This window comes from Prinia subflava, chromosome 1 (assembly GCF_021018805.1).
Source record: "Prinia subflava isolate CZ2003 ecotype Zambia chromosome 1, Cam_Psub_1.2, whole genome shotgun sequence".
NCBI classification, from domain to species: Eukaryota; Metazoa; Chordata; class Aves; order Passeriformes; family Cisticolidae; genus Prinia; species Prinia subflava.
In genome coordinates this window covers 144,386,795-144,530,973 of record NC_086247.1, presented here as the reverse complement: position 1 = coordinate 144,530,973, position 144,179 = coordinate 144,386,795, and the positions used below count along the sequence as shown (strand labels likewise).

General features: G+C 38.7%; 3 protein-coding genes across 4 annotated transcripts in view; 1 reads left to right on the top strand and 2 right to left on the bottom strand.

Annotated features, from left to right (window-relative positions):
* The window catches only part of NCAPG2 (non-SMC condensin II complex subunit G2), a 45,280-nt gene extending 1,740 nt beyond the window's left edge, over positions 1-43,540 (bottom strand). The window contains exons 1-28 of the mRNA XM_063415755.1: positions 43,325-43,540; positions 42,640-42,734; positions 39,105-39,296; positions 37,984-38,098; positions 37,352-37,509; positions 36,547-36,681; positions 31,393-31,487; positions 30,490-30,559; positions 29,721-29,807; positions 27,535-27,630; positions 23,399-23,524; positions 22,351-22,530; positions 21,206-21,358; positions 19,294-19,516; positions 17,947-18,065; positions 17,312-17,485; positions 14,221-14,291; positions 13,797-13,950; positions 13,453-13,626; positions 12,846-12,956; positions 12,593-12,736; positions 11,724-11,823; positions 11,258-11,442; positions 10,341-10,484; positions 8,405-8,508; positions 5,351-5,448; positions 5,012-5,114; positions 1-1,122 (exon numbers count right to left, since the gene is read on the bottom strand). The exon at positions 1-1,122 is cut by the window's left edge and continues 1,740 nt beyond it. Of these exons, the coding sequence (XP_063271825.1) occupies positions 1,071-1,122; positions 5,012-5,114; positions 5,351-5,448; positions 8,405-8,508; positions 10,341-10,484; positions 11,258-11,442; positions 11,724-11,823; positions 12,593-12,736; positions 12,846-12,956; positions 13,453-13,626; positions 13,797-13,950; positions 14,221-14,291; positions 17,312-17,485; positions 17,947-18,065; positions 19,294-19,516; positions 21,206-21,358; positions 22,351-22,530; positions 23,399-23,524; positions 27,535-27,630; positions 29,721-29,807; positions 30,490-30,559; positions 31,393-31,487; positions 36,547-36,681; positions 37,352-37,509; positions 37,984-38,098; positions 39,105-39,296; positions 42,640-42,714 (3,438 nt within the window). The 5' untranslated portion in view covers positions 42,715-42,734; positions 43,325-43,540 and the 3' untranslated portion in view covers positions 1-1,070. The remainder of the gene's footprint in view (positions 1,123-5,011; positions 5,115-5,350; positions 5,449-8,404; positions 8,509-10,340; positions 10,485-11,257; positions 11,443-11,723; positions 11,824-12,592; positions 12,737-12,845; positions 12,957-13,452; positions 13,627-13,796; positions 13,951-14,220; positions 14,292-17,311; positions 17,486-17,946; positions 18,066-19,293; positions 19,517-21,205; positions 21,359-22,350; positions 22,531-23,398; positions 23,525-27,534; positions 27,631-29,720; positions 29,808-30,489; positions 30,560-31,392; positions 31,488-36,546; positions 36,682-37,351; positions 37,510-37,983; positions 38,099-39,104; positions 39,297-42,639; positions 42,735-43,324) is intronic.
* An 8,805-nt stretch (positions 43,541-52,345) lies between these two features.
* On the bottom strand, positions 52,346-132,481 carry ESYT2 (extended synaptotagmin 2). Of its 2 annotated transcripts, XM_063415730.1 has the most exons (23): positions 131,751-132,481; positions 101,628-101,669; positions 100,904-101,038; positions 99,052-99,128; positions 93,271-93,343; positions 92,376-92,465; positions 81,483-81,538; positions 76,593-76,713; positions 75,780-75,956; positions 75,272-75,354; positions 74,006-74,054; positions 73,290-73,379; positions 72,680-72,775; positions 65,881-65,943; positions 63,880-63,954; positions 63,164-63,250; positions 62,273-62,422; positions 60,880-61,268; positions 58,621-58,719; positions 57,953-58,084; positions 56,544-56,649; positions 55,593-55,642; positions 52,346-55,487 (listed from the first exon to the last, which is right to left on the bottom strand). In XM_063415730.1, exons 1-23 carry the CDS (start codon positions 132,426-132,428, stop codon positions 55,442-55,444), a joined length of 2,964 nt encoding a protein of 987 aa, XP_063271800.1. In that variant the 5' UTR covers positions 132,429-132,481; the 3' UTR covers positions 52,346-55,441. The 2 variants fall into 2 exon arrangements, with proteins under 2 accessions (XP_063271800.1, XP_063271810.1); XM_063415740.1 differs by lacking the exon at positions 65,881-65,943 and having other exon boundaries at positions 131,751-132,480.
* A 7,802-nt stretch (positions 132,482-140,283) lies between these two features.
* DYNC2I1 (dynein 2 intermediate chain 1) overlaps positions 140,284-144,179 on the top strand; it is a 26,413-nt gene continuing 22,517 nt past the window's right edge. The window contains exons 1-3 of the mRNA XM_063415715.1: positions 140,284-140,388; positions 143,095-143,148; positions 143,978-144,179. The exon at positions 143,978-144,179 is cut by the window's right edge and continues 225 nt beyond it. Of these exons, the coding sequence (XP_063271785.1) occupies positions 140,374-140,388; positions 143,095-143,148; positions 143,978-144,179 (271 nt within the window). The 5' untranslated portion in view covers positions 140,284-140,373. The remainder of the gene's footprint in view (positions 140,389-143,094; positions 143,149-143,977) is intronic.

Sequence of the window (144,179 nt, the reverse complement as noted above, 5' to 3'; positions counted from 1 at the left end):
ACCATGGAAGGTCAGAGCCCTCCTTGTCAGCCCAGTGCTGCACATCTCCAGGGACAGGCACTCCACAGGCTTTCTGAGCAACCTCTTCCAGTTCCAGTTCACTCTCACAATGATTGTATTTCACGTCCAACAAGAAGTTCTCTTGCTCAAGCTGTTTCTGTAGCCTCACATTCTCCTCCATTCCTCTCTGGGGAAGTCTTTCCTTTATCCCCCTGCAGGCAGCAGGAAGCTGCCCTCGGGCAGGTGCCTGTGTGGGTGGTGCAGGATTTGTCCATCGGGTCCAGGTCTCTGCTGAACACCAGCAGATGCCCCTGGGTGGCAGCTGTGGCTCCCAGCTGCTGCCAGCTGCCATCAGTCTGGGGCTGCTGCTCTCCCTGCCACCAACCAGCGCTGGCAGCAGGGCCAGCCCTCAGCAGTGCCACGGCTGCCACTCTCACCCCTGAGCAGATTATTCTTCCACTCTGAGAGTTCAGCCAGTTTCCCACTCATCTCCCAAGTCTACCCATCCATCCCACCTCTCTCCAGTAAGGACACTGTGCAGGGCTGTGTGGAAGCTTTTGCCAAGGACAGGACACAGGACGTGCTGTGTTTCTCTCACTTCTACAAAAGGAGGGAAATCAGGCTGGTGAGGCAGAGCTTGCCCCTGGTAAAGCCATGATGGCTATTTCCAATCACCATTCTGACCCTCACATATCTCAAAATAAGATTCATGTCCATAACCCCCAGGAATATGCTCTAGTCCTCCCAGGGACTGAGGTTACTTGCAAGCTCAGTGCCAAGAGTATCTATAATATAATTATTATTTGTTTTACAAAAACAAAGATATAAAAATATTGAATTTACATTCTCCTCAAAAAGGCTTTTTTATGCAGAATAACCCCTTTGCAGCTGGTGAAAAATCTTTACTATTACATAATTTCTATACACACTTTTATACATTTTGCTTGCTTTAAATGTACAAAATAGCAGAAAGCAATCTTAAACAATTCACAAGTGTACAAAATAAGTAAAAAAATAAGTAAAAAGCAATACATCTTCCCTCAATTTTCACGACAAAAGCTTCTGCATGGTCAAGGATTCAAAAACTCCTCCAAAATTTTCAGAGATGATTCATACAGGAATCTGAAATGCCATAAAACAATGCATAACAGAATTAGAAATGCTAAATGCCAAATCAATCCTCAACTATTTGATTTTCAGAGTACAGCTACCACATGATTTCTTTGACCAGTTAGTCTATATTAGTTTATTAAAATGCCTTTACAAATTACTTTTGAAATAGCTGGATTCTTTTTCTTTCAACTTTCCCATTTTTCTTCTTATCATCTCTGTCTCTAGAATAACCAACAGCAAACCAGTTTAAATTACTATGTCAATTCAAGCATATTTTCTAATATTTCATCATCTAGTTAAAGAACCCATTTATTTTCTACACAGCATTGTTACTCTTTTGTTCAAACAAAACAGTGAAATCCTTTACAGGTAATTCATTCCAAGACCACTTTTCATTCTTTTACTTTCTTCATTTCTCCCTCACTCTTCAGTTTTTATAATTTTTTATTCTCACCCATGGCAACTTTTTTCCAAGCCTGAGCTTTCTATCTGATCCTTGTAAGCAGCTGCCTCCTGCAGCTGCCCTCACACTCCTCTTAGTCTCATTCTGACTCTAATCTCCAATCATACAATTCCCTCTACAGTGCCACAGCCTTTAAGCCAGGATCAAACTCCAGTGTCAAAATAAGGTAGTATGGCAAGGTACTACAGAATTAATTCTGTGGGTTTAAGCACAATGCTGCTTTGTATAGATTTTATTTTGTTACAGTTTAAGGCTTAGAAAAACAATGAATTTGTAAGGTGGGACCATTGGCACATTGGCCAAAAGCCATCAGTTGGAATAACTGCATTCCTCTCAAACAAAAAAGCTGAAGTCATTTTACCCAGTGCCTTTCTAAGGAACTTAAAAGATTAAAGATTAAAAGTTTAAGATTAAACCTAAAAGGGAGGCAGAGAAATCATACCCAGAGTTATAGACCAAAACAATTCAAGAGCCATAATTTACAGATGCAATGAGAGTGCAGTTAAGAATTTGGGAGCTAGCTAAATGATAATACTAAAGAAATATCTTTGAGTACAGCCGTTAGCTATATTTAAATTCTAATACTCATATGTCAAAATGATAAACAAAGTAAATACACAGTATTAAGTAAAAGTTATTATCCTATAGCACATTAGGTTTTACAGAACGTGAGACATTTTTCTCTAGCCTCCAAATGACTGCATTGACAGCTTTAGCTGCCTTTTTTTCTTAGGCATATATATTTGCATTTTATAAGCTAAACTAATGTGTATGCCATTACTCTTGAGGAAATTCTCTCACTACACAGTATGCTGTCCAGAATTTTTGAATGCACTCAACAGCATTTTTAAAACACAGACCCACAGGACCATCTAAAACCACTAACTCAGCTGAAGAGGGAAGAGTAAATTGCAGCGAAAAGTTTTGCTTCTGAATTAGTGCAACAATTCCTTGTATGAGGGCAGCACCTTAATTACCACACCAGACAGCTTTTTTACTTTTTTCTTTCATTGCTAATATGTAAGAGATTACTCCTAAGACTGAAGTTAAGATGCTGGCACAGAACGCCAGTTCTCTTGGGAAATTAAAGAATGTCACCATTTCCTGGTATACCTGGGTATTGAATAAAATATTCCCTCAAGGAGTTATTAGGAGATAATGCATTCAGAAGCAAAAAATAGTAATATTATTAGGAATGAGTTAAAACCCAGTAATGTATTTTAGCAAGGAGCAGCACAGTGCTGTGTGTTAGAGCTGTCTTCAAATTAATGAGCAGTGATCTAGCTTGGAGCATACCATAACTAGAATTTGGTGTTTGGTAAGGCGAGTAGGATGATAAAATAGTTTACAAACAATAGGGCATGCTTTGGACCATGTATAATCACATTTTAGCTGTACATTAGCACACAAGCAGCAGAGCACTACAAATGGCACATCAGAAGCCACCAGAGGCCCAGCCTAGGCTGACGTTCTGTCTTAGCTGTGAGACTGCAAACACACTTTAATTCATCATGGAAAACCTAATCACTGCAGAACTTCCTCCAAACCTCTATCCAGCATCAATTATTTTACCCTTCTGGAGAGAAAAAATTCCCCAACATAACTACCAATATGGATCTTCCCCAAATTCTGCAAAGCTGTCTGATAGCATCTGAATTTTATCACAGTACAATTCCAATTCATAGAAAAAAATCTTCCCATGATTATATTCATATCCCTAACCCTTGACTTTTGTCTGCAAATGTCTCCTGGGCTGGTATTACACAAAGGTAGCCACTCATATATCACAAAATTAAAACACTGTGTAGCATCTTAAACTCTTCATCTGCCCCAACATGCAGGTTGATTTGTCCCAGTTCACTGGGCAGAGACCATCATACAGACTCATAAAGCAATTATCTGTGTTCTCACTGAAATTTATAGTCAGTAGCGCTCTCAAGTAGCAGCAATTATTCACTTTAATGTGCCTATTTATTTAATCATGTTAAGATTCACTTTAATTTCACAGCTTTTTCTACTGTCTGGATTAGAAGTGCAAACTGAAACACAACACCCTGCTGCTCTCCTTTTCCAGACAATTATTATTATTATTATTTTAAAAAATATTCTAGTAGGACACTTGGCAACCCATTGTAAAATAATTTCATGGGGAAAAGAATGGGGGTTTGTTTATTTGTAATTTATTTATTTAGTTAGTTTTTGTTCGATTTTGTTTCTAAGCTAGGTCCTGACCAAAGGACATTCTGTTCACAGCCAAGCAACTCTGCAGCTCTCCTGCAGCCTCTTTCAGGCAGTGGATCCCAGAGCAGCCTCCTCTGGATGGGGGCACAGCTCAGGTATCAGTGCCTATGTCAGGTCACTAAAATGCCAGAGAACAATGTGCCTCAGGCCAGGGATCCAGGAGAGGAGCACACTGAGGAAGTGTGCCCAGGCTGGGAGAGCTGTGCAAGACACTGTAGAGTAAAGGAAGCTCCTTTACACTGAGGTCCCTATGCCATGGGCTTTCTGGTTTCTTTGGGAGTCTTTGGGCTGGTTTTTTTTATTTTAAAGCCTGTCTACTCTAAACCATTGTTTGACTGAGAAGTAAGGATCACTAGTTTGAAGAATGAAAGACTGCAAGGCCTCTGCGTGTTTAGGCCTCTGTGTGCATTGCAAACTTTCTCAGCAATTTTGGATTAATGTCCACAACCTCAGTCTGGTTTCTTTACATTCTGTGCTTGTGCTTATAATGTCTCCTTTGCACACTTTTTTTATTCCATGGGCAGTTTGATAACTAGGCAGAAATCAGATGTTCATAAATTTTAGGACTTAAACAAGTTTGAGACACTAAAGGCTAAAGCACTCATCACAATTCTCTAGACAGGCCTGAGATAACAGATTTTACATAAAATGCAGCCAATCACTTTCAAAAGATTCTTCACAAAAGATACACCAGATAAGACACTTGAAATCCCTCCCAACAAACAGAGCAAAATAAAATCACCTGTGGAAATACTCAAAGTCATTGTTATATTCAGTTAAATTTTTACTGTCTGCATAGGTTTGAAGTCATATGCCCAGTACCAAAATGTGGGAGAAAAATCTTCTAGTAATAAGAAATAGTAACTGGACTACCTCCCCTGTTCTACCCCTGCTGCAAACAGACCTGGATTTCAGAAGTGAATCCTGCAATATACAGCACCAAGTGATAACACATTCAAATTAAATGAAAAAAGCCCAAAGCTAAATATGTAAAGATTGCAATCACAGCAGATATAAGGGCAGGAAATTTAATACTGTGCTGGGCTCAATACCTCCCACTTCCCCCCCAGTATTTTAAACCTTGCAATCAATCACTCAGAATGCTCCAACAGTGTTATGTAAGTACAGAACAGAGCCAATTATTGCAGAGAGGGGATAGGAGAGCTCCGTGCTCCTTTCCCACAGCACACCCACCTTTCAGTGCTGCTGGATTCTCCTGAGGCAGCATCCTTGCACATCATCAGTTTCCTTTGAATGGCAGGTGCAATATCCTTTAGAAGTGAAGTTTTGTGCTTACCTATTTGAAATGAGTTGAAATGTTGGACAAAAATGATAATTTATCAAAAAAACCAGTCCCACTCTTCCATATTTTCATAGCATAACTTTCATAGCATAACATAGCAAACAGAAAAGATTGCTTAATGGAAGATTAGATATTAAATTGGATTTTCACTCTTCTGGATTAACTACTGTGTATTTCAATGTAGTACATAAAAAGAAAGACAGAAAAAGGACAAAAATGTTTTAACTGACCTTTAATTATAACCACAATGCAGACAGTAGCTGTTAGACTAAAAATCCCATCCATTTCTTCAGAAAGAATGCACTTCATTAATTCATTTAAAATTGACCTAAGGAAAAAAAAAAAAAGAAAAAGTATGTTGTAAACCGTATTTCAAAACAGAACTGAACAGAACATGTTTGTAATTATGCTACCCTGCCACCACAGCTTCAAAGATAGCACGCAGGACAAAGCAGTGTGACTGGTAACTGAAAACTGTGTGCTGCCTCTGGAACTGAGAATATCAAAGCATGGTAAATTGCTTGGGAAGAAAATAAAAAGGTCTGCAAACGGAAAACCAGTGGCTGTTAAGAGAACTGAAGAGCTTGTGGTATATTTTATGAAAGCCAATCTATAAAAAAACTACTGGTTCTACTGGAATTAATTCACAGAATCTGAGTCAAATTTCTACTGAAGTTTGAAAAAATATATTCCATGACTCCATTGGTTTGCTAGTACCTACTCAGGCTTAATTAACCTTTTGACCTTGAATATGTTTCTCATAAATATTAAAATAGATGGTTTTCCAATTACAACCCAGTGAAGATTATTTTTAACTAAACAATGCCCTGAAACACTTCCAAGCAATATTTAGTTACTGAACCTATGGACAGAATAACAAAACCATGACAGCAGCTTCTTGTAAAATCCTAGCTCAATACGTATCTTATGAGATTTTTGTCACTCCTAGCAAGAGTTTAAAGTATTTCCAAGAAACTCTAGTGGTGTTTCGGGATATATGTCAAGTTAAAAGAAATTAAATGAGAGTCACAGGTGGGGTCTAGCAACCAAACTCAACTGCAGCAGGGAATAAGTCAATACCACAGAACGGAAACAGTAAGTGGTCATTACTGTTTCTGCTAAAAACCCCAAATTTAGCTCAGAAGCAATTCTCAAAATCAGAGAAAAATAAAAGAACAAGAGGGATAAAACAGGAGATGGAAGAGATCCATAATCCTGATACTCCTCAGAGCACAACGCTAAATGCCCTGTGAAGAACTGAAGGGGAAACTGAGAGCAGCAATGTTACAGGAACTTTCCCTAACATATTTCAAAATACCTTTAGCACTATTATTATATGTTATGAAAACTGAACATTATACATCACCAGTTCTGACTTCAATTGTTCTTCAGGCTTTTATTGTGCTAAGATATCAAAATGAAATATGCAGTTAAGAACCAATTCAGTAAAAACGTTTTGCAGAAATTCCAATATTGCTTCTAAGAGCTGAGAAAGATGAAAAATCTTTAGCTTCAGAAATGAGCATTATGAAGTTGCTCATGCATTGCATCAGTTTCCTTGTATCATTGTGGACTAAAGGGACTGAGCATTGATTCCTCTTCACCTGGCTTTAAATTGCTATGGGCAGTACTGGGATCAGATCCTGACTTCGTTGTCATTGTTTGGGTCACTAAGCACACTCCTAACCTCCATGAAGAAACCCTGGAATTTCATTAACCTGTAACAACACTCACTGCACCTGTCTTTCCCCACCTGCCTCTGAAAAAGGCTCACATAAGCCTGCAGGCAAAGATAAAACACAACTGAACAATAAGCTATTTAAAAATACATGTAAGGTTCAGAGGTAAGTAACTGGTTCCCATCCAGACAGGTCCCTGCTAAAATGAAGGATGCTCACACTACTGGACAGACATTGCCAGGCCTCCCAGTATTATCACTGCTATGGGCATTGAAATTCAGAGTTAGAGACAGACTCAATAGTACTGAAAATAAAACAGATTCTGCAGAACTCAGAGCAACATGACTGTGAGCTCACAGAGCAGCTCACATCAGATTTTGTAATGTCAAAGGCTTCCACGCTGACATAAAGATTTCTGAAATACTGAATGATTTAATACTGGATTCTGATTTTGGCCTATCAATTCAGATTTATAAAAGAGCCTTAAAAGTAGTCTCAATTCTGAGGCACCAGTAGAACCAGATGGAAATTATTTACAAATCTTTTCCCCAAAAAGATGAATACTAGAAGATACATTTCTCCCAAGTACTCAGAAACAATTTGGCCCAAACTTGCAGTTTTCTCCACCAAAAATGGACAAGGTTCACCTTGATTACTACAAGAAAAAGTTCCAGAAGAATTAACTGATTTTTTGCATCTCTTTTGAAAAGAGATGTGTAAAATAATTGTTTCACTAGAAGAGAACACCTTGACAGACAGCTGCTGCCTCATGGAAGAGTAAGACTTGGATTAACTGGACTATTGCTGAAGTCTCTGAAATCTTTTGTTTTGCAAGTTCAACTAGAATTAGAAAAGGATTGCAAAGAAAAAAAACACCTCAGTGACAGCAGAGACAGGGATATTCAGTGCCTGTCAGATGAAGAAGTTGTGGTAAATCAGGGAGAGCAATAGGAATTCTAAGCCCCTGCATAATTTAAAACAAGTCTAGTGTGTACATCATGTTAAGAAAGATTGAATATGAACAAACCATGCAAAATGAAATTCAGTTGTGACAGAATTTTAGAAGATATTGAGGATCCCCAACAAACAGAGCAAATACCCTCCCCTTCCCCAGTTTAAGTCTTCAAAAATAAATAACATAAGCTCACTTTTGGAAGCTTTTAGCACTCAGATACTTTCTGTTTTGAATGTTGTGACTTTAATACAGCCATAGGTACAAGTCACCTCATTGCAGATGTTTGACTAAAGGATTAATTCTATTTCTGGCAAATATTTTATCTCATCTTAATATCTCTGTGTTGAGGGGACTCAGCTTGATAAGTATCTTATGAAAGAAGCAAGTCAAGATGTATGATTAAAAAACTCATCATGATTAACAGTCTTGTATATAAGAAGCACTCTTGGTTAAAAAATGGACTCAACCCCAGCAATCAATACCTACAGGCAATATGACAAGAAAAGGGATTATTAAATAGTCCAGATGAATTTAGAAAGCAACTAGTTCTTAAAAATGTATTTAAATTTAGAAATTAAAATTTTATTGACAACATATAAACTGTTCTACATTAGCAAATTCCTTGGAAAAATTAATATAGAAACATTTACCTGACAACATTAACTGACTTTATAATTACAGCCATTAAACTGCTTGAAAGAGGGGGAAGATCTGAAACAGTCTTTGGCATAGTCAGTTCTTCTTCACTGGAAGCCTAAAAAAGAAAAAAGTCAACACCTGTTATAGCTTAAGAAGACATGTATGCAGAATATTGTATTTCAGTAATTACACTAACCAGGACCTATCTTTAAATAACTAGAACATTCACAAGTATTCTTTGAATAGATTTAATCCAGTTGTGTTGTGTCCAAATAAACAAAACTAATTTAAATTAGAGAGACTGAAACTAAATCACATAAACAGTATTTGTACCATGGCAAATATTCCCTGCAGTTGCTTTCACCAGAAATTTCATTTAACTACACTGGTGGTCACTCTTTACAAAGGCACAGCCTATTAAACACAAAGGAGTCCCCTCTGTGGCTCTGAGTTGAAGTGTGCATTCATGATTTCTAAATGTAACTTCAGAGACAGTGACTTTCTGGATACCTGCTCTTGTTGGTATAAAGTTCTGAATAGTATGACAAATATTTAGTTAGAACTGAATTTTGATTTACAACAATCTGGGGGCAGGGAAAACCCCAGCTTAGATGAGTGACTGGAATGAACACTCAATCTATGGGTATCCATGTCCAGCATATTCAAGCCCAGGACTGTTTCCTCTGCATCATCTGTACAGAGCCCTGTCACCCCACAGTCTCTCGGGACAGAACAATATCTGCAGGCAAACAGCTGGAACTCCCTCAGTGCCTCTGCAACAGAACCTTGGAAGCCACTCTGTGGTACCTTCTGGCAACTGTTTCTAGCTGTTTCTGACACATCCAGAGCCCACAGCAAAAGTACAGCCTCCACTAAAGAGCCTCTGCTCTTCCCTTTCAGTTCTTAAAGCTCCCAGTCTTACTAATCATATCTGCTCCTAACACTACCTGCATTAGAAAAATGGGGTGGGAATGTCGCCCTTCTCCTTCAAGGACAGTTGTGGTTCATTCAGACTTTCTCTGTCTCTACATTCTTTTCAGTATTAGAGATTCCTTCTTTACTTTCCAAAGCAAGGCAGATCAGATATTTGGAAATCCTCTGCACAGAACCAAGGAATCACAAAAAAAGATGCAACTCGTGACATGTCTCTGTATGGAAGCAGAGAATGCACAAGTGATCAGAGCCAAGCAGGGCATCAGCCAGCTTTGAAAAAGGACTACAGAGCCCTATGGGACCATGCCAAGAGCAGGGAATGGGAATGTGTCACACATCAGTGCTTCACTTCCAAAGTCCCCTAATGGTGGGTGAGATGCAGTGAGGTAGGTTTAGAACAGGCCCCTGTCCTCCTCCCTTCCCTGAGCTCTGACCACAGCACTGTAGGTGTGGCAGAAGCCCTTGATCAGTTTGGGTCCCCGGTCTCAGCTGTGCCCCCTCTCGGTCTCTCGCCCACCCACAGCCTCACTTTATTTTAGAGCAAAGGTGAAGGAACCAGGGAAACACTGACACTCTGCAAGCACTGCTCAGCAACAGCCAAAACAAACTGGTGTGTCCTCAACAGTGTCTTGGCCACAAGTGCCAACCACAGCAGCACAGGGACTGCAGGGAGGAAAGCTGCCTCCTTCCCAGCCAGACTCAGTACAAAAGCACAGAGAGAATATTCCAGAACCCAGGTTGGTAATCTCCAACACTGCCTAACTGCTAAATTCTCCTTCAGAGGCAGATACTGAAACACGTATCAGGACAAGTCTGTTCCTACACAGCTACAGTCAGAAAACTGAGAGATAAATTCTAATAGGAAATCACAGCAAATAAAACTTCCTGGTCTTTCCATGCCAGCACATGCAAAATGCTCACCTGCAGCACAAAGATCAATTTCCTGAATAAAGCTCTGTCATTTAAAAAGCATAAAGTGTTAAATAGAAAAAAGAAAATCAGGATTAACTTTACCTTCTGTAGCACACAATTTATCTCTGCTACTATTGCAGTCAAGATAATGGAGAACACACCCTGGTGAACTGCTGGGAATGAGGAGTGCCAGCACTGCAGTGCATGGATGAATTCTCCAAGAGGCATCTGAATAGAATGAATCAACTAAAACCAAAAAGAAAAACACATCTTTTTTTTCAGATTGCTTGAGTATCACTGAAATATACCAGCAAACCTCTCTGTGAAGTGCAGACCACAGCTGGAAAGCTTTTGAGGTATTCTGGTCACTTGGGATCACAGGGGCAATCAGCAAAGACTGGGAAGTCTACTCATAAATTTGAGAAAAGCAAACAAAGCAGTGGTTCTTACAAAACAGAACTGAATGTTTTTCAGAAGTCATGAAAAGCAGATCATCAGATTTACCAGAGTGATCCAACATTTCACTACTATTTTGTATCTGCTTTAAAATATCTTTTCTGTGAAGATGTGAGATTTTCAAGAATTTAAGAACACCATATATATTTTGAAATTGGTATCATACAGGCTAAAAGAAATAAATAATAAAGAAAATTTCTCCTCCCTCCAAGATCATAATATATATAAACAAATCCTTTGCTCTGGATTGAGGAAGTTCATTTAATTGCAGATAAGATTAACAACCTAGAAGTACCATCACAGTCCAGGATCACTGGCAACAGAATGCATTTGTTCTGCAATTTACTGTTTCCTCTGTCATGATGAGACCAAAATGGACAAAAAAAAATTGGTAACAAGAAAACTTAGAAAATTTAACTGAAAATTTAATCATGTGTCTACCCAAACAGTAGGCATTAGTGAGGTAACAACCATGAAGTGTCTAAGTACACCCCTCTGCAGAAAAATTATGGGTTCATCTACACATTAGCAATTACGCAGCAATTTGAACTGTAATGTGCTACCTGAATCCCTTCTTTCTGTTCTCTTTTAAGTCTATGTGCCACACATTCTAAAATTTTCTGAAAGACGTTCTGTAGAGTGTGGAGAAGATTTGTCACTTCCTCTGTCTCAGTATTCTGATTTATAGAAGCTTCAATAATTTCTTTTAGAGCACACAGCAACACTGGAGCACAAAAGCCACCTCTCTCTGGAGAAAGAGAAGAATACCACAATATAAAAGTTGTAATATTCATCAGAAGGACAGAATGAAACTCAGATACAACAAACAGTGATAATTTACAAGTGCAGACAATATATTTAGTTTCTGAGCATCCTCAGCTGAAATTTTCATATAGTCCAATTAATATTTTAAGTATGAATGCAGTGTTCCCTCCAACCCTTAAAAGTTAGAGATTAACTAACTTGCTAATACAAGAGAAGTCAGCTAAGTATAAATGCAGATGTAGCTACTAGTCCAAAATAGGGTACCTGTTTGCATAATCAGAAGAGCCATTTCTAAAAGATGTGCTTGAAATGTGAGATTTCCCAGGCCCACCATTATGACATCTTTACACACCGTCAGGTAGCCCTACAAGAGAGGGGCAAAATTACAGGAAACTCAAACTTAATGTAAAGTAACCATTAGTAAAACCCCAAAATAATAAAACCATGAACTCTTAGCCAAGGTGCCCTGAGAGCTGGTGTACCTAACTGGAGTTATCACTTCACACCAGTTGAAAAGCACAAATTCCAACCAGTCCTTTAAATGCTTCCATTGCCCTTTCCCAACAGTAAATGGTTTCTCAAAAGGCAGTAAATCCTCTCTGTTTTACTCAGGCTCAGATCAGAGGCATAGATCTGAGATGAATTGCTGAGGCAAAATGTGACATTTCTACCTGCCTTTAATAGTAAAATTAAAACCAGCAGACAAAAAGAGCTTTTCCCTACACACACACAGTTGTTATATACTAAACAAATTATGAGACAGAAGTATAGAAAGAATGAGAACTTTTAATGAGTCCGTGTATATGTGAGCTGGGTTGTTCAAGGACACTGACTAGGACCAAAGTTAGCCAAATCTTTCCTTTTACCAAAATCTGGTAAAAGCTCGGTGCTAAAATCCACCTTGGGTTAAATGAGATGTCAGGGGAATGCAACAGAGAACACTCCTGAACTAGCTGAAACCTCACCCACATTAAATCATCAAATGCTTTCCTTGAAGGGCAAATCAAGATCAGGGGAAGGGACACTGTAAGCGATGACACAAATGCCAGTGCAGTTTGTCTGCATACAAATTGCTACACCTACAGCTTTTCAAATTGAAAGCAGCTTGATTTATAACATAAGAATCCTCTAACCTGGATAATTAATTCAGAAACATCACTGTGTCTTGAAATACCATCCTCTTGATCACTTGCTAGTATAAAAGGTACAACTTGACTTTCTATCCAAGCACCTGTCTCCTTCAGAAGTGAAAGGTAATCTTCTCCTTCCTCAGAAAACTGAAAAAAAAACCAAAGGGAAGTTTACCAATTGTTTCTCCAGTTGTTTTGGAATTTCCTTATACTGTCAACTGTAACTCCAGCTTATTTTGGAAAGCTATAACCATACCTTGTGCTGAAGATGAATACTCAATCTGCAAAAGAGGCTGAAGGCTCTTAGGCTGGTTGCTTGATTCCAGCCACCAGAATCTGTTCCTTTCAGAATTGAGCCAAGAACCCCCTGCAATATCAAGGTTTACATTTATATTTTTCAGAAAACCCTTTCAAATGTTTCTTTCCTCAACAGCTTTAAACAAAAAGTTAAAAAAAAATCCCCCAACCCATAAAAAAAGCAAAGAACCAAGCCCAAAAAAACAACAAGCATACTTTTACTACTTCCATTCTGCAATGCCATAACTGATTTTCAGGCTATTGCTTATTTGCATATTCTAAAAGTCAAGTCCCTTAAAAACACTCAACACTAGATCACAAAAAATCCTGATACCTAGAAGTGAGAAACTGGTTAGAATCTGCCACCTACAAATGATTCCAAACTACTATACTTCTAGTTTAGAGTATTTGTTGGAAGCACAAATCAAAAGGAAAATCTTTTTAAAAAGGGGGAGAGGATCATGAACCTCATTTATTTGTTCTTACAGGCCTTTAGTTTGACTCAGGCAATGTATGATGTTACACATTGATTTTATAAGCACTGTTTATAATAAAGAGAAAACTACCTGTGCAGCACTGAGGGTTTTCAAAAGCTTCTTCAGTTTCACTTTAGGAACAGAAAGGAGGCAACCACGATTGACAGGATGAGTCAATAAATACTCAATGTAATCAACTGCTAAGTCTGGCTTTGATTCCTGTGTTACTTGGATACGTACTCGACGCTTCGATGCTTTAGTATTCTGAATGGGAAGGAAGCACAAAACCAGTGCAACTCTGTTAGTGTCTGACTTTAGAACCCATTTCAAAGCAGAATAATACAGCATTAAAATGTCTTATTCTATTTTTAAAAAGCATGATGCCTTAAAGCAGTCTGGCAATTCCTACATCCCTGTCACCTGCACGTGCACACCTTTGTTGGGGTGGGTGAGTCACACAGCCAGTCACAGGCTAACTCCAGGACGTGCCCCACCTGCCCCCAGCGGCACAGGCAGTCGATCAGCACAGAATATTTCCTTTGGTCAGCTCCACTGTCAAAATTTCTCAGTCTGGAAACCACACCACAGCTTAGAAGAAAACAGACAAAGACATACATTACCTTTAGAGCCATACACGCAGAAAACAATTCGTTTTCTAAATTAGTTTTTATAAAAATAATACAAACAAAGGTTCATCAACGACTTAGACTTGAACATCACAGATTTTACTGACTTATCACAGTTTTTTGATGTCTTAATTTTTCCAAATGGGCATTTAATATATCAGATTGTGAAAAATTAACGAATACAGTCATTAAGAAGTTTCTTGTCATTTGTATTTTGGATTTCCAAACGTACCTGAATGTAGGAATGGCAGCAGGGGGCATGAAGGATGCCAGAATAATCAATGGAGTCATGCACCGCTCGTCCTAGGATAAAAGAATTACACTGTATGATGTAAGTGTAAAGGTACATATGCAAGAAAAGCTAAAGAGAGTACTAAAAAAGTATGATTGCATTTTCTCAGATTAAAGATTTCCCTTTTTCACTACAAATTTGCTGAAAGAAGCTCAAAATAATGTGGCTTGCGATCTGAAATGCCTGATTCCTGGTTTTGGAGGTCAATTGTCATATCCTTCAGCTTTCTGACAAACTGCCAGAACAACTACCATGAATAGTCATGGCTCCATTAGATGAATCCTCATTGCAAAAGAAATACCTGACTTTTTTCCCAGGAGTGATTAAGGTTTAATTGCACAACCATGACACCATTTAACTCCTCAAGTAACCAGTGCCTTAAATGAATATTCATTCACATCACAAATTTATTTAAAAGACTCTAAAGAAAAGGGTTCTTATATAACAGTGGTAATGTTTAATGCACTATTATTCATTACAAATATGTTATAATACATGGTCTAGGCCACAACATAATATCACTCAGGTTATATAGAAACCAATCCATATTAAGAACTCTTCCAAAATGGTTTATCTCTATGTACAAGCTTCATGGAAACAGCCAAATTAAATTAGCACCTACTAAGCCATTCCAAGATCTAAAACCTTGTAAAGCTCATATTTTGAAAAGAATTTTTAAAATATATTTGTAGCTTTTTCAGGAAAGAGACAGGCTATTTCAGTATGTTTGCAGCTTTTTAGGAACTAAGCCTCTGATGACAGGTCCTTTTAGATCCAAGCTGCTTACTCACTATAAGAATATCAAAGTCAAAGAGGTTGCTTGATAAAGCTGGGGATCTTGTCTGTTCACAGACCCTTTCAGAAAGGATGCTACACCCTCTACCAAAAAAGATTTGGAACGTCTTTTGACAGCTTCCAAATGCTTTCAGGGCAGAGAGCACTTGTATGTCTGTGCTGCAGAGTAATACACAGCAATGAAAAACTGCTTTTCACTCCCTGATTATCTAAAGCAAAGTTGCAGTGAAACAGCCACCATATTTCAGGATAGTTCAGCATAAAAGCCATCAACTAAGAAAAAGATATCCAGTATGTAATCCTTCCAAATTCACTGTGGGAGCAGCAGCCACTATTGGCCACTCACAGGACAGCATCCTCCTCAAGAATAATACTAAAACAATTAAAGCAAGGCAACTGACAATTGGAAAATTACTGATTTTCATTAACTGCCTATATCAAACCAAAGCAATAAATAAATGCATCAACAGATCATTAGAGTATTCAAATTAGCAGAAATCTCAGAATCACAGAACGGTTTGGGTTGGAAGGGACCTTAGAGATCATCTGGTTCCAACCACCCTGCCATGGGCAGGGACACCTTGCACTTAGCCAGCTTGTTCCAAGCCCCATCCCATCTGGCCTTGAGCACTGCCAGGGATGGGGCATCCACAGCTGCTCTGGACAACCTGTGCCCGTGTCTCACCAAACTCACAAAAAAGAATTTCTTCCTAATATTCAATCTAAACCTACTTTCTTTTAGTTTGAATCCATTCCCCCTTGCCCTGTCACTACACTCCCTTGTAAAAAGTTTCTCTTTTTCTTGCAGCCTCCCTTCAGGCACTAGAAGGCTGCAATTAGGTCACTCCAAAGCCTTCACTTTTCCAGGCTTAACAATCCTGATTCTTTTAGCCTTTCCATTTAGGAGAGGTCCTCCACCCCTCTCATCAGCTTGGTGGCCATCCTTTGGACTCACTCCAGGAGTCTTAGGGTTTTTGTTCTTTGAGATTTTTTGGGGGGTTGTTGTTCTCTGAGGTAATAAGGGGTTTTTTTTAAGGTTGTTGTTCTTTGGGAGTTTCTTTGGGGTTGTTGTTCTCTGAGGTAATAAGGTTTTTTGTTTTCTCTTTGTCTTAAGTGTTTCACACTGGAGCTAGAGACGACAAGCTGAGTCTACTAGTCTGTGTTATTAAGGTTGTTTATTCTTCATTATCTATTAGTTCTTTCTTAGCTTTGCAAGGCATCTCTAGCAAAGCAGGACACGTGGCAGGACTGGGGCGGATTAGAGAGCTTTGCACTTTATGTATGGTACTTTTGACTCAACTACTGTCTAAAACGTACTTTTTATTTACAAAATTTTACTAATGTCTACTACTTATGCTAACATGTCGTTTCTACTCTAAACTAATTTCTAAAATCTAACTCAGCAGAAGATGAGGGACGAGAGCAAGAACAAGGAGCACAGGGGCCACTCCCCAATTCCTCTATCTTGTCTCTTCAGCTCCATATACTAAAAATTTTAACTTCTATATTTATATTGTATAATAAACTAGCTACTACTTATTTTAAATTCTTTCAGCTTGTGATTCTTCTTGCATGTGAGCATTCACTCCCATGGCCAGGGATCAGAGGCAGTGTCCTCCTGGGCTCTGTGTGAGGCTGGCTGACCCCCTTGTACAGATCCCAGACCCCCCTGTCCGGTCTCCAAACCCTCCAGGGTGGTCAGAGGGATGTCCTGGACTCACTCCAGCAGGTCAGCAGGACGTGTTTGGCTTTCTGGGCTGTGAGTGCGCTCTGCCAGCTCATATTCAATGAAAGGAGTGCCACAGCTGCTGCAGCTGCAGCTGAGCCCTAAGAAGTGGTGCTGGTGGAAGAGTCTGGGGGCAGTGGGCAGAAAAACATGTGGACTCTAATGTACACTGAGTAATTATTCTGCAGCAGCACACTTGTATTTACTGTTTTCCAAAAGTTCTAAAACATTCAAAGGAATAAAACCCCAGAAAAACCTTACAAGGAGATCAATTTATTGCATAAGTATTTCTGAGCTGACTATTTACATAATGGTTTATCAGTTCAGACACTGCAGCTGGAGAATAGTTTGTACCCATTTGTGGGATTCCAAGAAACTTGCTGCCATTTATAGTTTATAGCAACAATGAAAAAGAATACTTAATGCCATAAAAATAGAGAAAAGACATAAAACATGAAAGCATCTGAAGAAAATACTGAGAAAATACAGAAAAATCTAGGCCTTCTTTACCTGAAATACTTTAAAATATTCAGGAAGTACAGAAGCAAACTTCCTGATAGCATAATCTTTGGCATCTTCATTGTGATCTAGTGCTTTGTGGATACTTCTCCAGAGAATTACAGTGATCTCCAACAAACTTGCCACGCTGGCTACATCATTTACTGACAACACATTATCCAACACCTGAAATACAAACACTTAGATGATATTACCCAATGTATTTTCAAATAGAAATTTAAATTAAAATAAGGCTTAAAAGACACTGAAAATCCTTCTAGTCCCTTTACAAAGGCATTGCTGTAGAACAGGGACTGCACAATTCAGTCTTAATCCTTCTAACTTCACATACCTTGCAATGGTAATTTAAAAAATAGTTTAACTGCAAAACAAAACCAATTTATAATCAGCACTGGAATTACGCAACTATTATTTTAAAATATGCTTCATATTCCTTCTATCTTATTCTAGCTACTTGACCAAATTTCTGCTACTTCAGGACATGAAAATCCAGTAACAGCAGTTCCCCCCTTCCAATTCCAGAGATGCCCGAGGGCCTTCCTTTAGACTTTGTGTCATATTCTGTCTCACATTAAGCCCCACTGAACAGAAGTTACCAGAATTCAACATAAAGTGGACTTTCTTACACTGCTGTTCTCTCTTTCACTTTGCTCTTCATCCTCATCCCCACTGCCATGAAGACGCTCCTTCATTGCTTTCTGGATGCAGGCATTCAAGCAGCGCCGAATAGTCAGCATCAGTTTAGCTACATTTAAAGTGAATAAAAATAAATTAGACATTTGATATTTGCTGAGAATGTTGGTAATAAATGCTTCTAATTATAATGCTGGAAAGCCAGTATGAAAAAGTAGGCAACAGAACCAGAAACAGCTAGGAAAAATGGAGAAATTTCCTTGTAAAGGAAATTGAAAAAATGTGAACATGTTTTATATCCTCAAGTATGAAGAAGAAATGACAACATTATCATCAGGCTCTGTAATTTTATTGTTAAAACAGTATACAAAAAAAACCTTAAATAACCATCACCTTATCCAGTCAGAATCAGAGGAAGCTCCTACATTTAATTTGGCATAGCTGTTAACCTAATAAGCCACATTCAAAAACACATTCCCTCCTATGTCAATGTTTATTCCTGTGTCAATTCCCATTCCCTCCTATGTCAATTCCCCGTTTGGAAAAGATGTCATGGCCCAACCAATGCACTCCTGAACAAGGGCTCAGATCTAGAAAAAGTGAAAGGGTTATGCCCACTCTGGTGGAAGTGCAAGATGATTTCATAATTGTGATTTCATACCCTTATCAAGATGATCAGTTGAGAGGCAATGGTTTGGGCATTTCACTCAAGTCACTCCATGCTGATTATCTGGGTTTTATTAGAACTCCTCCAAAACAAAATTTTCCTGGTTTTACTTGGTTCAACAGGACTTTTCTAAAAAGCAGTGACATTCTGGGCAGTACAAGCCCTCTACACTGAAACTTTGTGAAGCTTTCTGAAGGAGGGCATTTTAGATTTTCTCTGAGCAACTTGAAAATACTGATCCACAAATCCCAGATAACCAGATTATCAGATGTAAACATTTCTTTTTTCAGTTTCTATATAATCTTTCACATGAAGATCTCAAATCACTTAAGGCAGCAGGGTATTTGCTACCCTGAGACATAGGTATCAACTGAGATAGTTTTAAGGTATGTGTGGGGAGACAGGGGAACAGAAGGACCATGGGCTGAAGGGTACAGTACAGCATCCAAGAGCAGAGATGAAAAGCTTTCATCTCCTCAGTGTTGAAAAAGCTGATGACACTGCCTGCTGTGCTTATTGCTGGTGTCAAGAATTCCAAAAACTACGAGCTAATATTATACTAACCCCCCAAAAATCTAACAACAATGTGCCACTGTTACAGAAATAAGCAGAAAAAAGCATTTACACGGCGCGATATCAGTAACTCCAAAAGCTCACAAGGTTTTGCATTTACCTATATTGGTGGGGGCAGTAAATTCATAAGCATACTGATAGAACTTCCTGGCTGCTGCTGGGTTCATCTGGATGAGGGTGACGCAGCGCTCACACCACACGTTCTCGGGCTGGCTGGTGGGGAAGAAGGAGTTGAGCAGGAGGTTCACGATGCGCCGCGACACCGGCCGGGAATCGGCCTCCAGGCGGGACAGGAGATGCTCCATGGGACAGATGGTCCAGAACTGTGTGAGGGGAGAAACAGATACTCAAAGGAGTTAAAATAGAGTTCAACAGAATAAAAACAGAGGAAAAAAGCATCACCTTCATTAAGTGATTTCCACGTCAACAGTCTAAACAAAGAGAAGGAACATTAACCTGGAAAACATGAGCATTTTTTATTTTTACAGCGATGTGTACTGGAGGTCGAATTCTGCTGAAATAATGTTATTTTGCTGTGCTGATGTTTTAAATCTCTTGGTATCTCTGACTCACTGGTAAAAGTGTGGTTCAATCCCAGCTCAATAGACCTGCAATACTAATGCAATTCTATAGATACAGAACTATTTCCTCTACAAGGATATCACCATAAAATACAATTATTTGTCATTATGTGCCATGTTGCATACTCTCCTCACAGGACAAAGTAGGACCAAACTACTTACAAGTATTGTGTACACCTTAAAAACCCTGAATAACACCTCATATGCATCAACCTTCTTTCCAAAACCATCCCACATCCTACATTACTAAATATTGAATGCATCCCATTCTTAGCAGAGCTCTAGTTTATTTGTAACTCAGAAATCAAAGGCTATGAAATTCAGAAAGAGTACACAGCTGTTATGCCAGTGGTGACACTACATTCATAATTTTTGTGAGAAGATTCTGAATTAATTATGCTGGACAATTTCAAATTGAAACAAAACAAAACAAGCAAAACAAACAAAAATCCAAAAACAACAACAACAAAAAAACACACACACAAAAAAAGAAAGTATTTTCAAATGCCAAGGAACCTATTTTACTCTTGAGTAGAAATACTTGCAGCAGCTAATTACCCTGTGAATTCGAACTATGGATGTTCCTATTGGAACTGTCATAAAAATGAGTTTAAAGAGATCCCAGGACTTATCAGAGATACACACTATAGTTTTTACATCAACATGAAGTTACTGAAAAACATTTAACACTTACTAGGATATTTTTTTCTTTATGGAAACCTGATTTTTCCTTCCTCTAAAAAATTCCTAACATTGAGAATTATCTTTTTTCTCTGTCTTTAATGGCAGCAAACTCAGAATAATTCACAAACAAAGTGACCTCAGCCACTCCCTGTCTGGCTTCCCCTCTACACCCTTCCCCATCTTCACAGCCCTCCTCTGGATGCTTTCTAATAGTTTTATTTATATACTTTATTAGACTTAGCAAGAGACAAAACCATTGTTAAATTAAAACACAAAATTGAAATTAAGGAACTATTAACATTAGAGAGTGGAATAAGAGCTCAGAGATGCTATAATGCCTGTGGCTAGACAGTATCACCCTAAATAAGAGCCCACAGCAGAACACAAAATACATTAAAAATCACTATAAAAAGACACCAAAATCCCGAAGGATGTGCCCACAAAATAGAGACAGATACTATAAAAATAGGAGAATCTAACCAAAAAGCTACTGCTGTAAGGTGTTAGGCATTTAGAAGAGTTGGGCAGCTGAGGCAAGTGTGGCTGGAACCCATTGCTCTCCCCTGCCCTCCCACAGAGAGAACAAGAGCATTCAGGATACCACAAGCATTAAGAGCAATACCACAGCAAAGAAGGTTCGTTCTTTCTTTTTTAGGAACACTGCAACAGTCTCAAAATGCACTTTTTTTTTTCTAATAGATGCCTTGATTTTGTCTCCTTGGTACTTATCAAGTGTCATTGTCTTACCTTAGCAGCCTTGGTAGCCTTCACTTTGAGCAGCATTTCCACAAAAGCCACTCGCACTTTCTCTGAATTGTCATGAAGACTGTGTTTGGTTGCAGGCAGGAGCTGTTCCAGGAGTGGGTGACTTAGTTTGTTATCCAAAATTAATGGTATGGACTAAAATTTTAAAAAAAAAACAAATCCAGAAAGAGTAGAGCTGAAAAATCTATAGCTAAAAAATTTTGAAGAAGACTATGACACTTCTCAAGTTAAATAACGCAGGGGCAGATACTGTGCGTGCTTATCCTTGCAATATTCTGTAGTAAAAACTACTTTGATTACTTCAAATTTACAGTGAACTGTGTTCAGTTAACTCACCTCAGTTTCAGACCTACAATGACCATTGTCTTGCCCGCTACCTGAGGGCACACCAGCTCTCTAAAATACACTGATTTCAAATTAAAAATGTATTTCTTTTTTCCAATTCATTTTTAAATCAGGACTTTCTGCTTCCCCAGGATAGCTTGCCTATGAAGCAGCAGTAGAGCAAGTGAGGATTAACAGGATGACAGCTTCAATTTAAGGCTGAACTGACACAGACACAAAATCTTCAAGTGAAAATGCTGCTTTGGGAGTTCATTTTTCTGTCCAAGCTATCAATTATTTCTCATGTGCCAGAAAGATGTAGATGAACCATTTCTAACATAGTGAGCAATGCATGGGAGGAGGCATCACCAGACAAACTGTGGAATTATATCCACGCAAACCTCACACACACAAAGTGGAGTACAAAATCCTAATTGTGCATGTCGTGGGATGCATTAAAGCCAGTGATGTAAGAACATCCTGGAACCTGCCTACATATATTTTCAAATCTAAGCATCATTTCTAATAGCTAAAAAAAATAAATTATTTGGTCCAAACAGCATGTGTACAATTGGAATTGAAAAACCCTAAGAGTCAAAAAGCCAATCAGTTAATATTTGAAAAGATATTTGTGTTTTCCAAACACGTGGTTTTTATGAAATGTGCAAAAGCTCCACGTATTAGGAATTCTATTGCCTGACATTTTGAAGAACAAGTAATTTCCTTGATTGAAAGTGGCCTGCACTAGAAACCTGTACATCAAATCAAATAGAAAAATGATAACCATGATAAAAACCATTTACTTTAAAAACAGAGCATCGAACATCAGCAGATGTTATATCACATGCCAGCTCTCCAGTTATCTTTTTTAAAAGATCAGTAAGAATTGTTGGAGGAATCATCTCCCAGTACTCGGATGTGATCTTAGTAACTCCAAGTATCCCTGTAGAGCGGACAGCTGGATGAGGATCTTCTAAGAGACTCTAAAACAAACACAAGAATAATGCTGTGAGGATATGGATTATTGTGACTCTACTGCTGGTTGACCTGAGCCTATCTTAAACAAAATGCATTTAATCATTATGAAAATTGTCATACAATAAAGGAACTGTAGTATTAGTAGTCTCTCAAGGCATTTTATTATGCAGAAAACAAGGAAATTTAAATCAGAAGCAAAATTAGGATAACTATTGGCCAACTTTTTTCATTGGACTGTTGAATTTATTTTTCAAATAAATCAAGTCTTGCATTTGTGACTTAATTAAGAATATTTGGACTTCTATTTATATGAGATTACACTGATAACTGTTCCTATGGAACAACATAAAAACTCTGAAATTCATTAAATTATCTGATGTTTACTCAGAAATCCCCAAACATTTTCTTAATGAAAATACTCTGCCCATTCTCACCCATTTGGACTGGTAAGAGATTTTTAGGCCTCCATTAGACTTAATTTCAGAAGTATTTGGTAATACAGTACTGAACTTCCACTGAGCGCTTTCATAGTAACTGTGAAGGTCTCTCCCCCACAACCCCAGGTGAAGTAAGGATCAAGAATCATTACTCATGCATTTAATCTTTCAAAGGCATCTGTCATTCACAGATTAATAAATAAAAAACCAAAATATTTCCTTTTTAGAGTTTAAAGTGGTGTACAGCATCTGCAGAAAACATACTACAGAAATTTAAAATATTAGTTTACCTTTGTATTTTCTGCGCCACAGACCTCTATTTCCCTACAATTATCTAGAAATTCCATGATTTTTTTTATCGACATATCGACTTTTTTTTTTGAGTTACCTTTGATAAAAGTTTCATTTTTAACATTTTAGTTTCATTAAAACTTACAAAAAGTTCTTCAAACTGTTTCTGAATTTCACTGTCCATCTCCTCAGAAGTGAAACTGGGATCACGAAGAGGAAAAACATCAACAAACAAAAATGCTGCATTTGCTCGAACTTCTGAGTTTCTGGCCTGTAACAATGGAGGAAAAGACATTTTTCCATAAGGATGAACTTAATATCCAAAGGTGTATCCTGTCAAATACTTTTCTCCAAACATTTTAGCAAGTGTTTTTAATTAAGTAGATGGAAGAGATGAATTTGTAAATGGATGGAAGAACTTAAAGTCACATATGAGTTTTTATGTTTTATCTTACATATCTGCCCCTTCAGTAAAACCTGAGATTTTGTTACAATCAGCTTCAATGACCCTGAGGAATCACAGTCGGAGCCCTTCTGCCTTCTGTAATGCTGAATAAATTAAAAGCAGTTGGGATTTCTCTTGGTGGCCATAAGGCACCTCTTCAGGACAGAAGACTCTTGAATTCAATCAGATTAAATTAATTAACTTGCTTGTCAAGAGACAGGTGATTTTATTGAAAAGCTCAAGCCTATTTCTTTGAGAAAACAGTATTTAGTAACTAAGTACCAGAAAGTTTGTATAAGAGTAACTTATACAGCAAAAACATACTCAGTTCTGCATCTCTGCAGAACATAACAATACCGTAAGTATTAGACCATGTTCTGAGCCCCGGGCAGCTCATCAAAAATCTGTGGAAGCCTTACAATATTTTACCAAATTTAACAATTTTCTGTGTACTCCAGCATATATTGGTTGTAGAGCCACGAATGCAAAAAAGGAAGAAGAAAAAGGTACATTTAGACACTCATTCAGTGAAAGACAATTGATCTTGTGGACCCTTAAAGGACAGAAAAAGAGGGCAGACAATGAAACCATGAAGAAATTCAAGGCATCTCAAGGAGAAAGCTGAAATCTAACTACCAAACTACATTTTATTTATCAAAGATAGCCGTGCAGTGATTAAGAGCCTCTCCTGTCTCTGCTTGGAAAGAAGAGAGAAGGAAGCATTTTATCCAGATTTTGGGTCCAATAAAAAATAAAATCTCTTAATATAACAAGCAAAGTAGGCCTAATTTTAACAGGAAGATGAAACAGTTCAGGGAAATTCCTGACTATTCTAATCTTCTAATTTTCTTCTTTCCTTGTCATAAAGCACATTGAGATCAAAGGCAGGGAAAAGAAACATGGCAATAACCATGTAATATTTAGACTTAAATAATGACAAATAAAACCAGAAAAACACAAAAGAAATGAGTAACAATTACTTCATTTGCTATCTGTTCTGGATTTCTCTTCTTGACTAATTTTGATATGTTGGAGTAAAACTGTAACATTTCAAATTCTTCAAGTCAACAAAATCACTAGGAATTCTGAATGGAAAACTATAAAAGCAAATAAAGGACATATATACATCCTTTAGTTAGGGACTTGTGTTTTCCTTTATTTATTATGGATAATGCAAACAGCTGAAAGGTGAAAAGATCATAATGCTTAATTTTATCCTAAAAAGTTGTAGAAAATCCTTTAAGTCTGAGCTTGTCTGTATTTAAGAATTAACACATAACAAGTTAATATGTGAATTCAGGGTGAAATAGCTCTTCTGCACTGACATTGCATGTGAAAATTATTTCAAATGTGTTTTTGTGCAATAACCCAGACCTTGTCTACCATAGCCATTCCAGAAAGCTAATTTCCATAAACTTTTAAATTGCATTACACTGAATTCCATCAAGCTCACTTTTAATTCTGAACTGAGCACCCACAGTTCAAATTCCTGCCTTTAATTAACTGGAATTTATCCCAAATGTATTTGCATATTCAGGCTCCTACAATGTCTTCACTGAGACAGAACCTAAGACTTTAAATTCATGGCCTGTTTTAATCACACTGACTTTTCTATGCCAGAGCCAGCAGTTATTTAAATGACTAATATTTCTTTACTATTATATTTGTACTATTCTGAGGAACTTTCAGAACCTTCTGAAACAATATTTTAATTTGTTCTTTGGTTAATTTTCATAGCTTTCTTTTAAATTTTATCTGGTCTTACAGGTTCTGAAAATCACTTTCAATTATTTAAAACACTGTTTCCCCAGGACATGTTAGTTTAAATGTGTGGGATGTCAAAAAAAAAAAAAAAAAAAGACAACCAAACACTTTAAAGGAGTCACTTCCTTCAACAGCTTCAATTCCTGGAGGAGTGGTTCTTGACTTTTTCAGCTTGATAAGAAATAGCTTAATCACTACTTACCTCACACTAAATATCCATATTTTTATATCCATCTATCTCCTCATACTAACAATCAATCACTGCAAATCTCTTTTACATTTGCATGATACTTGCTTTTCATAACAAGAATATGAAAAAAGATGAAGAAGTTACATATGGGTTTATATTATAAAAACTTTAAGTTGCATACAGGCTTATAAAAGATATGTTGGTAAAAGCTCCAACAGAAGCTTGTGCAATCTGAGTACTTGCAAAACAAGCAGTTGAAGAAATGTGCATTCTCAGTTTAAAGATTTCAGAGATGAAATCAAGTAGTTTCAGCATCAACAGTTCTGGAATTCATTGTATTCTCACAACCCTGGTATTTTTGCTTTCTGCAAGAAGGAGGAGGAAACAGGCCTTGTGTGTCCTTTCTGTTTCATAACCGGTGTTATAGAACAGAATTTGTTCTTCACTGTATTAAATTAGGGATTTGGCTAAAATAGGAGCATCAAACTGGTTATCTAAAATTAAACTGACATTTCAAGCTTTGGAGTAGAATCTATAACCATAAGAACAGTTAAAAGCTTCCCTTCTTAGTTCTGTATCTCAAACTACTGGTGATTCTGAGTCACAGCAACAAGTCAAAATGCCAAATCCTTCATGCAGTACTATAAGATTTGTTCTAGCAATGGAACCATTAGTGACGTGAAAATTATGAATAGCAGCTGTTAAAAAATTCAGCCACTTCTGGAATCAGGAATTCCTCCTGCTGTCCTGCTGCAAATCCATCATTAACCTCTTTCTCCTGACATGACACACCTTCTGTTACATTTCTCCAAAAAATGTATGCAGACTTCATTAGGTTTGAGAGAATCTTCCTCCAAAAAGTAGTCTAGTCTCACATTTGAGTCCTGGAATAGTGTATTTTGTTAACTTACCAAAAATCAGTTAAAACCTCTGTTCTTTTTAAAGACAAAAATGTAGAAATTAAAGGAAGCCACGCTTTGTAGCAATCATTCTCTGGCACTAGGACTCAGCTTTCAATTCCTTCCTGTAACTCATAAAATCCATTCTAAACAACTTTTGAAGTTAATAGTAAATACTTTGAGAATTTCAAATACCTTTCTCATGTCTAGAGAAGATGCTTATGACCAACAGGTAAATGAAAATGTCAATGTTTACCAGAAATTAACTTGGCTGTATGTGTACCCTCACAAACAGGGATTTCACAACTTCACACCAAATAAAAGCTGTCACCTAAGAGGGGAATTTGGCTCCTCTTAATCACAGTGTGACAGAATGGACAAACTGCAGTGGGTCCCCTTTGGTCCATGCATGCAATCCACAGAAGGACAAACTCACACCATGCAAGAACTACAAGGAAGAAATTTCACTCTGAGTGCACATCCACACCATGAATGTCTGTCCATACAATCCAACTAGAAGAAAAGTTTTCCTAAATTAATACTCTAATAAATTCATTGTGCTGTATTATAAGGCTGGTAATTAATCAACAGGTGAGACTAAACCATCCTCTGAACATTTCTGGCTTTGATCAACAGAACACTGATAATTCCCTAAAGACCTTGGAAAAGATAATAGAAAGGTTACACAGAATTTTCAGATGGAGAAAATAAGAATACCAACAGCAATCCTCAAAAGTACTCTAGGTACCTGTACATAAAAGTGAATTTTACAAGCAAATTATATTAACAGATTAGAATATTATTGTGCATGCTGTGTTGAATTACAACTTGCAAGGTTACTCAGCTACATCTGTGACGTTAAACATCCATTTTGGTTTTTGTGGCCATTTCATTTTAAAAGCAAGTAATAAAAACAGAAGATGTGGAAGGGACCCAAAATTTAATAGTTGGAGACAGCTGTATTTTTTGAAAAGGATAATTACCTTCAGTGCTCTCCAGAGAATGGGCTGATACAATCTATAAAGCATTTCTTCAACTCCTTGACGAACTTTACTTTGTTTATGAAAATAACTCAGCATCTATGAAAAAACAAATAAAACAGGCCCCAAACATTTTAACATTCTACATTCATGAAGTGGTAAGGGGTTGTCTTATTTCATAATTATGTAAGACCAGAGTTTTCATACTATGGAAATGATAAAACATTAATTGACTCTATCTGTTATTAGGAAATCTCAAAAATAGTAAAATTAATACAATTTTTTATAAATTTATAGAGTCAATAAGTTTATATAAGGATACAACTAAGAAAAAAACATGGTTCAAGAATTTCACAGCAAAACCTCATTTTTGTTACTGTAAAAAATTATTTTCAAAGTAACAGGCAGAAATACTTTGAAACCATGAAATTATGAACTACAGGTAAATAAGCCTTTTCTCTGTTAACAAAAGAACTTATCTGCTAAGGGGAGTTATCCAAATACACATGTACAAACCTAATACATTTTTTATGCATTGATGAAAAGCAAATATCAGCACTCGTCAGGATTCAAAACTGTACTTAATTAGCTAAAAATCCTGTTATTTTTGTATCTGAATTATGCAGAAAAGAAAGAGAAAGTGGAAGACCAGAGCAGAGTATGAGAAAGGATATCATGTAACCTAATATGAAGAATTTCTCCACTTGAAACACAGAGCAGTTTGAGCTGTGTTCTAAGGTTGGTAATTACTCAGAAAGGGAGACAAGATCATCCTCTGAACATTTCTGTATTGATCAATACAGCACTGATAATTCCCTGAAGCTCTTGGAAAACAGAACACATGAAATTTGAAAAGAAGCTGACCCTCTAGTGGTCAGTTCAAATTTATTCCAAGACCTACTCCCATTGCAGCCCAAAGACAGATTTATTCACTGTCCTCTTTCAAGATCATAAGCCTCGGAGTCTGAAAAACATGAAATGCCCTGTCAAAAGCCTGCTCCATCGATCAGGAATCACAGGACAAGAAAATCCTATAGCTATGAGAAAACAAAACAGAACAAAGCCCCTAAAAACCAACCCCAAAAAATCCAAACCAAAACAACAACAAAAAAACCACTAAAGTATTGTACACTGGTATGTCAAGCTGTATATTGCACAATATAGAGTCTAGAGTCTGGGTATTTGGGGGAAAGCATGGGGAAGAAGGGCATTGATCAAATAAAAATGTCTTAAAAAGCTTTGAGCACCAACTAGAATCAAAGCTTTCCCTATAAACATATATGAATCTCCTACATATAATAAAAAGAAAAAAGCCAAGTTTCATTTCAGACCTATCTACTAAGTTTGCCTGAAGAAGGTTATGACTTCTTGTCCCTGTGATCATCTATGGAAAGGTCAATTCTGTAGAAGAAAAGCTTGGACTTGGTAAAGAAAGCTTGGACAACAGACAGCAAGAACTATTTCTGATGCTCTGGAAAATCCCCTTCTATTTTTAGTTTTGAGCAGCAAAGAGAAATCTGGTGCAGAACTATAAGCAGGCTCCTCCTAAAATTTGTTCTAACATTGTTTCACAGAATATGCTATTTTTTAAACATTTGTGGTGGGTGGGCCCTAGTCACCAGCTGAACACCCACAGCCATTCACACACTCCCTGCTCAGTGGGGAAAAAAAAGAATTGCAAGAGAAAAGCAAGTTCATGGGTCAAGATAAGGACAGTTTAATAAATGAAGCAAAGAGGACCAAAAAGAAAGCCCCAAAGGAGTGATGCACATGCCACAAGCAGAGCAGTCCTCAGCCAGGCTCCCAGAAGTGGCTGCCTCCCCAGAAGCCACTTTCCCTCAGAGTGCTGAGGCAATGATGGGTGTATGGCAGACAAAACCCTTCTGGTCACTTTGGGTCGAGGCTCTCAGCTGGGACCTCCCCAGCTCCTTGCTCATGCCCAGCCCACTCCCAAGGAAAAGGTGGGAGGAGAAAGCCTTGGGACCACACAGGCACAGCTCAGCAGAAGCAGCAAATTGCTGTGCCACCAGCACAGCCCAAACAGCCCCACACAGGCTGCTGTGAAGGAGGGTATTGCCATTCCAGCCACACCTGGCCTGGTGTTTTAGTATCAAGTGGAAATTTCCACTTTAGAGCAACTGATCTCATTTTGATGCTACGAGTTCATGCCATGCTTTCCTGGAACTTACCTCTCTGACTTTAGAATGAACAGAAGAACTTTTGGGAAGATGAATTCCATGATGCATGAAATCCTGAATGCAGTTATATTCAAGTACCTACAATAAAGACACGTACATGCTCTGTTAACAGAACAAAACAGTAATAAGGACTGTAGCTGTGCAGCAACTATATTTTTCCCTAAAACAAGCAATGGAAAATAGTATCTGCTATTATTTCTGACTTGGCTTCTGCTTGGCCCAAATTTTTGCATGCTGGGGGCCTCAGTCTGCCTCAACTGATTTTCAAAATTTCAGAATATACAATTAATCCAATTGTCAGAAGCTAAAAGCAGGGTAAATAAGAACATTTTGGTATCTGAAATTTTGCTCTAGCATTGTTGTGATCTATAATTATGCCTTTAATCATTTCCATGGAGTTCCACAAAAACTAGATAAATACTTGAGCTATCAACTATACAGACTTGCATATACTGAATAAAAGCTTCAATAATTCAACTAAAGGGTATGTTCATGAAAAACATTGTGTATATGCATATTTGTGTGAATCAATACTTCAGCAGCAGAATTAAAGGTATTTAACTGCAGCCAAGCTGATCTCAGTGGGAAAATATTGAAAACATGACATATAGTTCCTCTTTGACAATGCTGAAGAGGCCCTTTCCTTAGGGAATTAATTCTTTAAGGCTTGTTAAAGGAACCTCTCTGAGGTAGAAAGTCATGAGTCTTTCCCACTGTGAAATTCAAAACTATACAAATGAAATTTCAAGCATAGTGTTACCTCTGTGAATTCTCCTGACACCTTCTTCCAGGCCCTGAAGTAAACTTCTGAAAGGTATTCCATCAAGTATCTGTATTAACATACAGGAAACACTGTCAAGAAAGCTTACTAACCACATCTATGTACAATTCATAAAGGTGAAGCATAAAGTTTTGTAAAAGAACCAATATTGTTCTTAATTCTGTGCATCAAAATGGTTTTTAGAAGAAGAAATTCTCTTTTTCAAGTCTACACCCATAACTACCAAGATAACTCTTAATTAATGAACACAAGCACTATTACATGATACTTGAAATATCTCTTATGGTGGGAGAGGGATACTTTACCACCTATGTCATGAAGAATGCCCTAAATTCTTTATAGAGACATACAGGAATACATTATTCTACCTGAAAGCATTAGAAAGCCTCTGATTGTAATACATAGAATTACTTCTGCATTATTTCACTGAATAATCAAAGAAAAAAACCTCCATATTTTTCATCCATCAGCCAAGTTCTCAGGCTATGATTTATCCTGCAAGTCACTTCTTATTAGAATGTCTTACATAGAAACCTAGCAAATTAAATTAGAGATTACTCGTAGCAAAAAATAGAAACACCAAAGGAGAAATGGACCTGCAACCCTCACACAAGCACTGCAAATAATGCAGTCCAGTTTCTATCAGTGTCATTTGCTGTAGCTAATGGCAAATAAACATTTACTACTCCTATAAATTACATGCAGGCACTTCAGAGCTACTATTAAATGAAGTTGCTGAAACAATACAGCAGTTATATTCAGAAGATTGCTGGGTTTCTGGATACTGATATATTTTTTCAGTACACTAGGTATTTTTAGAGTGAGACAAACAAGACTTTAGTCAAGCTCTTACTAATTAAGTACTCTAACTGGGTTGCATACCTTGGAAAGAACTGCAATTGGTTTTTAACAGTTCCATGTATCATTTTAATGAAGTTAACATTCCAGCTGAACAAAAAACTCAAGAGTCTTCTTCCCTGTGCAGAGGGGAAAAGAAAAAAAACAAAGCTCAGAAGAATACCCAATTTAAGAGCTACCTCAAAATTCACTAAATACAAAGGAAATTACATCTTTAATTTTAAAATGCATAGGTGACATGGAAAAAACTATTTAAGAATCTTAATTATTCAACAGAATTCAAGCACTACTTTTACTCATACTGTAGAAAAAACACAGAACAAATGAACACATGGATCACATATCTCCCTCTGCTCTTTCAGTGTTCTGTTTTGGTGTGCCTTCAAGCAGCATTCCAGAATGGTAACATTGTGCAATCAGCACCCTCAAGGCCGGCTCACCGAGCTCTGCCAGGGGCAGCACCATCCCAGGATGACACCGGAATTACAGTGAAGGCATCAATTAAACACCACCACAAATCTGACACCACTGGACACAGGAGCATTTTTAACAAAGCCACAGAGAACAGCTGGGCCACTGAGGAAAAGGAATGCTCTGATCAGCAAGGATGATTCCTTTCCTCTGGTCACATGAAAGGTAATATTGCAAACCTCCTGAGGCTGTTTTCATTCAGGAAAACAGAAACTATTTTTCCCAAATTTGTTTTCTTCCATTTTAGCAAGTCAGGAACAATGATGAAAAATCTGATGAGCAGTGGAATTTTGCAATAAAAAGCAGTGAAGGCTGTGGATGAAGGAAATAAGCCAATGCTCTCTTCCAATGCTCTTCCAGAATCAGCAAGATCTGCCCAAGGAATTGGAGCCTTATGCAGTATCTGTACAGGCAGCCTCACTCTGACTTAGCTTATAGATGAAGGTAAGACTTCAAAATGTTTGATCACACATAAGGGTGAGTCAACCATCTGTAAGGGTCCTTTGTATATGTCAGCTTTCTAGCCAAAAATAAATTAGGAATATTAATAAAGGAAGTGAAATAGTAAAGAACACATAGGCAGAGGTACAAAAGGGTCACTGAACAAACAGCAGAGATTCAGAGGCACTTCCATTGAGAGCTGGACCAAGAGTTGTGTTCACACCTAAGACCAAACAGATGAAAAGAATGCAAGTCACACTTGGAGCTGGAATGTCACAGAGTAGGAGAAGGAGATGGAAACACACAGTCAGAAACTGCCCTGTAGGGTAACTGATAGGTGAAATGCCTTTGGGTGAAGAAGTAAGAAGCCCATTAACATCAAGACCTAAAGGCTAAATACAATGTCAAGATTCTTTTCTACAGTTCTCTAGAGAGCTGTCTCTATCTCCAACTTTGGTGGCCTAATATAAACGTAGAGGAGTCCCATTTGGCATGTCACACCATCAACATCCCTGACAAAACAAAAGGTCAAGGGAGTTTTGACCTACAGTTCTTTCCTCAACAAGGCAAGGATGGGTACAAACTTGAACTCATTTCATCTTCTACAACCCCAGCAGCAAGACAGATGATAAAAAGCCAAAACCCAGCTTTCAACCAATTCCTTTTAGCCTTAGGTTTCAAAAGATTGAGCCTGCTCCTGAAAATGATAAGTGCCTCTAACTTAATCTGCTGCTTTTGAATAATGGCTCTGAAATAATTATTGGTATCAACATTCTCATTATCATGAGAGGTAACCTGGTGATAGGTGAGTAAGACTGAACTTGTCATCTTTGGAATTAATGCAGTATCAGAGCATTGGGTGTCTGGTACTGCTGTGTTTGTGGACACAGAGCACCTAACTTTGTTCTATACCCACAGAGAAGGTTAGCAAGGAAAGAGTACAACAGCCCCACCTCAAAAACACAGTAATGTGCTCTGCAGGCTCTGCAGTGTTTGACTGGAAACCCCACCTGAACAAGACTGTTTTCATAAATCACAGAGATAGAAATTCAGAGGATCACTGCACTAATGCAGCCTAATAATAAGCCTCTGAGAAATATTACTCTGTGTTGAACAAAGGCAGGAACAATGAACTCCCTGATCTTGCAGTGAGGTATAAATGTGCAGTTCTCTATCGGTTTAATCTGATTTAGAACTGATACACTGCATTCCTGACCCTTCCCTTCCTTCAGTCTTGCATAGGATGAACCATTCCAGACAGTTAATCTGTGTGAAAAATAACCTTACTAGGAGAAAACAGCTACATTCTTCAATCAGCCCACGACATTGCTGCTTGAACATTACACTGTGGAAAGGAAGAGGAATGCTAGCCACTGGCAACACAGGATCATTGCAACCTGGAGTTACAGCAGCTTAAGCTGCTGTGGTGCTGTGCTCTGGGATATGTACTCTAAAAAAACTAGGATTACTTTTCTTAGGAACTGTAGGACAAGTCTGCAGGCATTAAAGGGAGTATTAGGCCTGATCTAAAGCTCAGTTTCATCTCAAAGCAATTCATACATCATGCTGATATTTGGTGTTACTATGAGCATTTTAGAAGCAATACAGGATGCAAAAAAAGGTCCAGCAGAGATACTGGGGAGTGTTGGTTGGTTTCTTGTTGTTACAAGAAATCAATCTTCAGTGAAATGAGCCAGAAAGGGAAATTAGAGAACACACATGAGAGTGTTATCAGTGCAATTGAAGTCTCACAGCACACAGATACCAAACAAAAGGACTTGCAACTCAAGTACAAAGGCTTCATAGCAACAGGAAAATGCTTTGAACACGTCGGATCTCCTGTCTGCAGGGCTAGGAAAATCCAATTATTTACCATTCTGGGTAAATACTGGAAGTTCATATAGTGAAGTCAGATTTCTGCTCACAAACTGAGACACGTGAATTTGGATGTTTAAGTCCCTGAAATGTTAATTGTCAGAAGAGTGATTCATGTGATCAGCTGTTTAGTTACTGTTTTATGGAGCTGAATTGTTCTGTTGACTCTGCTGGCTAGGGTTAATATTAGGGTTAATATGGCACATCCTAACCACAGAGCCCAGGTGGTTTTCCAGAAGACAGAAATCCATGATGTGTTTTACCAGCCAGCCCCACATGGATGTCTGAGGCAGCTCAGGTCATTTAATGTAGCACAGGTCATTCACTTAAGCAATCAAATCCTTCCCAGAACCTGTACTGATTATGTTCCCGCACAGATGTCTACATTTATTTCAGACAATTTAACTGAACCCTGTCCTGGGATCTTTCCAGAACGGGTTATGGTTCTCCTTTTATTCTGAACTGTTATCCTCCAGGATGTAAAGTGACTTGTGTAACGGGCTGGCATGGCAAGGTTTTGGTAGTGGGGGCCTGCAGAGGTGGTGTGAAAAAGTCATATTATGTGGCTCTACGCAGATATTTACTATATGTAATATGCTAGGTAGAAAAGTTATGCTGTATTAACATTTGAATAATATAGTGAATGTAGTTTTGTAAATAACAATAAGTTGTAGTACAACAGAAGCTGTATATGTGTGTGATATTTTTTTGCTCAAGAAGAAAAATTCCTAAGCACAGAGATAACATTCACAGGGGCCCCTAAACCTTCTAGTGAAGAAGAATTTATGGCCTCTTATCCACAGAACCTAACTTTCTCAAGGACGTATACTCTCATGTGTTTTTTTTAATTAATAGAAAGCTTTTGTGAAAAGAAACAGCTGAAAATTACTTGTTTTACGTAAGATATGAATAGTCATAAACCGAAGGCTTAAAAAGGAAAACTTCTCTTTGTTCTGGGCCCTTCTCCTTCCTAGCCTTTGTCTAGAAGGGAGGGGGGACGGTAGTCCCGGGCTACCTTCTTTGTTCTTATTGTCTCATAAATTGTCCTACTCTAAATTAACTTTTATTATTGTATGTGTATTACTAATTTTTTTTTATATAACCATATTTATTTTTATTAAAATTCCAAAAATCACAAAGTGAGTGATTGGCATTTATTACAGGTGGTTTCTGTGAGAAGCTCCAGAAGCTTTCCCTGTTTCAATAGAGCCAATGCCAGCGGGCCCCAAGGCTCCACCACTGGCTGAGCCCTTAGGCTACAGCTGGAGCTGCTGCCTTCAGTCAATCCTTCCAGCCAGAAAGCCAAGAATCCAGAATTAAGGATTTAAACCACTACTGATCAGATGACAGAGCAGCTCTGTATCTACCTAGAAAGACACAGGCCTATGAAAATGCAAATGTGACAAAACATTAAGAATCAGAGATCCCTGGGAAAGCAAAGAGAAAAATCTTGGGCAGAGACGCAAATGTGCAAAGCGAGGCCAAATCTGCCACATTCTTGTGGAACAAAGTACACGAGTTTTAATATGCCAGAAAAACCAAGTCTGATTACCACTGCTTTTTTCCCCTCATATTAAAATAAAACACACAACAAAACAACAACTTTTATACTGAAGGCTGTCTCACTCAAAGATTCAAGGTGCAAACTTCCCTTAGAAAAGCTGTGTAGCAATTAACATGTTATACTAAAAGTCTCCCACGACGTAAAAGAAAAAAAGAACTCCAAGAATTTGCTTCTGAAGTCCAGATAGCAGCTGTATTTTACATTTATAATTTACACATGCAGGGAGGAGTTAGGACTTCAGAGACAAAGTCAGGTGGTCTGGTCACCTGACCAGAAAAAAGGCTTGGACACTATTCTGGTGCACAGGCACAATCTGAAAACAATAAAACAGCAACTGTTCACTGAGAGAAATGTATGTAGTTAAAGAAAGTATTTCTCATTTTTCTGTGACGTTGGGTTCTTTTTATGCTACTTTTAGAACAGAATATGGCAATGCAATCTTCCAGATGGAGTCATTTAGAAGGTAAATTATTTTGCTACAGTTACTTGTTTTCAAGAAAAGAAAAACTGCTGTAAAAGAAAACAATTACACCAGGGAATGATTTTAAGTATCGAGGGAAATGCACTGGAAGTAAAGCACTTGATTCCTATTGCCCCAGGATAAAAGAAGTGGACTGAAGATTTAGACATCACCTTTCACACTTCAGTCTGGAATAGGAACAGGTTTTCCAAATAAAACAGAGAATCAACCATTTCTAGCTTGGAGTTGGAGCTGATTTGTCTCATGTTGCTACCTACTGTATGGTAAAAAAAGACAAACTGCAAAACTATTAAAAGCAACCAAAGCTCACTGGCACAAAACCACAGTGAGATAGAAGTTGGCTTACCTCTTCTTTCTTAAAGTGTTTTACACTCATAAAACACTGAAGCAACAAGTCCTTGACTTCATTACTCTCATCAGAATCATAATCGAAACAAAGTAATGTCTGATGTAGATTCCACACACGAACTACATCTGCACCCTGACAGGAAAGAAGAAACCCACATTAGATGTGCCCAGATTTTAAATAATGAACTTGAAATGCATTGTTACAGATTGTGAAATTCTGAACATTCATTTCATCACATTACTGGGAAAAAATATATGTAACTGCAGAAATTCTGACTTCCAACAAATGAAGACATGCTCAAGTACAGAAAAAAAAGTTGCCATTTCATGCAAAATATGTTAAAACCACATCATTCCACTTTCTAAACTTTATACAATACATGCAGTTAACAGGGAAAAACAGAGGAAAGAAATAAGGATTCATCCCTTGAGTTAGTGCAAAAGATGTGTATCACAATACTCCAAGTAACACACACATTTTGAAAAATGAAAGAAAAATTATTTTTAGGAAGAGAAAATTAAGCTTCCCACAGAAGCTGTCTCTATGCTTAGCTGAACATAGTTCTTAAAATCTGAGTTGACAAAAAGAGTTAATACAATAAAAACCTTGGTCACTGGACTGAACAAAAAGAGTGAAAAGATGAAAAGGAATGCAAAAACAAACAAAAAAACCCCAGTTCACTTGTGAAACTGATGCCAAAAGTCTTTAACATTTGTTCTAGAGAAGGCAGTGTTCTATTGGAGGGATTATCTTTCCTGACCAATTCAATAATAACCTGCAAGTCAACACAGCCTCAGCATACCGTAGCAGCTTTGTTCAGGCTTTTCCTCAGCAGAATGACAAACAGAGTCTTCCCCAGCTGCTCCTTCCCTTGCAGTCCCTTCTCCCACCACATCTGACACACACGTTGGATAGCATCCTGCAGGACATTCTCAGATGCAGGTAATGCAGGAAGAATACCTACAGGAGGAATGAAATAATCATTTACTGCAGTGAACCAAGCCATTCCTGTGAAACAGCAGTCTGTTAGCACACTAACTACACCTCACAGTGTCAGCTAGCTCCTGCCACATTTACAAACCTTCATGGCTTATGCTCACTGCAGTATTCGGGCAACTCTAAAGTTTGGCCCAAGTTTTTGGATCAGTAACAATAGAATATTGACTTTCTCTTAAAATTAATATAAGTCACAGGACAATCAAAATTACCTTCCACTGGGTGAACAGCTGGGAGAAAGAAAACTATTTACATTCCAACTTTTAAATTGTGCAGCTGATTTTTTAGGTAAACACTCCCTTAATTTTGTCTCATAAACATGAACTCAACCCAGTACCAACTTTTCTCCTGTGAATTCTGTTTCACAGGCCAGCTGGATTTCAGTCAGATCAAACAGCCTCTGTGAAATGCTGCCACTCTGCACTGAGAAGTACTCACCATTCAGTATAAAAACGCATTCAACAAGAGCTTTGTAGTTTACATTTTCATCCACTGCAGGTATGGAAGCAGTAACGACAGCTGCCACCCCTTGGATCACTGCTACAGTTTGTTTCTGAAAGAAAGCAATGCTGAGGAAACACTTCTGCAGTTTGTTTTGAACTCAGAAAATAATACAAACAAGAAATAAGCCTTAGAAACAAAGAGCAAATCTGAATTGTTATTATGCTTCCATTTTGCAGAAGGAGCATGCTGGCACCCAAAACCTATCAAATAAGAGGCAAAAGAATCGATTTTTAAAGTACATCTTTTCAAAAAGTTGGAAAAGGGTTTTCAGTTCCAGCTGGCAGATCACTTTGTGACTGTACATGTGCATCCATTCCTGCACTAAAGTCCTCATGCACAACAAACCCACTCAAACACACATCCATTTCAGAGCTGAAAGGCCCCTGACTAGCAGAGTCTTGTGTAACTCGATGTGTACAGATGGTGACTTTCACTCCAAGTGTGTGATTCTACAGGCCTCTGAATGGATGACTGATTTTTCTACAAGCCTCTAGGTTTCTCTAATGATTTCCCCACTGCATTTCTTTTCTTCTCCCCAAATTAAAGAACCTTTTCCCCAGTATTCTCAAGGCTACATGGACTACAGCACAGGAGACAGTACAAAAGGGTCTAAGTCAGAAAAATCCTATGTATTCCAGATTTGTGGAAGGGGCAGTCAAATCCAGATTTCATGATCTTTATTAAATAAAATGACATCACAAATCAAGTAGTGAATTTCTTACACTATATGCCAGCCAGTTAACATCTGTAACATTAACGTTTGTTTACTGAAATAAGACATAGAAAAAGCCCATTCAACTCTACTGAGAAAACTAAGTCACATCTTTCATACTAAAAATTACCAGCAGATCTAGTCTTTTACAGTAGAGACCAATCATAAGTTCAGCTTAACCCAAGCATAAATTAAGTCATTTAAAAAATGGGCAGGAAGGTGATATTTGGAACTGACCTTATTTGATAACTCTCACACGTTTTCAGGTGTTATGAAAATATTCCATTTTACTTCCCAAAAAACATATAACAGTCATCATATTTTCATTTTACAAGATCCTTACCATTTGTGGAACTGCCTCAACTTCCATGTCATCATCACTTTCCTTATCTCCAGCCCTGTGCCACGTTTCCACAGGGTTCTCCATCAAGCTCTCTGTCAATAGCTGTGTCAGTCTCTGCCATAGCACTTCCTTTTGCTTTCTTGGCAATTCTTGAAGTAGCTCGTTCAAGTCAAAATGATCAACTGTATTTTTCTATAAATGGTTGGAAGACACCACACAATCCCACATCAGCAAAGTGGCTTATACTCCATCATCATGTTTTCTACATTTAATGTGGGTTTTTACATTAATGATTAGCCTACATTCCTCTGCAGTTACAGAGTTAAAATACCTTCTAGAAGTTATATTTTTAATAAATAGCATAAGAAATTCCTGCTAGTTAACTCTATCATGAAGCAGAAGTGCTGTTTTTAAGACACAAGTCTTTAGACCTTGATAGCAATGAAGACAATTCCATACCCTTAGCTGAGAAGCTCAGAACTGTACAGAATTTTTGTCCCTGATGATATCTTTGCTCTCTTAAATATCAATTGATGATGGCTGTTGAAAGAAAATCCTTAGGCAAGGACTGGAAACAGAGTCAGTAGAGCCATAGGGACAGCACTAACTTGGGATATGATCTGCACACATCAGAGCTCTGCCACTGCACTGTGTTAAAGCCTCACATCAAACTCAGCCCCTGAGCCTGCTGACCCCACAGCTCCTGCTGATCCCACAGCTCCCGCTGGAGCCCTGCTCACCCCACAGCTCCCGCTGGAGCCCTGCTCACCCCACAGCTCCCGCTGGAGCCCTGCTCACCCCACAGCTCCCGCTGGAGCCCTGCTCACCCCACAGCTCCCGCTGGAGCCCTGCTCACCCCACAGCTCCCGCTGGAGCCCTGCTCACCCCACAGCTCCCGCTGGAGCCCTGCTCACCCCACAGCTCCCGCTGGAGCCCTGCTGACAGGGCAGCCACCATCAGTCTCCAGCAGAGACGAGGCTCCTCTGAAATGTCTCCTGTAAGAACTTTGCTGGAATTACCTCAGAGACACAAGGAGTCTGTTAGCACCAAAGACAGGCAGGCAACCTACTAGGAAAGGGAGTATGCAGAGAGAAGAGGAGAAGGAAAACCAGGCACAACTAAGAGAAAGAACAGATAATTTCTGAGATGTGATCTGCAATACTGAAATGAAGGTTTACTGGATCAAAAACACTTCAGAGGAAAGAGGGAGAATGTCCATGATCTTGAAATAAATATATTTTTAGTCTGCAGATATACTGCAAGGCATCAAAAAGAAAAAGTCGAAGGTAAAAATGGAAAAGAATGAAAGAAGCAGCAATAAGTATTATAAAGTTCAGAGAAGGGTATGAGAAGAAAGATCCTATTACATATTTATAAGAGAATTTCTATTCTATTCTATTTTACCACTGAAAACAAATACAATAAACCAAAGGCCTCACAGGGAGCTCTGCAGTCCTGTGCTTCAAACAAACCCAAAAGACAGGATATTAAGCTTTTACCATTTTGAACAGAAAAAAGTGAATTCACAACAAGACCAGAACTTTTGCATTTTTTTGGGGATGATATGAAATAGAATTATTCCAAAATCTATGAAGGGAAAGGATGACAGTGAATGATAATCATATCTGTGTTTCTTATTTTCTTTCTAAGAAATTACCTATTTTATTGAATTGGAATGGGATTTAATGGAAAAAATTAACAGCACCTGTTGAAGATCTCAGAGAACAGCACCACAATATAACATTTTTAAAATACTACAAAGGAAAAAATGAAAATTTCCCTGAAGGAAAATCAGCAAAGCCCTGGAGTTTTAGACATAGATGAATCTAAACATTGAGAGCACAGAAAAGAAAAAATTCAAGGGGTAAGTAAAAGGGGGGTTGGGGTGTGTGTAAAGCAGACACTGAAAGTAGCAGTGATGCTAAAAACAAACTTTCAAGAGAGTTTAGAAGGCAAATTCTAAGGCCAGAGCACCAACTAAGTAGCAAATATAATACAAAAACTAAAGAAAGCAATGAAGCTTTAATGATGATTTATTTAACCACAGCCTCCTCCAGAAAAACAGTCAGGAATTTTTCAAAGGAGATCCAAAAAGGAAGATCTCATACTAAGACAAGACATGGTCACACATCCTCTATCACTGAAGGCTGCAAAAGGAAATTATTAAAATAACTCAAGTCTCTTGGACAGTCAAAAAGTCATACGGATATTCGTGTTCCCTTATGCTACAAAAGCACAAAGACAATTTTAATTAATATACTCATTGTAGCTGGTGATATAAAGCTTCCAAAGATATTGGCAACAGCCAAAAACTGTTGCAAGAGAACTCCTGTGAATTGGTGATGAAAAATAAAAGGATGAAAAAAAAACCCCAACCATTTTTAATCCAAATAGCCCATGGGACATTAAAATAAATTACTGAATGTAGATGGCAGAATCAACACAACCAAATCAATTGAAAAGGAAACACTGCAAGGGAAAACTAAAGTGAAGAGTTTTTTGTTAAAGTATTTAGATTTAGGGAGAAATGGGAAGGAGAATTTAAGCAGAGGCAATCTGGTAATGAAGTTGTCATCTATAACTACATGCAGGCACACAAATGAAAGAAATAGCAAATTTCTTGGGAAAAGATTCAAGGATGCTTGGGAGACAAACTTTGTAAACTTATTATACAGAACATGACTTAATATAGTTGCTACATTAAATCAGTTCATGGTTCTGTGCAGACAGAGGTCAACTGATTCACTTTATCCTGATACAGGTACTACTAGGAGAATACTCATTAGAAAGCTTAAGAAACTAACTTAACAATCCCATTTATGGCAGCAAGCAAAAGATGTTTAGAAGAACTCATGTGTATCTTAAGACCAGACAGACTGAAGCTGAGTGGAAAATACCTCAATGCAAATAATTATTTCTCATTATTATGCAATGTATACACAATGTGAGAATGAGCTTTTAACAGTAGATTTCAGGGGATTTGTTTTGTTGTTCCTCCCTGTTCTCTCCACACCTAATTTAGAGAGAGCAATCTACCCCCTTCTCTGAAGCATTCAGTGACAGAAAGAACAATTCAAGTAAAATTAAACATGGACCAAAGAACAAGTGGAGAACCCAAACTATCAAATGAATGAACAAATACTAGTGAAACACAATTCTGCTACGTTTGTATATTAGCTCATATTCATTGCATACCAATAAACTATTTCATAGGTTGAAATTTTAAAATGTAATACTTCAGCAACATCAAATTAATATTTTTATTACCACAGTACCAATATTTTATATTTAAAAATGGTATGTGGAACAACAAAATATAACAAAAAATAAGTTGGTTTATAAATATTCAGATTTCAGATTTCACAACATTTTCAGCCTATATTCCTTCAAGTGCCATTTGAATGCATTTTCTAAAGCAATTATTCCCACACATCTGCAAATACCAGACAGTTTCTGTCCCTTTGTCACACGATTTCTGCACCTGTAACACACCTATGACTCCAGAAGTGACACATTTATACCCTGGCTCACTTACAGGACTCTGAGTGTAACGCAGGAAGTCTTCAATTGACTCTTTGGACACAACTTGCAAAAATGCTTCGCGTTTCATCCTGGAATTGGTCTTCCCTACTTTATAAACAAAACATAAGAGTTGAGTTTTATATATGTGTACGTTATATATTACAGTAGTTTTACATGTACTACATTGTTAAAGCAGTTTTCCCCTCCAACATATTTCAGTTATCTGAATCAGCATTTAGATTCATCGCTAGGCTGTAGGGCTTGCTTTCTTTTTAGTTTGCTGGTGTTTTTTTAGTAAATAAGTCTTAAAGCAGAATAAACTTTTAATGGATAGTTTAATTTTTAAAAACTACAATGCATTCTCCAGCACACACCCACTATTTAAGCTGCTTATCATTCCCAACAGTATTTATTTGTATCAGAACCACAGAGGGGTAATAAAATGGTCTCTTTTCTCAACTGTCAAGTGAAAACCATGGGAAATGGGCAAGGCCACCAAGAGCCGTATTTGCTCACGTACACACTCCCTCCATCCTAGGCGTCTCCTGAGTGCTTTTCCAGTTGGGAAAGTGCCTTACACAGCATTTAGTGTGTGTGAAGCCACATCATAGAACGGGGCGAGGGCCCCGTCCCGAGTCACCCGGGGGCTCCGCCAGCCCCCGGCAGAGCGGGCAGCGGGAGCCGGGCGGGCCGCTTACCTCGGGCTCCCTCAGGGCGGCCGAACCCTCATGGATCCGCGGGATGCGCTTCCACCCCCGCGGCGCCGCCTCAGCGGAGCGGGACGAAGCCGGCGGCCACGCGCGTAGAAGAGCCCGCGGAGCACGGCAGCACCGCCGGAGGAGACACTCGGGAGATCTGCTCGGACGGGACACCCGGGAACACCCGTGGACAGCCGGGGACAGCCGGAACAGCCCCCGCCCGGCCCCTCCCTCACCGCCACTTTTCGAATCCTCCCGCGGCCGACGTTGAGCGCGCGCCGCGGAACTCCCGTCTGGTCTCGCGAGAGCTCGGCCGCCGGCCCCGCCCTTTCCCGCGCGCGGCACCGCTGAGGGCGGGCTGAGGGAAGGCGGTGCTGGGGAGCCGGGCGGGACAGGGAGCGCGTTCAAAACTCAGAGAACCGCAGTCAGCTGGGCTGGAAAAGGCTTCTGAGGTCATCGGGTCCCAACCTGTGACCGAACATCAACAGGTCAACTAGACCATGGCACGGAGTGCCACGTCCAGTCTTTCCTAAACACCTCCGTGGACCGTGACTCCACCCCCTCCCTTTGGAATCACCCTTTTTGTGAAGAATTCCTCCTAATGTTTGACCTGAACCTCGTCTGGCGCAGTGTGAGGCTGTGTCCTGTTGTCCTGTCGCTGGCTACTTGGGAGAAAAACCCGATCCCCACCTGGCTCCACGCTCCTTTCAGAAGCCGTAGGCAGCCATGAGGTCCCTCCTGAGGCTCCTCCATGCCGAGCCTGGCCCCGCTCCCCCGGCCGCTGCTTGCGGGGTTTGTGCCCCGCAGCGCCCGCCGGGCCCCGGCAGCTTCGGCCGCACTGAAAGGCTCCTTCCTCCGCTGCTTTCCAACACAGGCCGGCTGGAGACACGGCTTATCCCGGGAACATCCCATCGGATACCCAGAGACAGTGGTTTAAACCCACCGCCCCGCTCACCGTTCCCTTTCTGTACCTGTCTGCAAGTGTCACTGCTTCCAAAATGGGGTAGGACATGCTCAGTTAAATTCATGTTCATGCTTAAGAAACAGTATTCCTTCCTCCATAGATCTCTGGTTACGTGGACATAACTTCTTTCACAAAAACATCACGCATTTGATTTCACTGGTGTTTTTTTCCTCCAGTAATGTTACTGGTTTTATCGCTGACAGCTACCTTTACTCACACTCCTGGTGAACAGTTTGAGTACTTTGCATTCTTCATCCGAAGCAAACAGGAGTTGAACAGCCTATATGCCAGAATGGATAGGAGATTATGTAAAACAGATGATATTAAGAGTCTGATAACTAAGGAGGGGTTTTTTTAATATATCAGGAAATTATATCTCTTCTGTTTCTTCTTTGCAGTGTGTGGAAATAGTCAGATCTTGAATTCTATAATATTCTCCATTCCATTTGTTTGAACTCTTCTGCAAACCAAAACCAGTCAAAATGTCTTTGTGTTAAGGGCTTAATTTATAGCTTTGCATTTGGCATTTTCAGTAGCATTTTTAGTGTTGGCTGTTCAGAAGAGAGAGGTGCATAACTGAAGTAATTTACTTTCAGAATGCAGAAGCAGTACAGCATGTGCTGCTTTACTGTGCAAACAAACAGAAAACGAACCACAACTTCTGTATGTTCTCACAACTGGTTGGACCTTTTAGAATTGTAATTTTAAAAAATATGATGTAATTCAGATTTTATTTAGTACTAAATGTAAAAATTCACTCCTTTAAAAGTAGCATTTACATCTGCTGTTTTAATTTTTAACATAGACTCCTTAATGACCCTGCCTTTCACAGTTTTAGTTTATATTGACTTCATTTCCCAAGTTAAGTGTTCGACTAAGTGCAAGGAGCCTGTGAAACACTTTGCTTGGAGTAACCTGCATGAGCAATCAGCATACCTGTGGAACTGTAAAAACAAATAAAGTATAACATTTATACATTGTGCTAATCTCTGCTTATATTAATTTTTTCTGAATATATTAAAAATCTTTGCCATTTTAGATCCAAACTGATGGATTTATTTATCATGACTCATGTAGACTGAATATTTCATTAATACCTTGATTAGTCTTTTAATTAAATGCTACAGTAGTCACCTGGTTACTGTTTATTTAGTTGGGCACGTATCCATTCAGCAAACAAACTAAAACATATTTTAGCTTTTAATTTCTGTTGCATAGCAACCACAGAATGATTTTTTCGTAGTATTGAAACTAGAAGTTGACACAGATAACAACAGGCTGAATAACACCAAGTGATTCATTTCAAAGGACCACATAGAGAAACCAGAGAGGCAGAATAATGTTTTCTAGGTTTTTTTTTCAAGAACTGTGCATGAACTGCAAGCCAGTAATAAACCTACAACTCTATTTTCAGTTTCTGTAATATTCTTCCTTTCAAGAGTACCAAATTACATGCCTCACTTTGACATATCTGTTCATCTGTTCAAAATAATCTATACCCTGTGATAATAATCTAATATTTATTATCATTTTCCTGTCAAGTTACAGCAAAAATGAAAAATGGGCCTTTCGCACATGGTTGCTGAGCAACAGCAAATAAAGATTTGCTTTTGTGCTGCTGCTTCGTGAGCCAGTCTTTATTCTTGTTGGTGGCCTGCATTAGAGATCTGGCTCACACCAGAATATTGTTGTTGGGGATGGAGCAAGCATTCCATTTCAACCTCTACGAGTCAACAATGTAAATAAAAAACAAACAAGGAGTTCCCTGAACGTCAGAAGTTTTCTTGACAATATTTTCTTATATTACAATGTTATTTTGTAGCTAATAGTTTCTTATGAGATTATTTCACGCGTTATCTACTAGCATGTTGGAGTTGTAACTCTTATTTCTTTTTCTTTGAATATGTAATAAAATTTGTTATAGTTAATACAGTATGAACAAAATCTTCTCATCCTCTGAGGCAGGCTGTTAATAATTTACATGCATGCATTTCCCTTGATTTTTTTTTTTTTTGATCTTCACATACTTTGATAAATAATCCGAACAGCATGGGAGAGAGATGAAGTTTCACACTATTCCACTTCTCCAGATCTCCCCTTGCCTGAAGGTAATCCTGCCAATCACGCCATCCTTTATTCACAGGCAACTGTCGCTTCCCAATGCTGCTGTGATTACACCGTGAAAAGGCTTATTTCCCTTAAATTATTAATATTAACATGAATCAATTTTAGAGTTTAAGAGATTAAGTAAGAAAAAAAAAAATCACTGCGGAAGAAAAAAAAAAAATTATCCGTGTTAACTGACACAAAAATAAGGAAATAAAAGGCGCCGAGGGATTGCCAGAGCCGCTCCCTGGAGCCGCTGCCGGCCGTACCGCAGGCCTGAGCTGCCGCCCCGCGGGAGCTCCCCGCTACTGCCGGTGTGCGGGGAGGGATCCACAGCCTGGGAAAGCACAGCAGCTTCATCTGCTTTGCTGTGTTATGATGCCTTAGGACAAATAATTAGTTTATAGTGAAGAGGGCTGGAGCACCTCTCCCACGGAGACAGGTGAGAGAGCTCGGGGTGTTCAGCCCGGAGAGCTGAAGGCTCTGGAGAAACTTTGGAGCACCTTTCAGTGCCTGAAGGGTTTACAAGGGAGGAGAGGGAATTTTAGTAAAAGCATGGGAGACAGGACAGGGGGAATGGCTTTAAACTGACAAAGGGCAGATTTAGATTAAATACTGGGAAGAAATTCTTTATTGCGAGGGTGGTGAGGCTTTGGCACAGGTTGTCCAGAGAAGCTGTGGATGCCCCATCCCTGGCAGTGTCCAAGGCCAGGTTGGATGAGGCTTTGAGCAACCTGGTCTAGTGGAAGGAGTCCGTGCCCATGGATGTTTAGGGTCTCTTCCAACCCAAACCATTCCATGGTCCTGTAATTATTTGCTGTATTATTATGCCCTTACTGTTATCACTCGTTCCTTATAAGCAGTGTTAAAAGTCACTGTAATTTTTCTTTGCTCACTATTAGTACCATGAAAATGGAAAGATTTCTGAAATAAGATGCTCACAAAAAGAAATTACAATAACAGTGTTTACATAGCTGAATCCATCCCACTGTAAAAAAAAAGGGAGTGTAATTTTTCATAACAACTACAGCAAACATTTTCTAGTATAAAGTCATCATTATCTTTCAGAATACTATGTATCATTGAGTAAATTTATAATGCTAGTTTGTCATTTAATTTGTTTGAGATATAAAACACTTGAATTACAAATGCCATGTCTGTATTACTTTAGCCCTATTAAATTACATTCTGATAGAGATTTACTGCTCTTATAAGTGTCCTGTCTCCTTGCAGCTCTCATTCTATTTTAGTCTTTGAGGGGAAAATTGCTTCTAAGGTACAAAATCACTGTTATTATTAATTTTACAAGTGCTTTTATAGGTTTCATTGTGACAGACATGCATCACTTAGATATGACACCATCTCTGTTCCATCTGTCTGGTACAAAACATGAAAATACTGTACAAATACCAGAATGGACATGATTTGCTCATCCCTATTAGTTTATACGTATGTAAACACACACACCAAACTGCTTTACGTTGCTTGGACATTATACTAGCACTCCCTTGTCTCCCACATCTGGGTTGGCTTTGCCAGCAAGGGTTCCCCATGTCCTTGACGCAGACCAGGAGCCTGAGCAAAGCCCACGGGGTTTTTTACAGGGTGCATGTCCTGCTGCCTTCATGCAAAACTGACAGTAGTGCAGAATCAGCCTGGGGCAAAATGTGGAGCCAGGCAGCCGTGAGGGCTTCCACATCCACTGAGTTTAGACATGCTCATCATTTATTCCTGTTCTGGGCATCAAACAGTTCCATCATCACAAGACCTGTGTTTGAGCAAACTTTCTGATCATGTAAGGTCATGATCCTTAAACAAAGAAAAATTGTTCTTATTTTTTCTAATAGAATTTTATCTGTCTTCCTTTACCCCTGTGTTTATTGTACTGCTCCATGATGGATTTCAATGTTAGCTATTCCAAGTTTCTAGCCACATCCTTGAATCAACAATAAATACTTAAAGCATAGTGATGTTTCAAATGTGCTGGCCAAGGCTGCTTTCCATGTCCTAAACTGTAATTTCACTTCTGCCTGCTTCTGATTAATTTCAGCTTTTTGCACTTAATCTCATTAAAGTTGTGTCAGTAACTCAAGGGAGTTCTAGAATCAAATCTAATTTGGTATCTAAGGCCTGAAATACCTATGACGAATTGCTGACAGAAGCATGCAGAACTTCTGGTGAACTGAGAACCTTAATCTTCCAGAAGTTTCATGTTTCCTCACACGATGATTTTTTAAGTTTCCCTGTGCCTCATGACTAAACACTCTATAAAACCATTTTGGCAAATTGAATCACCCGTTACAGAACTCAATTCTTTTGGGATCTCTGGTGCCTCAGAGGAAAGGGGGAGAGCAGAGCACGGTGAGGACCACTCCTGTTGTTTACTGCTTTAAGCCAGGGTGACTTGAGGCCTCTCATCCTGACCACTTCCTTACTGGACAAGAAACGAATTGCACAGGCAGCAAAAAGGATTCTGAGAACAGGGTCTGCACTACCATCTAGTGGAATGTAACAGTACCTTCAGAAATAAACCCTGGGCACTAATGACTGTACATGGAAAAACTGGAATAGCTCAATGTGAAAAACAAGATAAGCAAAACTAAAATGTTTCTATTAAAAAAAAATTAAGCACTTTTATGTCTCAATCTTGACTTGAACTTAAGAAAGTATATTGAATAAAAAATTCAGCATAGAACAAAGTTGTCTAAAACTAAGATTGAAACTTGTCAGAAAGCTAATCTTAGTACTTTAAACTTCTGATTCCAACATATTTTACATGCAAATTAATTAACGATTTATCAAATAAAACAAAGAACCAGCATTGCTACCAATAGTATTCATGAGTCATAAATATCCACTTCCAGCAACCCATTTTTACTCTTTATTTCGTTGTCATCACCTGGATAAATGACAGGTCTAGAGACAATCCAAGTCTTTTTTTTGGATGCTGTTGTCAATTAATCAGATGTAACCAGTGGGACTCTGAGCTGAGTTACAACACAGCACCCATTCCATGGCTAGCACAGCTACCTGAGCTCAGAGAATTTCACCATTCCTACAAAACTAGATAACCTTTCCTATAAATTGTAGGTGGGAAACATTGCAACACAGTAACTTCAGCTTAACCCAAGAGACAGCAACAACAATCATACAAAACACAGCAGGGACTTCAGCGTATCAGTTGAAGTATTTCTCCCATGGGAAGTGTGCATGAAACTGTCTTGCAAAATATTCAGTATTAAATTATTAATCATCGTGACGTGCTTAGTAAGCTCTAGTTGTCAGGCTTTGAGAGTTTTTAGAATACCACACTAGCTTGCAAATTCAACTAGAATAAAAGAACAAAAAACTTGTTTGAAATTTTATGCCAGAAACAACCTCTGTTAATGGTATGCACTCTTTTTGGGATTAGGGATCTTGTCCCAGTTATCGAGTAAAATTACTGGCCTTCATTCAATATCTACAATTACCATTTTACCAGCATTATCTACAACTCAAGTTCTGCACACATTAATGTATTTTTAATTCCTATCAAATGTTTGCATCCTGACTTAGCGAAGCTTGCAGCTCCAGCTGTGTGGGTCCTTGTTTCTACCCAGCTGGAGTGGCTACATGCCCATCCCTGAGGGCTTGGGCTCAGGAAGAAGAATGCCCAGGAAGGCCTTCAGCACAGACCAGGCGTGCACAGAGCTCCAGCACATTTACTGAGCTTACCTTAGTGTTTAAAAAATATACTTGAGAGCCACAGGATTGAGGCTGGAAGGGCCTCACCAGATCACCTACTGCAACACCCTGCAGAAAGGAGCTGCTTTGCTTAAATAATTAATACATAAAATTGATCATCAATTAGATCCTTACCACACAGCTGAGCGAATTCCCAGAACACAGCTGGGTGTGGGGAAATCTCAACTTTCTTGTGTCATTTCTTGCACAGAGGCTGAGGTGCTTGGTGCCCAGCTCTGAGGGTTGGCTTACCACGGCCTGCAGGAATGGCCCACAAACCAGCCCGGGCTGGAACCTTCCACTGCCTGGCTGTGGAAGACTGGAACCTTGCCCAGCTTTGGGCTGTCCTTGGACAGTTTCTATGTGGATCTTAAAAGAATCATCATTAGTAGGCCTTAATTCCTTTGCTATAAAGTTTACAGCTACTGAGGACACAAAAGATTAACATGAAAGACAGGTTGGCTTCACTTTGGTGGTGTCTAAGGAAACAGAGATGCAGGAGCCTGCTCAAATTGGATTCCACTGTAGATGACTGGCAAGCAATATTCCCTGCAGACAGTGAGAACAGAGAGTGTCACCTCTATCACAAGAATACAGATTAGAGAACTTTCCTCCCAGAGCTGCCATCTACTCTGGCAGCTAAACTTACTGCAGGACACTGAAAGAAATACAAGTGGATTTTTGCATTTCTCATAAAACTATTTCAGAAGGTGCCTGAGAATATTGTTGAGAGCCTGACTGCTTTAGAAATCAGTAGGAAAGCATGCAACAGTTGGACACGAGAATATACAAAACCACCATTTGGGATTAAATGACCTGACTGCTTCAAAAGGCAGCTACAACCACAAATGGGTCCAGGAAAATCTGCAAGTTTTGGTTCTTTCACCAAAGGTACCATCCAATATTCAGAGTGTGTTTGGGGGAGAATATGATGATTAAATTGATTAAAAGAGGCACTTCATAGGAAAAAAATTTGTATTCAGCTCTTAGCTGAACAAATCCTGAAAATAGTCACACTGTTAACTTTATTGGCAAACACTGCTCCGAGGTGGAGACTGGATGAACTAAATGCCCAGTCCAGTTTAAACAGTACAGCAAATACAGAATCCTAGGCTGGGGTGAGCCCATCAAAGTGATACCACAGCCATCTGCAGGAGTGCCTGCACAGTTATTGCTGCTCTCCAACAGATCTGTGAATGCACAGGCAGTGCTGATCCGGGTACCACCTGTATCTCAGGAATGGAAGGTTTCATCTCGACCCGAGTCAGAAAAGCGCCGACTCCTGATCAGCCCTGGCACTGCCAGGGAGAGCAGTCCAGAACCACCTTGCCATGAGGCACCTCTGGAGACAGCCACGCTTTTCCTTGCCCTTAGCTGCCTTCCCACTGATTAGCAAATGCTTTTGATTGTGCTAAAAAAGGGATGGGTCTCCTTGAAGGAAAAAAAAAATCAAACCAAAATGGAACATAATTTTGTAGTTAGTAACATTAAAGATTATCCAGTGGGCCCATTCTAAATGGGATAGTGACTGGTTGATGAAGTTTTGCAGCTTTTACTTATGGCTGATGAAAACTGACTGAATACTATGAGTTAGGACATGCTGTAGCTGTTTATGGGAAGAGGTATCATAATTAATTACAGAATTATAACTAATTATAAATTAATGTTTAATGCAAAGAGCATAATTTCCAGGGCAGTTTTTCTGGAATGGATGGAGGACACAACACCCCTTTTCTTACTTATGCAGTACATCATTGTATTTTCCATCAGTATTTGCCTCACCAAGCAAATGAACAAATAGGAAAGAATGCCACAGGTAGAAACCTCCTGATTCTAAATCTGAGGCAATTAAATACAGTTCTAGGTCCCTTTGAAAGCATAATTAATGACAGTTAATTAGCAAGTGCTAGAATTATGACAATTTGTTCATCACTTTAAGAGAAAAAAAATTTAGACACTGAAGATGAACAAGGACCTACTAATTCTTATGTGTGAATCTGTTCCAGAATAAGCACAGAAATCCCCATGAAGTATCCTGCACTTCTCACTCCACTTTCTCTCATGTAAGACCCAAAAATCTGCCTGCAGACCTTACAGCAAGGGTCCCTAGGTTACAGCAGTCTGGATACAGAAGGATTTTAAAAATTCACTTCACTGTATTACCAGTTAGAACAGGGATATGCAAGAGAGGAGAAGGGGAGTGAGTGTAGAGGGAGGCAACACACTGACTTCTTCCATAAGAACCATTTATTGAATAAATACATGCATCATAATGCAGAATTACATGAGCAAAAAAGGCAATCCATACAAAATTGATTACCCTTTATTCTCATTTTAACTCTCACCATTTGCTGCAGCTCTGATAAAGGATTCAAGACAGAAAATTAAAACTCTTTTAGTCCACCTCCAAGTGATATGCATGCTGATTTGAGTTTGAGTTATACCACTGCTATAGTTAAGAAAGCTGGTTTTCTTGTCAGTGAAGCAGAGTAATTCTAAAAACAGTTTCCATAGTACAGAACATGTGTTGGTACATACAGGTAACAAAGCTTATTTTTAACCATTTCTTAAACATCTTCATATGTTCATATTTTAAGGCACAGGATAAACAAGAACTACATGAAAAGCTGTCAGTTGATATTGAATAAATGACTTGATAATGATGCAATGGTGCAATTTTTGCCCAGAGGCAAAATTGTCCTTCCTACTTCCATATAAACTGGAATTTGGTAATACAGAAGTTGCATCCACTATCCAAAGAATCGATCTCATCTAGGCACTCACAGTCTGATCCAAATCCACTCAGGAGAATGTTTCTGAAGGTCTGGCATTCAGAACTGACTACAGACAATGGGAATTGTAGTTGCTGGATTGCAATGACAGTTCAATCTCTTCATTTCAGATTCCTAAATGAAAAATGGGATCTCTAAGAACCAATCTCTAATTTTAGGCAGTGAGCTATTTTGAAAACCTGCCCTATATTCTTTATTCAATTACTCACTTTGTGCTATCTGTTCACATTTGCCTGAACACAGCATTATTTTCCACCTTGAAACTTTAAAAGACAGATATTTTTTTTTGTTCAAGTGCAGTTTTCTGTCCCCAGACTTCACTTAAGATTTGAAACACTGAATCAGTTTAACACCCTATTTGTTGGCTAAGGTGAAACTCTGTGCAGTCACTGGCCAAGATGTAGAGCAAAGGTCCTTCCACCTCAGACTGAACCAAGGCAAAAGAAAATTATGTTGAACTGCTACTCTTAGACCTCATTTATTCAGATTAGCATTTGGTTTCTGCATATTCATTGCATTAAGAACAATTCTCTGTCTTTCCATTCTTAACATCTTAATGGAGAACTAGCAAAGAAAATATGTATTTCATAATATATTTTATATTAATAGATGAGTGAATATATAGCTACTCACACATTCCAATATACAGTGAAGCCTTCAAATGGAAATATTTTCTTACAAAGAATCTCTATTGCCCAGCCCAGCTAACAGCAGTTACAGTACAATTTACAATGAAAGATTGTTTGATAAAATTGTCTTGTATAAAACGTGGCAATGAGAAGGCCATCACTCTATGGAGGTGTATGGTGCAGGTCACACATATCCATAACAAATGTCCATGTTGAATTGAATTCAGACAAACTTAAAGTTTTAGACTTGAAAAAGACAAAAAGCTACATCTATGGTAGGCACTTTGGTACATCTAGTAATGTAGGCAAATTCTACATCTAGACTTAAGGTTCTGTCAGTAGTCTTACAATAAAGCTAATTTCAGGAGTTTATCATTCTGTTTTAAAATTCTTTCTTGGCTGAGACATCATTCTAGAATCTTAGCTAAATAATATACTTTGTCTAATTGCATACTTCTCCAAGGATGAGGACACTGGCTCTGCAAAAGCCAAGCTGTTCTCTTGGATTCTTAATGCACATTTTTCTAACAGTCTGAAAAACTTACCAGAAAAAGAAAAACCAGTTCTGAATACAACAAAAATGTCCCATAATTGATAAAATTAGAGTCACGAGCTCAGCTGTTGGGGCTGATGCTCTCCTTTCAGATCCTGCCTGCCTGCATCAGTTTGTGCTGATGGTGTCCAGCTGCCCAGCCTGCAGCAATGCTTCAGAACAGCACTGCTCAGGAACCTGCATGGACCCTCAAGTGCATTTTCTTCATGCACCAAACACACTGAGTGGCAATGAAGCAACTGTCAAAGACATCAGTTTCACCTCAGTTCCCCACGTTCTTCCTACTGGTGTTCATTTGGGGATTACAGAAGGTATCTCAGAACGTTCGACTTTAGCACAGTACTGTATAATAAAAATAACATATGTCTTGTGCATATGCCTGCTATATGAACTCAACTTGGAAGCTGATTTGTCTACTTATAAACCAGTGAAACGTGGTGGTAAGGACAATTCAAAGTGGTTAGAGATCTTCGTTATAATACAGAAAAATCCATGTCCTCATACCTTCAGAAGATCACATGTCTAGTACTCCAGAGTACAGGAATAAATAACAAAATCCAACTGAACCTGTATAATAAAACTGTACTGTTTGTTATGTTTACTCCATTAAATGAAAACTCAGATTTAGAAACTGTGGTTTGTGGACCTCATCCTCTATTTATACAATATTTATAGAATTCTCCTTTTTATTTATAATATTCTATAATATGATTTCCCAATAATACATTTATATATAAATATTAAAATGTTAATGTTTTATATATTTTAAGCTAGCCCCACAGGGCCAGAAATACAATAAACTAAAAATGTTTTTCTGCAGTTTCTTTTTGCAGAGTATCACAAAATGATTAAGACCATTGTGCTGCAAAGACAAGAGATTCATCTGAAGAAATAAACATGCATTAAGAAGAAAATATCTGTATCCTTTATCTATTTTTCTTCTGAATTCAAACCAGCATGAAAGAATTATAAAAAAATAGTATATATTTACAAGGTACAGTATATCTTGGTGAGATATAAAACAAGGCAGGAAAACAGCAGAACATGTTCTTTTCACTAATAGGTACAGCCATCATAAAGATCAATTTGAACACAAAAGGTTACTTTACTGTACTATTGCACATTACAGTAACACATAGAACTGTCTAGCAAAATAAAATACAAAGTTTAACAATGAGGAAGGCTATGTCTACGTAAAATGACCAAGCGTTATAAAATTATTGGGGATGTGTCTAAGAACTAAATCAGTAAAGCTATAAAAATAATATTGGTACATCTCTGAAAACAAGACGTTAAAAATATATAAAGGTTGGCAAAATTATGTTCGAGGAATTCCTGGTGTCCATGGGCCTAACTTGCACCATGTGGCCTTGTACCATCTTCTGTCAAATCATACCTGAAAAAGAAAAAAAACAAAGGATTGTTTTTACATTTAGCATGTTATTAACACAGTAATTAGTATGTAGAGTATTATTCTTAATGCAGGAAATGTTACACTTACCACTGGGTCCAGCCTTTAGCAAGTTCTTCAGATGCCAGAGGTATTAAACACTGTGGAAAGTGAAATTCTCAATCAATGCACTGTGTGTGCCTTTCATTCCATTTCTATTAAAGACCAACTCTGACAATCCTGTAAACTACAGTGTAAGCAATGCCATTGGTAAATGATGTATTTTACACCCTTGTCATCACAGCTCTCTGCTATCTGCCTAAAGTTTCAGATTGCTGGTTTTGATGTTAAAATGCACACCCTTCAGTGGTACGGTCCCAGAGCACGTCCCAGCATGGCAGTGGCAATCAGCAGAGGTGCTCCTACTCCCAGCCTTCTGCATGAACAGGAAAACTGAGCACACTGCTCACCATCACCTAACCACGATTCTGTACCTCATCCTCTCCACAGAGCTCAAACATGGCAATGTGAAAGGGTGTAGGAGTTTACTACTCCTTTTTCATGCTCTCAATCACACGTGTAGCAAATCAAGTGATTTAATGTGTGCCTATAGAACACTGAAGTTACAAACACACAGCTGGTGTTGGCACTGGGAATGTCTCCAGTAGCAGCTCTTTCTTAGGGATTTTACAAACTGGGAATTTAATTGCTTGTGTGTTTCCCTGAGTACTCGTTTGTCTTTCCAGTTTTGTCTGAACATTTTCTGAAATATTGCCTGGTTTCTACTGGTTCTTTCCTTTCCCTGACAGCCTGACAAGCACATTTCTTTTGTTACTGGGAACTTAACCACTCTCCAGAAGAGATGACTGCCTCATCTTGCTAAGTCTGGCTCTGCAGTTTGTTCCTTCCCCTACTGAAGCCTGACATCTAAGGCAGCTATAATTTTTGAAAGCTTCATATCTGAATCGGGTGCTTCAATCAACACTAACTCAGATGTCAAGAGGATTTTTGGTTTATATAATAACAAGCTGTATTAACAGAATTTGCATATTGTCAACTTACTTTGCCAAGCAGCCCTTTATCTTTGGACAAGAATCCACCACTGTTCTTCACTGCTACATCTAGTGTTCTTCTCTGTACTTCAGGCAGGGAAACACTGAAATCAAACCTGACAGAGAAAGAGATGCTTTAGAGGGAATTCTGTACCAGAGGTGCAGCTCAGTTCCTTCAGCTAAACAGCCACCCAAATCAAAACCAAACCATCTCCCTCCCCAAATTAAAAAAATGAGGTCAGAGACAAATAAAGAAAAAAATCCCAACATTTTGCCGAAAATTTTTGTTGAAAACTGTGATCAATGTCAACATCAAATCTTTGACACTTCTGTTACCTTTGGCCTCTAGAGGCCACTGGTAAACAAAACAAACACATGAACAAGACAAAAAGAGGCAAAGGTTGAGCACTGACTAGAGAACAGACAATGTGGAATCCTACTGTACCGACAGCCCAGTATAGGTAAGATTGGTCAGTCTTACTGATCCTTGGTACTTGATAACCAGAGCTCGTTTTCTTTCCTGGCTGGCTAAAGAAAACTATAAAGGATAGCTCTTTGCTAGAGCTGAAACTCAGACAAAGTCAGGACAAGGTCATGCCACAACCTACATCTATTTGTCACTACAGTTCTTAAACGGCTTTATTGCTTTGCAATACATTTTCCTTGGAAAGGCACAGTGAAATAAATCTGTTACCTGGAATGAACAGGAGAGAGCTGCACTACCAAGAAAATCTGCTGAATTTTCTAACTAATGATTTACAGATTTGCCTTGGAGAGAAGGGACTGAAGTGGTGTTTTCCCTGAGTTTATTTGCTGTCTGTAGAGAAAGGTCTTTGTTGAAAAGCGATGGGTGGGAGAGAGTAAGGGGCAGACGTGAGGGAAACTACTATCAAAAAGATGAGTGCAAGCCTAAAGATTTTTATGCAATATAGTATTGCACAATCTGGTACAACTTCCAACATATGGGCCAGGATATAATCTACAAAGAGATTTCCTGACTCCCTGGATGCTGAGAAGTGCCTCCAAGTGACTGAGCAATGTGACGATGCACAGGCACTGGCTGGCACTCGGCCAGGCACTCAGCCAGCCAAGTGTGCTGGCACGGAGGGACATCAGCAGCACTGCCAGCTGAAGGCACTCGTGTTCTCACCACCTGCCAGGAGAGCAGATCCTGCAGCTGAGCTACCAGCACAAGGGGCATGAACTGGTGTAGGAAGGCAGGAAACAGCAAAAAGGGCTGAGTGGTAACAGGGAATAGAAGGAGAGAAGAGCTATTACAGAAGAAGAGAAAGGTAGGATCAAATCTAATGGTGACAACCAGGAACTTCAACAGCTCACCCTTCAGTAAGCACAGAAACCTTGATTTGACAGCTTTGTAATTACATGATACAAAACTACTACACACAGTTTAGAACGTACATTTGATCAAACACGGGGTTTAATGTCTTCTTTGATACGTGTGTTTTTCTTCTTCCCGATCGTCTCTTATCGGGCAATAAATACATTCGCACGTAGGGATCCGATCCCTCTTCGGAAAACGCTATCAGATTTCTGGGAAGTGAAAAATAAGGAAAAGCACTTAGAAAATCAACGAGACATTGCTGAATGTAAGTGTCTACACTACCATCAATTAATGTAGTAGATGAAGCAGTTCCCTTGCACAAAGTATCATGTGGAGTGACTTGTACAAGACCAGATGACCACTAAGCACAGAGCAGAGGTGGGAATGCAATGTGTTTCCTAAATTCCAGTTTGAAGTTTAGATATGGCCTTTTAGAAATCACATGTTTTGGTCATTCTGTAAAAATTCAGTCTCTTAGAAAGAGCTTTCAGATAGTGCTGATAAAAATCTAAATGCCATTTTCATTTAAAATATGAGAGAGGCATAATAAACAAATATAAAATCACAGCAAAGTCTTCCACAAAGTTTTTACTGATTCTGAGTACAGCTCTGTGTATCTTTTTATTTATGCATATGTTGTTTTAAAAACAACAAAGATTAACCAATCCACCTAAGAGTAAGTCAGGATACGACAAACTTTATAAAGAAATATGCCCAGATCTGGAATTGTGTATTGTATGCTCACCTGCAGGAATGCACCACCACAATCAGTTTGTTTCTTTGTGAACTATGACGAATTGTTAGCTGAATCTGCCCTAATGGAGACTGCCCCAGAGTTGTTCCACTGCAGGAAAAAGCAGAACATTATGCTTAGTTTTTAAAATGCACGTTAGACATAACACTTAACTGAGCAGTTTTCCCAGAAATCATGCACTATCCATTTAACTTCTCTAGACCAGTGTGAAACAAGAGAACACATGTAAGCATGCGAGCATATCCTCATCAGATTCTCATAGTTCAGTTCTCTGGCCAACAACTCTGCTCTCCAAAACAGGCCAGGTTTGTCAGTGGAGAGGTCAGCTGCTCCTTAGTACTTCAAAAACCATTACAAGTAAAGAACTTGCCTGCCCTAAAATAAATACCAAAGCAGCATCTAGGAAATTGGAATGAGTAATAGTGCTAACTGCAATGAAAACCTCAGCCATGGGCCACTCTTACCTAAGGCCACAAGCCAATTAGAAGACCAGCTCATTCTTTTCTAAATTTCTTTATCACAGAAATATAGATATTCTTGGGATTAAAACAGTGATCATTTAAATCCACTTGCTGTTGTAAAAGCTCAAATCACAGTATGAATGCAACCATTTTACTTCTCTATAACTTATATCACCATGAAAATAAGATCAGAACAAATTTACACTTACAGGTCATGTTTAAATAAAAACCAAGCATCATGCTCAAGAACTTGTGTTTTAGAGAATGGCCAACATGTGCAGTTCCCTCACCTCCATGAAATGCTCATTTTAGTTGTGTGAACTGACTAAAAGTATTTTCCACATCACACAGGACAGTATGTACCATATTTGCCATTTCTCAGCCACCTCAAGGGTATCTTATCTTCAAGGGAGAAGAGTGCCTGTTTTGTGAATACCTACTACAAAGTGACTGCTCCATTAAAATTCCCAAGTCATTCACTTTAAAAAAATAGAATGAAGATTTAATTTCAGTATTTTCTTTGTTAAAATCAAAAAAAAAAAAAAAATGAGAGCACCTAAAACCATGTGGTCTGCAATAAAGAATCTCATTACCTGTAGCTTTACCACTTTTACCAAATGACAAAGTATGACATTTGTGCATTTCATGAGGAGTAGAATTTCAATCTTTAACACAATTAACAAACTCTGACTCAGTTTTGGACCAGGAGAGAGACTGATAAAGTCAAGACAAGTTGTCATGTGACTATGAAGATAAATGGGGGTCTGGAGCACATAAGCAGGTGGAGTATTTGTACCAACTGAAGAGACAGCCAACAGCAGACTCAACTGCAGCCCTTCCACCACTTAAAACAGACATTTTAGAGAAGACCAACTCAGACTCCTCACGGCTGTACACAGTAAAATAACAAGAAGCCACAGTGAAGCTGCAGCAAGATAAATTTCAATAGAAATAAGGAAGAATGTTTTCACAGTGGTGAAATACTGGAATTGCTGAACAGCTTTATGGCATCTCTTTCCTTGGAGATAAGCAAAAGTTGTTTGGACAAGGCCCAAGAAACCTGATCTAACTTTGAAGAGGGACTTGCTTTGAGCAGAGGGATGGCCAACCAGAGATTCTGTCCAACCTCTACGACTCAGTTGATTCTATGAATTCTGACAGAGAAAATGATGAATTGGTTCAATCCTTTGTAAATAAAAAAATAAAATCTTTCTACTTAGATTCATAGAGAAGGTCCATGAATAGGAAATGAATAGTTTCCAGTCTCCTACTCAGAGCAGGATGGCTGCTCAGCTGTCTGTACTTGAGCTGCCCACTGAGGCAAGCAAAAAAAAGAAAATCAAGAATTTAATAAAGTATGGTTGCAGCAATCTTCAGTGACTACATAGTAGCTGACTACCCCTTTAGCATTCTCTATAGCCAAATATCCCTCTGAGTTATTTAAAAAGACCAACTATTTCCAGCTTAATTGGCTTAATTACTGCTAATGGATTCAGTGGTGAAACAGGCAACTACAGCCATGAAACTCCAAAGTGCAGCTATGACAAATGGGACTTTATCCTGCAGACGATCACGATGGTGAGGAACTCCTAACTGCAGGTTCTGAGCTACCAGGCAGCAGCAGGAGATCCCAACGAGTGCACAGCAAAGGACATTTCTGGGAGTGAGCTAAGCCCTGCTGCCCTGGTGGCATTCCCTGTGAAGCAGCTGGGATTGCTGCAGAGGAAGCAGCTGGGATTGCTGCAGAGGAAGCAGCTGGGATTGCTGCAGAGGAAGCAGCGGGCCGTACTTCTCGAGCTGCCGCAGGCGCTGCCGCAGCTCCTGCGTGGCGATGGGCAGCGAGATGTCGGAGGCGATGCTGGGCGTGGGCTCCTTGGCCGACAGGTGGCTGGGCGAGCACGACAGCGTGGAGGCGTGCAGGCTGGACGAGCTGCGGCTCAGATCCGCCGCCCACTGCGGGCTGGCGTTGGCAGGCTGGCTTTTGTCAGCTGGGTCAGTCTTTTTGTCACTGTCAGTCACTGGGGATGCTGGAACGGGCTTGTTTGGATCCGATGTTGGCGAGACAGGAACCTGAGGCTTAAAAGATGATTTTCTTGCATCTTTGGAAACAGACGGCCTTTTTACTTGGGCTGAGTGTTGATGATCTGGAGATCTTGCCTGCTTTTCAAGAGAAAGGACCTAGATACAGGAAAATACACATAATATTACTATTTTGCAGTACAAGAAACAGGAACAAATTTGTTTCTACAAGAGTACTGGTTTGTTGTTGTTTAAATTTTTTGGTCACAAATTATAAATTTAAGGCACCAAAGCAGAACCAAAACCATTCACGCTTGCTAACTCTACAGTATGAAATACTTGGCATGACAAAACACATCTCCACTTCCTTCATGGTAACTACAGTAACTATAAAACAATGTGAAATTCTCCATTCATAAGAATTACTCTCCTCATTATTCTCTTCCCATATGCTAAGCACCTCTGGTTTAAGTGCTATTTACTTTGCAGCTCTAGCCATCTGAAAAGATATTCTGTAATTTTTTCTTCTACGTCACAATTTTTTCTCATTAACTGTCCTTACTTTCTCTTTTATAGGTTGCTTTAATTTATTAATGACACGTAAGCAACAAGAGGTTGACAGTGTTTGCAAAGAGATATAATACCTTATTAAACCAAGTCATTCAGACAGGGAAAAAAGACAAACCAACTTTCAGGTATTCAAGTTTTGTTTACAAAACTCCAGTATGCTTGAAAGCTGTTTGAATTTTTCCACTACTATGCAGGTACTTCCTTTCCTTACACATTTTATTTTTTAAAACCATCAAAAACTCAGTTCCATTTCTAGATAGAAGCTATTTCACTGATCTGTAGCCCACTGGCTTCAAAAGAGATTTGAAGGAATTCCGATTCCAAACATGATTTCCAAACCTAAACCACAGGGGACCTCAGTTTTAAGTAATGCAGGTGACTATTATAGTTTCCTTTTGAGCATTGTACAGTTTTCAGATGGAATGTATTTAAATTGGAGGCTATCTCTGTGTACTGACAGCTCTGCACAACCAAGGACACTTAGCAGGTGACATCAAAGGAAATGTTCCTTTCTTTGAAAGCTGGCAGACCAGGAGTCACCAGAGCCCTCAAGATGCTTCCAGATATTTAGAATGGGAAAGGTTTTAGAGTACCCTGAGAGCAATCTTCATGTTTATGGTGCTGTTGGGACCAGAGTTGCTCAGGTGGAACCGCTGATGCATAGTTAAATCCTCACTCTCTAGCAACTGGCTTAGAGGCAGCTTGAAGTTCCCCAAAGAACACTGGTGTTGTTCATCCCTCACCTGAAGGAACACAGAAATGAGGTCACTTTGTATAATCTGCTTTGTAAGAATTCAAAGAAAGATATTACATTTTTATTTAAAAACAAAAATTACAAACAATATTGAAAGTAGTTTGTTCTTAAACCACGTTTCCCTGATTTTAAGATTACATTGAAGGAGGTAAAAACAAACATACTCAATGCCTCGTTTCTTCAACCTTATTTTTTACAGCAAAAGTAAGACAGAAGAGTAGCCACCACATCTACATCTACCAGACCCTTGATCAAAATAACTACATGGTTTCCAAACTGTCCATGTGAAAATGAATTCTCACAGCTGTTAGAGGAAGAGTGACTAAGACAGTCCCCATTTACACTTCAGTCTCTTACAGCTATGCAAAGGACATGTCAACAGTGTAAAGGGATACTTTGGATAAAGTGAATACTTCCTTAGCATGAGAGAGGAAAGATTCCTACTTCCCAACTGGTATACCAAATTTACTTTTGGGGTTTTTTTTATTAGAAAAAACAATTATTATAATAACTGTATTATTCATGTGAGAGCCTGGTTATAGTCTTTCTTCCTTTCAGTAGTAAATGCAAATAAACATTTCATTACCTGATTTAAAAATATATACTTTCAGCATCATTTTAATGGTGTTCACATCATATTCAGTCTCATTTCATAACAGCCTTTAATGTGTGAATGTTACTACTGCAACATCTTTGAAAAGAAAGGTATCAAAGAGAGAGAGACACATACCTCAACTTCAAGGTCTTGTCTTTTGGGATTGTGTACAAAGAAAGTGAAGTTTTCCTCCCATACTGGTTCATTGGTCTTGTATCTAATCTGAAGTTAAGAAAAAAAGGAAGTACACAAATTATAGAACAGTCTGTCTTATAGAGATGGTGTCACGAGATGAGCACATTTTTCATTTTATTTGGTGTGTGCAGAGAAGGGCACAAAGCTCGGGAAGGGTCTAGCAAACAAGTCTGATAGGAACAGGTGAGGGAGCTGGGGTTGTTTAGCCTCCAGGAGGCTCAGGGGGAACCTTTTTGCTCTCTACAATTCCCTGACAGGAGTTGTAGCCAGGTGGGGTCAGCCTCTTCTCCCAGGCAACCAGTGACAGGACAAGAGGACACCGCCTTAAACTGTGCCAGGCAAGTTTAGTCAGACATCAGAGAATAAATCTTCACAGAAATAGTTACTGGGCACTGGAATGGGCTGCCCAGGAGGGTGGTGGAGTCACAGTCCCTGGAGGTGTTTAAGAAAAGAGTGGATGTGGCACTTGGTGCCATGGTTTAGTTGATAAGGTGGTTTTAGCTCATAGGTTGTAACCTTTGGCTGCTTGTTGCCAATTTCAGTTCTGGTGGCAACTTAGCATTGTGTACATGCTCCGTGGTTTGGTAGCCAATGCCAAGCTCACAGACCAACCACACATGTGAAGACAGAGCCAAGTCTAAAGAGCAGGACCTTACCTTACTTTCCTGGGCCTTGTGTCCAACTGACAGCAGAACAAGCGGGTTGGGATTGCTGTTTATTTTCTTTCCTGACTGGTAAAGAAAAAACGAAAACTTTGCCTTCAGAATACAGCACAACTTCTCCCCTCTGACACTTAATGTTTGCATCTTAAAAATACAAATCATATGCATTCTACCACATGCTTCTCTCTTATTCTCAGTACTTTATTCAGCCGGCTGGAATGGCAGACGGGCGAGTAGCTGGTGAGCACATCAACACGAAGGCATCCAACTACCTGAATGTGCTAAGCAAAAATGCTACTAATAAGCAGGAGTTTTAGACTCATTTCCATTTGCCTTCAATGAAACTGGTAAGATGCAAATTCTTATCTTTTAATGAGCATTACAATCCCCAAAGCTAATGAAGCAGAGTTAAAACTGCAAAATGAATATTGCATGCAGATGGGAGATATGAAGAAAGCACAAACTCAGGAACTTTATATACAGTGCAGTAGAACTGCTACATTGGATGTGGTATCCAACACTGATGTTCCCTACTTTTCAGTTTGGGGAGAAAGAATATGCACTATAATGTATGTGAGGGATATTTCTACAGTTTACCAAATACTCTTTAATAGAGAATCAACCATCTGCCATATCTGAGCCTTGCTCACCAGCTGTATAGCATTACATCAAACTGTGAAAACAAACATCAGTTTAGAAACAAATTACATATGCAAAGGAACATTCCAAAGATATGTTTCTTTCAAGAATTTCAATTTAACAAAAATTCAATTCAGAAAGAAAATTTAGACATGAAAGTTAATCATCTCAAGTGGGTGTTAATGCAGTTTAAAAAGCCTAGAAAATGTAGGATACATGGTTACTTTGAGTTCTATCCTGTAGGAAAATCAGGTGTAACAACAGAAAGTTAGTTAAAATCTTCTTAATGCATGTAAGGTCACAATTACAACCAAATGATCCAAATATTTTGTATTTTTAAATTATGAAAGTGCATGACTTAGATATGTTTTTTGATCTGAATTTACAATTTGGACATCATACTTCCACTGATAATTCTCAACTTTAATGTGACATACTGCTTAGAACCATACTTTCCTTTAGAAATAAAGCTGTTAAGAAAGGACTCCTTTCTTGGATGAATGCTGCCTTTCTTTTTTTATGATTTCTAATAAAATATATTTAGCTCTCAAATGAAACCAAATACAAAGGTTTACAGAATAGAAAGAAAGCCATATTACACTGCAACTGATGGTGTTTTAAAATGGCAGGTGACATTATCTTCATTTCTTCTTTGTCCACAAAATGTTGCCTGATACTTTGTTCATAAAATGATGAAACTACAGGAGTTGACAAAAAGCCCCTGTCACTTATGCTGATATGTAAATAGGAATAATTTTAGTTCGAATTAAGCAGGTAGCAATGTGCACACACACATATAATGCACCTCTAACACCAGGTAGTGACAGACTCGTTGTTGACAGCCTATTAAAGGCTGTCCCTTGTTCAAGTTCCTCAGCTGAGCATGTGCCTTAGCCCTTTCCAAGTTTGCCTACCAAAAGCTGGCCTAAATTTCTTTAGCAGTCATATAAAAGATGTAAAACTTTCTGAAAACATCTAGCAGGAACAAGATTATTCCAGGTCACCATTCAGAGCTGAGTGATAAGGGATGACTCAGGATGTAAAAGATGTCTTAGCTTTCATGTCAGCTTTATTCTTTAGTCACTACTACAAATCAGTTCTCAGCACTTTGCCCCAGTCTTCTCAAGCAGCCTGTACTCCACTAATCTCATCTAGAGTTCAAATTACCACAGCCCACAGTATTTTAACAACATCTTGACACTGGCTTCCTGAAATCAAATTGAAGTAAAACAGAATTACACTAAATATGTATCTGGCAATAGAAATCCCATCCAGTTTTGGAAGCTGAGTGTTGCAGGCATTCGTGCATTTCCAATTACTTTTGTGACCTTAAATGGACAACTATATTAATGTTACCTTCAGGGCTTTCTGAACAGCAGCCTTCTTCAAGCCATCAGGGTTAAATTCTAATGGATTATTCTTTTAAGTCAGGAGAGAATGAACATAGGAAGGGTTAATAAGACATGCAATGAAGCAATTTCACTAGGTTAATTAATTATGACATGACAACATAGGACAAAGCAGGAGAAAAAAAAATCAACCTAAAAAAAAAATCTTTCAAACAAAACAATGAAGGACCACCACAACAACAACAAAGTCTGACAAAACTTTTTTTCCCTCTTCTCTGGATATTTTTATTCTGCTTTAAAATTAATATACCAAATTTCAGTCTGCCTTTATTTCTCTGATCCCAGTTTTTTATCCTAATAAAGATAATTCACAAAGTATTTTTATTTAATGCCTGATGCCCTATGAACTGCATTCTGAATGAACCTTTTTCAAATTTTCACAACCCAGAAGCTTCTCTGATGATAAGTAATTATGCAAAGGAGTCCTTTTTATGGAAGAAGTTATAACATCTAATTGATAGGGACTTGTATCATTCTAAAAGCCAAAGTTCTTTAAGCCTCTTCAGAAAAATGATGCAAACACTGCATGCTAACTAGAAGGAAATCTGCTATTTTATACTCATTTGAATGAAGACATGCAAATACCCTAAAAATAGGAATTTAAACTAGCTTAGCAGAAGAAAACCTCTGACTGCTTTCCATTAAATATGTAAATTTTAGAATTTTATTTTAAGATTAATATATTGTTCTTTAAGTGATAAAATAATGTCTCAGAAAATTTGCATTCCGTTCATAAGAAATAATATCAGGAAATAAGATTTGTAAATAAACCAGACTTCAAGTTAGTATACTTATGGCTGGCTTTTTCTTTAGGAATACATTTTTATTTCATGGCAGAATTCTGTTTTAGAAGCTGTAGATTGTGACGATAAAACAAGTGCATAGTAGCCTTTAAAAATATTCTTGTTTATGAACAGGAACTGATATTAATGCTTTGTGAGAAAAAATGCCTTTCTGAAATGAAAATCGAAGTGACTAAAATTTGAAAAGATTTAACCTTTATGCAGAAATATTTTACAGTTTCTTTTGGGATGTCATATACTCCAGTTGGCCAAAGTATTGCAAAGATTCCTGGCATCCTGCTTGAAAATTTCTATTTCAGAAAAAACATACAATATCCAGCACAAAATCAGAGTATTTTGAATTGGAAGCAACCCACAAGGAACATGAAGTCTAACTCTTAAAAATCTCACAGGCTGCATTCCTCTTTTCTACATAGAGTACACTGTTTTCTTTCATAACAATATCACATAGCACAACCACAAATCTCTTTCTGTAGAAAGGTATCTCTTCAAATCTCTTTCTTTCTATTTCCACCTCACATTTATAAGGATGCAATGACTGTCATCTACAGAGAAGTACCTGATTTTGTCAGGTAGTATCTACAACTCACCAAGATAATTTTCAATCTTGAACTGCCACTACACCTACTGGACTTTTTTTCTTTCCCATTTGCACTTGTATATTCAATACAGATCTTTTCCCTCCTATATTATTATTTCAAAGAATTTTAGAAGTCAAACCCAAACCCATGTGATCATACATAAGGGCAGGCAGCCCCTGACTCCTGGATATTGAACATGTCTCAATTCCTCTGGAATCATGGCCAGGACAGGCCAAGAGGGACATCAGCTGGAGCAAACATGTTTAAGCCAGGCTTCGGGTTTCAAGGGAAGAAGCTGCACATCCATGAAGATGGTGGCTGAAAGGCTGGGAAGAAGGAGACTCAGAGAAAAGAGGATGTCCAATATAAAAAGGGAAAGTCTTGCTTTGAGTGACAAAATAGTCTTGGTATGGGTTTGAGTGTCACTGCAGTTATAGGAAAAGAGGATGTGTTATCCAAGAAATTTACTGATAATGACACAGTGGAATTCTCTAACAGTGACATTTGCAGTAAATCCTAATAACAAACCTATAAATTATACAAGTAACAAACTGGTTTGTTATTCAGTCAGCTCCTGATTCAAGATGCTTTGGCATATGAGTCATTACTTCTTTGGACTCACTAAGTGTTGCTTGGGATATCTCTGAGTGCATCCTCACCTGACAACCAGAAGACAGTCACCACCTGTAAGAGCTAATTTTAAATATGGATAATTTATATATTACAGAGACACCAAAATTGTTATGAACTACTGGTTATCATAAAACTAGTGTTACTTTTGGAAACTAACACTATTCTCACACCTGAACTTCAGCTACATCAGATTTAGATGGGTAAATGTCTTGGTGTGACAGATCTAGATTTCCAGCAGTCACTAAACTAGAAAGGCACAGAGAGCACTCAGGATTTTCCTCTCCCCATAGGAAGTGAGCTCCCTTTCTAACATTCCCCAGTGACTCGTGCTCCACGTTAGTTAGAGACTGAGCTTGCAGATGGGAATGTTTGTGGAACAGCCCATGTTTAAGGATGCCCTGGGAACAAGTGCAGTCCCAGGGATGCTGAAGCTGTTTTTATCCCTGGGCTACTGCAGACCTCACCTCTCTCCTGGCCTCCAGCCACAAGCCTCCTCCTCTTGCTTGCAGCAAGATCAGCACCCAGGGAAGTGCAGAGCCAGGCAGTTCAGAGTGCTGCAGAAAGGAATCCAGACCTGGCCTTCCTAGAATGGTTGCTGTTCCACTCTGACTCACAAATCCATTCAGGGATTTGGAAAGTTTTGTCCAATTTCTAAACAGATGTTGTTCTATATAGATAACCTGTCCTAATGCAAAAATACTAAGATTCACAAAAAACATCAGTGCTACACCCCTAATCCAGCATTTTGATCTTTTTTTTTTTTAATTAATAATTACTTTAAAGATGTATCTGGTATTTCTATAAGCAACTTCTTAACAATTTTAATACCAAGATGATGCAACCATAGGTTATAAATTGCCTTTCTCATTCATTAATTTTTAACAAAGATTTTAGAATGGTTATAACTTTTTAGATACTTTAAAATTAACCTCTACAGAGAAACTGACAGAAGGGGTTTGCTGGGCTTTGGAAAGGTGTTTTAAAATCAAGGATTATGCCATGGCCAGCCAGTAACAAATTTATCAGCACAATCTCCAAAGACAAACCCATCTCTCTCTGGCAAAACAATTCTTACTCTGAACAGATTCTGTCTTTTTGAAGATACCAAGGTTGTACTTCCAGACTGAAGTGTAAGATAGCCAGAGGCTCATCAGTTTTTAATAATTTTGTAACACTGAATTCAAGCAAAAAATATTACTTGGTAGTTCACCCTAGCCTGGATTCTCCCAACTACAGACTAATTTGAAAAAAAAGAAAAGGAGCTTGGGAATTTGCAAAACAAGGAGCATCATGGAGTGAGATAGAATTTACAAGGGAATTCATAGCTTGGGAAGCACAATGAACTGCACCCATTTTGAATGCAACTTGAACCAAGGTGGAGAGATTGCAAGTTCTTACAAACATTGACTGTGTCACCTTTTAAAGAAACTATGGGGATGTTGGTTGCAGTATTTATTATTTTAATTTCTTTGCAACAAAAGCCACTAATTAACCAGCACACAGTGTGCTAGTACAGTATGCATTTTATTTCTCAATGAATCAGCAATGTAAGTTACATGTAAAGAGCTTTTACAACAAACTTATTTTGGGTTTTTATCATAAAAGGTTAATTACTTACCCAATGATATGCTGATCAATGAAATTTAAGTAGCCTTTAAAATGCAATAAAAATAGCACGAAAACAATGCACACTTGTTGAAACCATGCAGGAAAACAAATTGCATGCTCTCATTCCACTAGAGTGAGTGGCTTTAGTAGCACTAATCCACACTCTGGCAGAGAAAAGGTACAATACAAACAACACCAGAGAACTCACAAATAGTGCTCTATAGAGTGAGGTAGTGTTTTCACAAAAGACTAGTCCCGATGCTCTCCTCTCTTTTAAGTATCCACACCCAAAGTTTCCCTCGTAGATACTCTTAGGAAGATGGAAATGGAAGGAGAAAGCAGAGTGATGGGATTGTGGCAGAATGAATGCATAAGCAGCTTTACTACTACACAGAAAAGTTAAGGAAAATAATCACAGGATTCCAGAGAAAACAGCAGGTAACAAAAAAAGTAAATATTTGTCATTACAAATAGCTTCATCCATTAAATGACTTTCTGCAGCACAGCAAGGTGGAATGCTTTTTGAATTTTATTTTTTCATTAATTATTCAAATATATTAACCCACTTTCCAGGCTCACTCTTGGTAGTTCAGATTTATATGGCAGATCCAACTAATGCTTACTCACTTAGAGACCAGCCTTCTACATAATTTCTATTACTTTTCCAGATAAATCATCCCAGTGTGCCAGAAACTCACAACTATGATCCACCTGTGCAAAAGAAAGGCCTGAGTTGGGGTAACAACACTGTAACTTGAACAAAACCAGGCTGAAGACATGATCTAAAATGTACCAGTGATAAGCATTCACTTAAGGCAATTTTCAAGGTAATAAAAAGTAATTATTCATGTAGAAAACATTTCACTGTAATGCTAAAGTTGTGCACAAAAGTCTTCAAACTACTAATAAGAGTCAGTGTAATTTTAATCCTTCATTCTCTTTGAATTCTCTCTTCTCCATAAATACAAGCAATCTAAGAGATTGATTTCCTATTGCTCTACACAACCCCTACCACTGAATTTGAGTAAAACATGAGAAACCAGCAAAGTTCATGTTTAGTCTTGTAAATGTTGCTCCATATTATAATCCTAAAGCTTTATTTACTACAATTAACTGCAGTTCATGTAGAAGCTCTGTGACATTGTCTTTCTAGAATGTACAGGAACATTTTCTCCTACATAAAAAAAGTCTTCCCATGGTATTTCCTCCCTATTTGACATAACTGTGAAGCCTTTTGGTCTCTGGTTTTGGAAAATTTGATTTAACATAATATATTATTCTATTGTAGTAAACTTGTAGATGGAATTTGCAATTGTTCCACATTACTTTCTATTATATTCTTTACAACACTGGAAAAAAAATGACTCGAAGTTAAATATTGAGTCATTTGTTGAAACTGCTTTTCTGGGCTGGTAGAGGAAGAAAGAAGAGGATTAAACAGGTCCCACACTGAGACCATCACTCTCAACCCACTCAGGCAATTCTTGTACTGGAGACAGAGTATCAGATGCAGCAATAGCAAATTCAGGATGCTGTTCCCAAATTTCCTAACTGGTCAGCTTTGTGTAAAGAACTCCCCCTTTCTGTGCCCTAGAGTTTAGAGATCCACTGATTAAATGCACTGAAATTAAAATACTGTCTGAAAAAATAGGTAGAACTCAAGACTTGCAACCTAATCTTTCCAAAGGAGGGAGGCAATGTTAGAGAATGTTTGTTTAAAACAAAAAATTAATTTATGACAAAGCCTCAGAGTATTTGATGGAGAATGTAACATAGAGAATCAGAGCTGTATGGAAAAGATTGGAACTGGAATATGAGAGAACTTTACACCATTTATTTTAAATAAGAGGCTTTAGTGTATTTTACCAAAGACATTAAATTTGTAGCTGTTTCAGTAAAATTCAGTAGTTGAACAAGAAGATAAATAAATTGGTTCAATTGAATCTAGTACACAAAACAGATGGCAGACAGAATTTTTCTCTGTTGCAGTACTCTGAAACTGATGCTAAGCACACCATAATTCTATTCTGTTCTGTTACTGCTTACTCTGTACTGTAGTAATTCTGGGTTTTGTTCTGCTAAGTTACAGATTTTGCCTGAATTCAATCTACAGTGAGGTTAAAAAGGTAACGTGAGGATCTACTCCAAATGAGTCTTTGTAGCTTTTCAAAGAGCCTAGAAATATTTCTTCCAAACTCTGCTCTCTATACCCTGGAACAGACATGAAATCACTACTCAATCATGTAAATTGTTTGGGCAACTAAGGTTTCATTTGTTACCACTCTGATTTAACTTAATTTTAACTTAAATTTCAGCAGACAAATCTGCAAAATGCATGCAAAAAATCCAAAGCTTGAAAACTGTATTGTCTGGTTAATATTTTAGTCATCACTTCCAGAACCTCTCACCTAAAGCAATGCTGAAGACCAGCAAAACTCAGTTAAGCTTCACGTATCTCTTTATGGTAGGGTTAACTTTATTACTGCTATCAATTACAACCAGGCACAGTATTTCACTAACCTGAAATAAACTCCAAAACAAAGTTATTTCACAGTCCCATAGCATAAATCCATAGACTGAGAGAACATGACTTATTTCTATGTTTTGCACAAGCAAATAAACCATCCTACAAAAACAATCTGATAGAAATTTTGTACAAGTGTTTTGGCACTGTAACATCAACTCTGTAGTATTAATTTCATGACAAGGGCTTCAGCACCTTCAAATCTCCAGCAATACCCTAAGCCAACGCAAGCAGATTTATCTGAACTCGTGGAAGTGGGTTTTTTCCCAGTTAGTTCCTTAAAATTCCTCATGCTAATCCCACATGATTTTTGGCAAACATCACATAATAAAAACATGCAGCCTTTCAAGTCCAGGAAAGGAGCATTCTTTAAAGAAAAACCACACTGATTAAAGAGTAATGTTTTATTAAATATGTAGCTATAATACTATGCTGCTAAAAAAGTGGACCTTACATCACACGTCTTGAAAGAAGAGGAATTATCGAGAAGATGGCACAATGTGTGTTAGTAAAGCAGTGTCACACTACCAAGCAGGACATGCTGGGAGTCCCCAAGAGACCCTGTGACAAAAGGGTATCCACGAGAATGGAACTTACAGGCAGGTTTCTTGCTGAGTCCAGATACAGTATAAGCAAAGCAGATGAAAGCCCATCATTAGCTTGGTCTTTATCAGCTCTAATGCTTGTTAGCACCTAAAACAAAAACACACTGTAAGCCTTTCTGGAAACCAAGTGTTACTATTTCTGTCCCATTTCAGGAAAAAAACCAAACAAAACCAAATAACCACCTCCCAAAAAGCAAACATTCACAAATGCACAGCATGAAGCATAAAAAGTAAGTTTTCAAGACTCATACAGACATTTCAAAACCATTTGCATGGAAATTTGCACCCCATTTCCTACTATTTTTTTTAGATTGGACAGATTGTAATATCATAGCCAGCTTTATCTCCCAGACTAATGAAATGTTAGCAGATATTCTCCAACAGTAACATTAAGAGAAAAGAACCACAGAAGCATTTGAAAATCTCAATTAAACCATTGGCACTTAGGACGAGTTTGAGATTTCTAAAGACGGCTTGGAATAAAGATACAGGTTCCTCCAAATCCACAGCAGCTAGAGACACTGGCTACATACTTAACAAATAAACAAAAAATGACCCCAAAAACTTAAGATCAGAATGACAGTAATGTGTTCCTTTAATACCTTGTCTAGATTGTCAGCAGTTGGCATCAATGTGAGCCATTCCAGTTTTAAATGCAACTTTCCTTTGGACACTTCATCCAAAGTAAACCACTGAAAATTAAGCAAAGTCATGTGAAATAACCTGGCAAACAAATATAAGATTGCAATTGGTTCTTCAGGACATTTAGGAAGCACTAAAATCTACTAAGAATCTCCCAGAGCTGAAGTCGACATTACATGAAGAGATCTGATCTATTAAAATGTCATATTTTACATAAAGTATTACAACACAGAATGATAAAGCCACCCAGACAAACCTCAACATTATACCATAAAAGCATCTTCAAAATACCAAGAAAACTCCTTAAGTTCTGTGAAGATGTTCTGGGAGAACAAACCTTGTTTATGCTCCTATAAAATCTCTCTTGCATATAGGACAAAAATTGGTGTGCCCAGGAATTAACTATTTTCTTGCAAAAAAACCTTCTTACCCAATATCTATTACTATTTTTGCATTTGCATAGGTGTAACCTTAAAACCCCAAGACCAACAAGGAATGTCATTATTTTTCAGATTTCACCAGTTTAGATGTCTCTTAAACCACTGTACTGATCATCAGAGCATCTATTTCTACAGCATTAAGGTTATTCTTGCACATACAGGAACTATGCCCAAGAGAAAATAATGCAAGAACAACTATGGGCCTTTTTAACCCCATACCTACTGAACTTGCTTACCTCATCTAGAAGACGCTCCTTTTCAACTTCAATTAAATCAATCATCAAACTAGAAAAATGGAGAAAAAGAAGAAGTATTTTAGCCAAGGAACAAAAGATCTAGCACAGAACTCAAGCCCCACCCAGTGCTTGCTGAGTATCCACAGAGATCAAAGGAGCAGAATACTTTCTTTCAGCACCTAAGAACAGAAGTAGGGAGTGAAATGGCTGAGCAAAGATGAGTGCAGGAACACAGAAAAATGCCTACACTGGAGCCCATTTCGTAGCTATGAGGGCAACTGGCACAATGTAACTCACATAAATATGAGGCAACTCTCAAAACAGAAAGCAAATCCAAACTACCCACTGGAAACAGCACCTGGACATAGCTATGACCAAATTCCTGCTTTGGCAGTGTCTGGGAGAGTTCTAGTTCACACAAGCTAAAAATGTAGCAGGGAATGGATCTGCTAAAAATTAAACAGAGCAGACAACTGCATGCCAGTGCATGAACATCTGTCTGGCTTTTTATTTAATTAGTACTGGTGTACACATTATGTCACTTCCTCCCACCATCACTTCAGTGTAAGATGAGGGAAGTGCAAAGAAAAAGAAGCCTTTGTACTGCCTACTTCTTTATTTTCATGAGAAGTAGGTACTGGTGCTCTTGACAAGAGAGAAGGAGTTGGAAAGCTAAGGGAGCTCTACTCAGTACAGAAAGCAACAATGGGAAGTTCCAAAACTCTGCAAGAAATAGAGGTGATAAATCACCAGAGAAAGAAGCTGGCTAAAACCCTGAAATGTTTATGGGAAAACAGTCAAAGAGTGAGTCATGTTTGCAAAAGCATTACAGCAAAACTTTTTCTTTAATCAAATAGTTAAGATCAGCTCTTCAGAAGAAAATAAACTCGAGACAGTCATTTAGAAGCTATGAAGATGAACAAGATACAGAGTTATAAAACTATATTAACTTTGCCTGAAGAAAGAATTAAGACTTAGTCCTGGCTCATTAAAGAAGGTAGGGCACAAATCTGGGTACCCATAATACTTACCTGTTTTTTTCAAAAAAGATGTAAACATATAGATTTGTAGATACACACACAAGCACATTTTCATATAAATGTATTTACATACATAAAGTAGTTAGGGAAATACTTATTACCAAGATAATGGATTTATAAATACAATTAGACAGCAGAACAACTGCAATAAATACAAATAATAATTGAAGAAACATTAAAATATTTCATCGCTTTCCAATACCTACATATTCTCCATAACATTTACCTTCCCAGGAAGTCATCTTTATCTGGATCTTCATCAAAGAGCTCAATCTCCAGCTCCTGTCCTGGATGTTCATACACCAAGGCCTGCAAGTTCAGTGAGAGGGCACTATCAGTAAAAATGACCAGCTTGGTTAAACAGCATAGGAACAGAAAAACACTGAGCTGCAATACCTTTGTATGATAAAATACATCACTAAGCAAAAGCTTTAAAAAAAATTACAATTTCAAGAGTAGAGAAATTTTAAGAGCTTTTCACATAAAATTTGTCAATCTTGGCAACAGCCCAAACTACTTTTTAAAAATTATTGATCCTCAATCTAGACAAAAAAAAAAAAAAAAATCAAGGTAGAATTTCTATTTTGTTACAGAACTTTGGGCTTCTAGATGGAGACATCAAGAAGTTCCTTAAGAACAACCCCAAAATAACCTCTTTAACAAACGAAAGAGGATATTCCTTCTTCTTTTTCTTCTGTAAAGAAGAACATACAAGATATTTTTATTGGTTATACCTCATAAACTTCATTCCATTTTGGATTGAGATTTTCTTTGATGACCTTGCTTTGGAAAATTTGGTTGCCCACGCGGATGATTCCATAGGGATCTGACTTTCCTTTGACAATCCCTTTCAGGTAAGTATCTTTCCCCTCCAGGTCCTGAGCTTCAATAAAGTGTATCCTTAAAACACCCTGACAAAGGAAAAGATGAGTTTGTATAGTAATCTGAAAGCTTCCATGTCAGCAGGATTTACACAATAGATGTTTTATAATTTCCACTGCAATTTCCTTAACATGAAACTGATTTTGGACATACTGTAACTAGAAGATGTCAGTGATGATCCACACACGTAACAGACCTAGCACTCAAGAGACTCCTGAGAAGAAAAAATGTCATCAACCATCAGAAACATTCCAGTTACATCAAGAAATACCAGGTTTCTGGAATTGAGTAGCAAAAAATACTAACAATTGTTTAGTGAAGAACACTAATAGTAATTTTCCATGATAATATAAAACACATGCTACTTTATTTTTAATCTATACAGTTAAACTAGATTATAGCAATCTAGTAATTGTAAAAGTGAGATGTCTGAGATTCCAATGAAACAGAATAAATAAATAAATTAATCTTTCTTGGTGTTCTTTCAAACATCAACTTCACAGATATTGTTGATGAATTAAATCAGTTATTATCAGTGATTGAATTCAGAGCAACGCAGAGTACCAGTGCAGTAACTGAATTTCAAAATTCACACAGATTATCCTGAAAAATTGCTGCAAAAGAAATAAAATGCCAATGATTCCTGTTAACAGGAACTTGCTTACCTTTGGTATAGGAAACCGCAGCTGGGCGATCTGCACCTCACTGACAAGGGGGACTGTGATTCTGTTCGGAAGGACCAAGTAGTTGGATATTATATCCAATATTATTGTATCTGATAAGCCACTGTCGGAGAAAAGAATCCTCAGTTACTTCAACAAAATATTCCTTTTGCTGCTTAACAACCTAAATGGAGAAAATGTTTGCCTTTCTGGGGGAGTAGAAGACACATCTGGTTTGTAAATGTAAAATAAAGGATTCTTGCCCAAACGGCCACCAGGTGGAAGCAGCTGACACTGAACGGCAGAAACTGCAGGGATGAATAGAAAATTCCCATTTCCCTGCCACAGCCAAATTTTTATTGGCTCCCCTCCCCCTTGCCTTTTAAATCTAGCCTGGGTAAAAGGCTATTGCATAAGTACTTTTGCCTCTAATGCATATAACCAAGCAGATGGTAACTGTTTATTTACTTTTGTATTTCAATAATAATTTCTCTGTCCTTGGAAGTTTGGCTACCCATTCCTGTATTGTTATTAAACCAGTTGTCCTCTTAAACTGGGAGGACCATCACTTAAACCACAGACACACAGAACACAAGCTCATGGCTGAGTAAAATATAGCCTAGGGAACCAAAACAGGTTTTGTTCAGTGAAAAGGGAGTGGCAGTGCAACCACACTGGTAATGAATCATGTAAAACCCAACTCCACACCCCTCCACAGAGGAGAGAATGATTTCCTAAGCTGCAAGGTCACCCAGCTCAGGCCTGAACTGAGAACAAATCATTGTCACAACAACAGCACTGGCTGCACACATTGCCTCCACAGGCAGAACACGGAACACAGGTACCCAGGACGTCTCAGGAGGATGCAGAAAGGTTCAGAGAGGTAATTACAGCAATACTTGAGATACTCTGAACTGCAGAGCTGCATTCTCACTAAAGCTGGTGGAGCTGCAATTCCTCCTAAATACACTCCATGATTCCCTTTTTACAGTCTTTGTGAAATCAAACTGCAGATAATGTTTGATTACTTTGAATATCTTTGGATGAAGCACTTGTGTGTGAGCACCTTGTGAAGCTTTTTTCTAAGACTGAATCTGAAGCTGGGAATAGCTCTGACTCAGGAGCTAGAATATAAAAACACAAAGGCTGCAGTGAAATGTGATACGTGTTAGGGTTTCATTTGGAAAGAAAATGTAGTGGTGAGCAATTAACATTATGCTAGAGATGGGCAACAGAATGAACCCATTAAATACAATCTGGCCCAGCAGAAATGCACTCTGATTTCCATGCCAGAGATCTGCAACCTGAACAGCCTGCATCCTCTTGGCTGCCCACTTCCTCTGTAAATCCAGATAACTACAATACATGATGGAACGTGGCTGACTTTGTAATGGTATTCAGAACAGCAGGAACAGAAGGAGCTCAAGGCTGCATTAAAATCAATGGATAGGTCTGTGCAGGCCTGTGGTTAGAAAGAGGAAACAAGGGATAATGTTAAGATATTGCTCAGAGGAAAAGAGTTTCCTCTCTGCTTGTATGAGCTAATGCACATTTGCCCTAAAGAATCTTCACTCCCCTCCCCTCATGCAGAGCTTATCCAATCACATTTACAGAGATTTTCCTTCGACCTGAAACCTAGAAATTCAGAGTTTCAGTAATTTTTAAGATTAATACTACAAGATAATCATGTTACCTGAAGAGCAGCTTCATTTAGCCATTATTTTAACATATTGCTTTTCAAACTTGTATGTTTCATTTGGCCAAACATCTAATTTTCCATTTATGTATGCTAAACTCTCTGAAATGAGCTAAGAACATAGAATTATTTTGTTAAGAGCTGACAAAAAATTGAAGATAAACATCTCAACCAGTCTTAACGTTAAAAGGAAAAGAAGAACCAAACCCAAGCTGAGGAGATGGTAACTACACAAGCAGCAGTCACACTTTTCAAAATACAAGTCTAATGACAAAACTCCAGTATAGAGATCAGGTAAGCTTTTTTGTTCCTGTTTTTGTTAGTGTCCCTACTTGGCATGAAGTGAAAGCTCTGCCTTTATGCTCTGTCCCTTAAGAACAGATGAATAATGGAGAAAACCACCTAACGTAGGTCAAAGAAAGCAAAGGGGCAGTGCAAGCAAAGCAATGGTACCAGAGCTGCCTTGAAAGAAAGGCTGCCCTGCTCTTCTCTAGCCTTTCCTTAAGACCCCAGACTTTGTGTGACCACAGGCATAAATGAACCTACTCTAGACTAGCATAAGGTTCAGAGACTGACTGATGTTCAAATGGAGTTACAGCAAATCTCCTTAAATAAGAGAAAGAAACACAGCCCAAGAACTGGCAGGACTCACAATCCTTTATGCCAGAACTAAACCCCAACTCTGATTCCAAAGGTCAGTCACAATTTTATCCCAACCTTACTACTTGAACTTCACTAAAACACCTGAGAAAAATGAGGCAGCATTAATGAAGTTTCAGCAAGTTTTACTTAGAGAAATTGGACTCCTAGAAGGTCGCAGATACTGTAACTTTAAATACAGGGAGCTGAAAAAGAACACTGAAGATTGTATGCAACTAACTAATGAACTAAATGAATTCTGAAACAACACGATGCTTTCAAGCTGTTGAAATCTCATCTAGTATTAGGCAGCTGGGGTGTAAACTTCTCCATGAATACAAGGCAAAAATTACAATCTTTTGCATTTTTGTTATCTAAACTAAGTGGTCTGATTTATGGAAAACAGATACAAAACACTGCAAGCAACAGAGGAAGGAGCATTAATAGAAACCCTTATGTTGATGCATCATTAAAAAATACCTTCCTAAGATCATAAAAATTGAGTCAATGGTTCTGTGTACAATTATTTTTTCAGTTCAAAACAATGAAACAAGTGTGCAATGTTCCATATAGTTTATTAGACAAAAGCTCAATTTCATTGCAGTAAAATAATTGTTAGTTGCTTACTCTTTTGTATTGCTCTCTACTTAGCTCTACCTAATTTTTATCAATTTTTATCAGCTGTCTATTTTTCCTGTGCTGTCTTTATTCATATTGCACAGACAGCACATTTCTGACTGCATAGTGTGTTTTCACTGTATCTCAAGTAACCCCAACATCTTCCCATCATCCACATCCCCCCTGAAAGCACTTGAGTATTCCCACAGCCTGGCTCCTCCTCAAAGGGAGATTTTAATTCCTCTTCTCCACAAGCTACACTAATGATGGAATATGAATTACTTGTGTGTCCTTCTCCTTGTGGAGCCATATAGGAAAAGCAATGAAAATTGTTACAGCTGACAGGGAAGCTTCCAGCAGCTAAGGCTGAAATTCAATTAGTAGAAGACATCTGCAATCAGAGTTCAAATAACAGTTTAGTGTGCAGCCAACAGCTGGGGGACTGAAAGGGTACCTGTGGTGGCAGCAATCTCTTGCTCATCATTGTTTATAACAACTACAATATGTCAGGTTGGCAGACCAAAATACAGAACTTATCTCTGCTGATAAGACAAACAAATGCAGCACTAAAGAAACCTCTTGGCAAGGCAGAGCATGAGTCACCTCAGTTACAGTTACTATAGAAACTATACCACGTCTGGGTGGCACAGGTTTGTGAATATGTAGCCAACTTTGGTTGCTCTGGAAACCATAAACTTGAGATATTTGGCGAGACTTTGTTTACATCTGAGGTTTGGTGTTTGCAGTCAGGCAAATACGCAGCAGGATGTGAGTCTCAGGAGCCTAGTGAAGTTAAGTACTAAATGTGAATTTAGTCATGTTATATCCAAAGAGTGAATTATTACTCAGAAGCTGTATTTTGGAAGCCATTTTCTCTCACTCTTCAAGAACACCTCTTTCCTCAGAGACAGTCTTAAGCAGATTTGAAACATGAGCAATTCTTGCAGCCATTAACCTACTTAATGCAAGTTCTAATTTCAAACTGTTCAGCTGGGATTCCATGCAATGGCTTCACGTGTCTGAGGAAAGCAAAAGTCACTTCAGTCATGCAATTGATTGCTAAGGGATTAATTTAATACCTAAATTCAAACTCCTGTTTTGAAACAATAAAAAATAATTCTGGAGTCAGCCAACGCTTGAGAGTATGGATCTAATAAAAGAGGAATTCACAGAATCCAACTGTGTATCAGATCCTTCATTATCTCCTTGGCCATTGTCTCCATATTAAAAAGCCCCTTGGTAACTATTAAAACCTGATAAATATTAATATATTCACGGATTTAACTTTATCAGGTTTGTAATGATTCAAAACAGCCCAATTTGCACCTCTATTGATGCTTTTTAATTTGGGATTTTATTATGTGGTATTAGGAAAAGCTCTGAATAAGCTAAGCTATTTTATAGCTATATACGGTCAATATTTTTGCTACTCCCCTTGATCTTCACATGATAAACTGAGAGCTTTAAAAGTAAGCACATGAAGATATTAGAAACTTTATTTAATTTGAATAGCCTTAAGGTATTTCTAACTACCTTTACACAAGCAAATAGAGATGGATTGGCATACAAAGCCAAGAACCAAGATATCATGAACATGCTGGGATGAAACAGGTCTATTTGTCTTTCTGCTGTTAAAGGACCTGGCAGCAGAAAATTCACAAGATTCTGGAAATTTGGAAAGGCTGAGAACACTAAAAGAAGTACATTACAAATTATATTTTCAAAGTATTTTTAACAAGACCTACTAGATATGCTTTTGGCATAACTTTGGCTTGTGGTGAAATCACTACCTTCTGCAAGTTGAGCAATTTCATGTTATTCTACATTAAAAGAGAACTGCTAAGAATCATCTAACCTAGAAACTATTCAATTGATGGTCATGAAATTTTTGGGCTTTACTGGGGTGCAGATATAGCAGACACTGCTTTAGGTTTACTCACTTCAGTCCTGGAACATCCAGAAGATTGGTCAGTCCAGTCCAGTTAATTTCCAAAAGCTGTGAATTACAGAGAAAAGGCGGGGGGGAGGATGAAAAAAAAAAAAAAAAAGAGAATCATCTTAGAATTCATAACACTGAAGAAATAAACACAATTTTTATAGATTCTGCTCAGTAGAGAATTAACCAGTTTCCAGGATTTTCTTAAACAAACAAAACAACCCTCTTCCATTTTTAAGAATTTGTAGACACATTTCATAAAAGTTATAAAGAGTTTCACCGTTCTCTTACCCACTCTTCCACCATTCATATTCACACACCCCTCAATCTACACAAATACACAGGATCTACTCTGTACAGCCCATATAAAATAATGAAACGTGGTTCTATTTTCTGGAGAAATATTTCTGGAGTCACCATACACCTGTTACAGATGAACAGTCATTAACATGAATTTGCAAATTATGATAAACTGACAAAGAATTCCATATGAGACCAGGAAAATAAGAGGTCTAGAAGACAAAACCAACAGAAAGAATGAAGAATTGGGATTAAGAAGGTGGCAGGAAGATGTGATAACAGCCTGCAAACATAAGAGGCTGTTTTCAAGGCACAAGTTCATTCTATCACTGATAAAGAAGAAAGATATCAACAGGATTAAGTATCAAAGGGAGAAAAATCCTCAGAAATAATTAAAAGGGATACTCATAACTAGATCATGCACATTTTCTTCACTGAAAATCTTTGCAGAAAATTATGACTTATAAAGGTATTTATTATGTTTCAGAATTGCTGGCATTAAAAACTAATTTAAAATATCCTTTTTGATCCTATACTATTCTAAACTAGATGCCAAAACCAACAGACCCGAGTTCCCTTAGTTCTGTCTTCATTGAATGATTTCTATTAACTTCACAGAAGTAAACAGAATATTTAAGCAACAAACAAACCCAAACCCACACAGTTACCACCCTGTTTCCAAATCCAACCCACCCAATCTTAGTATATCTGCATGAGAAAAGGGTTCTGATATTCCTCAGTTAAGAGCCTGATTGTGGTGGTTGAGCTAAATGCTAAAACAAAGCAACAAATCTCTAGAAGAACAAATGTTGTATATTTTCACAGACACCTTCACTTTCTTTTTTAAAAATAGCACATACCATTCTTTTACAAAGGATCTATTAATAGTTTAATTAGTGATTTCCTTTGTGAATACTTCCAGTAAAGATAACATATAATAGATTTACTCATATAGGGAGCATTGTTACTTAATATACTTTTGTAATGGTGGCAAATATTTTAACTACAATGTTACCTATGAACAATATTACCAGGCCTAACTGGTAATATTAAGCAGAAAAAAGAAAATTATTATCATTTCAATAAAATAGTAAGACGTAATAACCTGATATTCCAGAACAAAAGGCAAGATATATCATGGGATGTACTGCAACAATCTGCATGAGCAGACTGCACCGTGCCCTTGCCACAAACAGGGCTGAAGCTATCCTGAGTGTCATGAAGATGATTAAAGGACTGGAGCATGATGCCACCAGAGATGCCCAGTACCTTCTTTATTTTTGTGGCCCTTCACTGGACTTATTCCAGCATGTCCCTGTCTCTGTTGTACTGGGGAACCCCACACTGGCCTCCAGATGTTCCTCACCAGTGCTGTGGAGAAAGGAAAAATCTCCCTCAACCGGCTGACAATGCCTCTAATGTAGCCCAGGGTGCTGTTTGCCTTCTTTGCCACAAGTGCACACCTCTGACTCCTCCTCCCCTTTCTGTCCAGCTGAACAGCCTTTTTCAGCAAAGCTGCTTCCCCGCCACTCAGCCCCCAAGCCTGTCCTGGGACACAGGGTTACTCCTTCCTAGGCACAAGAGTTTACATTTCCATTTGCTGAACTTCATGAGATTCCTGTAGGCACATTTCTCCAGCTTGTCAAAGCCCTCTAAATAGCAGTACAACTATCAGGTGTATCAAGCACTGCTCCCAGTTTTAAGCAGGCAGACTTGCTGAGAGCACACTCTGTCTGCCATCGAGAACAGCCATGAATTTGTGTTGGCTCCAGAATTTACTCCAGGGTAAACCACTCCTGACTATCCTCCAGCCAAACTTCATGTTGCTGACCACAACTCACTGAGCCTGAAGAGTTTAGCCACTTTTCAACCAAGCTGTCCATTTATCTGCTCTGTATTTAACAGTTTACCTACGAGGATGTTGCAGAAGACAGTGTCAAAAGCCTTACTGAAGTCAAGCCAAGCTGTATCCATAGTTCTTCCCTCATCCACCGAGGCAGCCCTCTGATCACAGAGGGGAATTGGCTTGGTTAACCATGATCTCCTGCTCATGACTCCCCCCTGGCTACTCCCAATCACTTTCTTGTCTCTTCAACTTTACCAGCAGGACCAAGATCACCACTTGTGCCCCTGTGCTCCCTCCAGAGCCATGCTGGAGTCACATTTCACACTTCCAGCTCTCCCCTGGAAGTGGCGTTGATCCCTGTACAGCAGAGCAGCAGTGTGTAATAGTCTGAGGCCAGACAAGCTTTAGCAGTAGACAACATGCTGCATGTGAGGTCCAGGCAGTCACAAACCTCATGAGAAAACAGCTCAGGATGGCCCATGGGGCCAGGAGTCCTTCAGTCTCTCACTTCCCCCTTTCTCCTGGTGCTTCAGTGCAGTTCAGGCTCTGCTGGCTTGGATGCTCCCAGGCCCTCCTCTGCTACACTGGCCCCAAATGTGTTCCACAGCTGCAAATCTGCAGATGGGGTAGGAGACATCTTCCTTGTGGCAGAAAATTTACATCTTTCCCTATCATGGAATAATTCCACCCAGTAATTTCTCCAGAAAGTCAGAGTTCCTGTTTCAGACATCCCCTCTCTACAGAGTCACGTTATGTGACTAAATTCAGGCTAAATCATCTACCTGATCATACACATTTCTTCATAGACTGTAAGAATCTAGAGTGAAAACATTCTTCAGAGATTTAAAAGTTCTGCAGAGATTGCTGACTTTCTTGATTGATTCCTTCTTTAGGTGAAAACACAAAGCTATCACTGGCTGCAGGACCATTTTGTTTTCAATGTCTTTTTAAAGTGCCTCATTTACAATTAGTTTTGCTCACTTTCTATCAGAGTCCTAGCAGGATTATTTTAGTGAGAAAAGGTTAATGCTCATCTATTTATGGAATACTAACAAGGCTAAATAGCAGTAATACCTTTCAGAAGAGAATAAGTGCTTAGCTCCAATCCATACTGTATGTGGAACAGTCTTTTAATTTTTTTTTAAGGTGCTGTATTTTTTTTTTTCTACATGATTACCAACTTAAAGCTATGAGGTTTTAAATTTCCAAATGTAAAAAAAACCCTTGCTGAAAATAATTTGTTATAAAATGGGTTCTTTTACATTGGGATGTAAGCTTTAGCTGTACAGTTCCACAAAAATAAACTATGAGCTAGAACACAGAGCATTTACATTCAGGAAAACTAAGATAATTTCAGTACATTCTTCCTTGAAAATTAATTGTGCAAATTATTAGTATATGTTCTCAAATCTCCTCCTCATCTTAAATCCTAAAAAAAAAAATTAAGAAATCATTAATTGAACCAGGATGAAAAGTTTAACTTAGTGTGAGTAATTTTGGTTTGATAATACTTCCTCAATCATGCAAATCCACAGATGTTTAAGTAATATAGCAAACAAGTAGCTTGGTAGTAGCTGATAAGACTAACCACAGTTTGAGCATTCAGACTAATTCTCTTGTTTGAATCACAAGTTTTGTCTGTACATTATGAGACTTTAAAAATCTATGCAGTCAATCAAGCTTCTAGAAGAAGTAATTTTACACTGTTTTAAGACACAGAACCCCATTTATTATATGACTTATTTTTTCTTTATTAATAGGCAAAATAGAAGCACATGGACACCATAAATACCTTCCAAAAGTGGTCCCTATCCTGAGGTGTTCACACCTGCATCCTATATTTAACATAATGATGTTTTCAGATTAAATAGCAAATGACAAAATATTTCCATATCTTTTCGTTTTCATTTTTTGTTCACTGTATTGCATACAGCAACTACACAGCAAGTACTGAATAAATACATTGAGCAACACAAGGCATGTTGAAATTGAACATTGAGAAACATCTCCTGCACTGGACTGAAACGTTTATCACAGTGGTTTCTGCAGTAACTGCCAGAGCCCAAAAGAAAACCAAGAACAACTTAAGAGATGCCACTGAGAAGTGACACTTTCCACTGACGTGACTAAAAAACATTTCAAAAGGTTGCAACACAGCATATGAAACAGAAACAGAGCCTATGGTACAACCTCACAAGTCAATATTTTGATTATTACACATCTCTGCTAAAAAACAAGCCCACCCATTAATTCCACCATCAATCCTTACAGCATGAAGCATGAAAAAACAATTACACAAAACCCCTGAGATTTGTGTTACTAAAAATGGTCATTTAGACAAAGAATACAATTAGTACATATACTATCAGAAATTCTCTTCATCCACTTCATGTACAGGAATAAAGACAAGGACCAATTTCAGAAATGTTAAAGACAAATCCTCCTCCATTTGAAGCTGAAGCTCAGAAATTAAAAAACATTACTATGGCTAAGCACTTTACAGGATTATTAGAAAAGCTTTGCAAATAAATCTTAAGCCATTAATGTTTTGGAAGGAATATAAGCCTTCAAACCCCTGGCATAATCAAGCTTTTACTGTTTGGGCTTTGAAGGTAAGTTCTCCTTGCAGATAGAGTTTGTTGCATTTGCCCACCACAGAGCTTTGTTTCCAGTTCTACCAGAAGCACCCAGCAGTAGCACACACTCTAATCTTAGTCTACATGTATTGTTAGGGAGAAATGATTTTTTTTATTTTCTTCTCTTATTTTCTCTTATGTTTTTTTTTAGTGTTCTACCTCCCTCTGCCATCACCCTATTTCTTTTCAATGAAGTTGTTTCAAGTCTGCACTCAGTTTTCAAACATAATCAGACCAACAACAGATACACTGTTTGTAACTTAAGAAGAATTTTCCAAAAGGCAACTCAGAAAAAAAAAATCCTTATACCTGCAAAAGTATAGAAATAACACTGACAGCAGGCTCACATGCAGCAGAGTGAGAAAAAAAGGAGGCAAAGAATTTCTTCACAGGCAGGGGAGAGCCCCCCAGCCACAGTCCAGCAAAATAACCAAGGGTTTTCATTCTCTGTTTGGGCACTGCCATGCCACCATGGCTTGCTGGAGAAGAGCAGGACCCCTGAGGTGTGGTTCTGACAGAAGTTACACCAATGTTGCCATCATAAGTAACTGAAGAGTCTTATGGACAAAAAGGGAGCAAGCAAAGGACTGCCAGCTGATGAATCTTTTATGAAGCACCCAATCTAAAAACTTTCCGTATTTAAAAAATAGCTTAACAATCTAATTTCCTTTCACCACTTTAAGCAATGCATAATTCTCTTAGTTTAGCTAAATTCAGAGAATGCCAGCTGGTTCTCTGCAGCAGAACTAACAGGACACTGGAAAAACTGCGTGCAGGATTTGTCACTCAGTGAATTCTGCCAGAAGCCAGAAACGATGGTGTCTTTCCACAACACACTGCAACAGAGAGGTGATGTGCAAGGCAGACTTTACCAACCAGCTCACTGGACAAAGGAGAGATTCCAGACACCAGTTACACTTTCCAGTGAAGTAGTCTGTGTGTCTTGTTACTCAAACCTCTTACAATTCTTCCTCTGCTCAGAGAAGTGAAAACAAATTTTGTTATCTCCCTGAAAACCAAGAAATTCACATCTTACCAAAGCTCTGTACTGAGAACTAATGTAACATATACATTGAAGAGGTTAAAAAATAAAATTAAAAAATTTATTATAAAAAACCCCTTCAGCCAGTAAGAAAAGACAAGCTAAAAACTAGCAAGCATCTCTATGCACATTCGGTGTTCTCAAGACCCTAGAAACCTTTACAAAGTGAAAAATATGTACTGGAATGTAGAATACACAGAGCCATAAATAAAGTTCACAGAAGTACAAAAAGCAGCCTCTAAACACTGCCAACCCTGTGGCTTGATTTGGCTGCCATAAGCAATATTAATTCTCAGAAGAGAAGCCACAGAGTATTTTAAAATGCTTGTTAACAACTTCCTGCTAAATGAGTTATGGAAGTGTAAGTTCCTTTTTTGTAGGAAAAGTCCAGCTCTACTACAGGCCACAAGGACGCAATTCCATGGGATAAGGTGTGATTCTTCTCAGGAATGTATTACAAGGAGGAGACTAACATCCCTCTACTTTTACTCATGAATGGCCATCCAGAGACAGGATACAATTTGTTTGTTAGTAGAGCAAAGCCCATCACCACCTACAATACTGAAGTGCTGCCATTGTTGTGATAACTTCACATGTAACATTATCCAGTGTACCTCCCAGGAAATATATGATAAACTGAAACAACACTACAGACAGCAGATGCTGTAGTATCCCCACTGGTTGCTAGAGGAAACACAGCATACCTTTGCAAAGAAATGATGTTTAAAAGTTTTTCAGTTGTAACTCTCTGAAGATTTAAACAACTGCTAGAGAGGTAAGATGTATTCTTGAGGGGGTAGAAGACACAGCAGTCAAGTGAGTTGAAGTGACCAGAAGGATTACAGCTGGCTTTGCACAAATCCAGTGCACCTGCTGTTCTCCATAGTGTCAGCTACTCACTGCTTCATTCAAGCCAATTCTCTCCACCTTCTCTCCTCCTTCCTACCCCTCTACCATTCTGCGTTTTGGTTCACACCCTCACACCAGTCTTGACACTCTCCTGACTTTAGTGAGCTGGCTCAGGCAACTAAAATATATCTGAAGGACAGGAAACTGGGCACTTCTTGGGTGTTTACTATCCTGCCAGCTCACATCCCTTAGCCAGCTTCCTCCAGCAGCAGAAGTTTCAGCACTGGTGTAAGAGAGACAACAATATCAGATGGGAGGGCACAGTGAGAAAAGAATAAGGTACTGTGGAAACATCGACTGTGATGGCCCTTAAAACATCCCATAAGCTACCAAAGTCACAGAGAAAAAATGTAAGTTATAGCAAATTATAAGTATGCTGAGTAGCAGTGCAAATCGTTTACTTCATAAGCAACAAGATTAATTCTTAATAAATATTATTTTAACAGTAGCTGTGCATCAGCATTTATCCAGGTGTTCCACAAACCTAACAATTCCATATGTTCTAGAGGCATTCTATACACTCTACATAACTACTTTATTTCCAGCCATGTCACTGGGACTCATTATGGCTTCAAGTGCTTCTTTTTGAGTCTAATTTTCATCAGGACTTATAATTTTGAAAGTGCCATCCAGCCAGTTTTCCAAAGGCAGACAGTATTAAATGAAATTAAACCTATGTAAAAATTCATCGAAACTACAGGACAGAACCAATCTGTAAAGTGAGTAGAAGGTGGGTGGTACTCAAGTCTGCAGGAGGAAGATAAAACTGTGAATCTGAAAATGAGAGCTTTGGAAGAGCTGCCCATTTTTCCTGGAAGACATCCTGATTTCCAGCCATTGTTCTTTTTAGAACAATAGTACTTTCATGTGTTTGTCTTACTGGGAGGGTTTTGGCTTTTATTAAGAGAAAACGGTTGGGTTAGGACACACCCTCAATTCTGAGTGTGCCACTGAACCAGCTTTTGAAAATCACTCATTTACAGTACAACTATAACTCACAAACTTCTGTAACTGAACCACAAGTCAAAAGAACTATGCACTGATTTGTGCTAAAAGTAAAACAATAACTAAAACTTTGAGAACCAACTATCTGCTAAATACAAATAACCTTAATATGGTGAGAAATATTAAAAGAACTTTACAAATCCTGACTGCTAATCCTGCGCTACCTTCTCTCTAGCATTGGCACTCAGAGATTTAAAATACTACTTCAAACATTAGAATGCACATATTTCCCTCCCTTGAAATGTCCTACATTTTTAGGCTTATTTTATAAGTTGACAAAACTTTTAGCACCTTCTTCACAATAACAACAACAACAATATACAGTATATAGGAAGTTTCAAAATATGTGAGAACTCCTGAAATATCAAAAACTTTATGCATTACTCAGAAATATGAGATTGGTAAACTCACAAGCCATGTTGCCTTATATAGTCATTAAGTCCAGCAAACAGATGATACAAAGCAAGAGGAATTGTTGCCAGTTACTTTAGACTGGAAAATATGAGAACAAAATCTAATGCTAGCTGCCAGCTAATTCCTCTTCTCTTCTAACAAAAATATTTAAGAAAAGCTTTCTTCGGCTGCAGCCACTTGCTCTCTAGTAAGAGAAAGAATTTGGTTCTTGCTATAATAAGCATTATTTTACATTTTTCTACAGAGGTTAGAAAAATAAACACTGAGAAAACACACTGTGGTGGGGAGAGAAGTCTGCTTGGAGAAAGCTGAACAGCCATGGATCACTGTCAAAGTTATGGACTATTTTAGCTTATTTTTTGAACCATTTATCCTTAGGTTTGCTCAGACCTTGACCACTACCTTAGTTTTTAAGTGAAAGGAGGGTGAAAAACACTTTTAACATTTTTGTAACTGAATACTTTTGGGGAGGGCTTGACTTTTTAGTCCAAGCTGATACTCCACTCTATTTCCCATCCTTTTTTTGTCCCACTAATAAAGTGTCAGGGGGTAGCACAAAAGACAAAATTACTACAGACAAAGTATTTCCCAAAGTTCAGAAGCTTTGACCAGTTCAGAAACTGACTCAAATGAGAAGTGTTTCACTTGATATATTTTCAGTTTTTTCTCTCAGGTGCACATTGTCCTAGTGAAGCACTTTGTCAGAACAGCTTCTGCAGAAGGATTGTACAAAACACAACAGAGAGACAACCCAAACCACATCTAGACAATGGAGAAATGTTATTCCTGTAGGGAAAAAAAGGCACCACCTCCCTCCACACAGCTACACTTTTCTCCCTGCTCCTCTAAACCAGAATGTTTGCATTTAACTTGTTTATTGGATGGTCCCTGGAATGAGCTGGGGACTGTACTGAGTATGGAAATTGTTTACGAGAGGATTAAACAGCAAAATGTATCAGAGAGTATGCTAACAATTACACAGTGCAAACCAGCACAAGACAGCATTCAATCCTTTTCAGGGCCATGCTTTGTTAGGATAAACATGAAGATTAATAGTGGTCCTGCACTTACTGTAGAGCCAGAGATTAAAAATGAGGTGAAATTTAAGAAGACATCTCCTAGTGTTTAGGCTCACTTCAAAATCTGGAAATCCAAATTTGGTTCATCCCAATGTACTTCTTCAACTATTTCCAAATAAGAGCAACAATGTCTTACCAGTTTTGCATGAACTAATTCACTTTTACAAAAACACTGACTAAATTGAGCACAAAATATTTCCAAATTCTTGCATATTTTACTAAGATTGAAGTCTCTATTCTTTCTACTTGAGCACACATGGTTTCTCTAGACAGATGAAACAAGCCACACAAATAACACAAGTGATGGAAGTTTTTTCTAGGCCATACATAAACACCTAAAACCAAACCTATCTTTTCAAAATGGTATCAAAATTTATCATTGGACTGCTCAAAAGAACTGTATCACAAGAATGGGATTTCTTTGAAGAAAGTAACAACATATCTCCTAAAGCTGTTGGTGAATTCACTCTCTCCCCCAAGCCTGGATCAACTTTTCAAACTTTTCAGAGTTTCAGACTGCAGATGAAACCAAGATGATCAATTTGAAATGCTTCCAAGTGTCTAAACCCATACACTTGTAATTTGTAACCTGCCAGTCTGAAACTGCTAAACCTTGACACAGTAAGTTTTAATGTTTAATTAGAACATATTCAAGGAAAGCTTCCAATGGAAAATATACTTTTAAGTAAGAGATGGAAACAATTAATTTCTTTAAAGAAGTCTGGGGAGCATAAGAATTTCCATGTTGTTCACATTTTCTGTTAAGCTCTTACGGATACTTACTAAAAGCAGTACCAAACTTCAAATTGCTGAAACTGCCTCACACACAAATACACAACATCAAAGAACTTTCCACCAGCCAAGTGCAATGTGTATTATATTATCCTTCATACTTTTATAAAAAAACTTTTGTTGAAGTGCCATGCCTAAAACTGAAAGCATTTGAGGGCTGTCCCCTTGTTTACACATGCCAGTTTGGCTGTACCATTCTCATACCAGCAGACCTTGTTGGCTCACCTTTGTTTCACTGTTACTCCTGCCCAAACATGCACTTTGGCCTAGCACATTTTCCAGCTGAATTCTGTGACCTTCTCTCTGCTTTTCTCTTTTGCTACTATCACGATCATTTTGAATTCCAATTCCATCTCACTATGTGCTGCATTCACCTTCACACTCGGGTCACTGGTAAATATAATGGAAATTGCCCACTTGCTATCTAGGACAACAACTTCACAGTAGATGGGTAATTTCCAATTCTGATTTTAATTTGTGCTAACACCCGCATTAGTTTTCTTAACAATCTCACACAGATTTTGTGAAATTTTAAGTTAGATCACACTTACCTACAGAATGTCATGAGAACAGCAAGAAAAGTTTTTTTACAACCAATCCAGATGGTATCTATTGATCTTTCCTTTCCCAGAAGACTTGTAAGAAAAGTCTGACAGCTTTGACTAAACACACTTCCAAATTCCAAGGTAATTATTATCTAGCTTGGTTCCTGCTAGCTTCATAATTTTTTTCCAGTGCTTATCTGTCAAAGTTACACCAACAGCAGAGATTTCCTAAGCTCTTTCCCTTTTGTTGCTTAGTTCTTGCTCCATCATTTTCTAACTACTGTCATCAGCACTCTAAAAAAAGTGGAAAGGGAGCTAAAAGTGCTTACAGGTTTCCTAAGGAAAAAAAGGGATAGTGCTCCAATTAGGGGCATGTCTCCAATTAGTGGTTCCAGGATAACCCTCATGGTGCCATGGATCTGTGAAAGGGGAAGAAACAAAAGACAATGAAATTTACTTTAGTCAAGTTTTAAATAAAACTTGTTTGCTGTCAGTGCTCACACTTTTAATTAATTAAATTTTTGCTTACAGAATTGTTTTATATGTATATATAAATTCTTTCTTTATGTGTCATCCAAACCCCAAAAACATTCACACAAGCACTTAACAGCTGTGCTTAAAAATTCATTCCATTCATCTGTATCATGCAGTGCCATGTTGGTGGTAACTTCTTAAAAGTGTGAGGCAGATTATTTCTACAGCTCCATGTACACAAATGTGACACAAGAGCACAATGGCATCCACAGGTATGAGAGCAAAGGGAGGTAAATGCTTATAGGTGTGTCAAGATACACATGTAAAAGAGCTAGATCTGCTCCTTAGGCAGAGATCTGTTATCAGGAAATCTCAGAAACAATATAAGAAGGCAAGGCTACTAATAGTAATTGCATCTAAACCAGTAATTCTAATGAAATAAAATTTTAAGCTCCGTGGTGCCTTCATAAACTGACACATCACTTGAACACATGACACATTACATTGGCTTGATGTGAAATTATCTCCAGCTTTTCCTGTAGTAAATGTTGTGTATTTGTCCTACATCTTAAAGGATTTTTTTTCTTTTATTAAGTCATGTTACTGAAATTTTACTGCAGTATCAATACTATTCAAATGAGAAAAAAATAGTAAGCTACAAAACTACACAATTACTCTTTCTTTCTTACAGATTATTTCATCAGAAAACAGTAATTTAGAGATATGAAAAACAAAAGAAGAAAATTTCACCTGTATACTTTTCACACCAGCTCTGCAGAAGTATCTCTTGATCTCCAAATCAATTTCACAGTTTCCAACAAAACTAAAGCAAAAAGAAAGTATACATTTCACTTTTATAGCCTCAATTGCAATAACCTGTTAGTTCTGTTTTGCACTGTCCTGACAATGTATTTTATATCTCAGTGTATGCACAAAAAATGCATGTTGAAATATCAGAACATAAACCAATGTCAGTTTGCTAAAACATCCCCTTCAAAACATCATCAATGTCATCAAATTCACTCCAATTAATACCTAGGTTTGCTACCATCTCCAGAAGGATGCATAATAGGAAAACATGCATGAGGCCCTACTTTTGGGAAATAATGGACACAAAATTCATATTCCATTTCAGGAAAGCTCTCCACACATCTCATTGATTGTAAATGTACCCAAATCCACTCTCATCTAACATAATCATGAGAAGCACTAGACAGAGATGGTGGTTATGCTAAAAATGAAACTTGTCTGAAATATTCATAGACTTCCAAAGCCAGTCGTATTTAGAATTTCAATAAGCAGGGCATGCTGAGCTGAATGATCTTCCAAGCAAGTTTTAAGCCAAAAACAGTTGAGCCGTTTCTGAAGGGAGAGAGGCAGGAAGTAAATTAGAGAACATATTAAAAACTATGCAAATTTTTCCCTGAACAGTTCTTGCATCCCATTTTTGGGGACATAAGGTCAAGTGATTGAAATTTTCCAGATGCTGCCCTGTATTTCAGATCTGTTGAAGTTGTAAAAAGAAGTCCCATCTATTTTGTCCATGCTACAAGGCTACAAGATTATTCACACACAACTCAGGCTTGCACTTTTAGCTGCTTTCCCTGAAGCTTCATGCAGGTCAAGCATGTACCAGCAGAGCTGAGCAACCTTTTTCTTCCAAGAGTTGGTACTGCTGTGAGACATATTGGTTCTGAAAACAAACTAATTTTGAGGCTCAACAAGGAATTCAGGAAGAAAGCTTGACACTCTGATTTAGGAAGGAATTGGTCAATGATTCTAGAGAGTGAGAGCTAAAAGCAAAACCCAACAGGCTGAATACCATGATCCAGGTAGGGAGAGATGAGGTGATGAGGACACTGCCTAAGATAGAGGCTGTAACAGAAGGACAAATAAAATCTGAAGAGCTTTCTGAACAGACTGCCCATATAAAGAAAATGGAAGAAGGAACCAAGTGGGACAGAGGTGAGCAAGATTAAAGCCAGACATTGCTGAAAGGAGGGGTAAATTGTTTTCTCTGCAGGGCACCCAGGTCCAGATTCTGCAGCAGAGCCCAGCTTTCTGCACATTCATTCCTCAGACCTGGCCTGTACAGTGAAACACTGTTAGCTGTGTGTGGGAGTATGAAGCAATCTTAGTACAAAAATGCTTGGGGAATTGTGAACAAAATGGAATTGCTCTCTTCATCAGCCATTCTAGGCTCAAGTCAATATAAAATAAATTACTCTTACAGTAAGGTTAAGAGCAGACCAGGATTGCTGTTCCCACCCCTGAGCCTGATGGCCACAAAGTACTACGAGAAGAAAAAATAGTGAGAGCTGCTGCATTCCACATATCCATTACCCAGATCATCTGTATCCTCCTCTGCTCTGTGTGTGGTGGCGCTGTCTTTGGAATTTCAACAAATACAAACCTTATCAATCCCTTAAAGAGAAATAAACAATAGTACCAAGACTTTCCCATAAACATCCATCACTGGAATTTATTTTTGACTATTCATAAGATAACACTATGCAGAATCTTTTTTGTTCAATGGCCAGTTTGGGGAACTGGAAGACAACAACATGATGGGGTCTATGTCAAAGGAAGGTGACAGTTGCTTTCCTTGGAAAGAATGTAGTGTGACTGTACAGTTTAAAAATAGGTATGTAACTTTTAATACACAATTTAAAACGAAGTAATTTCTATTTTTAACCTATCTAACTATATATAGAGATAGTAGAGATATATATAAATACACTCCCACATATATATATATAATTGCATAACAACATGAGACAGAGAAGCAAGGTCAATTAAAACCTGCAACTGAAACCTCAATCTCAGCACTCTGCAGCATCAGAACTATTTGTGTTATGAAGGCTGGGAAGCAATATGCTTGTTTGAAAATCCATAACAACACGATGACAAACTGAAGTAAAAATAGTAACAAACTGCATTTGAGGGGACTAAGTCAACAACATTTAACTTTATAATAAAGCTAAATATGGTTTTATCCCCTGAGATATTTGGCTGGGTCCATTAACAGTCGATGCCTACACAATTCCACTGTAATATACCATACAACTTGACAGCTCATTTAGTAAGCAAATTCTATACATTCAGATCATAATATCCCAGAAGTATTTATGATCCCTTTAAGGTACAGAACACTGAGATAAGTTACAGTTTAATGGGAACACTCCTGTAAGAACATTTACAGCAGCTGTGCTGAATCAAAAGAGAAGTGTGATGTGGTCATTGTAGCCCATGGAAGATACCCAGAAGAAAATGAAGAGAAAGTTAAAAGGTTATGGCAAAAATATTTCCCATATTACAGGGATATATGGTTTTGTACACTGGACTATCTTAATTGGTTTTAGAAAGTCTTTAGGCCCTGTTCTTACATCTGTCTTCTGCCAGTATAATATAGTGAGTCTCCTCATTCAATATTCCACATTTGAAAAAATCTGCCATGTGTTTCAATCTGCAGCCTAAAACTCTTTCAGTGCATCAATTATTTTGTGTCATGAGAAGCTGAAAAAACTCAGGCTATTAACAATGACTTCTTCAACTTCTTTTTTGTTTTCTTTGCTACAGTTCACATTTAAATTGACTGAGTTTATCTTGTTTTCTGTCGATCAATAACCTTTACCCAAGTATTTACTACATTCACTCTAGCAAATACAAGATTTCTTTTTATTAACAATTTATTTTGATTTTATCTTTATTTGATCAAGCGGTTGAAATTTTTCCCTTGCCCGTATTTGTCATCAAGAACAAGACTTCTAAACTGTAATGAGTTTTGATAATTTTTTAACATAAATTCCACAGTAAGAGAAAGGCAAAGCATTCCCTTCACAAATATGGTCCTCAAACTGAACCTTTAAATACATTCTCCAGTGAGTGCTTTGTGGATTAGCTATTCAAGCTATTTAGAGTGAAATTCTTAATTGGATCCTGAGTGATGCACAAAACCTGTTCCAAAGAGTTCTGAAAACTGCTCTGAAGCAATGATCATAATGCACTCAATATCCTTGCAGCAACAATAGAAACTAAACCAAAACACTCCTTTTGCAATTAAAATTAAAAGCAGACAAAAAAAACCCAACAAAAGCTCAAAACTCTAGAGTTTTGGAGACACGTTGAAACTACTTAAATGCATTATGGAAGATCCAAAGCAAATGCACACACCCCACCACATACAACTGACAGTAGAAAGGGCTAAAAGAAGCCACAATAGTGAAACTGCAGGATAAAAGGGGATTCTTAAAAGAATTAATTTACTTTAAACTGAAAAAAAAAAAAATAAAATCTTTCCTTCCTTCCCTCACCACACACCCCACAGGGCTTGGCTTCCTACAACTATTCTTATGAATGTTTAGAGAGCTTGTTTGAGAGGTCCTTCTCAACTGTATTTAGAGAATGAAGGGCCTATAGAAAGGTCCTAACTTTAAACTTAGAAATAAATTAACATTATAACAAACTAATTTAACTGGAGATTAAAATCTACAGGGATAAATATTCCAAAGGATGGACTTTTCTCCAACAGTGAGACTGTTTTTTATAATCTTGCAAAACAGCAATATAAGATATAATTTAGGGTTGGTATTTGTATTTAACTCTGTATCCAAATACACCAAAAGATGCTTATTGTTCCTGTTACAACTGATACAATCCCAGTGATAAGACTCTCAGAGGATATATAAATCAAACTACTAACAAGCAAACAACAACATCAAACAGTAACAACTGGTACAGGGGGTTGGGGGGGCTCTCTTTCTTAAACTTGCATACTAAAAGCCTTTGAAAAAGAGCCCTTTCTGAATGAGGTGCCAAGGACAAGTCTTAAATATGAGCCAGGACTTCCTTTGATGATGGTTTTGTCTAAGCCTTAATTCCTAGAAGCTGTGATAGTCACTCCAGAGCTCTCGTTTCCATTTTTCTCCTGGAAGCCTGTGCCACTGGCAGCAGGGACAGGGGCTCAACAGGGACCCAGCTGACCCAGCACTGTTATTGCTACTTAAACCACTCCAAGGAGTTTATTTCAGCCTTTTACACTGGACGCTATTGCAGCAGTCTACCACTTCTCTAAGGAGGCTGAAAGGTAATACAATGAGACATATGGGTAAAGATTTCCTTCTGGTTTATGTAACAGCACATTATTCCTGAAATTTTTGTACACACATGCTGGCCTTTTCACTTTTATCTATTTCATGAGGATGAGCATAAATTTTAAAAAATAAATAAATACTAGATTTACTCTGTCTTCCTATGAATAGTTCTGCCATAAAGGGAAGGAGTAGTCTTGGAACAGACAGAGCTTTTCAAAAACAATTTCTATGGACTGTCTGGTCAGACAAGATTGTTTTCCTGAGGGTTTATCTCTAAAGAGATGAGGCTGCTCTCCGAGCTGCTGCCAAAAGTGGCAACAAAGAGAAAACTGAAGGAAGTTGCTTCACTGGGGCTAACACATTCATCCAGTGAAATAAGCTCTCAAGAGCTATATTTTGTCCAGCAACACCAATTCCTGATTTGGACAGCTGTCATTTTCCTACAGGAATAAAGTGATTCAATTCAATAAAGACTGGGCTCTGCTCACAGCTGTAGCCCCCCTTGCTCTGGAACCCAGGGAAGGAGACAGCAGCCTTTTCTCCTATCACCCTGGGGGCTGCCCAGCTCTGCCAAAGCAGCAAAGGCTTCAACAGAGCTGAGCTTCAGACAAATAATTCAAATTTAAGAATAACCACGTTCACATTTTGGAAGTGCCTCTGAAGCTGAGATGCCTGATGACCCTCCTGGCCAGGGAAGCAGTGAGGAACACGGAATGCTGCTCCTGCTGGACTCTCACTGACTGACAAATTTGGCCTTTCCATACCCCACAAACAGGCAAAAGCAGCCATGGTAACACAGACCTGTGATAGTTAATTATAAAAACATTGCTGGTCACTGACTGAACTTCCAAAAAACTCTGCAACTGCAGAATGTGTTGAGAATGACTTGAGTAAATGTAGGGTAGACCTACTGAGAAACCTGTATAAAAGGGGTCATGATGAAATAGTAAAGAAACTTGAAGCAATGGAGCACAGTCATTCTGGAATTATATAATACACAGATTTACTCTGGTAAAATAAACAAAAATACTTCTGTAGCTATCATTATTTTTTTCTAATACTATATTTATTTTAAAAATCTAGCAACTGAGAAAAGTAAAAAAATCCAAAAAATCTTACATCTTAGATTTCAGACTACATTTAATGGTAAAGTACTAATACATTAAGGAAAAAAACCAAATACAGTGCTTTATCTTTAGAAAGTATTTTTTAATTAACAAACATGACTTTAATGATGAAACCACAGAGTTGATATTCCATATTCTCATAGATAAATACTATTTACAGCATGCAGTTTATTCCTCCATTCATACACAATTAGAACTAATTACATTTGCATAACAAAGCAATTCTCCTTTCAGGTCAATATAACTGCCAAATGAAACAATGTGCAGATCATAAAGCATGGACCCCATTGTAATATAACAATAAAGTTTACCTGATTTGAAGATCCAAAATGATCTGCCTTTTGTCCACATTTTCAGTGTACACTTTTACACCATTTATCCTCAGAGGCTGGAACAAGGAAGCAAGTTAAAGTTGGATTCTTCTACAGAAGTATATTAAAGTCTTGACTTTAATTTCTAAGTGAATATAGGTATATTCATGCCTGAAGTTAAGAACCTACTACAAACATTAAAAGATGTGAGGTAAGGCTATCAATTTAGTCCAAATTCTTATTTCAAGGGTAAAAAATACATTGCTAGGATCCAATTAACCACAATCCTTCCAGCAATTACCCTGGGTATAGATGACTAAACTTCAAGATTTACAAAATATTTAATAATCAAGCTTTCCCTCTCCCCTGCATAAAAATCTGATTTCTCTGTAGAGTTGTACATCTAACACTCCCAAAGCATTCTTTTCTGTGTAACTACAACAACAAGCCAAATTTAGTTCACAAAAACACAATTGCCTTAAGTGGAATTTAGTGAGAATAGATGGAAAAGAATCTGTAATTCCCACAAAAAGTTGTGTCAACCACTCTGTGCTGTCTCTCTAAATCACTGCATTCACACTCTCCCCTCTCTCCCTTCCTCATACACAATTAACACATATCAATCACACACTCAGGCCCTAAACATCAAACAGGAGGCAGGAGAGGATGACTAACAACCTCAATTTAGATTTTTTCCTTTCTTGAAAAATCTTTATATTTCTATTTACACCTTTTTGATAATTTATGTAAAATCAAAATTTCACTGCTGTGTTGGGGCTATGCAGCTCAATCAACTCAATCAAGGCTGCAGTATAAAGTAAGAATTGATGTTTGTCATGTCCAAGGTTACTCAGTCCAGCTGCAGAACCATACAGAGGTCTGGGAGCTCATCTAAAACCTACTTAAAATTAGTATAGCTTAAAAGGAATGCCACAGTCTGTAATACAAATATATCTAGAACAGGACAGAAGCTCTCTGTAAAAGGATTTACAATTAAGAAAATAATAAACCAAACACACAAAAGGTGCAGTAAAGCATAATGAACTGTAACCCACATGAAACAGAGTCACAAATAGAGGAAAAATAATTCCCCTCTACCACACCTGAAAATTAATTTCAGGTTTCCTAACATTTGAGGGTGTTGTGGGGGTGTTGATTTTTAAATCCTTCCTTGAAATTCCATTTATGACAAGCACCAGAAACATGAAAGACAACTTCAAACAGAAGCTGTTAAACTGCATCTGAAAGCAGTAAAGTTCTGGTTAATGCAGAGAAGATTAAGTAGTGCTGAACTTGCTGCAAGCAGAGGGAACACTCTCAGCTTGCACTGGTCCAAAAGGCTCTCCTGCAGGCATGAGAGCCCTTCTTTCGTGGGCTGGAACAGAAGACAAACATCTGTATGCCCCTTGATGCTGTGTTATGTGCAGTCCTTGAAAAGCCAAGCCAGCAGCCTTGTCACTGACTCCACACATAGCATCATTAGAAGTGCATCTGTTACAAGAAAACTGCACTTGGATCATCTGGCAAAAGGATAATTGTCCCTGCTCATTAAATGTAAAGCATTGCATGAACAACATTAAAATCACATTGCTGTGAGCTCTTCATGTGACCAGGCATTACTACACTGAGTCGTCTCCAAGTTCTCAGTCAAGTTTCTGAAGGGTAGATCCCAGGAAATGCAAGAAAGCCTCTGCTAAAAAACCCACACATTTTTATTTTAATGTTAAAACAGAAATCAGAATCAGGCTTACAACCACGTGTCACACAGAAATATTTCTGTGTAGATTTGAAGAGGCTACATAAAAATGTTATGTAAAACAAGGTCTCTTAAAAAACTTCACCAGACACTGACCTGATGACCAATATCAATCTTTGTAAAACTGAAGGTACTGAGGTGGTTGTTGGCTCCTCTTACTGCTGGTTCTATGGTTTCCCGAAAGAGTTTCTCAATGAATTGACAAATAAAAGGCCACATCTGTTTTACAGTCTAAGGAGAAAAAATATACACATGGAAGCACAGTTCTTAAATACATGAATAAGTTATAAATGTAAAAAAAATCAGAACCTCACTGCATCTGAATTTTCTAACTGAAAATTCTACACTGCTTTTTTCCTTACTATTTTTCAATTAAATCGTGTTCTTCTATGCTCTTTGAATGAATGAATATTTTTTAAAAAGTTACATAGATTTATATCTTAGATTATCACACACACACACAAATCAAAACTGAAAATTTCATTTATTTTTAGACTGTAGGTCAGGAACCTACAGTAACTGGAAAGTATCCCAGACAAGCAGAAAATTAAAGATTGTGTTTACAGCTGCTATGACTTCCACACAATTATAGCTGTCATTACTGTAATGCCATTTTGAATCATTCATAAAACTCATAATTTCAGGATCATGAAACTAAATTTAATCTTTCTAGTGACTAAATGGATCAACAACCAAAGACTTCAAGTGTATAAAGCATAAAGTTAAAACTGCTCTGCTCTCAGATTCTTGCCTCACCTTTCATTTTAATCTCAGCTTTCCCTCCTGTCCCTTCCCATTTGGGAGCAATACTTCTCCTTACCTTGTTGAGCCATTCTGCTCTCTCCGTGTCTGGAAAATGCACCTAAAAAACACAGCAAATACAAACCAAATAATTAATACAAATTCAAAATACTTTTTAGTTAATTGTGTCCAATCATTTATAATACTGGAAAGCTTAGGGATCTCCCTAGACAGTGGACAACATACTGAGCAGTTAACACACTCCTGACAAGAGAATTAAAATACAAGCAAATTAAAATACAAACTCATTTCTGAACTACATAAAATATTCGTGGACTTGTTTCTAATAGTAGCATCTGGAATAAAGCATTGCTATACATCATGGACAAACTAAAAAACAAGCACAGCCAACACAGTTTGTGTCAACCAATATTAACACGACACACGCGACTGCCGGAGTCCCGACTGCACTTCCACTTCCTTTCATTCGTGCCAAATCTTTTTCAATGTCAACAAATCATGGCTATAAATATTTAATCAGTGAAGTTGAAGCTCAGGAATATGGATTTAAGTTCAGCCAAAAGCCCTTTGAAAGGCATTCCTAGTAATTTCTTTCCTTAAACAATAGCAGAAGCCAGTCAGAGACAGTGTGAAGGTTTATACACGGGGCAGAAAGTGCCCATGGCAATAGGAAAACATCAATTAAATGCTGCAAGAACAGACACAGTTTTCCAGACATAGAACGAGAGCACAGTTAGTAGCTTTGCCTTTTACAAACACATGCACACAAAAAACCCCAACCAAACATCACCACCAAACAAAAATAAAGCCCTGAAGATGCAGAGCTAATAAGAATTTCTTTAGAAACTCCCTGGCTGTAGAACAAGATGCGGATCACACTTCCAAAACACAAAGAGCCTTTGAACACACTAAAATACCGTGACCTACATATAGTGACTTTCATGAAGCTATGTCTCTACTTAGCTGAATGGCAAAGTCTTAATCTCTTCATAGCATAACAGATTGTACCACTGGCTTCAACAGCAGTTATTTTTATTATGCATATCCCAGAAATGAACAGTCAGTGAAAGACCTACTCCTCAAAATGCAATTTCAACAAGATGAATTTGAAAGCAAGCCCCATTAATGACTTTTTTCAGTTTTTATTCACTTCTTGCATTAACAACCAGTACTATGATATTCATCAGATCCTCGATCTACCCTCAGAGCAGTCCTTAATTTCATCTAAACCCCAAATTTTTGCTATACAGTTTTTGCTATGCTGCCTCCAGCTGCATAATCAAAGTGTCACAGTTATCTCTCCAGTCTGTTTATTTTTTAACAATCCCAGGTCAATAACAAAGGTAAGCCCCACATTTCTACAGATTCTTAAAGAATTACAAGTGCTGCTGTCTTCAACTGTCAAGAAAGGCTCTCAGCATCTTTTTCAAGCATATCACATATCTCTCAAAAGCATTACAAGTGCAAAAATGTCCAGCAATCTGTTTGACTGTGAGAAAAAAAGTTCAACTTTATTTATTTTAGTAAATAAGCTAAAAGAATAGAATTACTAATAACAGATGGAACTATTTGGGAGCCATTTTATTTATTTAGAATTAATTTCCTAGAAAATTATGGTGGGTAGAATGTCAGAACTCTATAATTAGAGGGTTGGGGGTGGTGTCCGCTTTTTGAAAACAAAAATTATTTGTTTTTTACTTTTGCAACATAAGCAGTTACAAGTATGTACATGAACTTAGAGGTGAACAGAGCTTACACTCAGTTTTTGTCTTGCAGGGTTCTCAAACTGCTCCCAATGGTCAAAAAGTTAAAGGAACAGAAAGAATGAACACTGTTAACCTCAACACTAATAAATAACATTTTGGTCTTTCCTCTAAAATATTTGCCTTCTGAATCTGCAAACAGAAAAAGTGCCAGTTCTCAGTAATGACTTATGCATGACGTTGGATGAACATGTTTCATTCTGATTTGCTTAGGAGAGCAGTCAGTGATGTTCAGCTTCAGAGGGTGAAAGCTGCAGAGCTGTTCCACATAGGAGAACCAACACAATCCAAGAGGAAATGGCCAGCAACCTGCTACACCACCTAGACAAGCACAGGTCTCTGTGGCTAGGATCCACCCACTGGATCAGCTGGCAGAAGTGCTCACAGAGCCACTTTCCCAGCATTTACCAGCAGTCCTGGCTGACTGGGGAGGGCCCAGGGGACTGGAGGTCCGCAAATGTAACCCCATCCACTAGGGCTGGGGAACTGCAGGCCTGTCACTGTGACCTTGGTGCCAGCAAAGGTCATGGAGCTGATCTCCTGTTGTGACAGCTCGACCTACTTAGTGGAAGAGGCTGTCAAAGTGTTGACCCAGACTTTAGTGAAGCCTTTGAAATGCTTTCCCACAGCATTCTGCTGCAGAAACTGGCCACTCATGAAGGAGTGTACACAATTAGCTGGGTAAAAAATGGGCTGGATGGCCAGGCCCAGAGAGTGGTGGGGAATGGAGTCACATCCACGCTTGTAACTCTGGGCAGTCACAAGTGTGTGTCCCAGGGCTCAGTGCTGGGGACACTCCTGCTTACTGTCATTATGAATGATCTGTATGAACAACCATGTGTATGAAGGGATTGACAGCACCCTCAGTCAATTTGCAGATGACACCCAGCTGGGTGGGAGTGTTGATCTGCTGGTGGGCAGAGGGTCTGCAGAGGGATCTGGACAGGCTGGACTGATGGACCAAGGCTGGTGGTATGAGATTCAACAAGACCAAGTGCTGGGTCCTGCATTTGGGTCACACCAACCCCAGGCAGTGCTACAGGCTGGGGACAGTGGCTGGAAAATGGCCCTGCAGGGAAGGACCTGGGGGTGCTGGTGGACAGCAGCTGAACATGAGCCAGGTGTGCCCAGGTGGCCAGGAAGGCCAGTGACATCCTGGCCTGGATCAGAAACAACCAGCAGGATCAGGGTTTGTTCCCTGTACTGGGCACTGGTGAGGCTGCATCTGGAGTCCTGAGGCCAGTTTTGGGGCCCTCAATACAAGAAAGACATTGAAGTGCTAAAGCATATGCAAGGAAGGGCAGTGAGGCTGGAAAAGGGCCTGGAGCATGAGTCTTAGCTGGAGCGCTTGATGGAGCTGGGGTTGTTTAGCCTGGAAAAAAGGAAACTCAGAGGAGACCTTATTGCTCCCTACAATTACCTGAAAGGAGGCTGTAGCCAGATGAAAGTTGCTCTCTTCTCCCATGTGAAAAAGAGGATAAGAGAAAATAGCCTGAAGTTGCACCAGGAATATTTAGAATGAATGTAAGAAATTTTTTTTCATAGAAAGAGTTGTTAAGCATTGGAACAGGCTGCCTAAGGAAGTGGTAGAGTCACCAGTGCTGGATGTATTAAAAAAACTTTGCAGCTGTAGCATTTAGGGACATAATTTAGTGGTGGATCTGGCAGTGTCAGATTAATAGTTGGACTTGATGATCTTAGAGGTCTTTTCCTAAAATCTACGATTCTACAGCCATTGCAATGAACAGCAACAAAATAAAATAAATAGAAACAAAAAATTCAACACACATATGAGGAAATGAAAATTCATGAAAATACCAAAAGCAAACCTGTCTGCTGTGAGCAATGCAAGATATAACAGTTGTCATGTTCACAACTCATTTTTAGTCTTCTGTACAAGTATCCAGTTGACATTCAGCAGAAGAGACACACTAGACTTGAGAGAGGCTTCCCGCTCTAAATATAACCTCAGCCCAGATGAAGTTCACCTTCCTCCAAAGGGTGATCTAACTCCCCAGATTCAGAGTAGAAACTTCTAAAGGCACAGGCCACATTCCCTGCACCAGGCACACAGCTGACATCCAGCACACCTCTGTGGAATGAGGCAAAGAGGAAGCATCTCTCCTGCACCTATCAAGCACTCTTCACTCTCAGTCCCAAATTATGCAGAAACATTTTGAGATAGGTTAGGAAACAAACAAGAGGCCACAGATACTTAAATCTACCCATATATGCTAATTTATTAATTTTTGATTTTATCTACTGTACGGTCTTAATATTAAGATCTTGCTTAATAGGATATGACTCTTAATTTTGCCACAGATTTAATAATTGTCCTTTAGTGTTTCACACCTATCATGCTCCTACAGTTACATGAGCTGGCACTAAGCCAGCTCCTCAATTATGTAAGCCTAGTTTAACCCTGCAGTAGCATGTGATAATAGGTAACAACACAATATCTTCCATTCCTATTTCTCATCCCTTTTCCGTTCTTGCTTTTCTGCTTGCTCACTCCAATTTTAATATAATTCAGTTTGGTGCCCATTCTGACTCAAAACAAAGAGCAGAGAACCTTACATTTTCAAGATGCTTCAATTTTCTGTCAAGCCAACCTTAAATCAAAAGCTGGCCTTTGTTTAATCACTAATGCTCCAAACCCAGGTTGGCTGAAAACAAAGAATAAAATATTTATCCATCTACTAATCCCATATATTTTAGCCTGCTATATGGAGACTGCAATACTAGTGACAAAATCATGTTTTGTTTTAAGAGTTTTTGACTTCAAACACAATCTTATGCACAGACAACAGGAGAAAGCCTGAGGGATAGAAGTTGGTACGCTGGATCAGTCAGGACTGACACAAGAACATTGAAGCAACTGCACAAACATTTTTATGGCCAGAAGCAAGAATCATACTAACTGATGTGCCAAATCTGTTAATTCTTGTATAAGAATCTATTGACAAGCACGACAGAAAGAGGCAGAAGTCAAGGTTTCAGCTAAGATAGTTAATGACTACAAGCATTTTCCTCTTGGCTTCTGTTAGTAAATCGCTCACACAGGTTTGGCAAGTCCTTGTCACTTCCACCACTTGGTGTAGTAATTTATTATTCAAAGCAAAGTACAGCAAGAGAGAACTGTTGCAAGAAATGCCCATGATCAACACCAAAAACATCATATAACCACATATTCCAGGAAAGTTCTATTATTAAATGTTACCTTGCAAAATATTTGGAAGTGCTCAAAAAATGTGTTTCTGCACATTAGAAAGACACTATTTGGCTTTCTCACACAACTGTTTGTGCTTAGCTGTAAACAACTTTGATGTTTACTTTCTGCTTCTGATCCTGCACTTTCAAAAACTCAATTCAGAACACAGTAATGATCAATAAAATACCAGAAAGAGCCCAAGGAATGCAGTTCCTTGTTCTGTCCTGGAAGACTATAAAAGAAAAAACAGACAAAAGAAAACCACTTACAATAACAGTAACTGTAGAAATGTTTCTTACCCACAATTACTTTATTTTTCGAACTCTCTACATACACTCTTCATATTGGCTAAATTGACTCCATTTTCTGGCCAGACTATCATCTGCATCTTTCCAAGGAAACAAGGCTAGACACAGACAATTCTAACAATAGTTAGAATAATAACTATTACACTCAAATGCCATAGACTAAGGATTGGTGGAAAATTTTGAAAAGTCAAATAGTAATCAACAAAACACATGAAATGAGGTTCAAAGTGCAAATAATAACATTAATGCCTTAAATATAATTCTTCATTCAGATAAAGAAAGTTTTTACATAAATGTCACTAAAACCAAGCATTGACAAGAAATTCAGAAGGAAAGACAACACCCTTCTGTAAGTAATGCTGAATTGCTCTCAGCACAAGTCACATGTACTAATAATCTACTATAAAATACAAATTGCATAACAGCTGTTACTATTTACTGATGCCCTCGCTGTAAAACATTTTTCTTTTAAAAATTATCTTTGAAAGCTTTCTCCATCCGTAAAGGTATTTATCAAACAACCCTTGTTAAATGTAACATTTATTTGATGATTATAATTAACACATAGTCCCTAAGTATTATCTACATAACTCAAAAAACTGAGCACCTACACCAAAAGTACAAAACTACAGGTATTGACCACAGAATTCCAAAAACTGAAAACCTAATTTGCTACACTTTTAGCAATCACTTTCTCATGAATTTTTTATTACAGCAAAGGAAAAATGGAAGCAATAAAAGCAGATCAGATTAAATAAATAAATAAACAAATAAAAACCCCCAAACAAAACCCCCCAAAATTTTGAGTTTCTTCCCTTTTACTTTCGAAGACTAAAGGTAAGAATTCCAATGCTCTCAAGCACGTGGTGTGATTCTTGGGATGTCCTGCATAGGGCCAGGAGTTGGACTCAACAGTCCTGATGAGTCACTTCCAACTCAGAATATTCTACATTAAAAATAATGTATTACCATAGCTATGTTTAACAAATACTTATCTGAGTCAGGATTACTTAACTTATGCTTCCATTTGCATTGATTATTTGTTGCTCCAGATGTAAATCTCAAAGAAACTATACCAGTCACTTGAAGGTCACAACATAATCAAGTTTCTTGATATAGTTACAGTGCAGCAAGTATTCTTGAGCAATTTTCCAGCTATTTCACAAATATCTCTTCTATCAGATACTGATCCCTTCTGCTTATTTTGGAAAGTTAAAATTACATATAAAAATCCTCCTCTCTATCAAAAGTACATTTTTCTAATTTACATATAAAAATGTACAAAGGTACCACCAAAAGTGTTCAGTCTCTTCATAATCAGTGGATAGGGAGACCATACCACAGAAGGAAATTTAGGACAGAAGCCCAAATTAGGTGCTCTAAAACCTTCTGAATGTACAGCATAAGCGGTTATTTAACCATTAAGCCTAAAGCCAGTGGTGTGGCAAGAAACCAAAACACACTAAAATTAAATTATCCTTGGAACTACAGCTGACTCTACAGTGTCTAAACTCACTGCAGTTGTAACTCAAATAGGCCAGACAAAGTTACTAAAAGAAGAAGCCCAGCATGGATAGAATAAATTGTGTCATATAGTGATATTCAAGCTCAATTTAACAGCTATTCACTCCAGTGTTTTCCAGTTGGTAAAGCAGGCTGGCCTAAGGACATTTTAGGTAAAACAGAGCTGAGCAGGGCTAATAGCTTAATCCCATGTACTCCAGCCAGCAATCCCCTCTCACTCTCTGAAGCAACCAGGAGCAGCAAGAGGTGAATTTTCCACAGAGGAGGTGACCCAGAGTCTTCTGCTGCTTGATACACCCTGAAGAAGTTTCTCCTCAAACGCAGACTGAAGGGATGACTCCTTTCTCATAGCAGCTAAAGAGGGAGGCTGTGAGGAAAAGCAGAGCAGACAGGCTCTGTCACTTCAGTAATTCACCTCCAGGTTAACGAGCAATTTTCCTAACTTCTATCAATACCAGAAATATCCTGGCTCTCTCCTCTTCTGAATAACAAGAAAATCCCACAAAATATTTACTGTTGTAGAACTGCAGGATTCAGTATTTCGGAAAGAAAAGGCTAAATGCTAATAGTGAGAGCACCTTAAAAATCCTGCAGGCCCTTGTTACTAAACAATCAACTGCTACTTCCATTACTTCTGGGAATCTGATTCAGTTTCTGTGTAGCAAGCCTCTGTGTTTGCAATTTTAAATATATTAAAATGATTAGCCTTTGCACAGCAAAATTCATGCTCAGGACTACAAACACAGTGGGTCTGCAGTATGAGAATGAAGCCAGGACTCTTGAAACAGTTTCCCTGAGAATCATTCCAGATGAGCTGCATGTGCCACATCTTTCAACAGCAACATCTGGAAGGTCCAGAAGCAGACTGAATATAGAAAATCAGTTCTGTCAAGCACACTATTTATGTCCATAGAGTACTTCACAGAATAAAAGGTAGAAAGATCCATATCAATCAGTATCAACTAACCTAAAAGTATTACAAGACAAGCAGTACTGATTTTGACAATAATTGCCCATAAGCAACAAACAGAAAATGTTTTAAAAAATCAAACATCAGAGAATTAAGGGTAGGTGAAAAAATAAAACTACCCCCCTCCACACAGAGAGCACACAGACACAGAGTAAGATACAGAAATAAAGGAGGTGGGGAAGGCCCTAGAATTTTCGCCATGATAATGACAAAACCTCAAAGTGAAACAAATACTGGAAAAAGTGGAAACATACTTAAATGAAAGAAACAGCTGTAATACCAAGCAAGGTTAAGGACTATATTTATTTATAAACTGGAACATAAGCCATTTAAGTGCTTGGACAACACACTGGAAAACAAAATAAACCTTTATAAAAGAAGCAATTACATGCCCTTTGAGTCAGATTTGCACCTATAAGACAAGAGTGGCTTCAGAAACACGTACTTGGTGCCCCACCAAATGTTCCCAAAACACTCTAGCAGCACAAACACACTCATCCCACGTGAGCTGCCTCTATCAGTTCAAGTCCTGTGAGGTGCCACAACAAATTACATACACACAGCTGTTCAGCATGAGTTTTCCAGGGTGATCTCTGTATTCCCCACTCTCCTGAGCTATCTGTTTCAGTCACTGTGAGCATTAGGGTGAAAAGTAATTTCTTCAACAACACAGCAATTAAAGACAAAACAAGCTGGTGCTTGAGGAAATTGAAACAAACAGCTTTTCAACACCTCCAGGGTTCATTGCTAACACAGGAAAGCTACCACAATAGAATTCATACACCTCAAGTAATAAAACTGACATTCTTTAAAAGGTATAGAAAGTTTAATTTCCTTGCAACCTTCTTTTACCTCTGCTCCTCTTCCCTTTCTTAAAGGCCTAACACCTAACATATGGAGCAGTTCAAATCTGGAATAAACAGCAGTTCACATACACAGGACATTTCAGCATCCTGGTATGGCCTGAAGAACATTATTTCCTAATATATATTCATAAGTACCATATCTGGGAGACAAGGAAAACAACTAGCAGCACATATGCTGGGTCTTGTAAAGTCAGGCTAAACTGGCATAAACCAGACCTTCCTAAACTGCTGCCAAGAGCCACCACTGCCCATACACACACCTTTTGAACCTCACTAGAGCCGAAATTCCACAGAGGGATGCCATGTCCAACCTTTCTGCTGTGCTAAAATTAAAACATACCATTGATTCAAACTATAAAATGCCTTTTTTGCATTTTACTGATACCCATAAATGTATCTGTAGTTCTCATTTAAGTAATACAAACGTGTTACTTTGCTGAGATTATTTTTTAAAATATCTATTAAGTACATATACAGGACTGTAATTGAGAGAGTTGTTTCTCTGTTTTCCTTCTCATTGCAGAATTTATTGGAACAGCATTTAGAAAATTAAAAATCCTCCAATTTTTGCCAGCAGCCCAGCAAAAGCCTGATCAACTTATAGTTTTGGCAGCTGAGGATTCAGAATCCATCCTTATGCAGACCTGCAACACCTCGAGCATATTCTCACCTGGATATTCTCCTCAATTTCTATAGCAAACAACGTCTTTGGCAATGCAAAATAATGCTGTATTTGCAAAAGACAAACCCTGCCTTAAAAAAGACTCCAGAGCTCTGATATGACTGAAAAAGCAGACCAGAACTAAGTTCTGCAATTCCAAAGTGAAGGATGCTGAGCCATTTCAAAGCACAGCAGCTTCATTTTTTCAAGCACATCTTTCACTTCAAATCTTCTAAATATGCTTCACTCACAGTGGCAGTCTAACTTGTCAAAAGCTGCATTACTTTTCAGCAATTTAACTCACCAATACCAAAACTAGATAAAAAATTTGCCTAAGTGCTGCTATTTTTGCAGAGATGGAGCAAGCATGCCACAAGAGAAAGTTACCCAGAGACCTACTTAGCAGCAGCTTGCTAGAACAAAATCCTCCAGGACAGGCACTATAAGCAGCTGCTCTGGAAGAATGACAGAACAGTAGTCTGCTAGTAAGGGAACTGGGAAATCTTGCTTCTAGCCTCACACAGCCTCAGCAGCCCCAGCTGCAGGAAAGAGGTTCAGCCTAGAAAATAAAAAACCCATCATCATTAACTTCCAGAACATCCAGGCTTAATCACCTGACAAACAACACGGAACAAAAATCCCTTTTCTCTTCAGTAAAGGTAAGTGTTTTCTTCCAAATACGTGGAAGTATATTGGCATGGTTTTCTCTAATATCTGGGTGCAGAATCAACCCTAAACACAGCACAGAATGTCTGCCAGAGGGAAACACATGGGTTTGCCTTGCCCAGCTTTTAGTCCACTACCACAGATTCATCTTCTAGCACAGCCTAATTCCAGAATGATCTTCAAGTAGTCATATATTAGTAATACATATCATAACTCAGGCTTCAATATAGAGATGACATCAATTCTGTAGCCAAACTGCTTTATTTTCACTGCAGTTTAATATCTTGTAATTTTTCTTGGATTGTCATGTTCATATTTCTTTTTCACTTTCCATCTCATAAAGGAAAAAGTCAAATTTTCAGTGTTTAGTTTGGAGTGAGACAGGACAGTAAAAATAATAAAAATGAAGTATGGGGGCATTAGGTTACAGGAACCTTTTAATGGTTTCCACTTCTGAGGGACTGACATCCAGAACCTCTGACAGAAGACTGATATCCTGACACAGGAAGAGACATTTTGCACATGCAGCACACCTGTTGAGCACATCTTAATGTGAGGAAACATAAGAATTTAGGTTTAACATTTTGCCTGTTCACTATCCACATTCACCACAGTGTCTCTGTCTATACCACTTCCTCATTCAGAAGACCAGAACTCAACATTAACTTTTAGGACTACAGGATTTACAGGCATTTACAGCAGTAACAACTGTATTTTATAAATGCTGACGTCCAACTGAGGACCAGGACAAGCAAAGTTAAAAAAAAAAATAGTAAAAAACGTAAGACTGTACAAGCAAAATATCAAAAACTGGATTTATACTGATCAAAGTCTTGCTCTCACACCACATTACAGAGAAATAGTGCAACCAAGTGCAACAAACAAACATTTAATAACAGCCTGAATTAGCATAACTCCAAATTCCCGTAAGTGTTACAATTACTGAAAGTGAAGACTCGGATTTTAAATGTTTAAACTGCTAAAAGGCATAGGATGAACCACAGCACTCAGGAAATTTTACCACTTAAAAATCTTGCACAGTAGTCTTTTTTGACATTATTGACTTTACCCTTTAATTCCCAGGAGTAATTTAATTTCTTCTTCTCCTTCTACAAACAAAGTCTTAATACCTTGAAATTCCAGCTTTTGTTTTTTAAAATAAAATTATAAAAGCATTAGCACAATATTTGTAATTTGTCACGTTTCAAAAACACAACCTCTTTTGTACTTTCAGGTCTCTATAACAAATTCCTTTTCAGTTCCCTTGAGAATCCAGGCATGTTTCCACCCCACTGCATGCCAGAGTGTCTTATTCTCTTGACAGTCAACAGAAGACAAATTTTCCTCTCCGGCCTGCTGAACATTAGCTTTCAGAACAGCTTATACAGCCAGTGTCACAGCACAGCTTACTGTCCTTTGAACTGTCTACAGCTGTAGCAGGAGTGCTGGGCTCTGCACCAAATTGTCACCACTCCTGTTGCTGGTATCTACAATAAAACATTGAAGGTTTCTTTGCCTGTTACTCCACTGACCCGCTGCCCGCTTCCCTAACCCTGCAGGCAGCTCTGACCCACTGAGACTCAGGTTCTGCAGCAAGGAGAGCTCATTCCTTTAGCACTCACTGGATTACACAGTTCATCTCTCTAAGGAACCATGCAGGTGTTCTGTGAGGCCTGAAATGGGCAGCAGCTTTCAGAAAAGCCAAGTGTTACAAAGCAATGATCACCTTCTGCAAGACTCCTCTTTCTCAGGCTGATTAAATCTTCTTCCCTGTCTTTAGCCTGAAACATCTCCATGTACTGAAGCCAAATCTTCTATTCTTTTTAATGTAATCTATAATTCACAATACATTTCAAACAAATCTATGTGAACTATGACACGCATCATTCACTTTGTACTGGCTGGGAATAAGCAAACTGCAAATTTGTATCTGAAAATACAAAAGAGCAAAATGGAGAAATTGGATTTTTATTTTTTGGTGGTATCCAAAGAAATGCAGCATCACGACACAAAAATTCAAGCTAGGTTAACCTGCATCCTAAGAAGTCAAACAAGTCTGAATACAGAATACATTCAGTAGTTGAAACTTAATGCCTGTTTTGACCCAACACCAGCAAAGTTGTTTAACTTCTACATACTGCACTGCATCCAGTACTATCCAGCGAGAGCTTATTGTTAGTATTAAAAGATTTTTGAAATATAATCAGAAATCATGCAAAATACAAAAGGCATTTTAAAATGCCCATCTCATTTCTAGTCGAAACACTAGAAACTCACTATGTAAAATCCAGGTATAAAGAATGCAGACCAACAGTCCGGGAGTTTTGTGGAACCTGTAAATAATCAGTGATGAGTCCTCTCTGAAACTATAAAACTTTACTGACAAAGTAACAGAAAGCAGAGCATGCTAATAAAGTGAAAACAAAAAAAGCCAAAATGTTTAAATCGGGTCTCAGTTAAACAGTGACAAATGGTGGGGAGGAAAGTCCCAGTTAACCTGACAGCATCAGGTAAAGGATGACAAGCTTACATATGTAACTCCTTCTGGTTCTTTCATTCAAGTATTTAACCAAATTTTTATATGTCCTGGTTTAGGACAAATTTGGGAGGAAACTTCCCAAGGGTTCCTCTAGAAAGCAGATACAATCATCATAAAATCACCCTAGGGCATTACACCAGGTTCATATACAAAGCTCAGTATTTTTAATAATTAGGTAGACACTAAAATTTTTAAGGTTTATAAGATTTGTTCTTTTCTCTCTAGAACAATTCTGCCCCCCTCAAAGGACTGTGTATCAGCACCGAATACACAACAGTGTTATTTGTTAGAAAAAGACATGCAAAGCACGTCACACTTTCACTGGCAACACACAACATAGCAACTTCTGCACTAAGCAAGAGCAAAGGTCCAGCTAACACAGCAACCAGAAGTGATGTCTAAGGAAAAATCAAAACTGAATGGGTACTATGGAGTTATCCTTCCCTGAATGCCCTCTCAGCCTCTGCAAAGGATGGCTGTAACCCTTAGAGCTGCTGGCATCCTCCTGCACTCCTTCTATCTTGAGGCAAGCTCAGCCCCCCAAATAAAAAAGCAAAAAAAAATCCCCCACGAGCAATTCTGTTTCATGATTACTCTTCAGGTAAGTTTACTTAAAACAAAAATGCTGCTCTAGAGTTTCACTGCAGCCCTTAACCTCATATAGGATCATACTGAAAATGCAAGACCAACAAAATATGTAATTGGAAAATACTCTAACCACTGAATTCCAATCCTCTACAATTGCAGGATTCATTATCCTATTTTTGTTTATAAACTCCACCTTAAAACCACGGAGTTTGCTACTGTTCCTCAGTACAGAGCAGGGAGGGTAGCTCTGGTGTGTTTTGGTAGGCTGGGTTGCTAAGGAAAGCCACTGAAAGCACTCCCTGCTAAATCAAGTTTCTAAACTTAGGAACGCTACACCGTATGTTTGAGCTACAAGGTGGAATCAAAACCCAGACTGCCTCCCCAGCTAAATTAACTGCTATCCTCATCCTTAAATATCAGTCTTACTATTTTCACTCTATAAGCTAACAAAAAGTACTTTAGAGGAAAAAAAAAGTCCTCAAAAATGACAGAAGGTAATGTTCAACAAAATCCCCACCCAGTAATATCACTTTGTTATGAAACAGAGAAATTATTTTCATTATTTATTGAAAAGATTTTACAAACACCTAAGAAGATTTTTAAATTTGCAGGCACAGCTTTTAATGCTTGTATTCACACAAATCACATTTGGACAGCCTATCTTCCAGCTGGAGTATCTATCCCATGACTGAGCTTAGCACCTCTTATCCAAGAAGCTATTTTAGAAAAAGCAGAGTAAGTGTACTTAAATCAAACCTGCAGAAGGACAGGCTGCTACTGAAACTGCATCCTCTGAGGAAAATTCACGTGCTTATGTTACTGGGTTGGCACACACAGCATCTGCACAGTGGAACATCCAGCAAGTTGCAATCTCCTGGGCTTGCAGTGTCTCTCAAGAACTGTTTTAGAATTTTCATCAGAAAGTGAATTTAATACCAAAATACACCATCCACAGCACTGGGAGATTTATGTTCATCCACAAACAGATGCACACTGCCTGGCAGACACACCAGTCTGCAACACATTGAAGTCCACACACAGCAAAAATGAAAATGAAGCCCCTCAAGTGGAATTCCAGCAAACAATTAAATGAGCACCCAAGGCTGGCCTGTACCTTTTTTCCAACACAGTATTACATGTTTTAATATTTTAGTCAAAACACACCTGGATATTTGACAGTCCTGTTGATCCTTTGATTTGTGTTCATAGCCATATGTATTCAGTCACTTGTCTCACCACACAAGTTTTTACAACTCAGCAAAGCCAAGGGAAAAGAAATACTGCTAATATGCAAGAAATTAGGAGTTTAAAACCAACATTTCATCTTTGGCGGAAAATAAAGGAAAAATAATGACGAGGTTTCAGGATGTTGACGTCTTTTAAGACATCAGTAGTAAGTACAAAAATACAAAACACTAAACAAAAATTAAAAGCTCAGTCAGTTTGCAATGCTTCCCTTCACCCTACTAAAATTCCATCAGGCCCTGCTTCCAGGAAGAATCTCCTAAGATTCCACTTCCTGCAGACACAGACACTTTCTCTCATGTCATGACTGCAAACCATCACTGATACAGTCTTTTCAAAGAGCTGTCTTGAAATGCTCTGCATCAAAACATTCTTCAGGCTCTGTTAAAAAGTTTTTTCTATCTTAAAAAAGCAAGCAAAGTAAGTGATCATAAATTCTAAAAAACATAAATCCTCTTTCTCAATTAAGCTCTTTTAGAAAGAATATTAGAAACTAAAGTTTCTGCTTTGTCCCATGTTTTGGGAAGTTTAACATTTGGCCATATATGCCTCAAATGATAATCCATTCAATTTCTCTGCTTCTAATGTAAGTTCACTTATTTGCAAAAATAAAATATTCATGTTTGGAGAGGAGTTCTTGAGTTTTCTGAGAGACTATACTTCAGTTTTCAGAGAAGCAGTTACAAAACTAGCCCTTCAGTGGAAGCACAGACTGTGAACAAACTACTATCTTGAGTCCACACAAGAGATTTTCAAAAATGCCATCATTTCACCTCTAGAATGGCCAGTCAAGTGTGCAGTGCTGACCTGAATGATGTAACCTTGCTTCTGTACACAGCCACTGCTTGCTTCCAGCACCACTCGCATGCAGATGTTCCACCCCCACCTGAAACCAGCCCTTACGTAAAGGCAGCTCTGCCCCTCAAATGAACAATGGGTAAGTAGGTGAGTGATTAACATTCAGTATCTTCTTGGCCTTGGAGGAGAAATGTTCCAGCTTTTGAATTATTGGGTGTTTGATAGACAGGATGCAGAGGTAGCAAGAGTGAAAAAAGAGGAGTTGGATACATTTTCCGTCTTATAAATGCAACACAGAACTGTCACCTCTGCTGTTACTGATTATGATCAATGTTGAAGATAACCCAAGCATTTGGGGATCTCTTGAATATTCTTTACCCCTAGTTCAACTATTACAAACACACTATGTTCTTTCACTTCGCCACTTAGCAGCAAAAATAGCCACCATAAATCAATAGCATTTTAATTAATGACGGCAGTAGGCAGTGTCACCTCATAGAGATACTGCCTACAATTAATCATAATATTACACATGTAAGAGTCTTTTAAGACTGAGCAGTTTATAACTGATACTTAGCTCACCATTTCTGCATTTTAATCTGCATCTACTGTTCCACTTTGTGTATTTGTACAGTCCATAGCTGGAACTGTGATAATCAGATCATACCCATAGATCTTAGTTGTCGTTTATGACAAAGGAAAGATGAAAAAAACTTTTTACATCTCAGCAACCCCTTTTACCTACACGCGGTTTCACAGCAATTTCAAAGATTTCCAATTTTTAAGACTTAAATATTGTTAATCAGTAGGCAATTACAACTGATTAATTACTTTTCTCTAATTTTCAAAATTCTGTCTTTTATACGTCCAAGAACAACCAAGTCACTCTACACCTGCTTTATCATCAATAAAAGAGAAATAAAGGCCTCTGGAGAGACCTATCTGACATCTTGAAAATTTTCTTATAATCAGATACAGACCTCTGGAGATGTGTATACTGACCATAAACTCCAACTAACTTATACCTATATGTTTAAATTTAAGTTCAGCAGATTCTAGCTCTCAGGAGAAACCAGTCACCTAGTGCCCAAAATTCAACTTTGTAATAATTCTGTAAATGAAAAGAAATTTCTGTATCTTCTAAGACAACTGCCTGAATTGCCAACAAACACTGAGTGAGTCAGTTGTCTAAAATCTAGCTCCAAGAAATCTTGCCTATGGCAATGCCAATTATCTGACTGCTCCTAAGCAGAGTCTTCCTTCAGCTGAATTTCTCTTGGAGAGGTTAATCTTGGTGCCCATGCAGGGAATAATATATGCAGCCAAGTCACTGTCAGCTCTGAAACTCTCAGCAGATTTTATAACAGATGCTAGTAATTTTTTTAGAAGTTCCACCACAGAATATTTACTATGTGTATTAATTAAAATCTAACAGCTGTGGCCCAAATTATTCCTTGACAACTTTAAGCATGTAAAAAGCAGCAGTGTAGTTAATGACCTTGTAACTGTAGGTTCTCATTATACAGAGGAAAAGGACCTCCTACAAAGAGCTCTGTTCACCCCTTCCCATTCAGCAAAGGCAGGAGACAGGGAGAGACCTTCATCTCTGGAATGAGGTGCCCCAGTCTGGTATCTAAATTTCAGTTTGCTACAGGAAATGTGACTGTGTGTGCTAACTGGCAGCAGATTCTTTTACAGGTTTTACTGTTGTGCTGTTCCAGGCCTGAATCCCAGCCCTGTACAGCTACCAGATATTTTCAGCAGCCTTAGATCTGTACTCAGCTTTTAATCACATGTAATAACTTTCTTGCAAAAGGCATCACTTGAGTTAGAAGAATGCAGTCATGACAGTTAAAATGAAATCAACCCCCTTGAGTAAAATACCACAGTTATTTTCAGAGATCTGCATAAATAGCAGCTAATTTGCAACTATATCTTCCCAGCTTAAAAAAGTTTTTTCAAGAATTTGATAAAGTCTTTCCCATGTACAACTAGGCTCTGAGAAGAAAAAAACCCAAGTATTTTATTTCTTTTCAACATCACGGGGCTGAAGTCAGGTCCTCTGCCCTTGTTGTCATATATGCTTTGATGTCATATATTTACCTGATATAGTCCTGACTGCTCAGCGTATTTGAGAAATCAGTAGGACATGAATGCTAAGCTGCCAAACTTTTCATTTTTTAAAAATACAGTAAAGATGTCTCTTTTAACTGGACAGTTGAAGATTGTATTGGGTGTGTGCAGCAAGGTTTTGGGAGCAGGTAGAGAGTTAGGGCCACAGGGGGAAACTGCCAGAAGCTTTCCCTGTAGAGTTATTTCCCTATTTCCCTCCCAACAGAGCCAAGGGCAGCCAGCTCCAAGATGGACTTGCTGCTGGACAAGGCCGAGCCCAGGAGCAACAAAAGCAACACCTCTCAACAAAAGGGATAATTTACTTCAGAAGGAAAAAAAATATTGCACAGAAGTGATTCTGTCCAGGGAAAAGTGAGAACATGAGAGAAAACAACTCTGCAAACACCAAGGTCAGTGAAGAAGGAGGGGAAGATGTGCTCCAGGTCCCAGAGGTGAGAGTCCTCTGCAGTCCGTGGAGGAGGAGGTAGTGAATCAGGAACAAGGTGCAACCAAGGAAGGAGGGGGAAGGTGTTTCTAATATTTGTTTTAATTTTCATTATCCTACTCTGATTTGATTGGTAAAAATCTCAGTTGATTTCTCCAATTCAAGTCGTTTTGCCTGTGCTGGTACCTGGTGAGTGATGTCTCTCCCTGTCCTTATTTAAACTCTCAAACTCTTAAATTTCATTTTTCTCCCCACCCAGCTGAGGAGGGGAGTGATAGAACACCTTTGGTGGGCATTTGGCATCCAGCCACAGTCAAACCACAACAATTGAAATTAACTTGTAAACTATGTTGGGGGGAAAAAGGGTTTTAATGCATTTATTTAAATTGTCACAAGCTCATATATTTACTCTTTTAAAACAGAGACATCTCAAATCCCTTGCCATTGACTAATCTGGACTACTTCAAGTTGAGAGTTTTTTTCTATTTTACTTCCTCAGTGGGAGATCACAATATACATTGCCTTCTCCACTGGAACATGAAAGACAGGAATGTTATTTCCATGTGGCTGACAATGCAAACAACCACAGTAGCAGAAAGCAGAGCTGGAGTTCGTAACTTTGCTGGAAAAGAAAAGAAAACTAGAACAAATGAAAACACTCAAGACAACTGGGGTTGACAAAAAGAAAAACCATTTCCCCAAGCACTGCAAATCTCCAGCAAGAAAGCAAGTGACCTTCTAAGTTCTTACATGTTAAAACTAAACTAGAATCTTATGTGTTACGTGGGAATCAAGAATCAGAACTTAACAGCAAAGGAAATTCCAGAGTGATTTGTCAGAGCTTAAAACCCATTAATTTTAGGAACACTGATGAACTAATCTTCTCTCTCTGGAAAGTGGATACATTCTACTGCTCTCCAATAAATTGAGCCTACAGTTTATCAGCTTGTTTCCTGAGGACAGAGATATGAATCGAGCTTACTCCAGTTGAGGATAAATGCTCTACAGCTGCAATCACTTGCATTCCTTTAGCAGAGCTCACTTAAAGCACAAATACCTCCAGTTCTTACACTAAAAAAAGTTCTACAAAATATCTGCTATATATTCTACATCCCAAATACCAAAGTCACTCGAATGAAGGTGCAAGTTTAGGTGTCTCCCACCAGAGCCAATAGACTGTCTTCCAGTATCCCTTCAAGTGTTCCTATTGCCCATTTCCCTTGCTGAATGCTTTTAATATCATCTCAAATTTTCCCTTAGTCCTCGATGGTCCTGTCTACACTTATTCCCAAATAAGAACTGCCACCTACAATTTTCTGCCACTCCTGAACCATATCCAGAACACCACTGTGCAGAGCCTCTCCCCAAACCCAACAGAGGTCAAGCACTTTGTCAGATTTACTGTCATGGTGTTAATACAACAGACTTCCTCACTGGCTGTGCCAGAAAACCAAAGAGTTCAGCATAAAGGCAGTAGGCAGACCAGTAACAACCTGATTACACTGGATACAAATCACTGAACACTGAAATATTGTTTAAAATAACACTTTTATAATTCCTCATCTCTCAAATAGGAAAATTAAAATACACGTTATTATATGAAAACTTTATTTGTAAACTAAGCAACCTCCAAATCAGATCTACTGTGAGGCTGTCACTATGGTTCTGTGTGTAAGGGATTACCTTAACAAACCAACAAGAAAAAACTTCAGGAGGGCTTTTCTTTAGGTAAATCAAAAGTAAAAAAATGAACAGATTGGTAACATTTTGGTTATTCACTTGAATACACCAAAGACAGGACACAAGAGAAAGAAATGTCAACCATAATTGAAAAACTTTCAAACACAAAGGACTTGAAAAACAATTGTTGGCAAGTATGTTTTCTGTTATCTATGTTAAGACCTGAAAACAACACAAGCATATACTATATGCAACTTTCTAAAAAGCTTATACATAGCTAAATGTAGCAGAAAATTAATTCCCATTATAAACACTTACACGAACATGACAGAAGTAAGTGATTTTATCAAATGACCATGGACAGTTTAGGCACACTCACATCAACACTGTACTCATACTTAGCACACCCTTAAGAGAAAAAAGAAATCCAAACCCTTTCAAAAGCGCAAATATCTTCCCTAAAATATAAACCAATTTAAAGATTACCATAAATAACTAGCAAACAAGAAATCACTACAATTTAATCTAATATATCAATCTCTACTGAATATTCTCTGAACACATACAAGTCAGATGACTGAACACTGGTTTTCTGTTCCCCCCATGAAACACTCTCTTATCATTTCCTGGCTGCCATTTGATATTTAACTGGCAGAGGGTGGGTGGGTGGAAAAGCGTTCTTTTTCTAGTTCAAGTATTTTAGGAGAAAGTCATTGAGTGAGGAACACCACATTTTAAGATATAAATTTAGTTTGCACCATAAAATGTATTACTAGACTAAGGCAACTTCCTAGCCACACACAAGAGAGAATTTAGCATTTTGGTTCAACAATTAGCAAGATGAATCAACAGCCTGTGGGAGGAGGGAAGACTTGTCTCAAAACAAACTACAATTTTTCAAAATTCTGGACCAGCAAGCTTACTGCATTAGGAAATATTAATAAATGAAGACATTTCTTCATTTGAAGTATCGCTACATTCATTACATTAACATTCAGCTTGAAACATGCAGAGAGCTCAAACACGCTAAATACCAAGAAGTCCAGAGAGTTTGCCCTGTAAGCCTGCACAAAAACTCACAGCTCAGAGCAAGTCTTCTAAAACTCTTCCCTGCAGAAAAAAAAAAAAAAACAAACCACAGGAGCTCTTGTCGAGCTCTTGGATACGAAGCTGTAAACTTATTCACTGGTCTAGAGTATGCTCTGTGAAGAAGGGCATCTGAGAAACCACAGACACGGGAGTTTTTTTCTATCAAGCTATGCAGAGCTGAAATAAGGCATGAAGAATCACACAGTACAAAGAAGCAGTAATAATGCTTAAATATAAAGCAAACTGGGAGTTCCCTGAGGTGGGAATTTCCATTTCAGTTCTCCCCGCAAAGTTTTCCTCCACACAATTAATTTGTTTTTAGTAAGCTATTTTTAAAAAGATCACCTACAAACTTTAAGAACAGAATTGTGGATCATAACACTGCATAATTAATTCAAATCAGAGCAATCAAGGTTTCACAGCTACCTTCATGCTTCAGCATAGCCTGCATTTACTTTAAGGAATGAAACAGGAAGACATGGCATTCTTAGACATTCACCTTCTTCCCACCTTCCTGCTAAGGACTGACAACGACAGAATACAAGACGATGGATTGTCAATACATGTAATTTTACATTCTCTGTTGCATCTCTCAAAATTTTCTCAGAGGAAACTATTTCAGTCTGCAAGGATAATTCACTGAGCCAGTATCTAACTAAAGGAATGCAAACAGAGGTTATGAAAACAATAGTGTAGTCTGTACCAGACCCAACAGAAGTTTTCACATAAACAGATGCCAAAAGTTATGCAACTTCCATTGCAAATATGAATCTCTCAGGTTAAAATCCTGCAATTGAACTAATGTAAACCCGACCCATGCTGCTATACGATAAGGACAGCCAAATGACAATGCAATTCTTGTCTGTCATATGACAGTTATTTTCAGCCAAGTAAAACTAGTTTCTTGTTTCTAGTATAGTAACAGCTTCATGGTACATAAAGCCAGACTGAAAACCATTAGTCCTGTTTCAGAGTTTCAGCTCTTAAGGAGAATTTTGCAGTCACGTCAGGGTGTAGCAGACAAAACTTTGTGCGATGACTCATTATATGAGAACGTTGGTCTTACAAAGGTTATTTATATAACAGGAGTTCCACTGGAAAAATTGTGGTTTTTAATGCTTGCTGCACAGAATTTTTAATACTATCTATTTAGCTGACAGGCATCCAAATAATTAAAAGGTGTCACTACCTCCAACAAAACACCTCACTAAATACAGACTTTTTATTTGTTTTTTCTTGCTAGTACACTTAATATTTAAGCAAATACTTGCATTTCATGCAGAAAAGATTTCTTACCATTTGTAAGCCATAAATGGAAAGCTAACTTAAAAGACAGCTTAAAACAAAAAGGAAAATGATAGAACAAATCAGGTAAGAAGAGATTTCTGGAGTTCATCCAATCCAACCACGCACTAAAAACACAGTCAGCTTCTTAAGCTGAGTCAAAACACTGAGAGTTTATATGCTTGTTGATTAGATATGTTAACATATCTGTTAAAATGTTATAAGTAAGATATGCAAATTGATATTATAAATAGCTCCCATTCAAACTTCCCCACTAAGATAGCCCAGCAGCATTATTTGCCACCCTTTTTCCAAGAACAGCCTCTTTGTGCAGGCCATTGCTCCATCTCACTTCAAACCTGAGCACAGGCTTCCGCCACCTCCCTTCTGTAGGCACTGGCACTTGTGTGGTCTCACAGTAAACTCATGACACTCATGCAGCTCAACACCCAACTTGGCAGGAAACTCACAATTAGCTGGCCAAGTAAATTCTAGTGTTGGCACAAGGTGGCACTGGGAAAGTGCAGTTGGATGCAGAACATCCTTTTTTGTCAGGAGAATGTATTATGCACATTTACTTCATTTTGAAACTGCAGAATCAGTCCTTACACTAACCCCTCGATCCTCCCTACCTCAAGCATGAATGCAGGAATACAGAGCAGAGCCTACAAATAAAATTTAAATTATCCTAAATAAGGACCAAGTAGAAAGAAGCTTTAAAATTCTTGCTGCTGCTCAAATTTTTAACTGTATCACAGGAAGTACACAGACAACAAAACGAAGCCAACCAAACAACCAACAAAACCTGTGCCATTTAAAATGAAAGGAAATAAAAACTCCACCAATGTAAAGACTAAAAGACTGGTACATGAAGCTTGGTAAAGCTGTTGGGAATAAAATACTAGAAGTAGATTGGGGATGGGGATCAAATGATGTGCAAGAAAGCTTAGGAACACCTCTTTTCCTCCCTCTCCCAGGCACTCCATTCATGGGATTCAAGAAGAGATGGGACACAGCTTCTTACCTGAACTCTGACATTAGGATGGAAATTTTATGGCCTTTATAAAGGAACAAGGGATCAAAAAGTACCCTGAAAAGCTGAGGTAAATGGAAGAGACTTCCCAAGACTAGTATGCTGGTTTAACACAGACCCCTAAAGCCAGGAAATGATTCCTAATTCTTGAACCTCACTTTTGTAACAAGGTCTCTACAAAGCAACTTAAATCTGAATTAATTCCAGTCAATGGAGTAGAAGCCTGCTATCAGATATGTCTCTAGCTGATGGGCCAAGTTTGTACAACTCCTCTTTCCACTCCTGATCATCCATCCATTGTGCTAAGAATCAGCTAAGAAACAGAGAAAATGTGGCATATGCCAGAAAAGAAACCCAACAAATTCAAGTCAGCTATTTCCAAAAAGTAAATAAACATCTTTAATTACACAATCATCTTTTCCTACTTGCCCCAACAGAACTTATGAGAGGTCAACGCCTCCTCAAAAGAGTTAAGACTGTCTAAGAAATGAAAGTGCAGATCCTTCTTTTTTTCTTTTCCCCTACAAAACAAGAAAAGCATTTAGTGCATGGCAGATGGAACCAAAGAAGGGTCCTGGATCAGTTCATGCTGTCTTGGATAACTACAAAGTCTCTCAAACACACAAATCTGGCTATTGGTTTTGGAAATTTCATACACTTTCAGCAAATTCTTGGTTTGATTCCTCCCTCTTGTTTCTCATCAAAAATTTTCTTTCTCAACTTCACAGAATCCCCTGCTCATTCAACTGAAAGAAGTCTTACCCAGAATCAAAGTGTCGTATGATCTAAAAGTTATACAAATGATAAAGTCTCAGACTTCTCTAAACAGTTCAGCTTCAGAATTTACTGAATTTCAAACAATTGTTTCAAATAAAAGGACTTCTCCTATTCTTATCAAAACATTGTTTCCCCAATGTTATTCACATCTGATTCTATGTTGAACACACCAGCTCTGTATATCCTTTATTTTCATTAAGTGTTCACAAACAGCAGCCAAAGATAAGGATTGAATTTTCTTCTTTGAAGTGGTACAGTATTTACCCTGAATGTGGCAAAGCAGCCCCACACATCCCACATTTGAAATTCTGCTGCCCTTTCAAGCTTGGTACACAACCCTTAGAACCTGGCCCCTGCTTGGCCCCAGGAAAGCTCCAAAGCTGCTGCAAGGGTGTCCATTCTCCTCTTCCTTAGGAAAGGGTAGTACCAGATTTAATTTATATTGTCCAAGAGTAGAGAAAAGCAAAGGCAAAGATACCATAGGTCACACAACTCTGTATCTAAACTAGCAATGTCTCATACCAAATCTACTATTTCTGTAGTACCTCCAGAAGAATCATTTCCTTTTACTGATTTCCTTTTATGTACATATCGGAACATATCAAATCTGTGGTATAGATAAATTCATAATCATTAGCTTTTGCTTTCAGAACCTTATATACAGTTATGAGACTCTGACAAACTCATTTCAGACACTACAGAGGATATTTAGAAATTAGCATTCTTTTAAAACTTGCTATTATTTGAAAGAAAGGCGTTTTTTTAAAAAAAAACAACATTCAATAACTGTATATGGCCAGCAAAGCTCTAAGTAAGTTATGCCAAAGGCATTTTCAGCAACTAGAGAAATAGTGATGAACTTATAAATGGGAGATAAATAATCTGGTTTTTATAAAGTTTAAGTCAAAGAACTTTATTTTACCAGAAACAACATGCCACCTCTTCTTTCATTTTGAAGAAAAAGAACAGGACACCAAAGAATTGTTTTGAACACTTGACATGTATAAAACAAGCTTTCATTACTATAAACTGTAACAAAAATGTTTTGACAATAATCCTGATTCAACTTTATTTCCCAGAAAGCTCTCATGTTAAAAATAAATTTAAAAAATCTTAGATTGCATACCCCACCACACTATGATATGCCAACAATGTAAAAAAGCAGTTGTAATTTAAAGTGAGAAGAATCTTGTAAAAGAGGCAGAAAAGGTTGACTGTTATCCTAGATTCCTTTTTCTTCCATAAAACCTCAGTCTCTATAGACAAGATATTTCTGACTCCTGCATTTTCAAATATGGTTAAAGATGGGCCAGTCCTTATATGCAAAGGTACTTAGGCATGGAAATAATGCTAGCAGACTAAAATGTAAAATAAAAAATACCAAACAAGCAAACAAAAACAACTAAAGAGACCTGTGCAAATCTTCCTTAGTTATTCAGCCAAACTGCATATCTAAAGAACATTTACAGTAATCCCAAAATTCAGCAGTAATTTTTATATAATAATAATTTGTTAGACGAAAAAAGAATGTATTATACATATATATTAGGAAAGCCTCTGTCACCTACAAAGAGTTCAAGAGGTGCACTAACACTTTCAGGCTGATGTTTTTCTTTAGTAGTTTGATACCATGTTCATAAACATCAAGTCAACATGTGAGTTTCTACCATAAATATTTTGAAAAGCGATCTTTATATATGAATCACATAGTGAGGCTCACCACATTCCTCGGTGAGGAAGGTGTTTTGGGACAGACATCATCTCAGCACAGCTTTAACAGAGTCAGTCTGAAAACTCTGAGAAACACAGAGATAGGATCAATTGTTCAATATATTTTTTTCCCATTGTCTCCATTCCCAAACCCATCACTTACATTTCTCTTAACTAAGGGGTACACTTAGGATATCACTCAAGTTACCTAAATTTCAAGAAGTAATACTGAACCAAATTCAACTTCTTCCTTTAAGAAGAAAGCCCAACCATAAAAACACATTCAACCCACAATACATATATTTGCATTTTCATATACTATGAATCAGCTAGAGCAGAACGCAGTTTAAAATGAAAAATCAGGCAGAAGAAGGACACAGAGTTCAGTTGGTAAGTACTCACACTTTACTACTCTGTTCTTACTCACACCCCTTCATCCTTTCCAGATACCGGCTGTACATGGGAGTAATTTTTCTTATATACCACCCATTGGTAAATTCCATCTAACAGGCTCAACTAAGTTGGAGAATGGATCAGAACAATGTGTAACAATGTCTCAGTGTCTTCAAATTTCATATGCTGTAAAAAAACCCTCCTACAGTTCCTACAGCTGCAGCAGGAACAGCAGGAACCAGAGGTATAAGGAGGAGAGGAACATCTTTTTCTTCTAGAGCAAATAACACACACTGTACTGCAGAAGTCCACCTGTTTATCAAGTTTACTGAGTACATGACATCCATCAACAGGGATTCTGGGGAGATTCCTGTCCTGAACCATCTAAGATCTAGTTAGCAAGTCTGATTCTGTACAATCAAGAAATCTTCACATCAAATACACACAAGAGCATGACCACCTTAACGCTCTCTGCAAATGTCACTGAGTACAGGTGGGATCCTGCAGTTAGAGCTATGGAACCACTTCCCTTCCACAAACACTGCTCTGCCTTTCCAATACTGTAAAAACCAAATTCTTTGTTGCTCTAACCACGTAATTGGACATGATCTCCTTTCTCTAGGTGTAGCAGTGGTACAGCAGTTCAGTGCTGACCCACCATACTCACAGTCTGCTAAAACTTCACACAGCTTCCCCTGAGAACGAAGACCTACCAGATTTCTTTACAACAGTACTCCAAATAAGTTTCATTAAAAAGGTGATGACACCTATTTTGATTTAGGCAGGTTTTTTCCTTTTTCTTAGCAGATGAGAAAATAAAACAAGAGAAAAAAAAATCACTTCAAACTAGAGTAGAAACTTAAGCAAGTGTGTAGGACCCAAAAGAGCACAGCACATTTGTAATTAATATTCTAGCATGTCACTACTTTTACTACAATCACATACAGCATTTCAGTTTCTGTAGAATACACACTTAGTATTATAAAAAAATGTCTAAATCTGTTTTCAGAACCAATTCTTTAAAAATGCTAAGATTTGTTCCTATTTTGGTCACCTGCTGACTGTTGACAGACTGCACAGAGATAAAGCTCATGGTACCAGGCCAAATTTAAATTTAATCTGCGGAAAACAAATTCAGCGTGGCTTTTTATCTGTATATTGAAGAAAACAGGAGCCAAAGTTCCACTAATCCAAAAACATGTTGAACATAATACGTCGGCATGTTATGAAAGTGGCACTGAGCAACAAGAACCACTGCTAAAATGGAAAAATTAGATTAACTTTTTCGGCTGATCTGAGAAAGAACAGAGCAAATTTGTTATACTTCTTAGATTATTGAATTCCATTATCGTTTTTAAAATAAAAGGCAATGTGATACCTGGCCTTTAAAAACTTAAGAGTCCTGGTTTCCTACCTTTGCTCCTCTATGTAGTGATACTTAAATTGCCACTTTCCTTATATACACGTTTGTGTCTAAATTACATTTATTCCAGTATAAAATACATCTGGTGCATAAAAATGCTGCAAATAAAGGGGAAATGTCATTCTCTAAAGATCTTTCCATTTTTTAAAATGTCTTCAAATAAAGACAATTTTGATCTCTATTCTTTCTCATTGTAAGTTCTGCTGCCTAGTTCTAAATTATTTGGAAAAGCACCCACCTCTGCTCCCTCCTACCCCATGTAATCCATGACATCTTTCAAGCACACAGCACAGCTAGAACTACACGTTAGCAAGTCTATGAGTAGAGATCTTACTTTCTTAAGATGCAGCATTTTTCAGTGCATACTCATTTGTAGTTAATTGTGTGTTGACATTTTAAGTAACAACTTGTATTCATGTTGAATTAATTCATTTTACACGAACAGTACAGAATATTCCTGATATATAACCACCTGCTCACTGAAGAAGTAAATCTAATTTAGGAAACTAATAATTAACATTACAAATTGTATCTAGTGAGGTGGCACAACAGTATCATTTTCAAACTGCAACTGAGCATATTGCCAGCTGAAAAACATTTTCCTGAAATAATCACTTTTTTAAAAGTAAATAACTCAATGCCTTATTACTGAGCATTTAATATGAACCACTAAAGCAACAGACAATACCAAGGTGTGTGGGGGAAAGGGAATCACACCTAACACACAAAGCTAAAGCTCTTCTCCAATCAAGGGCACAGGAAGACACCACACGTCAAATAAATCTTTGAGATACCACATAATTTCAGTTGGAAAATGTTTATTACACCTCAGTATCAGTCCCAGAAGAGTACAAAGTTTCTTAAATTTAAAACACAGCATTGTTCTACTTGGGCAATTTAAAATTTATTTCCATAATCCGAATATACTTCAGTTTAGAGTTCACACTGAGATGGATCAAGTTGATCCCGATTAGAGATGTCAAGTTTCATCCAGCAGCTGTTATTTCAAATATGAGTGAAATTCATGAATCTCCAGGAAAATACACAGAATGCAGAAGGAAGAACAGCAGCAGTTTTTCAAGATGCATTACAGAAGCAGCATAAGACTCATATAAACCTTAAGGACTATGACAGCAGACACTGCAGACCACTTTTGATTTACGTGAGTCTTCAGTTTCCAGAAGTCTTCTGTTTCACAGATTACATGTATTCTGGAAGCTACTTTTATTTGAAAGTAGGATGCTTCCAGAACATAGCAAATACATCAGCAGAAAGAAAAGAACCCAGACCTTTAAAATTTAAGATCATGGATAAAGAGGGAGGAAAAATAACAAAAGAAATCTACAGCCAAAAAAAAATCTACAGCATTTGCCAACTGGTGTGTTTTGGGAAACCCTGCATATTGACCAGCTGCTTTCTCACGATGCCATGGGATATATGCAGGTGCTTGCAGCCAGCACTCAATTTTTTTTGCCTCTGACTTCAATCGGGAGGCCCCTTTCTAAATCTTTACTTATTTGGACAACTCCATACAGAAATTAATTGCCATTTTATCAAAGGTAACGAATTGCGACTTCAAATAGAACTTACACACAGCACTAAGCTTGAATATCTACGGCTTAGTTACCAGCAGACTGTTACTATATACAAGCCTCCACTACAAATCTAGCTTCAATTAATTCATTTTAAATGCATCATCAGAAAATTCCACTATACTGCTGTGTGATTACAGGAAATACCACACAACACACAGGTAATGTAAGAACTATTAACTACATTATTTGAGACTCACATCTCTGCTTCAAGAGGTCCTGTAAAATCTCCTGTACACTGTACTCACTTTTATCATGATCTTCCACCAGAACTTTGGCAAAAGATATGATGAAAGAGGAGTAAAAACTCCAGTCTCACACCTTCCCACTCCATTCTCTCCTATAACTTCCTTAGTAGAGCTAGGACAGGTCACATCAGGTATTGCAATCTGATCACATGAAAACAGCTACTTGCACTCTTATCTCAATACTGCTGGATGCACAGTCACTGCAGAGCCCCTAGGAGAGATGTGGGTGACTACAGGTCAGGAGCAGAGAGCAGACAATAAAGGAATGGCACACAAAGAACCAGCAGAGACCCTCAAGGCTTCGGCTGTGGGCACTGAGAGAGCAGCAGGCTCTGCACAGCGCATCACGGGGGCAGAGCAGGGCACAGGGAGGCCTGGATGCACACTGGCATCCACATCAGAAACATCATTAATCCTCCTAAGGAGAAGTTACAAACAAAATACTCAACTTTGAAGCCGGATTTAAGGGGAAAATAAAAAAAATTAAAAAAAAAAAAAGTAAGTAACATTAGTTCTGAAGACCTAGTAGAAAGCCTAAAACTTTCAAAGGAAGATTGGAGAAAGCCCTTTGAAAAACCCACCACATCAACGCACAAATAACACACCACTACAAGCCACCACAGCCCTTGTACCTCAGTCCTCATGTCACATTCCTGAAGCCACTCAGAAACACCACCTCACGTCTGGTTCATGCCCCATTTGGTAACACTCTTCTGAGAAATCTAACCGCATTGAGCGCCCGATTCTATTTCCCTCTCATCTCAACTTTGTAAGGAGCGGCCCAAGAGGCGTTCTGCTGAGAGCCCGCGCTAGAACCAAGCCGTGCGCGTCACTGGCACCTGAGGGCAAAGAAACCCAAAGCCTGCAGTAAAGTTTATGTCTGCGAGGGGAACCCCGGCCACGGCAGGCTCGGGCTGTCACCGCCGTCAGCGCCGCGGAGCGGGCGGCGGGGACACGGCCAGGCCACCCTGGCGAAGGGAGAACGGGAGGGAAGGGACGGCTCCCGGCGCTGCACCGTCTCGGAAGAGGCTGGCGAACCGGGACAAGCAGCCGTGGGGCGCGGGAGATGCAATGCCCTCAGCCCTCCCGCCAGGCCGGCTGTGGGGCTCCGGCCTCCGGCCTGTGGCGCAGCCCCGCGGGCCGGGGCGGGGGCACGGCGGCGGGGCCGGGTGTCACGCAGGTCCCGGGGAGCTAACAGGCCCCGGCCCGCCGGGCGCGGGTGCCCGCGGCAGCGCCGAAGGGTGTTGGCCACTCACCCACGCAGGCAGATCCGCGGAGGAGACGCTGAGCCGCACCGCCTCCTCCTCGTCCTCCAGGAAGGCGAGCGCCCGGCCCAGGCGGGAGCTCTTGCCGCCGCGGTGCCTGCGGATCCAGAAGAGCCCGCACAGGGCGATGAGCACCCAGCTGAAGCTCAGCCCCAGGTAGCCCAGCACATACACGGGGAAGATCAGCACGAAGCTCCTCGCAAACTGCGACACCAATCCCGTCACGTCCACGCTCAGCAGCGGTGAAGGCGACTCCGGCGCGGGGTCCGCAGCCGCCGCGTTCTCCGCGGCGGGATCCGCGGCGGACCCCGCGCCGGGGGGCTGCTTCGCGGCTGCCCCGCTCATGCTACCGCAGCGGCGGCTCCTACTGCTGCTGCTGCTCCTCCCGCTCGCTGCTCCTCCTCCTGGGGCGCTGGCTGCGAGCGGGCAGGGGGCAGGGCGGCGGCGGCGCCTCCTCGCATCCCGCGCCCGGCCCCGCTCCCCGCGCTCCGGCACCACCCGCCGCCGCTTCCGGGCTCGGCCGGCCCAGCTCCGAGCGCCGCTGCCGCCGGGAGGAGGCGGCTCGGCCCCGGCCGCCGCTATTGGCGCCCGGCCGCCGCACGAACGCCTCTGCTCGCCGCCTCCCCCGCCCCGGGCAGCCTCTTCCCCTCCCCTCGGCCGCTCGCTCATCCCTCCCTCGCAGGCCTGCCCGGGAAGCGCGGGTTGGCTCTGCCGCCGGGAGCCGCGTCCGCTCGGGCCCCCCGCCCGGCCGCGCTCGGGGCCATCGCTGCGCGGCCTCCGGGAACGCGGCAAGAGCAGCGCGGCTCTTTTTGACTTTGCCACCGCCACGAAAGGGGCTCTTGGCGGGTGGCAGGAGCAGGACGAGCGTGCCGAGGCGCTTGTGCGCTTCCTCACGGGCAAACCACACCGTGTCCCCTTCTCTTCAGTCGTGTACGCCGCTGAATGGTTTCTACCTGTTGCGCCCTTCGATAACAACCTTCGTGTCTCGCTTTGTTCCCTACTGATGGGTGTTATTAAAGGAGAGACTGACCAATGCTTTGGAGGAACCAGACGCTGGTCACTCCGCGCCTCAGTTACAACAGGTGTTTCCTGAAGCTTTCTCACACATCCTCACAGAAAGCTGCCTCCTGTGTCATCCTGTTAACACACACGAGGGTGGCACCCACTGTCTCGGGATTTGTTAAACCGAGATTTTATAACAGGCTTGTGTATTGTATCCCTTTAACACCTGCTTCCCGCACCATTGCTCCTGTCATTCCTTTACCTTTTCCCTTTACCTTTCCAAATAACTTTAATGGACCCACCAGTTTCGTAAGAGACAGCTGTTGGTTGTCCTTAGCTGTGTGCTGATCTGTGAGTGTGCTGCTACACACTCACAGATTAAACTCAGATTTACCAGGAATTTGGTTTTGGTGGGGTTTTTTTTTTGTTTGTTTGTTTGGGTTTGGGGGGTTGTTTTGGGGGCTTTTTAGGGGTTTGTGTGTGTGTGTGTGTGTTGTGGGGTGGGGTGGTTTTTTTGTTGTTTTGGTTTTTTTTACTTTAAATAGCTAACCTTTCACTTAGTGGGAATGAGGGTCCTCTCTCCTCTCTTCAGATGCCAATTTGTACAAAAAGTGTAGGACTTTGAAACTCAATATTTGCAGGTAGTGAAGGGAGAATGAGTAGTCAGTCGGCTGAAAAGCTATGAAAACAAACACAAATTGACAAATAGGAAAGCTGTAGAAGCTTCATTTTCTTAGGAAGTGAAAGTAACCTCATCTCGATTATCCAGAGAAAGGGAAAGTCAAGAAGGCAGTGGCATCAAAGAAAAAGTTGTTTGCTTAGTGTGGCACAGCAGAATTGGAAAAAGAATCCATATTTTGACAATGTTTTCTCATCTTTTCAAAATCCCTGCATTCCTGTCATCAGACTCAATGGACCACTTCAAGCTAAAACAATTTCTGGCCATGGACTCCTGCTCTTTTTTATTTCTTCTTTACTACTGATGCTTTATGTTCCCCATCTGTGTATTTAGATTACTCAGGATGAATATTCAGAACCACCAAATGATAGAAAAAGATGTAACAAAATCAGTGTTTTACAACTAGGTGGTAATCCAAGCTTTGAAATTATAATTTACTTTGGGTCTTCTAGAGAACTCAAAACACCTACAGGCTGTAACCATGAAGGAACTGAAGAGCACCATAAGAACCTGAGAAAGCTTGTGACCTTAAACTGAGAATATCGAGTATGATGCTGTGACCCCTTTGGACACAAATGAAATTAACTACAGTGATTCTGAGTGATTTTTTGCATTTATTGAAATCCTCTTCTAATTACTTACTCTCCTTTTAATGTGACTTTAATGTCACTCACTCCTGGGTTTCAGTAACATCTGGTACAAATGACCATATTGTTGGCTCCCTCCATTACAACCAACACTATTAATACTCTCATTTTTTCAAGTCTTTTGTTCTCAGCCTTGGAGTCCATTGTTCATTTTATTTCTCCATCCGGCCTCACAGTGTCTGAGTCAGAATACAACTGTACCACAAATTAAAATGAAAAATCAAAATGAGACATAAAAAGTGATTGAATAATGTGATGTTTTTGCAACTAACACTTTACCATAAGCTACATATTATTCTGCTCCCATGTATGTCCAGTGTGTATTTTGAAAATGAGCTGGATATAGAATTTAGTGGAGAACCAGGCAGCCTAGCACTGATCCTGCACAGAGTAATTAATTAATCAATGTGGAAGTTTGATTAATCAGAACTAAAAGTGGGTGATTATGTGCCAATCAAATGGGAAAACAGAAGTAAGATCTTGTAGCATGAATTTGATAACATTTATCTGTAAGATCAAGAGGAAGTTCTGATGAAGAGGTTACCGCTGACTATTAAGAATTTTGTAGATAACTGAGTTGGGCCCACACAATATTTTGGGTGGTTTGAAATTAGCATAGCCATTGTTGTAATAGAGACAAAAGGGTCTTGTTAAAATCAAGATATAAAGAATGCTGCTAAGGGATAGACTAGGGTTAGTTACTCCATTATAAAATCTTTACTAAAATGTTCTAGATAAAAACTAGTTATTTCTTTATTTTAATATTAGAAATGTAAATTCACATATTTCTTGATCCTATATTTTTTATATTTGAAAGGATAGTCTTTTGTGCATCAAGATCTCCTGAAAATAATCATTTATGGCCCAGAGATTGCTCTGGCTTCTCCCTAGGTATCCTATCATCCACTGTATCAGCTACACAACTGGTTCTATTTATTTCATTTAATAACATTTATTCTTTTCACATCCTGTCTTTTTTGGGCCTGCTGCATTATTAGAATTTTAATTAATACTTTTTCTCTGCAATATTCCTTTATATCCATTCCTAGCCATATGTGTTAGCTTCTTTTTGCTCTTTCAAATGCCACAGCTTTCATTGCAAAGTAGTGTCATCTTATGTTTATCTTTACATTGCATCACCAGCAGTTTGCCATGAAGATTTTTTTCCAGTAAGTACCAGCACTACTCTCCAGAATAACTTCCCAAAAGATCTTGTTTGTATGTCATTTTTGACAATGAGAAAAATTGGGAAAATTTGGTTTATGTGGTAAAAAAGAAAACCTAAGTTTTCCTGACTTCTTTGGATTTCACACAAGAAAACCTGTTTTGGAAGCGATTTTAATTGTTACTTCATGACTGTGTTATTTTCCTGAAGGATAATATGTGGTATTACACCTTATTTTACCCAACGGCATTATTGCAGTCTAATGGTTCTCTCTAGACTTTTGAGCTATAGAAGAGAAATCTTTATTGAATAGAAATCTGAGAAATTTTGTTGAGGAACTTTATCTTTTAAAAATTTGAATTATTAATGAAAATAAAATTTACATGAAATTTTATCCTAGTGGATTCTCATGATGGAATACTCTCTACTTCTGTGTTTGATTTTATGCAGCTGTCTCAACCTGCTCCAGATTATCTAGTGCAGACCACAAATATTTTTCTCCTGCTTCAAATTATCCAATATATAGCACAAAGAAGAGTCAAAAGACTCCAACATACCTGAGCTTCTGTTGTTTGGAGAAAAACTATGTATGTGTGATCCCTGCTATCACCCAGGCTGGCTTCAGTTTCACTGGATGCATAAATTGTACTCTCATTACAAGATCCTCAAATATTTATTGTTCCTGAAAACAGAAATACTTTCCACTAAAATGTGTTTCTTAACAAGTTTTCTCAATAATTATAATCTCCTTTTCTCCCCCTCGTTGGATTCTTACAAGTTCAAAACTAAAGACACAAACTTTACTGCAGAGATCCACATTTTTTCTGTTTCTATTTATGAATCTGGAGGACGAATGTCTAAAAGCATTTTGACACTTTGCAGGAGGTCATTTATGCTTGTCTGCTGATAGAAATATTTAATTTTTTTTCTCATCTTCAAATGACCTCAGCAAAAACTGGTTTTAAAAAAGAGGGGGGGGGAACCCTTCACAGCCGAAATTCTAACAAGTTCCTTTCTTCATTAAAAAAAAAAAAAAAAAAAAAAAAAGTGCGGTTATTTTCTTAATAATGGAAGAATAATGATATTTAAGCCTGGTGGAAAGTTGCCATGTTGTCCTGTTGTCCCTCTGAGGGGTAGTACTTCCAGTAACTTGTAACTTTTTGGTATAATCCTGTGATGTGTCATTCCACAGAGGTGAAGAAAAAATGCAATATTGCTTCACTGGCTTAGAGGAACATCAGAAGATAAAAACAAACAAACAAAAATAGTTTATTACTACAGAATATAAAAAGCTGTGCTATTATATCTTCCTGTTTTTCAGGTAACAGTGCAGATGGAGGAGATATATGTACCAAGGCAGACAAGAGAAAACCTGTAGATACTAAAACTAATAAAATTGTCAGGGCTACCAAACCCTTTGTTTACAACACTTTCCTTGGAAAGAAAATCTAGGGCATCCTTTTATGCTGGCTTTACACAACAGGTATGTGTTATTTTATTGCCTGTATTCACTTGAGTCTAACACACATTTTATAAAAGCAGTCAAACCACTGGTGCATCCATTTTCTCCACTACACTGGTGACACATTGTAGTTTATTTTAATACATGGTGAATACATTTAAGCATGCACAAATATTGTATTGTTATTCCAAAGGTGCTATTCTTGCTATTCTTCTTCATGCAGCAGGTAAACTTCAGTTTGAGCCCTAGGTTTAAGGTTTGAAAAGTTCTTTCCAATCCCTCTAGTGGCACTTTCCTACATCTGTATTTTTTCTCTTAGAGATGCCTGACTAGTGTACTACATAGGGCTAAGAGAAAAAGCTATTAGCAGCCAAAACTGATGTTTTAAATTTTTTTTTGCAGTAAATAAATATGCATGTTCTAAAGAATAGTCAAAAGAAACAGAACTTGAAAAAAAGCTGCTTCTTCTATCCAGTTTTTGGTATCACTATCACATTTGCTTATTTAGCGATTTGTGTTTGCTGTATTGTTGTTAAAAATAAATTCAGTCAAAAGGTTGTTTTGTCCATCGGTCTCTATACATAGGACAGCATTTCTGTAGAGATCCTTTCCTAAGCAGATGCCTAGTTCCATGTGTTTATAACACTCTCATCACTATGGCTTAAGAGCTCTTTGAGTTAGTCTAAGATCGCTTTGATGCCTAGTTTTATTTGTTTAGAAAATAAAATAAAATAACAGAATGATAGGAAAGTTTGTGTTGGAAGGGACCTTTAAGATCATCTAGTTCCAGCTCTCTTGCCATGGGCACAGACAACTTCTACTAGGTCCAGGCTGCTCAGAGCTCCATCCAACCTGCTTTGAGCACTGCTCCTCTGGGCAATCTCCTCCAGGGACTCACCACCCTCACAGTAAAGAATTTTTTCTCAATATCTAATCTAAACCCACTTTCTTTTAGTTTGCATGCATTCCCCCTTGTCCTGTCACCACATGACCTTGTAAAAAGCCCCTCTCCAGCTTTCTTGCAGGCTCCTCTCAGGTGCTAAAAGGCCACAATGAGGTCACCCCAAAGCCTTCACTTCTCCAGGCTGAACAATTCCAAGTCTCCCAACGTTTCCTTGTAGGAGAGGTGCTCCATCCCTCTTATCATCTTGGTGGCTTCCTTTAAACTCACTACAAGAGGGCCAGGGTTTTTTTTTTTCTTCTGGGCACCCCAGAGTTGGATGCAATATTCTGGTTGGGGTCTCACCAGAGGGGAGCTGAGGGACAGAATCCCCTCCCTCCCCTGCTGCCCTCGGGGCTCTGGATGCAGCCCAGGACACGTTTGGATTTCTGGGCTGTGAGTGCCAGACTGGCTCATGTCCAGCCTCTCACCCACCTGCACCCCCAAGTCCTTCTGAGCAGGGCTGCTCTCGATCTACTCACCCCACAGCCTGTGCTGACATTGGGGGTTTCCCCAAACCAAGTGCTTAGAGATTATTATTGTTCTGCCAAAACCAGATAAATAATCGATAAAAGGCTTATAAATATTTTAGTATCCATAGATGTTTATATCTAGTGGATCTAATTTAGCCCTTAAAAGTCATACTTACATTTAATGGTGTGTTTGAGTTTGGTGTTTTTTTGGGTTTTTTTTGGGGGGGGGTTTTGTTGTTGTTGTTGTTGTTGTTTTTGTGGTTTTTTGTTTTGTTTTGTTTTTGTTTGTTTTTTGTGTTTTTTTGTTTGTTTTGGGTTTTTTTGTTTTTTTGGGTTTTTTTGGGGTTTTTTTTGTATGTGTTTTGTTTGTGTGTTTCAGTTTTTTCCAAGAAAATATCAAGGGGGGGTTGCTCATAATTGCATGTTTTATTTGTTTTATTTACTTTTCTGCTACATGAAAAAAGGAAAATGTTTCACGGTTTGGACAAGTGAAAACTTTTACAGCTTTCTTAATTTATTCTGGAAATATGGTTATGAGGTAAGGTATCACAGTTTGTATGTACTTGTCAATTGACTATTTAAGGCCAAGTATAAGGGGTTAAATTTCATCTCTTTGAAGTCAGCCACAAACTCCCATTGAACCATGGCAACAATGTTTCTCAAATGCAAAAATGCTTCTTCCTTTGGCCCCCCCAGTAGACAGTTTTCTACAACCATCAATATTAGCAGTAGCAGTTACATATTAACTTTTTTTTTTTACATTCTGAAAATCTGGAACAAAGTTAAAAGAAGCAGAGGAATTTTCACTTGGTCTTTTAAACTGCACGTGTTAATGGGTTGTAAATATTTGCTGTGAAATGGCACACACCTTCCCTGCAGGCAACCATGGAGCTCATTCCAGGTGTGTTTGGTGAGCTGCCGCTTGCGCTTTGTTGCAGAAACCAGCTCTGGTCCTTGTCACTGGAGGAAGATTATTAGCATTTTAATTTTTTTATACAAGTGTTCTTCATACCTGTCTCCACCCAGCATCTGGATAAGTGGCAGATTGAGCATGGCACCCTTTGACAGGTTTTGGTTGGTTGTTAGTTGGTTTTTGTTTTTTTTTTTTTTTGCCCTGCAGTAATCGTGCACAATTTTATTAAAAGTGAGTCAGCCACGATGAGGGATGGCTTCGTGTACACTTCACCTAGAGCAGGTCAGTGCTCAGAGGAGAACAGCCGCACTTTAGGGCTGTGAGGGTGATTTTTTTAGGGCTGTGAGGCTGTGAGGGTGATTTTTTTAGGGCTGTGAGGCTGTGAGGGTGATTTTTTTAGGGCTGTGAGGCTGTGAGGGTGAATTTTTAGGGCTGTGAGGCTGTGAGGATGATTTTTTAGGGCTGTGAGGCTGTGAGGGTGTGTGTTGGGTGTTCCAACTCACAGGCTCCGAGCCCTCACCTGCTGAAACCCAGCCGGGCACCAGTTCAGAACCACGGAATGGGTCAGGCTGGAAGGGAGCACACAGGGTCAGCTGGTCCTCCCCTCACAGTTCATTAATTCAGCTCTTTTCAGCAAAGATGTGATTGAGGTACTGCAGTTACTGAAATCAGAACATGGCCAGTGGGTCACCTGGTCCAACCCATGGCACAGGGTTGTGTCCAGATGGTTCTGGAATATCACCAGAGGGAGACTCCACAACCTCTCTGGGCAAACTATTCCATGGTGACCTGCACTGTAAAGAAGTTCTTCCTCATTTTCGTGTAGAAATTTCTGTGCATCAGGCTCTGCCCACTGCCTCTTGTCCTCTTGCTCAGCATCACCAAGCAGAGCCTGGTCCATACTCTTGGCACGCTCCCATAGGTGACTATACACATTAACGAGGTCCCCGTCACTTGTCTTTTCTTGAGGCCGACCACAGCCAGCTCCCTCAGCCTTTTCTCATGGGAGAGATGCTCCATACCCTTCGTTGCCGTCCGCCGGACCCGCTCCAGGAGCTCCGTATCTCTCTCTTTGAGGAGCCCAGAACAGCTCAGAGACTCCAGATGTCCCTCAGGAGGGCTGAGAGGAGCAGGATCCCCCCTGTGAGGTGCTGGCAGCGCTCTCCCTGCTGCCCTCCCCTGCCCCGGCCACACGGACCCCGCGGGGCGGGAAACCCGCAGGCGGCGCCGCCGATCCATCGCTCGGCGAGCGGCTGCCGGGCCTGGTTGCCGGGGCGGGCCCGCACGCTGCGCCCGCTCCCGGCCCGCGGCGGCGGACGCGGCCTCGGGCCCCATGGAGGGGGACAAGGTGAGGGGGACACGGTGAGGGGCGCACGGTGAGGGGGACACGGTGAGGGGGACACGGTGAGGGGCGCACGGTGAGGGGCGCACGGTGAGGGGAGCACGGTGAGGGGAGCACGGTGAGGGGAGCACGGTGAGGGGCGCACGGTGAGGGGCGCACGGTGAGGGGCGCAGGGTGAGGGGAGCACGGTGAGGGGGACAGGGTGAGGGGGACAGGGTGAGGGGGACACGGTGAGGGGCGCACGGTGAGGGGCGCAAGGTGAGGGGAGCACGGTGAGGGGAGCACGGTGAGGGGCGCAGCGCCGGAGCCTCGTCTGCTGCCCCCGAGAACCCCGCGGCTCTGCCGGGGCCGGTCGGGTCTCCCTGTGTTGTGGGCACGGCAGCCGTAGCGAGGAAATCCTTATCCCTCTGGCAGAGGGGTGAGGTTGGACCAAGCGCACAGCCTCCTGCAGAAAGGGATGGGTGGTTTGGGAAATACCGCTTGTTTCACGTCCTGGATAAAAGTGCGTTTAATAATTGATGCTGCTGTAACTGCTAATTGTCGGGCTTTAGTTCCTTGGGAACAAGCGTAACTCTTGCATTAAGGTGTTAAATTATTGAACGTTTGTACAGCTCCGGAATAAAGGAAACAAAACCATATGCGTGTGGTAACAGCAATTACTGTGTGACGTTTTCCCTTGAAAGGGTGGAAGTGCCAAAGCGGTGAAATAGCGAGCTGTGATGGAAAGTTAAACTTTGATCTAAAATATTTCAGGTGTGTCGCTGTGAGAGTGCCAAAGAGCCAGAGGCAGGAGGAGCCACACTGAGCGAGGAGCCTCCTTTTGCTGTTTCTGTCAGTGGTGCTCTATTGGAGGGTTCTCAAATAGGCAGCTCATACTGGAAATAAGAAAGATAAAACGTTTACGTGCAAAAATTAAAGTACTTTTCTCTGGCTTAAAAATCACAGACAGAATTTTGTCTTACTGCTCTTCTGTTTCTTGTTCTTTCGAATCACATTGAACTGAGTTCTTAAATTAGTTAAAAACAGTATGTTCTGAAAACCTCTTATCTTTCTAGCTGTGAGTGAAAAAAAACCCTTTTAATCTCTTTCAAAATTTATCTAAAGCAACAAGGTTCCTTTTTCCACTTACTGCTTTTTCTTTAGATTAAAGGACAGATTCTCAACTGGTAAAAACACTCATAGCACTTTTTGAGTTCAGCAAATCTGTGGCATTTCATGTGAGCTGAATGCTCTCAGGTGGATGATTTAAGATAAACCCCAGTGTCATTTAAGTAACTAATCTTAATCTGGATTTAAATGAGTATATACATACCTCTAAATTAGCAGACAGGTGAGAAAGTTCAATACATTCTTTGAAAGTTTGTGTGAAACATTGTGTTGACATTTACAGAGGGACAGAGGTCTCAACCCTTTATAAAATATCTCCTTTCCCCTGTTTTTTATACTTCTGTAGAAACAGGGATTTAAGTGGAAAATCATCATACACAAAAGCAACAGTTTCTGGCTGTGATGGGAAGGTGAAAACTGCAGACCCCAGAACACTGAGAGATGCATTTTAGTGGATGCCAGAGAACCACGTGTGAATGTTTGCTGTGTGCTTTTTGCCTCAGCTTTGAAATAAATCTGAAATTGTCTGTTGGTTATGCTGATTTTATGCCACTAAGATCATGAGCATTCTTTCTTTCTTTGCTGATACATACCTGAATATTGTCTAGAACCAAAACATGATTTCCCATCCATTTCCTTCCTTCCAGGTTACATTCACACAAGTTCTGTTGAGTTTCTTAGGCTTTGTTAAAGTTTGACTTAAGAAAATGATCACCTTTGCTTTTACTTTCTCGTCTGCAGTAGTAAATATTTGCATTCTTTCGATTTTGCCTTTTTTAAGGGCACTTTCTGTTTATTACAAATACTTCCTTATTGAGACTTCTCATTGACTCTAGAAGTTTACCAGTCAACTGCAATTTTCTATAAAATCCAAATTTGAAAAGAGAAGATTTTTTTTCATGTAGAATAATTTCAAATAGATATATACTGTTAAGATACTGCCTCCATATAATGAATTAACAACAACAAAAAAAATGGGCACTGTATGTTAATTTTCTTCCAGCAGTGCAGCTCATCATTACAATATTTATCAGTGATTATTTTGTTAATCTTCAGTATCTTTTGCCAAGTCTAAATTTGAGAATAAGGATAACCTGATCATGTCACTTGGGATGTGGTCATCATCCTACAATGAACCAGTTAAAATATTCAATAGATTACAATTTCTCCTTTCCCTTGGTGATCTCAAACAATCTGATTTTTTTATTTAGTCTTTTTAATGGCAGTCAAGCAGCTAAGAGCAGGAGCTCTACAAATGCAGATGGAAGAAATAGAACCTATTTTATTAGGGAGCACTGTAGTGAAACAATCACGTGTACTTTGATTAGTTTCATTATCTTTTTGCTTTTTACCCTCAGTGCTACATACAAATATTCATGTGCAGTCAACTTACACATGTAGTCTGGGCTTCAGGCTTCTGCCAGGTCCAGTCAGATGAGATTTACTGTAAATAGATGTTTAAATCAAATTACTGTTTGCATGATCCTTTCAGTGATACTTGCCATGTGTACCTTGATCCTTTCCTCAGAAATATGATTAATTGTTAAATGATTTACTTCTCTCTGCAAATTGGATGCTCAGTCTGCTCTGCATTTTCTGTTCTAGAAAAGAACCAAAGAAGATACTTGGAAAGCAGAAGAACTTAGGAAACATCTAAAGGTGAATTTATTTTATTTCTGCTAGTCTTCATGTTAAGCTGCCTCACAGCACTAGAATTTATGGGTGGTCTAAACATAAAGAGCTGACTCTTTGTTGTACACTCCACTCTGCCTTGTGGGATCTGCAGCAGCTCTTAAACCCTTCCTGGTGCACCAGCCAATTCCAGTCTGCATCACTGACTAGAAATGACACAGGGCTTTAGTGTGTGGCTGCTGAGTTCCTTGTCACCCTGAGTGCTCTGGGATCTCTCCAGTCCAAGGTTTTCCAGGGGCTGGCCCCACTCAGCTCTTTCCAGCTATGTGGGTCATATAAGAGCACCCCACAAATTTCTGAGTTAGGTAAATGGCAATAATGCATTGTTACAGTAATCACACAGCAGTCAGTGGGGTCTGATTTGCTGGTCACCCAAATCTAAGTGACAACTCTGCTTTAGATATATTATTCATTTTCTTAAAATCTATATTATCTATTGTATTTATTATCATCATCTATCATGTTTATCCTGTGTTTTTAAACTGGTTAATTACATTATCTCCTGATCAAATGAGTATTCAGCCTGCAGTCAGTTACATCACTGACTGATACTCAGATTTGTGTTGTATTTTTTAAAAGTATTTTCCAGTATGTGTTATTATTATTGCATTTATTAGTTTTTTTCAATAAGCACAGACATAATGTTAGTATTTACAAAGTAAGCTTACAACTATATCAGCATTTTAATACGGTTTGGGAAATTAAATACACATTTTGTAATTTTTTTTTCACATGACTGTACTCTTATCAAAATAGATTGCTGAATTATAATTATAAATCTTTTATTTTATTTCAGGCATTACTACCTGATAGTCAAAATGAAGACCAAAAACACAGAGAAAAGAAACTGCGGAGAGAGAGGACTGTTCATGACACAGCCCCTGACAGACATGAACGCAGAGACAGAGAGAGGAGCAAGGAAAGAACAAGAGAGAGAGAGAGGTTTAAATCCAGTGACAGGGACAGGGATAAAAGGAGAGAGAGAGAAAGGGAAAAAG

Coding starts and splice junctions, on each gene's coding strand:
- ESYT2 (XM_063415730.1), bottom strand. CDS start 132,428: ATGAGCGAGCGGCCGAGGGGAGGGGAAGAGGCTGCCCGGGGCGGGGGA. Junction 65,944..72,679: donor ACTCAGCAAGAAACCTGCCT/GTAAGTTCCATT, acceptor CTGACTTAAAAG/AATAATCCATTAGAATTTAA. Junction 56,650..57,952: donor AACCCCGTGTTTGATCAAAT/GTACGTTCTAAA, acceptor TTTCTCTGTCAG/GTTTGATTTCAGTGTTTCCC.